Source organism: Caloenas nicobarica, chromosome 3 (assembly GCF_036013445.1).
Source record: "Caloenas nicobarica isolate bCalNic1 chromosome 3, bCalNic1.hap1, whole genome shotgun sequence".
NCBI classification, from domain to species: Eukaryota; Metazoa; Chordata; class Aves; order Columbiformes; family Columbidae; genus Caloenas; species Caloenas nicobarica.
This window is the reverse complement of record NC_088247.1, coordinates 62,131,054-62,272,953: the sequence shown is the minus strand read 5'-3', so window position 1 is coordinate 62,272,953 and position 141,900 is coordinate 62,131,054. Positions and strand designations below refer to the sequence as shown.

General features: G+C 39.8%; 3 protein-coding genes across 13 annotated transcripts; 1 reads left to right on the top strand and 2 right to left on the bottom strand.

Moving 5' to 3' along the window:
• Window positions 1–19,884: 19,884 nt before the first annotated feature.
• Window positions 19,885–24,098, bottom strand: ABRACL (ABRA C-terminal like). Its single transcript, XM_065632491.1, has 3 exons — window positions 24,000–24,098; window positions 21,567–21,633; window positions 19,885–20,437 (listed from the first exon to the last, which is right to left on the bottom strand). The coding sequence occupies exons 2-3, from the start codon at window positions 21,625–21,627 to the stop codon at window positions 20,253–20,255; spliced, it is 246 nt and encodes an 81-aa protein (XP_065488563.1). The 5' UTR covers window positions 21,628–21,633; window positions 24,000–24,098; the 3' UTR covers window positions 19,885–20,252.
• An 18,635-nt stretch (window positions 24,099–42,733) lies between these two features.
• On the top strand, window positions 42,734–116,425 carry REPS1 (RALBP1 associated Eps domain containing 1). 8 transcript variants are annotated; one of them, XM_065631997.1, is made up of 20 exons: window positions 42,734–43,099; window positions 60,578–60,701; window positions 65,543–65,739; window positions 74,930–75,083; window positions 81,792–81,856; window positions 82,419–82,581; window positions 82,880–82,943; window positions 83,798–83,952; window positions 89,215–89,354; window positions 96,532–96,612; window positions 99,598–99,685; window positions 100,513–100,614; window positions 103,274–103,346; window positions 108,726–108,844; window positions 109,583–109,647; window positions 110,778–110,963; window positions 112,419–112,514; window positions 113,125–113,273; window positions 113,896–114,001; window positions 115,061–116,425. In XM_065631997.1, exons 1-20 carry the CDS (start codon window positions 42,947–42,949, stop codon window positions 115,127–115,129), a joined length of 2,349 nt encoding a protein of 782 aa, XP_065488069.1. In that variant the 5' UTR covers window positions 42,734–42,946; the 3' UTR covers window positions 115,130–116,425. The 8 variants fall into 8 exon arrangements, with proteins under 8 accessions (XP_065488069.1, XP_065488068.1, XP_065488067.1 ...); XM_065631996.1 differs by having other exon boundaries at window positions 81,792–81,919; window positions 89,233–89,354; window positions 103,277–103,346; XM_065631995.1 differs by having other exon boundaries at window positions 81,792–81,919; window positions 89,233–89,354.
• Window positions 116,426–132,077: 15,652 nt separating this feature from the next.
• Window positions 132,078–139,794, bottom strand: CCDC28A (coiled-coil domain containing 28A). Of its 4 annotated transcripts, XR_010605982.1 has the most exons (7): window positions 139,716–139,784; window positions 138,673–138,867; window positions 135,598–135,761; window positions 134,486–134,640; window positions 134,127–134,286; window positions 133,804–133,826; window positions 132,722–132,785 (listed from the first exon to the last, which is right to left on the bottom strand). XR_010605982.1 is itself a non-coding variant. In XM_065632011.1 (6 exons), exons 2-6 carry the CDS (start codon window positions 138,828–138,830, stop codon window positions 132,731–132,733), a joined length of 555 nt encoding a protein of 184 aa, XP_065488083.1. In that variant the 5' UTR covers window positions 138,831–138,867; window positions 139,774–139,794; the 3' UTR covers window positions 132,078–132,730. The 4 variants fall into 4 exon arrangements, 3 of the variants coding, with proteins under 3 accessions (XP_065488083.1, XP_065488081.1, XP_065488082.1); XM_065632011.1 differs by lacking the exon at window positions 134,127–134,286 and having other exon boundaries at window positions 132,078–132,785; window positions 139,774–139,794; XM_065632009.1 differs by lacking the exon at window positions 134,127–134,286 and having other exon boundaries at window positions 132,078–132,785.
• Window positions 139,795–141,900: the final 2,106 nt, after the last annotated feature.

Genomic DNA, 141,900 nt, shown 5'->3' with positions numbered 1-141,900 from the left:
ATGAGAGGGAGGTTATGAATAATTTGGGGATCTTCCCTTCTGAAATATTTAATACAAATATCCTGTATTATAATCTTTCTATTTAGGTACTTTTATGGAAGTGTAGGGTTAAAAAGAAATAATTTTATTAGAACAGTGAAAACTCAAACTCAGACCTCTGCAGTTCTCCTGCACAACTTTAAAACATTTCATTCAAATCCAGTTTTAGGCTGATCAAATAGAACTACCCATAACCAAGAAATAAAAATAAAACATCCTTTGTGGGAGACAGAATAGAGTACTTTGACCAGTTTATTTTATAGCTAGCTATTACTGTCACCTCTCCAGAGGTGACCCAGCTACTTAAGATGACTAAAAACTCACCTCTAGGCTCCAGTTATCTTTCAAAAATAGCCTCTCAGAAGACAGATGAGTCCCATGTCCTCTCCATCTCTGGTCTCCATCTGTGGTTTTCCCTGGTGCTGCAATGGTGTCTCACCTCCTGTCCTCTGTTACTAAAGCCCTGAGCTTAGCTGTCGGGAACATCTGCTGCAGCTTCCCGATCCTCAATGGCTTTGGCTGAAACTCAGAAAGCGAGGGACGAAGTGGCTTTGGTTCTTCAGCCCACTCTCTCTAAGTAGTTTTGGTCCTACAAGTCACTTACGATTTTTCCTAAGTAATGTTATATGAATCCTTCCACTTTTTAAGGCAATAAAAGCTGGGTTTCCCAAAGCATCTTCCTCTGTCCTTAACGTGGAATAATGGCAAGCAGGCTGTTCTCGTCACAGTTGGTCAGCGAAGTTTGCAGGGGAAAGTGATTTAATCAGAAAAAGTGAGCTTCTCAGCTCAGAAATCATTTGTGGCAAGTGGCTGAATGCGGACTCTTGCAAAGCCCTGAGTATTTTTCAAGTCCTGGGAGCTTCAGTTCCAGAACAGTACCTCCAAAGTTTTGCAACTACTGAGGGAAAATTGGTGGCAGTTTTTACCTTCACTGCTGTTATTCAGAAGTAGGTAGGTGATGAAGTTAAAAGAAATTATAACCACTTCACATAGTTACTGCTGAGATGACAGGCAGTGCACAAATTTTCCAAGGGAATATCATGCTTCTGTGAAAAATACCTGTTTTGTGGGAAGTTGCAAAACACAAACCTATCCACAACTTGAAAATTTTTCCAGTTCTCCGTGAGTGTTTGCTGCAAAGAATTTGTTAGCATTTCTTCCAGGTGTTTCTTAACAAAAAAAAAAAGGAAACACAACATGTAATCTGTGAGCTGTTACTCATTCTTTGAATAATGGAGGCTATTTTTTGTGAAGGCCCCAAGTGACACACAGTCAAGTTTACTTGGCATCTGTAGGAAGGTGGTATAGCAGCAGTTGTTGAAGCAGAAAGGATGGAGAAGTCTTCATATCACTTTCGTGGTGTTTACCTTTGAAAAACTGGATTGAGTTTCCAAACATCCAATGGGGAAATGTTTGCTGTCCCTGGGATCTGTCTCCTGTGTTGAGCAAAGTAACAGGCAGGGGATTGGTCTCCTGCTGTCACTAACTATGTGTAAATGCCTGGGTTTGGGGATTTATAACGAGATCTCAGGAGACAGGTTCTGCTATTACTAATTGGTATTACTCATTTGAATGGGAAGATTGGTTTAGACATCTGTGGTGGGGAAACCACGAAGCACTGCAGAGCTGTACATGAAATTAAGGAAAGTGGTGTTGTGTGCGGTCCCTCGTGTTCAAGTGTGTTTTGAGTGCTAACGATCAAAGGTGAAGGCCCTGACTCCAGCAAAGCATGAACGTGATGTTCAGCTTGTGCTAAAACCTGTTCCTCCTTCCCCAGCCCTTATTCCCCAGCGCTGGGACCAGGGCAGCTGCAGCCGCAGCACCGGCGCACGGTTTCTCCAGCCCCCTGAGTACAGCCAGGCTTCCCTGTCCCTTCCCAGTCACAAGGTGAAGCCCTGCATGGTGCTAATGGTCAGTTATTCCATATTCCATGTCTGAAGACATCACTGGTGTTTGTAATAATTGCGTATGTCCTTGGCTGTAAGCGGCAGGGCACGCTGAGTTCAGCACTTGATGTTCTCTCACCGTCCTGGCTCTTACAAACAGATGGGCCTCGTGTACAAGTCATGTCTCAGTTGCATTTAGCTAACAAAAGCAACAATCAAAATCATCACTTCATCCACAAAGAATAATGAGGATTAGAGTCTCGTCCAGTGTGCCAGTAGGCTCATTTGCATTCCCTGATCTGGCTGTTCCTCGTTTTCCCATTCTACAAAAGGACCCCCCCAATGTCTTTCTGTCCCTAAAACAAGAGAGCTAAAAAGCTTTCTTTGACAGGGAGAGGGGAAGATCATGCTCATCACATCTCCTTTATACATAATCCTTACACATCGTACGCTTCTGCCACAATTATCATTTAATTTATGCCTCTCCAGAAGAATACAGCAGTCGTCTCTGTGGTCACCCTGTTTATCATCTCCGGCGGCGGGAGCCGGTCCCGGCCAGGTGCCGGGACAATGGCCGGCCCTCCAGTGCTGTGCACCAGCTGTTCCCCTCAGCATGCACCCAGGCTGGGTCCTGCTGATGACAACTCTGTTACAGCTGCTGCTGCTGTGAATTCGATTTGATTTTAAGAGCTAATTCAGACTGATCATTATGAGAATGTGCTTAAGTATAGCGAGGGGTAAGTATATTTTACAGAAAGGCATATTCCAGGCTTTAAATCTGTCATAGAGTAGCTTATAGGTCTGTGTGAGCTTCTGAGGCTTTTTTTCCCAGGCTCATGGGAGATGTGGACTGGTACAATTAGACAATGCCAGGTAGTGAATTGCTACCCTGCTACCAGCATCCACCTAGTTCTGCGTTCCAGCATATGGGTCAAATCATGACTTAAGCCACCAGCGACAGCAGGCACGAGTCTAGTGCCTGATAAAAAATGAGTGTATGCTGAAGAAGAGCCCACAGTAGATCTCAGCCCTACCAAGACCCTGGGGCCATCAGGGAGCTCATTTCTTTGGGTCTGCTTAGGACCACAGGAGGCGGTCTGCAGCAGCAGCTTAGAGTTCCCAGGACAACCCTGCCTCTGGGTTTTTGCTAAAGGGGAGGGGAGGGGGAGAGGGACAGGGTGCTGCTCTTCAGGAGTTCATGATGAATTGATGGCACAGGAAAGAAAGGAAAATTTGCATACTAAATGTCACAAGGCCTCTGAAGCCTGGATTGAGGATCCAGGTTCCAGTCATTTGCTTTCAGAAGCACGAACTCCATAGTTTCCCATTTAAAAAGTAAATAAGACTATCTAGGTTTTCAGGGAATTTTTGTTTCTAGTTTCAAGTTTTGCTGTTTTTAAAAATTGCTTTGAACGAGGTGTTTTGTAAAAAAGGAGGAGATATAATTTGCAGCTATATGAAAACAATGCAAAAACCCCCCCATAAATCAAACTCGGAAAATCTTTTCTTAACCTCAATGATGGCATTCACAGATCTCTTCCAAGTAAGTGTTTTAAAATTAATTTTTCAACTGATTGCTTTACTTTCAAACCTTTTTCAATAATACTAAGTGGAGACAAAACTGACCATCTTCTAGCTATAGCAGTTACATTTAACTTATATCAATGGAGATTTTCCTTCGCCTCTTTCTTCTCCGAGTTCAGTCTATTATATTATCAGTCACGATTCCCCATCGAAGAATGTACTTCTGTCTCTGAGATTTCTGCTTGCTTCCCTCCAGCTGAGAGAAGGAATTTGCTAGTACTTTGACCGACCTCTCTCTGCTTATCTAACTTGAGTTAGTAGACGCCAAAGGTAGCTTAGTTATTTCATATTTTTCCAGTTTTATCTCCTGTCATTCTTTGTGTAGACTCAGGTCTGCAGAATGGAACATTCTGTTCTTCTACAGGCCAACAAAACAAGAAAAATGGGATGCTGTAAATACAGTAACAAAACGCCTGAATAAATGAAACTGTAAGCTTTGAGAGAAGTCACTCAGAAATAACTTCAATTCCAATAGACCCTGGATTAGTGACTCAAAATCATGTACATAGCTAATTAAACCATCAGTTTATGCTGAGTTACAGAGAGATGGGGACTGCTGGCTATTTTTTGTGAATATTGACTTTCCTTCCAGGAGATCTGCCTTCTCCTCCCAACAATTCCACATAATTATGGTTTGATGTTGAGCAAATCATCCTTTCTGTTTAATTTAAAATCTCCCATTCATTAGAATAAGGACCATGATATGGCTGTCCTTCGTAAAGTGCCTTAAAATCCATGAATGAAATCAAGCCTTACACTGAAATATCAACAGCAGTACACATTTACAGAGCATATTCTAAGAGCCTCAGAAATCCTGAAATTATACAAAAGTATATACGTTAATTCAGGAGTGTTCTAGTTAGATAAAGCTATCCAAAAAGGCAGTATTCCCAGTTCATGGACAGTTAGCTTTTTTTTTTTTTCTTTTTCAGTTTCAGCCCAAATCATATCAAACTCAGAAATGATTAATATTTCCTGCAAATGGCAAGTTCCAAGGGAAAAAAAAAAAAAACCACCTCATCAGAAATACCAAGGAAGGATGGCTTCCAAAACAAACTACATTTCTGAGTGAACCCTACATTACAGACAATGGGTGCCTCGGGTGCGCAGGTAAGGAGGAAAAGAAAATTAGACTTGCAGGATGCCTGAAAAGACCCAGACACACCTTGTGTATTTAAATTACTGTTCCTCTTCTTTTTGTGTTTTAACCCTAGCACTCAGCCAAAATTCAAGGTTCTGTAGCTATTTTCTGTTAGGAAGAGAGGAGGGTGTCTTTCACACCGCTCCTCTTGTTTACAAATAGCGTACAAAATCTTGCTGCCTTGAACGGGGCAGAAACCAGCATGCTGGAGACAGCTTCTCAGAAGCGTTCGGCTCGGAGAGATCCCAGGAGGTTTTGCCAGCACCATCTTCCCCGTGCTTGTTCGTGCCATAACATTCGCTTGGCTTTACCTCCTCCCTCCCGGGTACACGGGTCCTCCCGGGCTGCTCGCGCAGCGGCACCGCGTCCAGGCAGCCAGGGTTGCACCTTGAGGTCCCTCCCCAAGCCCCTGCTGCTGGGCACAGTCTCAAATTAACAGAGTCCGCCTCAAGTAATGTCAGAGAAAAGTCAAAAAAAAGCTCTCAGGGCAATCTGAAAGCTCAAGAAGGAGAAGATAAGAGAACCCCCGATGTACTTTCTTCACCATAGAAAAAATACCATTAACGCGAGGGCATTTGTTACTCTGGGCCTGGCTGCTGCCTTGAACATCCGAGACTGGTGATTTTCGGGAGCAGACTCCATTAGGTAACAATTCAGTACACTTCTCCCACAATAAATAGTTGGGATGACGTGGGCAGGATGGGGATAGGTAAAGGTGATAAATAACTCAACACAAAGGCGGTACACAGATGTCAACAGCATCTCCGCTTGGCACAGCCATTACTGCCGGACTCAACCTCCTGTCGCAGGCTGAAAGGTCTCTCTTGATGCAAGAAGTAGAAGTCTTTTCTTCAACTCCCAAAGGAAATGTGGATTGTGCATCACAGACTGTCACACCAGGAAACGTGCATGAACTCAGTGTAAATGATAATGAAATTGTAATACGTAATTTCCAGCAGCAAAAAATCTGCTACCAGTCAGGAAGGTGTAACTAGAAAAAAAAATGAGAGATCTTTTTCATTATCTAATTTTCCTTGATTTCTTCAAGTGAGGTTGTGGGCTCTGGGGTAGATCATTAAGACTCCTTCCCTCTTTTCTGTACTATAGACCTTTGCACTACAGAAAAGAGAAGCTAGTGTCGGAACTTGTAGGCATGCCGTGAGCTCCAGCAATTCTAGCGATCCACAGAGAATTTATGGAGGATAGCCTCAGGCACATGATCAAAAGAGCAGAGAGAGTGAAGGTGATGTTCAGACTTTGGAAATACTGAGAATAGCTGAAGTGTCTTGGAAGAGCTGAGCTGGTTTGTGGCTGAGCACGAGTACTTCTGTCAGGTATTGAGTTTAGATTTAGATTGCAGTGTTGTTCACTACTTTGTTAAAAAAGTAAAATAGATTTAACATCCAGACTGGTAAATCCTTTGCAGTGAAACAGTGTCCTGGTTTTGTTAAAAACAAGTTTCTCTTTTAGTGAATTTTCCTGTCAGCTAAAGTCTCCTTAATAACTGCACTTTTCTGAAAACTAGATACATGTTTTGGTAGACATAGCAATGGAATGCAAGGTCATTGATAAGGATGGATGCACGTCCCGCGAGAGCAGTGAACTGAAACAGGTGACCAAAAACCCATTCACATGATACATCATATAAAAGTGGGGGATCACGAGGATCCCGTCCCTTTTTCCTTATGGCCGACATTGGGAGAGGACCTTGCGAGTTGTCCCTGCGAACTGAGGCCGAGTGACAGACTGAATCCAGTTCCGGTTGGCTGCAGAGTCCAGTCCAGGACTTCGGGTGCCGGCCCCACACCTGCCGGAGCAGCTGCCGGGACTTTCAAGATTGGTTTTGTATATTTTGTATTATTTTCTCTATTTTTATTAGTAGCATTAGTAAAACATTTTTAATTTTTTCCAACTCTCTTCTCTCTGTCCTTTTTTCCCTTTCGATCGCCTGTCCTTAGTGGGAAGAGGGGAGAGGGGGGGCTAAAGGGGAAAAGGGGGGGAGAGGGGGTTAATGATACATCTGCCACGGTTTATTGTCACCCTGCAATCAAACCTGGACAAACAGGAAAAAAAATGAAGTTACAGAATGAAGACCAGTTAATGGAGTGTACACATGAATGGCTTGTAGGGTTTTCTCATTAACTGCTGTGCTGATTTATATTGTTGTCATCAGAATCTTTTTGTATTATGTTTCATTATATTCAAAGAACATTGTTACAATTAGATTTAAATTTGTCTTCCTGGGGGGCACTGCCCTCACCGAAGGACAAGCGTGATACGGCTGGGCAACGTGTTGTGCAATTTGCCACCTCCAGCTGCCAGTTCATGTCCACTGGATCTTCACTGCCCTGCGCAGGGCCAGCCCACAAGCTGGGGAATGGTTAACAAGGTGATGTCAGAACACCCACATCTCCACTAAGCCCTCAGGTAAAAGGCAAACAACCACCTTTGTGTGGGACTGAGGAAGGGGAAACCCAGGCACCTCCCTCCCTGGTTCAGGAAGAGTTGGAAGCAGCTGGTTCTGCCGGGGTTTGTGCTCACGCCACCGACAGCAGCCCAAAGGCAGCCAGCCCGGGGCCATGTGTGCACGCATTGCAACTAATTGCACTCTGTACATCAGACTGCAAAAACAAAGACCAATTAATCACCTTGCACCTTGCCAAGTAAGTAAATACTTTCACCCTCACCTTGCACATAGGAAAAACGACTCATCAAGCTGTCGCAGAAAGAGCTGGGGCCAGTGCCAGGACTGGGAAAAAGGTATCCACACTCTCCGGTGTGCTAGCTGTCGTCCGGCTTCGCTCAGGCAACAAAGTGGATCTCCCGTGGAGTCAGACCTGACCCAGCTCCTCTGGACAGGGGGAGGCAGCAGCCAGCCTGTCCTGATGTCCCATGGACTGTCTGGGGCAGCCAGACCCCGCTCTTTGCCAGGAGTACGTTGTACTTCTTAACTTTTCGTTTCTCATAACTTGTTCTTTGTTGAGAGGAACTGGGGTCTCGAGGACCCCCATGTGGGAGTTCTAGAGGCTTCTGGTTGCTTCTATAGTAGCAAAATAAAAGGCACAAAAAATAACAGTGACAAGCTTTGAAAACCAGCTAATGTTCCATTTCCATTTAATTTTCAACTTTTCGTATGTGTGCAAACAAACACAGGTGCAGATTAAAAGCTTCTCGTTAAAAAATAAGTGCAGAGGCATCATGGTAGATGATTCACAGGTCCCATAGCTGACCATGCTTTTTCAAAGGCAGACCAATGCAAACTTCTTACTCCTGTTGTTATACCTCAGTTCATCCTATAGACTCACTGCTTGCAGGCCCATGAGACTGCCTGTCTTGCAATAAGTACATAAGTACTGTTCAGCTTGCAGGCCTTTCCTCTCACAATAGAACAAAGAAAGAAAATACAATAAATAAATAAATATTTTTTTAAAAAACAACATCAAACTTAGCAGAGAAAACAAGATGCTTGGCCAAAACTAATTCTCTGGGGGAGCTGACAGTTGATTTATCTTACTAACACATCAGTAATTCTCTGTGCTACAAAAGAACTATGTGGTTTGTCTTGTTTGCTCTCAGGGTTGGTGCTGAAATCCCCTAGCCATAGACTCTGGAATGGATCCTTTTATCAAAAAAAGCTTTGCTCTTTGCACCACAAGTATTGTATGCAGCTGATATTGCCCTTCCATTATACTCTTGAGTGAGAGTGACTCTAGTGATGTGGCAGCGATGTGCTGACAGCAAAATTTAGTCCCAGTTTGATGGGATAAGGCAAACACGCAGGTTTTTGGCACTTACATTCCGGAGAGCTCTGTGGCCACTACCAGCTCAGTGGCAAAACTTTGCTGATCCAAATTCAAGAGACTAGTCTCAAGGAGGACACTGAATTTAGATGCTAGGAGAAAAGGAAAGAAGGGTTCAGAGGCTGAAGTCACTGGCCCAGCAGCAGCAATTAGATCTCACTGTAGTTCTGAGGTTACATTTACCAGTGGGGACTCCAGCTGTATGGGGAAACAAAAGTGCAGTAGAGCAAAAGGATTATGAGGAAGAGACAAGGATTTGAACCTGGCTAAAGGAGTCCATCTCCAGACAGACCCAGCATGAGTGAACGTGGTGCTTATGTGCACAAGAGTAGAGGGGACAGATTTTGTGCTTGCAGCTGGTTAGGGAAGGCAATAAGCTCTGTCTTTTTCTATCTGGAAAGCAAAAGGACAGCCTGTTCTGCATTAAAAACCAAACCAAACCAAAACAAACCACAAACAAACAAACAAAAAAACAGGAGAAGTTCCACACTGGACTGTTCCTGCTCCACCTGTGCAAATATCTTGTATCCATTGGCAATAAATCCGGAAGGTCCATCTGCTTTCAACCAATACACCAACACCCACTGACCCAACCTCACCTGCTCTTACTCTCTGTCCCCTCATTTTACCAGATCATAGAAAGGGAGGAGGGAGAAATCCAGTGGTTTTGCTCTAATCCCTGAACACAGCTCTGGATCTCTTTTGTATGGTCTCAGAGCCACCCCCTTGTCTGTATAAAAAATACCCTCATGCTGAACAGGTGATTCTGTACAGCCCATGGAACTTGCTGAAGATAAGAGGCAGAGAGAATAATTTTACAGACTCTAATACATTTAGCCAAATGATAGAGCAAAAAGCTTGGGAAATACCTTTCACATTCAAATGTACAAAATAATATATCTTGTGGTTTGCATCAGCCTGGCTTTCTACATGCCTAGGATTTAAATCTGAGTCTTTGCCAAACAAAAGATGTTTTTAAGGGTGTTAATCACAAGGCCCTTTTTACAGTGTGCAAAGTGATTTGAAATCATCAGAGAGCATTAATACCTTGCGGGGAGAGTCCCAAATTAGAAGACTGCAGTTTGCAGCACTGTTAAGACACATAAATCACTTCAGCCAAAGTAGAATGTGATGATTTGAAACCATCGGGTTTGGAATTGGAAAAAAGACGTGATCTTGAAACATTCAAATCTCATTGAATATGCTGAGCCCAGTCCTACAGCTCTGATTGAGACATATTCAACAAACATCAAAGTACAAGCTGCAAGATCAAATACTTTCTGCTGGAAAATTTCCAGCATAACTCACCCTTTCTAGCTCTGTGTATATTTAGAAACACTGGGTCTAATTGTACAGCAGTTTGCACTTGGCATAATCACCTGCTGTTGTGCAAACTGAGCACAAACACCTTTTCTGATCTAGTAATAATTGTGCATCATTTTGTTGCCATTGTGAAGTACAAAGCCACAGTGAATGAATGCTTTGTTCTGCAAGGAGAAAGAAGTTGGAGAGACAATTTTCTTGCTTCCATTAGATTGCCAGGCTATCATGAGCAGAAAAAGATGGAGAGATGGACATCCATAAGATTGTGAAAGTTACACAAAATGGAAGTAGAAAAAGAATGGAAGTGCAGCAGCTTAATTCTGACAAGCAACATCAGCCAGAGAGAAGGAAAACATTGTAATTTTTACCATCTTGTCCTCTAGTCTTGCTCACAGGCAGTCTTGAGGACTGCAGGAAAAACACAGCTTGCACTCAGTTTACGTATTATTTGTGCTGGACCTGCTCTGTCTGAGACCTAGTACTGTGCTAATAGGAAATGTTAAGAAAGGAAGCTCTAAAAAGGATTTAGGAACAAACAGCTGTCAATTGGCAATGCTCAGTAAGATGTAATTAGTGACACTGGATCAGACAGGATGTGTCTAAACATTACACTTGCTTCTGAAAGCCATTGTGTATCCACAGAGAAAAGAAAAAAACACATTTCTAAGTTTACCCAATTTCTAAATATACCAAAATCATTCTTCTGAAGAGGAAGCTTCCCTGCCTGTTTCCATGGCTTAGTTCAGCACTAAAGATGACATGAGAGAGCAAACTGGACTTGTATGTGCAGGTTGTCAGGAGTTACACATTTAGCTTGATTAATATTTGATATTGCAAAAGATGTCTACCTCTTTTGTAGGAGCTCACTTGCTGCTTCTGCCTCATAGCAAGCCTTTGCAAGTCTGAAGGGGAGTAGTGACAAGGGCTCTGCCTGCTTTCCCTGGAGCTCCATTCAAGCTTGGACGAAAACCAGCATTTTTCAGGTTGCTGTTGTCCTTCTGCCATTTGCATTTGCGCCACCAAGATCCCGCCAAAATAACTGAGCATGAGCTTTTCCGAAGGGGAAGGATGGAGTGTGCTACCAGGATAAACTCATTCATGGATCCAGAGTGAGACCCTGCTTATCTGTCTTCCCCACAGAGGCCTTATATGTACAAATGCTCATCGATACAGAGATAATGCTTATCAATATGTATCTATGCTTGTACATACAGCACTTACATAATATGCTCTAAACTGAGGTTGAACACTCTAGAATTATAAATAACACGTTCCATGCAGCCTTAATTCAGTTCTTTGTGTATGTGCAATGAGAGATAACCTTTAATTAAATGCTTTTTTCTTCTTCTTTTTTTTTTCCACAGGGATCTTGTCATATGGTGAGAACAGCGATAAGAGAAAGAAGGAAGATTGGAAAGTAATGAGGCTCCTTGCTTCATTTGAAGTGAAAGAAATGAAACTTCTGCAAAGAGCAAAGGCAAGAGACTGCAGGAGAGAGCATCTCTTTTCGAATAAAGCAAGTGAATATTACAAAATAAAAGTCAGTCGTGTCCCTGCCAACTGCTACAGACTTACTCCGTGACTGTAACCACAGTTCCCTCAGTCTGCTTCACGGACAGTGAATCCACAGTTCAGACACGACAGTGCGGAAAAGGAGTGTGCAGGTCAGTGTAACCTGGGCTAAGATTAAGAGTGCCTGGCAGCTTTAAAAAAACAGAAAAGACCAAATCTTTGTAAGAATAGGAAGGCACAGAAACAGGACACAATACTCAGTAGGGTTAGGTACCTACTAATATCCTAACTCTATGTGATATGCTATAGTTCTTCTGTAATAGAAAATTTGCATTTAGAAAAATTCCCCTTGGGACAGTTTTTAAGCTCCACTCCAACATGTGAAACACCCAAGTTTTCAGAAACACCAGTTACTGTGCTTGAAAACAACAACAGAAAGTACTTCCCCAATTTTCCTTCCCATTACCAATGACACATTAAATGACTTTATTTCAGAGGACAGCCAAGGAGCAGCTTAGCAGCTTGTCAGAAGGAATAAACCGAAGATTTGAAAGCATCTGTGTTGTTATCCTGACCAGGAGACCGCTGTGTATCAAGGAGTTGGTCACCCACTCCGCAGCAAACTTGAGCAGTCCCAGGCCCGTCCCGTGCCACACGTGCAGCGTGGCCTCCAGCCTGCCACGTGCCCTGGGCCACGGGACAAACTCGGCCACCTCCTCGTAACAGCGGAGCCTGCGGGCAGCTCCCGCTTGGTACCAGCAAGTACGGCACCCACCTGCAAACATCCTTCAGGAACGGAGTTGTTACCGTGTAAGGAAATTATTGAATAACGTGAAGGACCAAAAAGGAGGAACCTCTCCTTGGAGGGATCTGCCACAGGAAAATCTATGGGGCTCGCCTGGTTCTGCGCAAACGTGAGGTGCCCAGAACCTGAGGGGACATAAGAACTTCTCACTACCTATGTTTCTCTCTTCATTCTATCTTATTAAAATGGCTGTCTTGTTAATCTATTTGTTGTTGGGTCTTTCTTACAGAGATCCAGAAAGAGCCTTGCACCATCCCTCTCTCTCCCTCTCCACTTCTCTCACCTGACCATCACCCCTGGTGCAAAGCAATGCCTCATATGAATTTTTTAAAAAACTTGTTGCTCTATTTGTGGGAAACAAACTCTGACCAAAAAAAAAAAAAAGAAAAGCTACTAAATAAGTTTAGATTATATTATCATTTGCACTATTGTATCAGTAAAGCAGATGTTCCAGTCAGGACCAGGTTAGTGGTACATAACATGCGTGGACAAAGGAGGCTTTCCACCAAAAAGCTCTGGTGCTACCTGGAAAGCTACAGGGATGGGCTCGATGATCAGCTGCCTTTACAAGAGCTTCTTCTAGGATTTGTGGGCTAAGAGGTCTCAAAAGGTTACTTTGTCTACCCATTATGCAAAGACTGAGACATTTTGCAATATAACAGGTAGGCATATGCTGCTTGGGCTTTAGGGGAGGGAGGAGAGCAAGGAGGCATGTAATTCTGTTTAATTTAAATGTTTACCCTAGAGATAAAAACTAAAAGAGAAAAACAGACTTGTAAAATGGACTGCTGTTGTTACAGAGACACAAACTCACACTTTACTTTCTCCAACAAGGGTAGAGATAGTCACCTTTCTGGATAGTCACCCAAAAAGCCACATCTCAGAGCAGTGGCAGGGGGAGGAGAGGCAGCATGCACACCCCTCCTGCTGCACACCCCTCCTGCTGCAGACCAGCGAGCGAGGAGGAGCTGGGTGGGTGTTGCCCAGGTGGGACATTTGCAAAAATAAAGGTCCTGTAAAATGCAGAAGCGTTCTTAGAAACTTGATGCAAAAAATGTATTTCTCTTGTGGCCTCACCTTAACCATAGAATATCCTCAGATTTTAGTTTTAATAAAAACCTTGCCCTTGTACTGTAGACAGTGGCTTGGAAATATGATCCATCCACAGAGAGAAGAAAGGGAGGAAAAGAAAAAGCACCTTGAACATTCTTTACTAAAGAACTTTCCAAAACCTCATCTTTACATCAACCTCTCAGTATTTTCGCAGCATGACTCATAAAATGTTGAGTGTGTGTGGGAGAGGCAGAGTGGGAGTGAAGGGATGGCACTGCCATTTTAAAAATGATTAAAAATAGATAAAGTGCCAACTGTCTGTACTTTACCCTCAAGACATCATTAACTGGCCAACTATAACTAATAATGCAAAGATGATTAGTTTTGTTTCTTACATTTAAAAGAGCAACACCTGCAGCTTGCAAGGTACAGCTCAAGTCAGGATTTTTCTAGACAGTTTCAGTGACGTTTCTTTTTTTGTTTAAAATGTAGATTATCAACATCGCAATTTAAAATATGTGCCTGCATGATCACTAGCAGTCTGGATTGAGATAAAACAAAAATTTGCAGTATCATTTACTTTGCAATGTTTATACCATCTACTTCCTCTTGCTTCTGCTGAAGAACATTGGTTTTGTTTTCCCTTCTGCAGAAGCCGAGGGCGTGTTTCAGCTCGAGCTGTCACCCACTGCCACATCCTGCCAGCGCTGGGGCTGCAGGCAGCGGAGGGGGAGGTCTGACTTGGAGCTCCAAATGCCAAGCCTGCTGTCTTTGGCTGTTTTGAAAATGTAAGGGAAGCATGTTGGGTACAGGCCTAAACTTTGTGATGACAGTAGGACTATGGTATTGCCACTTTTTTAACCCTTAGTTTTCTGGGCTGCATATTATTATAAGACGAGATGTGTTCAGTGACGCCAACAAAGCTGTCAGGACCCTTACTAGGGTGCACGTCTATGGATGGGGTCCCAAGCATGATTGGGAACTCCTCACTGTGCAAGGTATTTGAGAGGGAACCAAGCTAATGTGTGCTGCCAACTCATGAGTCCCTTCCAACTTGAGATATTCTATTATTCTATAAACTACCAACTGTGTTTATAGAGAAGAAAACAATTCTGAGAAGTCCCACTACAGCAGTTCCCCACTACTGGGCCAGCTGACTGGGCCTGCTTGAGTGTAATACAATACATGTGTAAGCACACGGGGTGTGCGTCGTTTTCTACAACACAAAGACACAGGTTAGGGAGTCCCACTCGGGGCTCTGAGCAAAACGTCCAACCTCAGCGTTGCCAACACAGAAGCACAGACTGACTTCCCAAGGAGCCCGAGGTGCAGTTTTTTACACGGTGATTTCACCTGCTGACGTTTCCCAGCGCACCACGTGCCACGCAGCAGGTCAGCACGCAGGGCCCAGCAGAGCGACCTGCACCCACCCACTGCAGATGCTGCCGTCCCCTTCCAGCCAGAACCATTCGCCAAGATAATGAAAGGTCTCTTAGTGCACTCCTAAGAAGAAAATTCCAGATGTTTCTTTACAGGGCTGAGGACTACTCAGTGTCCGTGCCTCCCAGCGCGGATCCTGGGGGAGTTCAGGCATGAGCGTGTGCTGATCTCCTGTAGACATCAGTCTGGGACAGGCACCTTGGTGTTCAGCATAGACAAGGTGGAAGCACCTCTGAGTATATGGTGGCTCGCATGATTTTAGGTCCCCAGCAAACTTTTCCAGTAAAATCTGAGATGCCTGTGGACTTGGAACTACGTGAGTACCTTGCAGATGTTATTAATCACATACTTAAACTTAGGTACTTGAAGGCCACCGAAGGTACCTATAATGCAATTATTTCCATCTTCAGACGTTGACTTCTGTGTCAACTGCTACATAGTGTTGAATTCCTGCTGAATGGTGGGGTCTTGAACTGCTGTTGCCTTTATGTCCTTTCCTTTTTCCCTAAGAAAATTGAAAGCAGATTTCCAAGAAAATCATACTGTGCTCCAAAATACAACTTTATAAAGGAAGCTTTTTAGAACATTAGCTGCAAAGACAGACAAAAGCCTCTGGATTAATAAAGACCTGGCAATAAAATGTCTTCTATCACGAAAGCCTTACAAAAGACCTAATTCTGCAAGATACTAACTTTCAGTTACTCTAATGGGATCTTCTGTGGCATTTAGCAGACTTAGCAAAGACCAGAAAATGCAGCTTACTGTATTCCCATTTAAACATAACTGTCATTTACTGAGTGTTTTCCCATTGGGAAAAAATAGTCAGGTTTTGAGTACATGTTGTACAAATAGGTATGCATAATATGCATATACAACTACATGGTATACACTATTGTCCTCTCAGAAGAACACCTTTAAGGATGGTGAGGTGGCCGTAGGACACTCAGTATCATTCAGTTTGCTGTGGTTGTGCAGGAATAAGCTCCAAAAAGGAGCAAGATCATGGACATAATGCTGCTATATTTATGAAAATGCTGTACTGGAAAATACCCAGGTCTGACTCTAAGCATCTCTCTGAAAGGAAGTTTGATCTGGATCTGGTCTGACAGGACTCTGGAGCATGTTTGTAGGTCACACTGCTCCCTCCCCAGGTACCAACCTGGAATTTAACCTCCCCAACTCACTCAGGTGCTCTGGCGGAGATAAACATAATTTGCGATGACATCTAGGCTACACCACAAGTTAATGCTTCTTCTGGTGCATTATTCAAAATACCTGCCAGGAGACTGGCTTCAGCTGCCTAAATATGTATCTACAGTGCATTTGTGGCTAAAGCTGTAGCAGAACTAAACTGAACTGCCACCCTCAGGAAAACTTTATTAGAACAATTTCACATTAAGCAGCTTATGTAACTAGTTCTTAAATACACTGGCTTCCTAGAAACACTGTGAAGCACTTATCCTTAACTGACTCATTCATTTGGTTTTTTAAAGGAGTACCTGGAAATATTGACCACACAGATTTCTTGAAATCATTGCACTGGAGCAACTCTTTGAACTGCTATTGATTTTCTTTGAGAATGCAATTTCAGATCAAAAATGCTGAAGATACCTTGCCTTGAAAATCAAATCTATAGGAGATCTAAGTTGGTGTGGGTGTTGGACCTCTGAGCAAAGGCAACATTAACAGTCTTGACTTGGATCCTGTCTGCATGTTTTGGAGAGCACTAAACAGCTCTTTTGTCCTTGCCTTTCTCTCTGGTACAAAATAAATACACAAAAGGGGACAGTTTGGGTCTTCATCATAAGCTTAATGCACAGTTTCCAAAGTAAAAACTGACTGGTATGTAGGGAAGCAGGAAAAAAAATCCAGAATATTTGGGCATATATCATCGTATTTTGGGTTGCAAAACAAAGTATGTCATACTGACTTTTGTCCTGACAGGTATTCAGGCTTAAATATGTGACTGGGTCACCACACTCATATTCTTCAACCCAGCCAGATCACCTCTTCCAAATAGCTGTCAGAACACAGAAACATATTTTTTCGTGTAGGGGTTCATTTTCTTTCAAACTGCTTTGTTCATATCTAGCTCTACCCTTTGTGGCTGACTTTGGAATGAATTGCTTTCTCATACATCAGAAAAAAAAAAATCCATTACAGAGCAAACATATTTGCTTGAGAAGGACATGAACAAGAACACGAATTTTACAAAATTATTGACATTTCCAGTTTCCAAAAGAAATGCATGTTGGGTGGGGTTTTTTTGCCTTTTTTTTTTTTAAGTCCTTGAAACTATGATCTCCATCATACAATTATCAGACCACAGAATTTCAGGCAATACCAAACATGAATTATGCTGCAGTAGACCAATCCTTTAGGACTGTTCTTTTATATCAGGTGGAGGTGACACAAAGGTGTCATTAATGGTTAGTGGTTTGATACGGAACCAAAAAGCCAGTCCTGTGGCATTCACTGGTCCATGCTGCACCATCTTAGCAAAGGCTTTGCAACTGTTTCAACATGCTTAATAGTCACTTTGTGCTCCTGGAGTAGAAGAGAATCTCAGCCTATTTCTGAAACACGCAACTATTTCTAAATAAAACTGCTAAGTATCAGTGGCAACATAACCAGTTTTCAGCATGTAAGAACTTCCTGCTCCTCTTACTCTTGTTCTTTCATTCAAGTGGGTTTTTTGTGACAAATAAACTAAATAAATATAACCAACTTCACACAGATATGAATGGCAAAAGTGACACTGCTGTCAGTGGGAGAAATCCCTTGAAGTGGAAAGAACACCTCCAGCAAAGCTTTGGAGGGGAGATGAGAAACAAGAAAAACACAACATGCATTTTCAAAATTCATTCCAACATGAGAGGCATGGAAAAGATAATATCACATGCATTTCAACTCTCCTTTTGCTCAAGTTCCCAGCAAAAACCTATGCTCACAAGGGAAATAGCTGTGAAGTTTAAGATGTTACCATCACTCACCAGAGGTTACACAAACCTGCACCTCAGCACCTCCACAGCTTAGTCAAAGCCACTTTGAAAAGCACATTTATCTCCAGTCACTGGATTTTGCATGGAAACAGCTGAGGTGAGGTGAGTGCCTACACTGCACTCTATTGGTTTCTCTAACAGTCCCCGCTGAAGACACACACTGGTAACATCTCACATTGTACCAGGTAGATTTGCCTGGAGCTCATCTAACCTCTCTTCAGGGTTCCACCAAGCTCGCAGATCTCATGTAGATGGAGACAGAATTAGCTACTCCTTCACTAATTTCCCAGCATTATCATAGGCAGGTAGCCACCCTACTCAACAACACTTTTATGCTGTTGTCAAAGATCTCTGTACCTTCCTACTTCCCAGTAGTCAGGAGAATGCCTTGCTATTTTGGAATCACCGGTGCTCCTGGCTGACCTACAAACTTCCTTCAGACCTATGGCTGGCAAGGTCACAAACCCATCACAGGGGCCTTCTGACTGTCCTACTGTTTTCAAAAATAGGTAATGCCTTCCCCATAGTTAGCTTTTCTATTATTGTGTCAAGTGCTCCAGGAACTCCATCTCATGTCCAGGTCATTTGCTGTGGTAATTATTTCCTTCACAGAGGTGTGGCCCCACACATGTGAAGCAATATTCGTGTTTGATTTTCTCTGAAAAACAATATTTAGAAACAAAGTAGCCAGTGCTTGGAAATAACCTGAAGAAGCCCACAATATTCTGGGACGAGCAGATACACTGAGGTCAAGCTCTTGAATATACAACCTTGTACACGTTTTTCCTCTTCTGGTCTCAGAAACAGAGTGAAAATGAATGTCAATTCTCCTGGGCACTACACAGTCACACTCTCCTCTGGTTGTTACAAATTTGTTTCAATGCCAAGTTTCTCTGTCTCTTACTACACGGCGTTCCCAGAAGCCCCGAATACATTCATTAGCACTGTTAAGAGGATAAATCCAAAATGAGAGGGACATAAAGGTCCCTTCATAGTCCCGTCTCAGCTCCAACCCAGCAACAAGCCTTAAATTTACTGGTACCTAAATTTTGAAGGTGGAGGCCCCTTCAGTGCTTTAAGAGCTGTTGTGAACACAGAGAACTATATCCTGGCTGGGGCAGGCTGTGCCCTCCCGTACCAACAGCGGCCTCTCAGACAATCACAAAGCGCCCGGTATCTGTCAGCATAGTCAGGCTGTCCTGTGAACCCAGAGGATGACTCAGGCTGTCAACAAAATAGAGGCAGAGGAAAAAACAGCTGTGGTTATCTGGTAACGCAGAGCTGTCTGGTCTCACCCCTAATGCAAAAGGTCTGGGTCTCAGTCCTCCTTCTTTCCACCTGTGGGGCACAGGCACTTGTCAGCTCTGGTCTGGAAGCAGAAGAGCTGCATCTGAGTGATGGGGCGCTGGAGCCAGTAAGCTGTGCTGAGCTCCTGCTCTGCTTCTTTAGTCCAGCTGGCTTGGACCCAGACAGCTCAAGTTTCTCTGCTTATCACTTCCCTGTTCTCCAGATCCCGGGCCAGCACGGGCAGAGGCAGCCTAGATCTGTTTGCACACAGGATTTAAGCTGTTTTCCTGTTGCACGAGGCAGAGCAAACAAAGATGAAAGGGGCAGCAGCTGGAATTACACAGCTTTGCAGAGATTCCATAACTATGCATGCATTTCCCATGTCTGGAAACAAGGAGACACTTCTCAAGCATTTGACTTGTAAAAGGCTGCAAAGTAAAAGGAAATTCACTCATCCTGCAGCTTTAGGAGCTGCAGCTGCAAAGCGGAAGCACAGAGCACTAAGCAGTTTGCTTACCCACTGCTGCTTTTCCGAAGTCACTCTTTTCTCCCTGCTGGAGGGAGCATTTTTACCTGCTAAGAACAATTAGTAGTAAGCTAGAAAACAACCAAGAGGGCTTTTTTTTTTCCTTCCCTCCCACTTTGTGCCTGGAGTGATTTAGAGAAAGTATGATTTCTGTGAGGAAAATAATCACAATCTGAAGCTGCTGTACCATCTTCTGGTTAAGACTGCATGAAAGCATTCAGGAAACTCCTCACCTACTTGCTTCGAAAGTCTAGAGGACAAAAGAATGAAAGCGTACTATGCTGCCAGAGATGAATGAGATACATCTATCATTTGTGGCTTTTTATGCACAATCTGGTCACTCCAAAGGACAGTCATTCTTCAATTGAATCATGCTGCAAAACTATTTCTATCTCACTGTCATGCTTTCTGTACAGTTACTTAACCATGCTCCTTACAGAAATTCAGTTTGCTTTCATTTCAGATTGCAAATAAGAATAGAAACAATAAGAACTGCATAAATTTAGGCATGTGTTTTAATTTTGTACTTTCATGGCACGTTTTGATTTGTAAACATGAAATTACCAGTCCCCTTCTTCATATGTTGAAAATAACCACCAGACATTTGAGAGCATTACCTGAGATTTAAAAAAATAAAAATAAAAAAGAGTGTGATCTGGCATCTTTTACCTTACATACAGTACCATTTTAGGAAGAATTACAAAAGGGAATGTTTTCCAAAATACGACAGTTTCCTTTTGACTATAAAGATATAGAAAATACATCAAAACACCTTAGAATGATCAGCCTTATTCAGAAGATGTTGCAAGTCACTGTCTCAAACAATTCTATTAATGCATAGCTGAAACGCTACATCAGTCCTGCAGTAGCGTGATATCAACATTGTCGTGAACACCTTGTAAAAGTAGCTCCCCCGGATAAGTGACAATCTTTCGTCGTTTTGCCGCCTTAAGAGTTCCTACAAGGGCTTCAAAGAGGTTGGCACACTTTTCATCAGCGAAGAGCACACCAAATTTCACGCTCACTTGTCCATCAGCATCTAAATCAAAGGTATAACATGAAAACACATGCAGATTTTATTTCAGAAGATTACTGGGGAAACAAAGTGGCAAACAGTCAGAACGTTAAAAGTAAACTCCACAGTGTTTCCCAATTTATCGGGGAACGTATTATGAATGCTGATGATAAACAGTAGGCAAAACTTCTGCCTGGTATGACTTCCCCTTTTTTCCAGATACTCATATCAAGGACCATATATCTGCCATGTCTATTTTTACTGATGACTTTCTGAAACCTATGTCCAGCACAGGCTACTGAACGTCTTCAAAGCATAAAGAATTGTTAGAATTTTTTTTACAAATTTTCACTTACTAATATTTATTAATATTTAAGGTTCACATTGAAAAAGGTGTAATGTGAATTCACTTCTTGCACAAAGGAAGAATTTTAAAATGTATGTTAAGGTTAGGTAGGTTATTCCTAAAAGGCAGATGCGGTCACACAAAATGCAAGATGTGTATATCCATTTATACTTTGAAAAACAAATGGAACTGAACAAAATTCATCAGAACTGAAATATATGAGCATGTAGCACATCCACAAATTGCATAAATATTTGTACAGAAAGATGAGTTTTAGCAATGAGAAACAACCTTCAGGGAACAGGTTACCTTCTAAGCAAGTTTAAGGAAGCTTTGGATAACACTTATAGCTCCTGGATTAGTTTTAGGCATACAGATCAGTTCCTTCCATGATGAACAGAACTGAAGTGTATGAACTCTGAAGATCCAAAGTTACCAAGGAAGGAGTGAAAGGAAAAGGCGCAACTTCCTTCTTTGATGGCTAAATTGGGTACCCTAAAGAAAAGGGTAACTTTGCAGTTAATTTTAGTGGGAGCAGCATTTCAGGCCTACACCCTCTGTGCTGCAGAGGCTTAAATGTTTAACTTCATAACAGAACCACTTTAAAGGATGGGACACAGGGAGTACTATACAGTCCAACATTAAGTATATATGCAAGTTTTCAGGTTATCTGAGCCAGCTTAATTAAATTTGCCAAGTTTACAGGTTGATATAACACGACATACATGTCATACAGGTGTAGTCATATACATACATGTACGTATAACATGACTACATCTGTAGGGTCAGAGATATTACAATACTTACTTTTGGTTCCCAACCGCCGAATCTCCTCAACTAAGAGGCTAATTTCATGTTCCACATTCATTGTGGTCTAAAAAGTAAAACAAATTTTGAAAAAGTTATTAGGAGACCTGTAAATCCCTTGCACCATCCTGTCCTGTTCTCAGTTCATCAGGAATGTCACAGCACTTTGTAAATCCCAGTTGCCTGGCGACGCATGGCTACATGATAATCTGAGATTTCAGTCCTGAAAGGATAGAGAGTCTTCACACCTCCACATTTGAGGGGAAGTGAAAATACAATCTCGGTACATTCTAAACACAAATATAGGGAGCTACTCTCAAAATATGAAAAATGTGGGATGGTTGCGGCGGGAGGTGTGTATGTTTTGTTTTAAAGAATGTGCTTAGACCTCTATGAATCAGAGCATCCTTGTAATGTCACAGGTCTTCAGGGGTTTTGCATCATTCTCTCAATGCCCTCAATAAAAAATAGAACATCTTCCTTTAAATTCCTCTCTGGGATATGGCATATGTGGTAGATTTGGGTTTTTTAAACCAGACCACAGCTTTCCACTTATCCTGGCAAGACACTGTGGACATCCAGCTGGTTACAGCAGGTCTATGCACATGGTTGTCTAAAAGGACAGCAGCTACCCCAAGCCTGCTACCGGGAGCAGAACTGAACCAGAGCCAAACTACACAAGCATCCCAAGAAGGTCAACATTTATTCCCATCATAGTGATGGGAATAATAATGCTACACTGGCCATATATCCTATGCTGTGAAACACAGCAATTTTCACCAGTGTGCACCAATGCCTTGCAACAGTTTAGCCATATGCAGCTTAGTAGATGCAATGCTACAGTCACACAAAATGCTATTTGGCCACAAAGCATCCATCCATCCATCCATAACTGCAGGCACCTGAAAGGTGTTTTGGGATCTATGCTCTGCAAAGTGTCATCCAACACAATAAAACCTTTAAATGTGAAACCCCTTAAGCAAAAACTGGCATCAGGGTAAGCATAAGAAACCGGGCCCCACAGACAAAGCAAAGTGTTGAATGCAGCTTCCATGTGCGCCAACAATGCAGCCTGGAACAAAAGCCATCGAGAGAGCTGCTGGAGCTCAGCACTGTCCCAACCAGGCTCAGTGAGCACTGAGTGGCTATTGTTCAAGAAACCAGGGTTTCTGCACAGATCTGGTAAGTTAGCAGAGTTAAAAACTTGACATCTGGATGCATGACTAACTCTTCCTAAGAGGGAAGCTTCCCCTCTTTTCCTTTTTTTTTGAGTTAAAATAGTAAGAGTGACACAGGTCCACCTCCTGAGCCCTCATGATTTATCCAGTCTGATTTTCAGATCCCAAATTCACTTGCAAAGATCTGTATTTTTAACATGCAATATTGAGCAAGCATCATATCAGCAGGGCTTTCAGGCAAAGGCCCATCCAAACCCCTGATGCATTCCTAATGCCGGGAAACAACAAACACTCAGGTGGACATTAGCAGACTGACCCCTAACACTGCAACAGGATGCGCTGCCTCGGTACCACTGCCTTAGATGAGTTCTACAAACTTTTACCTTTAGTTTAACTGAGCACTAGATGTATTGCTACAAGTCGTCGAAGAAAATATGACCCATCTACCAAAAAGCTTACGCCAGCATTATTAATTTGTCAAACTGCCAATTTTATTATTGGTCATTACAATGGGATAACTAGCTTCCCTTAAAAGATGTTCTTTTAACTTTACAAGTTTTTGTTTGTTTGCTTGTTCGTACTTTAACTCTTTAAATTTACATTAATTTAAAATTATTTTCCCCACACACACTTCCAATTTAAATACCAACACTTAGAATTTTAAAAAAATATATTCTACATTATTATGCAACACTTTTGAGACCAGAGAACCGCGGCTGTATAAGGAAGAAGGGATTGTAGGCATTTTAAGCACACTTAAATATTTACTTTATGTTGTCCTACACTCAACGCACCAACTATGAAAAGCGCACGCCAACTATTTAGTATTTCAGATGCGATTACATTGCCGGAAGCCAGCACGATTTTTCAGTACGTACTACGGAAGCTAAACTTCCCTTTATTGGCTGAAAATTCGCCTAACAGTTGTTTAGCGCAAACGCATCTTCCCAACCCACCGCACCGACCCTCCCCGCTGCGGACACCGCGGATACCTGAGAACACGGCTCCTCGGCGCGGTCCCTCTGCCTCCCGGCGGCAGCCCCGGCAGGAGCCCCCGCCTCCCCGGGCTCTGCCGCGGCACGGCCGGCCGGGGCTCCCACCGCCGCCCGCGCAGGGCGCGCCGGGAGCGGGTGCGAGGGGCACCGGCAGCCGCCGCCGCCCGGGCCGCACCTCTCTCTGCGGGAGCGGAGGGAAGGGCGCCCCCCCCCCGGCGCGGCACCCCCGGCCCGCTCCCGCTCCCCGCCCCGCCACTCACCCGCTGCTGCCGCCGCTCTCGCCGGGAGGTGCCGCCGCCGGCGGGAACCGCGTCAGGGAGCTCGGGGCCGGCGGGCAGGCGGCGGAAGGCGGGGGCAGGGCGAGGGGGCGGGCGGTGGTTACGCGGCCTCCGCCGGGCTCAGGCCGCCTCCGCCGGGCCCAGGCCGCCTCCCGGCGCAGGGCTGCCCGCCGCCCCGGTGCGGCGCCCTCGGCCGCGCTGGGAGGCTCTGCCCTCTCCCCGTGGCGTGCGAGGGCGGCCGGGCGGCAGCGTCCTGCGGGCAGCGCGCCCCTGGCGCCAGGCCCGGCCCTCCCTCGGGCCCTGGCAAGGCGTTCCCAGTGGAAGGACCGTGTCCTTCTCCCGCTGTGAGGACCTCGCTCTTTTCCGCACCAGCGACTCCCAGCTTCGTGCTATCTGCAGATTTCACCAGCACACCTCGTTCTTTTTGTGGCAAAGGCATTAGTGAGTTTGTTAGGTGAGGTGCCTTCCAAGGCTAGCCTTTCAGTAACTACTACTGTTCCAGGAGGGTTACTGTCAACACACTCTGCTCCTTCAGTCACTGTCTGGTACCATACCTGGCTCATACTCTCCATCTCCACTGGCTTCTGCAGGTGACACCATGCCACATTCTCATGCCCCACACATTCCATAGAATCATTTTGGTTGGAAAAGACCCTTAAGATCATCGAGTCCAACCACACCCTAACTCTAGCACTAAACCATGGCCCTAAGAACCTCATCTAAACACCTTTTAAACACCTCCAGGGATGGTGACTCCGCCACTTTGCTGGGCAGCCTGTTCCAATGCTTCACAAACCTTTCTGTGAATAATCCTTTTCCTAACGTCCAATCTAAACCTCTCCTGGTGCAACTTGAGGCCATTTCCTCTTGTCCTATCACTTGCTACTTGGGAGACCAACCCCCTCCATGCTACAACCTCCTTTCAGGTAGCTGTAGAGAGCAATAAGGTCTCTCCTCAGCTTCCTTTTCTCCAGGCTAAACAGCCCCAGTTCCCTCAGCTGCTCCTCATCAGACTGGTGCTCCAGACCCCTCACCAGCCTCATCACCCTCCTCTGCACTCTCTCTAGTACCTCAATGTCTTTCCTGTAGTGAGGGGCCCAAACCTGAACACAGTATTCGAGGTGTGGCCTCACCAGCGCTGAGTACAGGGGAATTTTTTCTTACAAAAGCGGTTCTCTTTCCAGAGAAAGAGAATGAGCCAGGTGAGCATCATTCACCACCAATAAAGTAATGTTGCAGTTTATCTAATTTTTCATTCAGTGCCATGTCCTTGTGCAGAGAATGCAATCTCGTTATTTCCATCTTGTATCTTGGTATTTGCTACTGCTCCTCCTGTCTTTCTTGCTTCCTCTTCATCTCACAGAAGTGTTTACATCTTCTCTCAAGGACACAGGCATTAAAACTGAAAGCTGCATTAGCTTCTACAAAGCAATGAGGCTGCCACCAACCCACTAGTCAGAGACAAGGCTCACACCAAACATCTCCAGAGAATTCTCACTTGCACAGCTCACGGCATTGCCGTTCCCAGCTGTCTCTCCCACCTCCTTATCAGGCATCACTGCCCATAGAGCAGAGTTGGTGCGAGAAGCTATTTCCAGCTCTTGCAATTCACATTTTCATGCATTAGCTTCCTCAGACTGTGAGCTGTGGCAGTTGGCTCTGGTTCCTTACCACTTTCTCCCATCCCTGGTGTAAGGACGAATAAATAGCTCATGGCACCTTAAACCATTTGAGCAAGCTCTGCTAGGGCTCGTCTGGCAGAACCTGCAGCTAGGTAATTGATTTGCACAGTGGAAATGATGCCAAGATCATCACATTTTATCACTCCAGGGATATAAAACTGGAGTCCAAGGTCTTTGCTTTTCTGAGGGATTTTTTTTATGTTGGTGTTTTTATTAAAGATTTATTAAAAGATCAATTTTTCCTTAGAATAATCACTATTTATCAGTAACAGAATCTTTAGTTAGTAAAAAAAAAAAATCCCATGCTGCTTTCTGCACAAGGAGCTATAGATCCAGCAGATGATAGCACATCAAAACATTTTCCTGAACAGATTAGCTGTATTTAACATCAGTAAGTGGTGCTCCTTTTAAAAAAACAAACCCTGATAATTAGGAAAACATTCTTAAGTCGATAATGAAATTAATGACATTTAAATCTTCTGAATTGAATCAAAAAACAGTGGGGAACTCTCAGAAAAATGTAATATCTGAAAAGTATTGATGCTCTGTGCATATGATGGCTTGTGTGCTTATATTAAGGCATACTGCTTTTCCTAAGATCTTTGTTTCGTTGGCTAACACAATGCTAAATACTACAATAAAAAGAATAGACTTTTAAGGAAAATCTGATATAAAGCTTTTAAAGAAGAATCTATTTATTATGTTAGCAAATATGGCAAATATTCCAGTTATTTAGCAGTATAGAATAAAAGTGCTTACCTTCTATTTTTGTTGTTAACAACATGCTTTCAGTTGTGTCATGCGCATACTCCGGATTTCTTAATCATCAGAACACCATTATATTTGAATAAATAATGTAGGCCCTTGCTTGGCATAATGTGATTGTTGTTATGGAAAATACATGTTTGATCAAGTAATAGTTTGGGACTTTTCAGACCAAATTTGTTATTATTATTACTATCATCATCATCATCATCATCATATCTATTTTAGAGATTATTTTAAGTCTGTTTTGAATCATAGCCCCTAATTTATAAGAAGGAAATCAACTATTTATCTGAGAAAGCTGAACAAAACCTGGTAATTCCTTATCTGTTTTCTTTTAACCTTTTTTTTGAGGAAGTGCATTTATTTTATTTTTCTAATCCTGTCTTTTGAAAAGAAAGCATTATGTAAAGTGTTAAGTATTGGTTCCCAAGAACACACTAGGAGATTATTGAAACATGATATGCTTTCATCACAATTTATTTTATCGTCCTTCCTTGTCATGTAATGTTAAAACAATTCTGGGTAAATAAGTAATCAAAACCATCAGTTACCATGACAATTAACAAAACAGTGATGCTGCCGAAGTATGAAAATGAGCTGGCCAGCACCAGGACCAAGTGACTGATTATATCCTTACAGGGGCAGCAGCAGAGAGCAGGAAATGTGAAAATTACAGAGATCATGATTTTCAGTTATTTTGCTTCCATAAATGATACTTAAAAAAAAAAAAAAAAAGTGCAAAATCGTCCTTTACAAGCTCACATGACAGACATGGAAATATTGTTCCTACCGATTTCATATCACTGGCTAAGGTCATCACTGGACTCATAATTCATTATGCATTTTACACACATTTACTAAGAGTGCTCCCCAAAAGTCATGAGAACCTGTTTTAAAACAGATTATTCTAATTTGACCTTCCTTGGCACCTCACTGTACTGTTACTGTCCCCCAGATGCACATTTTAACATGGAGGCAGCCAAACAGAGAAATTATGCAACACAAGATTTAAAAAAAAAAAAATAGCTTGAGAACACCTCAGTAAATTTACTGGATCTGATCAAACAATCAGTTTAACCCAACATTTTGCCTTCAGCAGTGACCAAGAGCAGGCATTTGGAAAACAGCATAATCAATAAAAACTATTGTTTGATCTCCTGGTTTCTCTCCTGGCTCCTAACACTTATTGGAGCAAGTAGTTATTCCATCTTGTCCTTTCTCCATCACATTCCTGCTTATAGGTCTCCCATCACTCATCTTATTTTCAAGCTGAAGAGCCCTAGCTTTATTTACTTTCATGTAAGATGAATGCCTTTCCATGTTGCTGATCCTTCTTGTTTCTTTATAGTTTTTCAAATAACTCCATGTTCTTTTCTGGAATAGAATTAGTAGAACTGTCAGCATTATTCAGCTTGTGGGTATAGCATATACAAAGACATAATGATATTTTCTGGTTTGTTCTTGCTCCTAATAATTCCCAGCATTTTACTTGTCTTTTTGAAAAGTGCTGAGCACTACCCACAGTGGTTTAAAAATCTATTTCCAAAGTGATAGTAATTAATAGTTCTGTTAGAGATAACTAAGATTACTTTCCCCCAAGTATATTACTTTGCCCTTTTCAGTACCATGGGCTGTTTTATGCTATGATTTCAAATAGGATCACACAAACTTTGTCACCTCTTTACCCATGTCACCAATGACAGCTTTGAACAACACAGGTCCAAGCAGAGATGGTACTAAGAGCACACTAGTAAACTTTCTCCCTCATGAAAGTCAACAATCAGCTCTACGTCTTTGTCTCCTCCTGTCTTCTTACCCCATGAGAAATTAGTTTTGTAAAAGTATTTCATGTTTACAGTAAACATGTTGTAAGCATATCTGTTGTAAGAGGTTTCTCCAAAGACAGCACAGGCTAAGCCTGAAAAATGTAGCAGAAAGTTACAAGGTCATTTGCTAGGTAATGACCATTTCACCTATTTTCCAGCATATATATTTCTGTTGAGATCCTCCCCAGCTACGAACCATTAGAACTGCCACCATGATTTGTAGATTTCACTGCTAGACTTCTTACTTAGTCCAGGTCTTACTTTGTTCTTTCAATGCACTTTTGTTTGACTTGCTGCTTGAGTAGAAACATGAGTTCCTGCCATCTGTGCCTGTGTCCCATCCCTTTAACACGAGCAACTTAGACCTGTGCAAAGTGCCAGAGATTCTCCTTACTGTCTCCAAAGCTGGAACAGAAACTACAGTGCTGTGCGTCAACCAGGACTGTGCGTATGTGTCTTGTCTTAGCCCAGTCCCATCACGTCTCTGTGCCGTTGACTTGCTGTGAGTCACTTCTCAACAAGGGTGTGGTGTATTCTGCAATCCACTGTAGGGTTATGACTCAACATGAAATTGTAAAGCCACTTCAGCCCAGGCCAAAACAGGTCTTTAAAATATGTCTTTGCATGATTTAAAGATCACAAGTGGTAGAAGATCCACTACATTCCTTATTCTTGTGGACTTGGTAACACCACAGAAAAGTAAGATATCTTTTTCTAGAACAAGACAGAGTCCTTGGCTGCAATGCAAAATTAAAAACCACAGCAAGTCAATGCTGTTATAGAAATCTGAAGGGAGTGAGCAATATTCAGAGAGTATGGTTGTTAGAGATAGTCAGAAGAACAACTATCTCGTTTGAGACAAGCCAATCAACAGCACTCTGTCTTCTTATGAACTCCATATCCAAAGCATGTTCATCATTCTTGGACCAATCATTAGTCTTACTTGGCTGCTCTGTCTTAAGTCAGCAGTTTTTTCAAGGGAGAAAATTATTTTATCAAAATGAAAAGCATAGTGATGGTCTGGAAAACTTTCCAAGAATTTTCCTGTAGAGCCATGTTTTAAAACATTAATTGTATGGGCTCTAAACTTTACTTTTCCTATAATGACCAAAAAAGCCCAAACCAAAACAGAACAACAAAAAAACCCATTCTCTTTTTTTCTCTTTCAGCAAATTGAAAAAGTAACCTAACAAAACATACACATTTCTTTTAATGTAAAAGTAAACATGATGGACCAGCCCCAGAACAAGAGAGACTACAAGTACAAGCACAGTGAATGCTGACAGTCTTGGCACTTGAATGAGCACTTTTGTTGAGGTAAATGGAGCAATTCACTTACTCTGTTACTCACCTGTGTCTGTCCAGGACAGGAAACTCGGTTCAGAAATGGCCTCAGGGCATCAGACCCTTCTTGTTATCTACTAGGTGCCTCAAACCATGGAATACTGCTTCTTCCTAAATTAAGCATGCAAATCTTTACTTACAGTTGAATAGAAAAGAGAAGGAGTACTTAAAATCTTGATGTAAATCACCAAAATGACTTGCTCTACCCCTAACTCAAGAGTAAACCTCTGTATGTAATGACAGAAAGATACAGGCTAAAAGACTGGGCCCATAACATTAGTTATACAGCACACACTGTAAAAAGAACTACGGGGTGACCCTAGAGAGTAGTTACTTGAAAATTGTAAGACAGAACTCAAAAAACCTCCCTAATACGCACAAAGTCAGAATTAGTAGGGGATGTATTTTGAGCTTGGGTGATGCTTTTTTACACAAGAGGATGTGAAGTAAAGAGGATGTGCAGTAATGTCTTCAGGTAGCAGAGTATCAAAAAGTGTTTGGAGACAGTTTACGAAAAGAAATATATATATAGCTGATTGTATTTAGTGTGTTATATAGTGTTCTTTGCTGTAACAGCTGAATATTTGAGAGAGAGGAACATGAAGACTAATTACTTTCTCAGATTCCTGGTATCAAAAAATCTCTTGTGGCAAGGAAACAGCAGTACATCTCCTGATCTCCAGACAGCATGGTAGCAGCTGAATCATCCAGTCCCTCTGTCCTCTTGTTTGGTATGCATCATGAAAAAAAAAAAATCATCTCCTCTTCTCCCTTTCCCTCTACAGATACATATACTGACATTTTGAGGGCTTTTTTGGAAAACCAACTGGCTTTGCATAAAGATGTCAAATAATGGTAGCAGAGATGACAGTTATATTAATATAGAATTACTATTCACATCCACATCAAATACAGCTCTAGGTGTAATATCTTTATCTATTAGTTTCATATAAATTTCCTTCCTAAAGCTCGGGCATTTATAATGACTCATAACAGAAGTACATCAAATCTTTTCCTGAAGGAAATCTTACTGAAATGGAACTGTGGACTGACATTTGTCAGAATGCATTTACTTAACATATGAAATCTTGTCATGGCAAAAGTCATTACATTTTTTTTTTTTTTAGTGAAATGTTAAGACCTCCTGCTGGCCATGCAACCATGGTTCACAGAAGCTTACAGTTGGCTAAAAAATATAAGAAAACTTTATCACTGGGTTAATGACAGTTAATAATAATTTAATGTAACAATCCTGTTTATAAGCATTTTTAGGGATAAACCTATAATTTTGCTAGCCTACATTCCAGGTTCTCAGCTCAAAAACAGTGCTTAAGATGCACATTGGATCATTTGAATCTGATAATTTTCACAATTACACTGAATTTATGCTGTATTTTGAAGTCAAATATAGGAGCACTCTATTAGTTCCTGCATATGAGGAAGTGTAATTTTCAGATCAAGTTTTTATATAAGCTACCTTTTAAGAATTCTTTTATGGTTTCAAGATGCAATGCTAGCTCTAAAATCCAAATGAGGTTCAAATTTGTAACTGATCAAATTTTATTAATTTCACTGGCACTGCAGCTACAAGTCTTTTGATCTTAAATCATTTGATTTCATGCTGTTTGAAACTGCAACACATAACAATGATCAGATTCTCAATGCAGCTTCCCACAGAGCACTGTTAATGGTCTCACCTAATGACCTAATAGCCTAGGAGGAATTTCTGTCATGATGTATAAGGTCAAACCGTATGCTGATTTCAAATAGTAGACAAATATCTACCAGAAAGGTACTATGAGAACATCAAATTAATTTATGCTTTCAAACACACCATATGGTTTGGTTACAAATGATGTGCCAGTTTTCTTCTTCATCTAACACCTAAGTTTTATAAGTCTTCATTCATTTTTCATCTACCAAATTAATTGTAATTTTGAATCCCAAACTTCTGGGATAAGTCTTACTCTTTTTTATTTTTCCTCAAGAAAATTTTGTCCAATCATCTCTGATGTGATGGAGAAGCTTAGATTTAAAAAACACAGTTAAGAAAATTAAGTACAACCATCTTCTTGTTTGGTTCATTGTTATCCTACATAATTGCCTTACAGGTATATAAAACTTGCTTCTCAAGGCATTGTGACATCATATTTTGAAGCAAATATTATTTGTTCTCTGTCACACAAATAGCAGAAATTAATCTCACTTTGCTTGTGTTTACCAAAGGAAGCACAAAAGCTGTCTTGCAGACAGACAAGTGTTTTCTTTGTGAACTGTTACAGAAACTTCCCAATGCAGTTCCTCTGAATCCAAGTCTTCCTTACATAAGTTTAGACCAGCTTCAACTTCCTTCCGCTATTAGGAACCAGCACATTAATCCATTTTAAAAAGTTCATTTCCGTTTTGAATTTAATGGAAACCTATACAATAATATTAGATGACATGAAAGTGTGCTTCTGGAGGTCTGCAAATTTGGCAGAAACAATGAGGGAGGTGGGGCTGATGATTCCACAATTTATATATGTATTTCTGCTCTAAAAACCATAAATAACTGTAATTACAGTGCTAACAGGAAAAAGAGATGGGAGGGGTAGCTTTATTTTTTCTTTAGACAATTAGTTGCATCATAGACTAAGCAAAGTAAGTCAGCATAGGAGAGGAATTTCCCAGCTCCATAAACAAGGTATGCATGTCCATCAGAGGGAAAAGTACATGTGGGCATAGCTACACAATGTGGGATAGAGTACAGAAGAAATACTACCTGTCTTCCTCAGGAGCACATTCAGGACAGGTGGGGTCTTAAAATGGAAATAAAAAACAGAATGGGGACTTAATCTCAGTTATTTCACAGAGCCATATAGCTGGAGCTGTAAAAAGACAGTTGACAGAAGTCCTCTGGGTGGAGGAAAACTGGAGAAACGGTCTCTAAAATGGAGGCAACTGATCATTAGGTCAACCAGTGGGTCAGTTCTGTCTAGTACTAGGGAGACATGCAAAGCCAAAGACTCCAGCCAGCCAACTTTTCCTCCTTCCTACTATTGAATTATTTCACTTGCCAGGGGAAGCAAAGGAGAAAAGAGATCTGATGGGAAAATGTAGTGAGAGGTGAGAGCCTAACCTCTTGTTTTTCCTTAAAAGAGTAGGTTGTGACCTTTCATGCTCTAATCCTTCAGAGGACCTCTCTTTACCTCAGCTGGCATTTTCTTCTGAAAGGTGCACTGCCTATGATGCACACTGTTTAAAATGACTGGTGTTGCACTAGGATGTACATCAGCCATGGAAAACTGTTTATTTGCAGGTGCTAGCAAAGTAGGATTGCTGTGAACTGTGTAGAGAGCAATTAACAACCTCCCTCAAAAGTCAGTGGGCATTTAAAAATCATTGGGTAAAGTATAGTGGCTAAGATTTTGAGTGGGAGTTAAAAGATCCCTAACTTTTGGTCGGGCTTTTAAATTGTATTACCTGTGCGTAAATCTTACCTTGGTATTCATCTCACCAGATTTTAGCTACCTGAAAGTAAGGTGTCTACTTTAAGTTAGTTACTTGACTAACTCTCTGCATGTATACATAGTTATGTCTCTATAGTAAAGAAGAGAGATAAAGACCTCACCTTCCAAAAAGCACCACTATAGGGAGAGCTTCAATAAGTAGGTCAGAGATGACAACTGACTTTTAGACAGCTAAAGACACATGGAACAAATAATAGTTCTTCAGTCACAGCTGTAGGCTAAGAGACATAGAAACTACAGTACCAAGGCTGTATTGTTGAACCCATTCTACCAATTAACCAAAAGTTCTCTAAGCAAACACACAAATTATCCGCAATACCAAATAGTCATCAATAAAGACTTGGTACGTCAGCTAATTGTTTACTACAGATCAGAATTTTTCCATCACAGAGGCAAACAGGCAATAGAAAGACTAGTATCTCACACCAGAAGAAACACAGTCATTTTTTCATTCACTTACTTTCTAAGGAATACACATCCTTCATTTCGTTACTGGGAAACAGAGTTCATATGTGTTCCCAAGCTAAAAACTGACTGTGCAGGCTATTTTTCTCACAGGTCAGATGTGAGGAAACAGAGCCATTTCACTTCCTTCAAATTCTCTATATAAAGAGAAAAGGAAAATGGGACCAGACCTATTGTTCTTACAGTTTCCTGCCTCCTTTTTCACTATGCCTCATTTGAAAAAGCAAGGGTCTGCCACTTTGAGTGCATCATCTCTATTTATTGTATTTGTATATCTAATAATACATAAATGGCTCTTGTAGTACACAGAAAATATCGAAAGAGCCTTTATTGATAAAAAGGTTGTACGTCAAAGGTAGCTGCTGCCTCTGTTTTTCTTTCATATAAAATATAGTAGCTCTTCATTCAAAGTGTTCTCTCTCTTCCAAGAGAATAAGATCAAACCATACAAATAAATAACCTGTCCACAAGACCTCAATAAACTATTTTTGGGTTTATTTTTTTCAGCTGTTTTTCCTACATCTTCGGTCCTTCAAATGGATGGAGTATGATGATCAAATACAAGCAAGAGAAAGGTTTGAGTTATGAAGTCCGTTTGACCTAGTCTTGGCTACCCTAGTCCCAGGCTTTTTGCCAGCGTCGCAACAATTCCCATTGGAATGAACTGGGAAGCGGTACAAGAAGTTTCTGCTGTCTTTCAGTGACAAACTGTAACTGGAGATCTGGGGAGGCAAGCATGAGCACAGTGTGTGCTCCCAGCAGGCCCTGCTTTGCTCTCTGGTGCTATTTCTCTCTGTACAAGACCCTCTCCAAAGGAATTGCAGGGATTGTGCCTGAGGCTTGTCCTCTCTCAGCCTCTCAGTCATTTGTAAGATGCCTATGAAAACAAACACTACGCAGACATCTCCCTAAGCTGGCCAAGAAGAAACCTACTGGTACATCTCTCTGGGTCAGGAGAGGAAGAAGGGGATGAGACAGCCTGCTACTTTCTAGCACCTGTTCGAGCTAGATCTGAGCTGTCACCTTAGCCAGGTAACAGCAGTGCTTGGACTCCAGCAAAGAATCAGCATTGCCTTTCATCACAACTGCTGTTTGATCTGTCTGCAGCTACAGAAGAGATACCCATTTGGGACACAGCCTTTCCATCAGAGCGGTGACTATATATTCTAATCCCTTCCCAATGAAATTATTTTCTCTATAAGAGAGCCACACTGCTCTTAGCCTGAAAGAAAAAGCACATGGGAAGAGCAATGATGCAAAGAGCTGCTTTTCTTCACCTTTTATTTCACCTTCCAGTAAAAGAGAGATACGTGCATCATGCAGTCGGAGTATTCTCTAAGCCTCTGTCACAGACACAAAATGGCAAAGGACTTTGGTGGGACGCACACAGAGGGGCACACACAAGTTAATGGTTACATGACAAAATGTGTGGATAGCAAAAGATGCAATTGCTTCTCTACACACATAAATTCATTCCATCCTGCCAGTTTCTGATACGCTCGTTTTATAATTAATTTAAAGAACTGTATGATCTGAACCTTTTTCTAGAAGGAACAGGGAGAAATAAAGTACTTGGCAATGATTCCACTTAAAGGCAGAAAGCTGTAGCACTGTGTAGGCTTAGCCCTAATTCTACCAAATATACCTCCTCTAAAATGACTGGAACAGAACATGATGTTTCAAAAATTAAGAAATGTAATTTCTTTAGAACATTTGACTGTGTGTTAATTAAGTATATTTCCACTCTGCTCAAATAAGAGGTTTAGTTCAAATAACATTTATTGATTTTACATTACAGGACCGTCATTAGCATTTGCTAACTGAGTCAAGTTTAGCAGGAAGTTATGATGGTAAGAGCTTTGCTTCAGGAATTATTTATATACTAACAGGAAAACTACATCTTTCTTCTCTGACACCTTGAGTCTCTTAATGCAAACAGAAGAAGTTCCAGTTCTGTGTATGTTGTATATGTCTTACTGTTGAACTCAGAAAAATGGGGTTTCTGTGAATAAGAATGGAAATGCCATGAGAATGCTGCTGTATTTCAAAACCAATTTCTGCTCCCAAGTACACTAATGTAAATGCAGAGTTGTACTCCTCAATGTGATGGAATTATTCTAGCTTCTACAACAACAGATGTAAGCTGAGGACATGGATGTGAGGTCCATGACTTCAAGGTAAGCGGGGGTTTGGCTACAGGGGTCAGGGCCAGCTGCAAGCCGGCTGCCGGAGGGGCAGCCACAGCCAGGGTCCACCTCACCCCATGGGAGCTGCCTTCAGCTGAAGCTCTGCCGTAGGGCCCAGCCAGAGCTGCAGCCCCACCGCACCGCAGCCCCGCCTGCCCCTGCCCATGGGCCGCTGGTCCAGACCTGCCAGCCCTGCCCTGTGCCCTTGCAGGGGGTGACGGGATGGGAGTTTAGTTGGCAAAGTGACATCATGCTCAGCTCTTGGCTTCCCTTGCTAACCTCTGATGATAAGTGTGGATAAAGAGATGTAATTGGAAATAGATCTTAAAAATAAGTCGAGATGTTTGGAAAAAAAAAAAAAGAAAAAGATAAGGCACAACAGGAAAAAATAACATAAAAATTAAAAGTGTGAAGAAATGAGAGTCTGTAAAACATAGTAAAGCAAGGCTATACATAGAGAGAGGCCTTTAATTATTAGACTCCTTATAGCCACCACTGATGGAGCGTACAGCGTTCTTAATATCCCTCCTATACCTGACTCAAACATCAGAGAAATGTCATTGTAACAGTGTTGTTTTTAACAAAAGCAGCAGATTTGAAAGCATGTTGGGGTGTTTTTGATGTAGAGGACTTCGAGAACAAGAAATAAACTAGATTATTGCTATCTTAAAGACACAGAGGGAGTTTTGCATTTTATTTATCTTCACATATCAAGAGCAACCTACATCACCATGGAGAAAAAGGAAGCAATTAAAACCCTTAGGAAACTGATCTTAACGAAAAACAGCTAAAAGAACAGGCTGAGTCAAATTCTGACCAAGAGCCAGAATTACCCCAGTGAAATAACAAACTGGAGAATCCGGAATAGACAAGGTGCCAAAACACAAGGAAAAGGTGAGTTGGAGTACAAATCACAAGACTGTCAATATTGTGGAGGATTGTATTGCTAATGTGAGGAAGAAATATGTAGAAATAAAGGTTAAAGGAGGAAATTAAAATCCTTGAGTAACTGATTATAACTTAAAACTGTTAAGGAAAAAAATAGTATGATGGAAACTAAAATCTAAGTGAAATGGAAAAGGAGATATATATCTATACACACAGATAAAAGCAGAGAATAGGAAAGGGAAGGAGGGGTGAGAATGTGTGTCATATGGGAAAGAGAGATGTGAAATCTTGCTTTCAGCACTTCTTCCCACATCATAACCAATTTCTGACAAATTCAGTAGTCTGCCAGAAATTTCCTGAAGTGGCCATTAACGACCCTCCCAGATGGAGATCATTATTCAATGGACTAATGATCCATGAGGAAGGGATAACATCCTCTTCCATCAGCAAGTTACAGTGCACTTCCACATTCAGGGAGCAAGAGGAAAGTGTAAGAAGCACAAGAACAATGAGAACTGCTCGAGAATCCAGGGAGATGGAAGCCAAGTAAATAAAGGTAGTGAAGGAGGTATAAAATTTTAGAGCTTCAAAACAAAGATATATATTGAGTGCCTACAAAGGTAACACAAATAACTAAGAAAAAGTAATTTGAATATAACCTTCTCATACTTCAAGGCAGTTGTTATCAATATATAAATAACTTTATAAAGAATAATACGTATGTTAGTGCCAAAAAGTACAAAGAAAAGTTAAACTATCTTACTCCTCCTCACTCCACAAAATTATAGAGAATATATTTATAAAGGAGGATGTAGACACTGTCATAAATAATCTGTAAATAAATACGGCAGCAAGACCAGATGGCTTTATAGTTAAATGCTGAAAAGCTCTAAAAGGAGTTTTAATTTCTATAAGAAGAGATTTATTTGATAGTACCATGCAAGCAGGAGACATCCTCTCCTTTTGGAAGAAACAAGGATAGTTTTAAAATCCAAAGAGAGGTGGGATTTGACCAGCTGCTCGGGATTTTGAGGTCCTGAGGTAAATATGAAAAGTCACTCTCCTTTCAGTTCATTCTATAAAGGAATTCCTCCCTGGAACCTACCAAACATGTACAGCTGTGCTGGGGTGAGGGTAGCTGTACCCCACCTTTTGAGATGCAGAGATGAAATCACATGTAGCAATCTGCCAAAATCATAAAGGATTAAAGGTTTCTCATTTCCAGTATCTTCTACTTCGATTTTTTTTTTTATCAAAGACGTTTTCCTTTAGAGGCTTTCATTTTACTGCTTACTCCTTTCAATCAATTGACGTATTTGGATGAAAGAGGAAAGGGGGCAATTTTAAAAATATGTGTGGCTTTTACAAGGACCATGATAGATATATACAAATTAAAAGCTTAAAGGAGACGGGGTAAAACTGAGCAGGCACAATGGTGAATGACATGGGGAAGGTATTATTAATTCTCCATTGAGGGAATTTACACAGAGAAATATTACTAAATACTCCACAGATAGCACATGTCTCCAGCCAGGATCCCATGCATATTTCCGTGGTGACACAACATGCCAGGGAGGCTGCTGCGAAAGAAGTTGTTATTTCTCCCTACGGGACGTGCCTGCACAGAGGTGCAGGAGGGACCAGAATGACCACATTGTGGTGAGTAACAACATCGCTTTAGATCCACTGTTTGCTTGCTGAACACTCCTTGCAAAGGCACTCTTCTTTTACAGAAGGAGAAAAAACGATACCTCCCTCGTTGTTACTGTCTGCTACGTGGCTCTGTGTGCAAAGGAGTTTTTCATCCACCATGGAAAATCTCATAGCCTTACATGTGGGATGACCTATTGATGGAGAAACAATCCCAGAGGGACTGGTAGAAAAGAGATTAGGTTCTTTGAAGCATGGATGCTGTTTCGTAGAAGGTAAAATCAGCAGCAGGTGAAACCTGGCCATATGACAAAACTGCAAGAATATAAACATCAAGGTTGGAAAGAGGTTGTAAACTGTAACACACAGAACATACATGTAAGTGTTAACACCATTCTCAAAATATTCTTCTGTCTGGGAATAAAGTACCTTACTGCCAAAGGTATCTTCTTTTTGGAAAAGATCAAGCAGTAACAATAAACCAGCTCTGAAGACTGAGACAGCAGGTTTTTTTAAACATCTCCCATTCATTTCTAGCCTTAATCTACTTGTCTTTCCACTAAAGAATCAGGATAGAACAAGTTCCCATAACTCCTGATGAGCTGCAAGCAAAGGAGTATATTGACAGGCATTGTAAAACCTGTTCCACAGCACTATGTATGCGGAAGAATTCAGAAAGGCAATGACAAATAACCCCGGGGCCATTTTTCTAAACTTGGGGAACCAAGTGCAAGACAGAAAGTGGACCCAAACACATACTTTATAAGGCTGAACATTATTTGAAGGTGTTTTAATAAATAAAAAATATTATCATATAACTTACTTTAACGCAAATAAGGTGGTACATGACACCCACTAACTATAATAAGAACTCAAAGATTCAGAGGCCCATCAAAAGCAGGTAGACCCTAGATATGGCACCCCCACAAGACTTGATGAAGACTAGACCCCGCATATCTGTATGAGTTATATTTATTTTTAGAAAGTAGTCTCAGCACATGTAACAACTAGTTTGAAGTTGTATGAAGTTCTGAAAGTATTCCTTTTCTAAAAAAAATAATGTTTTATTGATGGATAATTTGGCTATAGGAGTTGTTATGGGCAGCAAAATAACCTTGCACTTCCTTCCATCTGGGTCATTAGATTTGGCCTTCCTATGATGATGATAATTTTCTCTGACTTTGATCTCTTAAAGGGATGACTGCTTTGATATCAATATATGTCATCTAATAGCCGCTTCACAGAAAATAAAATACAGTAAAATTAGGCACCATGTGGAGAATGGCTTAACTCTTAGCTATTCAGAGCTGTGAATTCTAAGATGATACATTAAGAAAATAGATTAAAAGTTATGATACCTAAAAAGCCAAGAAAAGTTCCTCTTCTTGCTCTGTTTAAATCGTAATTCAAGGAAGTTAAATCAAGCTTTTCATGTACCAAAGGCCGAATCTGCTATATCGTAAACGTGTCACTAATGATACATTTTGGTGGGTATTTTGCCATAAACCTTATTCTTTGTATATCTACTATAAGCTCCGGGAAATGCTGCAGTACAGATCTTTCCAAACACGAAAACCTCCTAAAAAGAGAAATATGGTTTCATTGTTTGGGTCAGTTGCACTTAAAAGTGCAAATACACAGAAGTCAATATATTTTACAAACATGCAGGAATACTGTTTTTCTCAGTTCACCCTGTAGCAAACAGCATATTCTCCAGCCAAACAAAACAAATCCTCATAAAGAATCCACTGAAAAGATTTTTTTTTAATCTCAGTAGATGCTAAGTCTAGCTTGATGGGAGTAAGTACTGTTCTGAGCAGCAGATCTCTCCTCGTCCTGGAAGTTCGAAAGGGGCTGATGGGCAGGAAGGGAGACCCCACGGCCAAACACAGAAACTTTGTACTGAGTCTCTCTGGGGCAAAGGTGGTTTCCCCACATGTAGGTCTTGGGAATTAGAAATTTATCTGCTACATGTCATGCCATTCTTATTCTTTCTGTTCAGCCTTTTAACTAGCACAAAGCCAGAAGGTAAGTTTATGGTACAGGAGTTGGAAATGAGACTCAACAACCTATTTTCCAAAATAGCAACCTGAACAGCTTCAGAGCAGTGCTACACACAGTGAAAAGGCCGGCATATTCCCCCAAATCATTCAACTCTCCAGTAAGCACCGACATGATATTTTCACATGACACATCATGGTTTTAGTGAAATAAACAGCTATTAAACTTACTTCAGAATCGTTTGGCATCTGGACATGTGGGAATAGTCCACTCCAGAGAACCTCCTCCCTGTATTATTCTTTCTGTCTTGCACAAACTGTTGCAGCCAAGTGATCCCCATTAATGTCAAAACAGTGCTCTCACTGCAAAAATGCAAAGAATAAAATAGCAACTAAATTAAAGTAAGAGGTTCAGATCACTTTCAGACATAAAACTAAATTATCTTGACAACAAAAATATTTTGGGATCCTTACACTAAGTTATGAAGAACTTTATAGCTACAGATAGATACATACATTAATCTTTCCAACTCCAGTGCCTGAACTAGCATATAATCACTGAACGTGTAAGAAGCAAAGGCACTTGACCCCAATCATCTGCTAATAAGTGATTTTAAAACCTCTTCTACAAATAGCTCTGTATAATTAATAGAATTGCAGTATGCAATTTTGCTGTGGAGTAAAGGTTACATTAGTTTCACTTGCAGAGATACTGATGTGACAATAGCTCCAATTAAGAGACCTATGATGCTAAGTTGGCTTTATCTAGGTCTACAAAATCATAATAACTAGATACAATATATATAAAAGTTAATTATTTCTTCAATATAGCCTATTTTGAGGAATTTTAACTAACTGAGAAATGTGATCAATCTGTGTGATTTCATCATTAATATAATTTTGGGTGCAAAAGCTTGATAATGGTACATTTCTGGGAAGTTCCTTTTGTCTGTTATTTTAACTATAAGCTAACATATTAGTGGTTTTCAGGAACTTTAGTTAGCAGCAAAAGGATATACTATTTCAAATGGCAAGGAAGATGAATCTCTGCTTTAAGTCCAGAACATAACTATCTTAAGAGGCAAAAAGGATGAGGTGCTTAAGGGAAGTTGAGCAGTTGGCAACAGCAATCTGGAAAGAGAAAAACTGGAAGAGTTGTGAAGGAAGGTGAAGTGGGAAAAGGGAAGAAGGAAAAAATTAAAAATGAGAGGATTCCTCCGAGTATGAAGTACTGGGCTGCCACCTCAGCGGGACTTAAATCAGGTAGTAAAAAGGGTCTAGCAGGAGACCATGGCATTCTGTATAGGCCCTTTATTCCGTCAAGGATGTTAGACTCCCTCCAGAAGCCAAAGTAGCTTGGAGAGAACTAACTTTCTTAGTGTCCTGCAGCTCGAGCATAGATTGGTCCAGGGAAACACACAGTATCCAGGAAAACATATCCAAGAGTTGCAGAGCAAGAGCTCTGGCTGAATAAATAAGCAAGCTCTTGCCTTTTCTTTCTTGCAAGACTGATGTACTGTGTTACTATTCAGGTCACTTCTGTTTTTGCGTTGTGTTGTTGCTACGTAAGGTACGGACAGAGCGAAGACACAGCGCGCAGAGCAGGGCGGCCACTCACAGCAGGGCCCACGCAGCAGCACACGCAATGCTCCTCCAGTCACCAGGAGCACCCGTGCCGACGCCGAGAGCCCCGGGCAGGCAGGCTCAGCAGCCGCTCGGCGCCGCCTCAGCGCCGCCTCAGCGCCTCACGGGCCGGGCCGCCGCGCATCCCCGCGTCATCCTCTGAGGCGCTCCCCGGGGGCCTGTGCGGCGGGGGCTGCGCGCAGTCACGGCCAAGCCAGAGAGCGGGACACCAGCGGCGCTGTCTCAAGGAAAGCGCGGTTCCCCCGCGGGCAGCCGAGTGCCTGCGCACCGGCGCTGCAGGCCCGGCACCCCGCGGAGAGCTCAAGGAGCTCCTGAGGCGATAACGCAGCGCCTCGACCCGACCCAGGCTGCCTCCTCACACCGCCGCTCCCATAGGGGGCGCTGCCGCTCACGGCCGCACCGCACATCCGGGTTCCGGGAAAGGGGCGGTGCACCCGAGCCGCTATCACACCCCTTCCCTCGAGGGCGCCGTCGATGGCGTCGGCACCGTGACGCGAGGAGGGGGCGGGTCCGCAGGCGGCGGGGGACGCTGTTGGCCCTTTTCCCCGGTAACCCCGCCCCCCCTAGGCCTGGCGCTTCCGCCGCCGTTCGCGCGGAGGGGGCGGCTCCCCGCGGCGCTGGGCGCTCCTTCCCCCGCCTCCCTCTGCGGGGCGCGCGCTCGCCGCGCGGAGGGCGCAGGCGCGCAGGCAGGCGCGCAGGCGCGCCGCCGTGTGGGCGGGAAGGCGGGGCGGGTGGGCGGTTGGTGGGGGGAAGGTGTGAGCAGGCGCTCGTAGCCGCTCGCGCGCGGCGTCTCCGTCCCGCCGCCACCCCCGGGACGGGCCGCACCGCACCGGACCGGACCGGACCGGACCCGGCGGCGCGAGGCAGCCCCGCGCGCTCTCCGCCGCTCCCCCCGCCGGCCCGGCCGCCGCCGTTGGATGCGGGGCGGCGGCAGCAGCAGCAGCGCCGCGCGGAGCCGGGGCGTAAGATGGAGGGCCTGACGCTGAGCGAGGCGGAGCAGCGCTACTACTGCGACCTCTTCTCCTACTGCGACACCGAGAGCACCAAGAAGGTGGCGTCCAACGGGCGGGTCCTGGAGCTCTTCCGCGCCGCGCAGCTGCCCAACGACGTGGTCATGCAGGTAGCCGCTGCGGGCCCCCGGGGGGCGGCGGGCCCGGGCACCGCCCCGCCGTTAGTGCCCGCGGGGAGACAGCCGCGTCCCGTGCTGCCGCCCCTGCCCTCTGCCGCGCCCGGCTCGGCCCTCGCCCCCTTGCCCGCCCGGCAGCCCTGTGGCGGGGTCGTCCAGCCGGCGGTGGCGGGCCCGGGCGGGGAGGCCGGAGCGGGACCCGCCGGGAGGCTCGGGAGCTATTGTCCGAGCCAGCGCCGGCCACCTGAGCCTCGGCAAGCGGGGGAGGCTGAGCCTCTCCGGCGGGGGTGCAGCGGGGTGCTGCGCTGAGCATGCCTGTAGCAGGCCCCTGCGTGTGGACTTGTGGGGCCTCCGACTAGAAGACGAGGAAGGGGCTGTTGATAATGTCTGCTGGCGATGCCCAGCAACTGGTAAGAAAGTGTCTGGTTTGCTTCATGTCGGCAGAGGCCACCCAAAGGATGAGAATCCAAAGCGGTTTGGGGATGTGAGGGAGGTTGGTGATGAAGAGCAACACAGAAGGAGGTCTGGGTTTGTATTGTTGGATGCCACTGATGCCGATCCACTTCACTGAAGCCATGTAGTCCTTTCTGGACATCAGTTCCTGGCAGGTATTAACTTACCTGTCTGTAGTCATCAAAACATTTTTAACAATGAAAAATTCAGTATTAAGAATTATGTTGGACCTTACCTGCAGCATGTATGTGCACAGTTTTAGCACATACTTCCTTGTCTAGGCTACTTCTAAAAGGTGTAGCAATATTGCAGTGTTATGTACACAGAAAAGGGAAAGCCTGCTCTGATTAGTCTTGTGTAATTATTTGTGGAAAGTATTCCCCATGAACCATTCTTATGAACAGCTATTTGTAATAATTTGCTGCTTCTGCAGTTCTCTATCTCCTTGTTCAATGCTTTAAAGTTTATGTAGTGTTTTGAGCTGCTGTAGGTAAAACTAAAAAGCTGTGCTGCCTTTTGTGCAGTTTCATCCTCAGCCTAGTGAGATAAGCAGCCCTTTTAGCAAAGCATTGAAGTTACTGTAGCTGGAAATACAGTGTGCAAATTTCAGCATTCTGCAATTCAGTACCAGATTTCAGGAGAAATACTTATGCTTAACTAGGGTTGCTGTTGATATGTTTTGGCTTGTAAGAGCAACCTGGTTAGTTAAAATGAGTTTAAGATGCAAAAGAAGTGGAATAGAGCTGAATAAGAAACGCTTCTTACTGGTAAAACTAGTAATGTCATATTTGATGACTTGCGTGACTGGAGTTAATGGTAAGAGTTCGCATGCTCAGTAATACAAGCAAGATTTCTGAAGGGCCACCCACTGCTGCTTTTTGTGTGTGGCCAACTGATTTCAGAAAAATCATCCCGGGAAGGTCAATGTTTACATGTGTGCTGCATTTAAAAATCTATTTGCCATAAAACTTGTTTTGATCAAGTAGGCTAGTGCCAGAGATTTTGTTTTATGCAGGGATTTGGTGCAAGAACTTGGAAACACTTGGAAGTACTTGGAATTTTCAATACAAGTGGTCATAGATTATATCCCTGTCTGTTGCAGAGGAGGTCAGATATTTTCTTGCGAAGTAGATCGTATCTGAAGAAGAGAAGCTACTCAGGCATCATTCCATGGGTTCTAAATAAATTAACTCAAGAAGCAGACCTGGCTTATCACTGTAGTGATCTCAAGGAAAACCTTGTGCTTGAAACAGCAAACAAGATATTAGATTGCCTGAGGAATGGGACAGTAAATAGTACAAAGAAAGTAAAAATGTCCTTAGCAGTTTGACCCATTACATACCTTGTGCAATCCCTGTCTGTCACCTATGAAGCACCTTGTACTTGTGAAGGAGAGAATCTAACTGTCTTGTTATTTTATGTTCTTTTTGAAGTATGGCTGTACCTCAGGTTAACACAGGCAGGAATACGATGGATGGAGGTTCTTCCAAGGGAAATTGCATTTAATGTTTCAGAAACTGTGACTGTAACTAAAAGATCAAGATGATATAGCTTAAGAAATAAGGAAACCCTGTGAAGGAGAGGGAATTTTCTTTTGACCATGTGGTGCTGTGTTCTTCCCTGCTCATTTGAAGCACCTGGTGCTTGTGGGGAAAGGAATTTGATTTAGTTACTCCAATCTTATATAATCCTGGAATGCAAGTGTAGTGCTAATCACATGAATGCTAAGTACCTTCCTAGGTGTGCAAAACATAGTGCAAAATAACCACTCTTCAAACTCACGCGGACCAAGTAGTCCTGAGGAACTACCTCAGAGCTTTTCCTCTTCAGTAGTACAGGTCTGTAGATACCTTTGAATAATTCGGAATTGGTTATGTTGGAAATGAAAATGTGCAACAGTCGCATTTTCAGACCCATAAATTGTTTTACTTGCAAATCTATTGTTTAAAGGCTGGATATATATGCAACCTTTCCTGCAAAGAGTTGGGTTTATGTGACATACCTGTCTTGCAGCAGGGAAAGTTAATGCATGTGGCTAATTGTTCCTAATAATTGTCATTTCTGCCTCTAAAGGACACTGTCAGCTGCCTATTAAATCTGAATAAAAAAAGCAACAAAGCACTGGAAAAGAAAAGCTATATGTCCACTTACTACACATCTACAGAAGGACAGCCTTATTAGCAGAACAAGAATACCACACCAAAGGTGTTAGAACCCTGACGGCACTGTGAGAACACCAGCCTTTATTATCCCATATTTCTGCCTTTTTGTGCATATCCTTGAAATTCGTGTTAAGGTAGAAGATTTGCATAAAACAGTGAATAAAAGTATGTTGGCATAACAAGTCCAGCTACTTCACAACAGTTACATGAGTATTTTAATTTTTCTCAGGGTGTGGTTTCACATTGCAGCTGAACCAATCTAACAGCGAGTTGCCACTGCAGGAGGTGGTTCAGTCTTCCCCTTTCCCCCATCCATGTGCTCCTGCTGCTGCTTCTCCTTGCAAAGACACTAGTGCCTGCCTGATAGTGTTGTATGCTGACATTGGGGGCTATGCAGACAGAAAAATGACTTTTTTTGTTGTTGTTGATTTTAACTCTGTATCAGCTAACAGCGGGATTGAATGAATGTTGGTGCTGGCACAAGGAAGGAGATTGGAAAACCATTTGCTGATGGAGGGGAAGAGGAGAACTTTCCTCTTTCTAGAGCAATTGGGTATTTCAAGTGTGACCTAGCACTGGTTTCATGGTAACTTAAACCACTAGAAGCTGGAACTGCCTTAATGCTGATGCTGACATTCATTTGAACAGACACCGAGCTGGTTCAGGGAGCTTGTTCAGCCAAAAGTCGGGGCTTTTTGTCAAGTTATTTTTCACTTGACTCAGCTGCCTGAGCTCACAGCTTAGTCTCGTGTGCATCGGTGTTTGTATTATCAAGTAGTATGATACAACACAAATGATGCTGAGGAGCTGCCATCTACCATGTATATGTATTTCAGAAGTTTTGTATATTTATTTCAGAACTTTGATCAAGTTCTGGCCTGGTCCTGTAGACCAAATGTTGCCTGGGATTCATTAGGTGCACTCCTAGAGTGTATCTTCTAGGTTAGCTTCAGACAAAAGAAATCTAGTTGCCTGTTGTGGAATGGCTGCACAGTATGAACCGAGGCAATGAGGGTGATCAGAAACATCACAAGACAAGAAGCAAATCGGTTGTGTGTGTGATACTCATCTGAAATTAATGAGTCAAGGCATCTTGCTTTAAAGTGCAACATTACTATAAAACAACAAATATATGAGTATTTGCATGTACTTTCTCTAAAACGAATAAATTGTCATCTTCAGTGTTGGTGATGTCCAACAATGTTACATGTCTTCTAATTTAGTGTTAGAAAGTATTTGAAATGATGGATGCAATTATGCCCAGTTTCTTCAATTACAATATGCTTGTATTACCCCATTAAAAACCTAGCGTAAAGCCTATTTTTGTTATTGTTAGCCAACTTCAGGCTTGCTTGGTTTTTTTTCTCATTTCTAAGGAGTCTTTACAGACAGATTAGTTGTGATTGTTCTTGTGTTTTTGATGGAAAAAATACTGGCTCTGTTGTTTACATGAGCTCTCTGTCAGAGTTTGCTGCCTTTGCATCAAAAGTTGTAAGAAAGTGCATACCTATGATGCAGCTGCTTCATTGTGAAGTCCAGACTCTTATTGTAAAGCCTCATTAATCAGCTGCAATTTCTGTGGTGTGCAGAAAACAGCAAGGTGCAGGCATATGCTGTCTTCTCTTGTTCTTGGTGGGGTGATAGCTTTTGGCAGACCTAGGAAAAACATGGAACGGTAGTTTCACAGAACCACAGGATGGTTGGAGTTGAAAGGGCCCTCTGGAGGTCATCTACTCTAACCCACCTGCTCAAGCAGGTTCACCAGAGCAGATCGCACAGGAATGTGTCCAGGTGGGTTTTGAATGTCTCCAGAGAAGGAGACTCCACAACCTCTCTGGGCAGCCTGTTCCAGTGTTCTGTCACCCTCAAAGTAAAGAAGTTTTTCCTCATATGCAGGTGGAACCTCCTGTGTTTCAGTCTGTGCCTGTTGCCCCTCATCCTGTTGTTGGGCACCACTGAAAGGAGTCTGGTCCCATCCTCTTGACACCCACCCTTGAGATATTTATAAGCATTGATGAGATCCCCTCTCAGCCTTCTCTTCTCCAGGCTGAACAGACCCAGCTCTCTCAGTCTCTCCTCGTAAGAAAGGTGCTCTAGGCCCCTCATCATCTTCGTAGCCCACTGCTGGACTCCCTCTAGTAATTCCTTGTCATTCTTAAACTGGGGAGCCCAGCACTGGACACAGTACTCCAGCTGTGGCCTCACCCTCAGATGCCAGAGCTTGTACGTGGCATGTGATCAATTATAATTGGAATTATAAGACATAGGCAGAAAATGTCAAAGCAAAATTGCAGGTTCTTGATTTAAAATATTGGTATCTTTGTTGGAGAACAGATACAGAGAGAAAGGGATCTAAGAAAATAAAAATTTATTCACAGTGATTTTATTGTTGTAGTTAGTGTTTTGCTTTCCTTCACAAAAAACTACCTGTTTATCAAATCAGTGAAATTTACTAAATACCAACTGCAAATGGAAGCTGAGCCAGTGCATGCTTGGGATTATCTGTGTGGCGGAGTCGTGCAGAAGACTCAACCATGTTCTTATTAATTTGCTGAATTTATTATTAATATCTTTTCAGAACCGGTGGGGTAAGAAGTTAGAATTCCTCATACTCTGCAAATGTCATGCCTTCCTTTCAGTGTTTTGGATTTGGAATAAATTTAAAAATATATAACATCTTCAGATCTTTTTAAAAAAACGTAGGCTATGTAAAAAGCTTTCTTCTAACACTGACTTTTACCTAATTTGCAAACAAGCCCAAATTTTAAAAAGAAATCACTTAATTGAATCCAACCCATACATTTTAGGTTTATAGTTTTTGTTTTAAAGCTTTCAGCTTTTCTACTTGACATCTTAAAATAAAGCTAGTTTTGATATCTTCTAAGGCAATATCCATGCCACGTCATTATTAAGGCATTCTTTGAGTGTAGAAGTGTATAACTATGACATTTTTCTTATTCATTCTTAATATTTTGTTAGCCTGAGCACCATAAAAATAATGAGTCTGTAGCCTTTTAGGATTATAATTGTATGTAATTTATATATAACAATTATATAAAATATTTATATATTTAAGGGATGTTTGTACATACATTATGTATCTTAGTTCTTGTTTAGGAAATAAGACTTGTTAGAAATCTGTTGTAAATACAGACAGTGCCTGGATCCATAGTTAAGAATATCCAGTTTGTGAGTTATGTATTTTTTTCCCCCTCAATTGTTATTGTAGCAGAGTATTTTTCTTTCCTCTCAGCTGAGCAGTAGTTTAGTTCTGTTTCTCTGTAATGATGAGATATATAAGCAGTCTATTCTTTGTTAGTGCCAGAAGTGGCTCTTAGTCTGCTTTGTATCCTGTGAATTGTGCTTTGAGTTTTCTGCAGTATTCTGGTAAAAATGTTTACTATAATGATGTTACTTTCACAGAGACTACAATGGGCTGCAAATTGTTTTCTCTTTACAGTTAATTAGTTTGAGTAGTCTCATATCTCAGTAGTGGTTAGTCAGAGCATAATAATTGTGTTTGAAACCAAAGACAGGCAGTTAATGGCAAAACTTTGGGAGTGTAGCTTAGGTCTATTAGACTTATATTTGTTTTCCACTGATCTCTCAGTGTAATTGACTGACATTCATGCTGTATAGTCACTTAAACAGTAAATAATTCCTTCATCATTCTGTATGCCAGCACAGCGCTCAGCTGATTTCAAGTATTACAGCTCAGCTTTGTTTGAAAACAGTTTTTTTCTTTTAAAATGTGCTGTCAGTTGACAGCAGGGATGATTAATATCCATTCTGATATGACTGGATGGAATTCCAAAATTCTTCAGAAATATCATGGCCTTTGGCAAATGCAGCTTTCTTAGAATCAAGTCAGATGTACAAAATTATGTGTTGTAAACTTGATCTTTTTCCTGTAAATATGATTCTTTTGTATGAGAAGCTGTGAGCACTTCATCTGCTGTCTGTGAAAAATTGCAAACATTGTCCTCATCTTAGTCTAATCTTCGATAAATATTACTGCAGATGCTGTGAAATTATAAGACTTAACTGGTACTCTCTGTGACTTTTCAATTATATTTGCTAGCTTTCAAAATATTAGTCCTTACAGACAAGTTTCATACCTATTAGGTCATAAGAATTTGCTGTTTAGATAGGTCTTTTTTTATAGAATTTATAGACTTCAAATTGAAGTTCTGCTCTTTGCTTAAATGAGTTTGAAGTCAGAAGTGAGTGTGGGAGCAATATGTTGACTATCAGATTTTTTTCCACTGGAGTTCCAGTAATGATTAGCGTAAGAATGTATTTCCCACTTGTTATTTTTCCTTTACCATTTCTTTAGACCATAGGGATATTATTAAGTCAGTGGTGTCATTCTTTTGAAACTGAGTTGGCTGATCACGTTTGTCTTGATTATTTTTCCAACTGGGGTTGTCATCTAAAGAGTTAAATTATCCCCTGCACTTGTACAAAAAAGGCATTTATAACTTAGGCATGCTTGTCTGTGTATAGTGATATGTTAAAGGACTTGGAAAAGATGACAGTCTGACCTGAATTTCTGGAATGATTGACTTCTGACATCTAAAATGTTCCTGAAGTATGGTAACAGACCTAATTAGTAGACTCAGTTCCAAATATGTCTTTCAACTTTAGTCATCCCAGAAAAAGGTGACTGGGACTGAGCAAGAAGTCTGTTCTTACTACAGTTGTGTGTATGACTTATTTTTTTCTGAATTAAAATATCTTAACTCATTTAAGACCTAGTGTTAGCAGTTCTGTTCTGAGTCTCAGTGTAGCTCCATAAACATGCAGTTTTTAGAATTTTAACTGAGGTTTGTTTAAGCTTTTGATAGACGCATCATTAAGACTTGTAAAGGCCTTATTGAGCAAAGGAGAGCAGTGTAAAGTAACTAATTAACACTGGTCACATTGCTGAGAGGAAAACATTGAGATGGGAAAGCAGTGTAAAGTAATGGGCACAGTGGCTTCAGGTAGACGTCTATAGAAGTGCTCAGGAATAGCAAGACCAGATCTGAGCAGTCTTATTTGGCCAGGCCACAGCATGACCACTAATGCTGGGATCAGAGAATGCCTTAATCTTAATTTTACATTAGCAAAAAGCCAGAAGCTTGTCTTCATTCTTTGAGGCTTTTCTGTCTTACTTTTGTTCTGGTATATTGGTAAAAGGTGATACGAGGAGAAAATATTAAAATAAAAAAAGTAAGAAAATAATTGTTACCAAGGAATATCAATCACTTGAATGCTTCAATTATAAAGGAGGTCTGAAAGGTATCAAAATGTCTATATAAATGCTCCTCTTTTCAGCATTTAGCACTTAAGTAGAAGTTTTGCAGGAAGAATATTCAACTTAATGCTGCATGGCAGGAGCATCCACAATTAGAACATCCACGTGACTTCCCTTGCACTATTTATTATTGGAATAATATTTTGGAATCGTAAATAAATTATTGCTGTAAATATCTCTACCTGCTGAAGCTACATGCATTCTTGTTGCTTCTTATGGATGCTTTGGCTGCTACGATTTGTTCCAGATAATGCAATCACTTGAGTGTTATGGAATCATCCTGGAGTCTCAAATCGTCACAGACTGGCACAGGCATTGCACATTCTTGTTTCTCCGTCTCCTATTGCTTGAACTCTTCACAGCACCACCAGGAGAAAGGAGACACCCTTGTTGTGAGAGCAGTTCTTAGCAGCCTGATACGTGAACATATCTTTCCCTTCTAAGGAGGGTTTCTTTGGGTAAGTGAAAGAAGTTGGAATTGCAAGTAGTCTTGATGTGACATTCTGTTCAGTTGCATCGTTTCAACCTTTTCTGCTCCTATTAAATGCAAAGCACACTACTTTCTTTAGGCTGCAGCCTTAGGAGAAATTTAGAGTCAAATAAACAAACTATTGCTACCAGCCACATGTTCCTGTGTATATTGTAGCTGCTGAGGTGTTCCTTGGTTGTACAGTAGACAGATTCAGTTTCATGAAAGACCAGATAACTTAATGCAGCAACTTTCTACTGGCTTACCGAGTGGAGTAATTACACCATGTGCTTAGGAATGGGGAACTGTGCAGCTGAGAGCAAAGGAAGGAGGAGCTATTTAGGTTAAGCAGTAATGTAAAATTGCATAGGAAGAGGAGACAGGTGTGTGAAATATCTCCTTTTAAAAGAACCTCTCTTTATGCATCAAGAATTAAAAATGGTTCTTCTAGCTCCTCAGGCTGGTTTTTTTGTTGCTTCAGATTTTTTTTAATTTCCAGTTCTTCTTGCTTTATTACCATTACTGCTCCTAAGGTACCTTTCTCATGAGCACCTACTCTGCCAGAAGAGCAGCAGTAGAGAGAATCTTAATGCAAGCAAAGAGCAACTCTGCCTTGAGGTCTTCCAGCTGTGACTTTTTACTTGGGAGGACAGTAGTTGCCTTCTAAGTAAGTGTTCATCTGTCTGTCTGGATTTTCTTTTGTTGGGGCTATTGACCATGTCACAAAGGAATATGCTTATTTATTCTCTCCTCTTTTTGAGAGTATTTGGCAATAATTCGTTGATGATTTATAGTCAAGTAGGACAGGCTGTGGCTCTAGATCTTTGGAGAAATGGTCCCTCTAGAATCAGTATCTTGAACACTTTTGTATTAGGTTGTTGCAAAAGTAATTGCAGTTTTGGACTGTGAATTTTAAATCATTATAACTAGGCTCAAACACATCTTCATTACTCAAAATAGGAACCACGACAATCTGCACATTTTTGCCAATGAGAGATAAGTTTGTGTATTCCTGTAGTGTTAAAATCCCTGCTTTGGGATTCAACGAACTCTTGTAAAGCATTTTCTGCATCCTGCTGGTTGTGGAAGCATTTTCCCTGCAAAAAGTTGTCAAGATGCTTGAAGAAGTGGCAGTCGGTTGGTGAGAGGTCAGGTGAATTTGTCGGGTGAGGCAAAACTTCGTAGCCCAATTGGCTCACCTTTTGAAGTGTTGGTTGTGTGATGTGTGGTCAGGAATTGTTGTGGAGAAGACTTGGGCCCTTTCTGTTGATGGATGCCGGCTGCAGGTGTTGCAGGTTTTGGTGCATCTCATTGATTTGCTGAGCATCCTTCTCAGATGTCATGGTCTCACCGGGATTCAGAAAGCTGTAGTGGATCAGACTGGCAGCAGACCACCAAACGGTGACCATTACCTTTTTTGGTGCAAGTTTGGCTTTGGGAAGTGCTTTGGAGGTTCTTCTCAGTCCAATCACTGAGCTGGTCATCGCTGGTTATCATATAAAGTCAATTTTTCATCACAGTTCTTGTGTAGAATAAGAGATGGCGACACATCAAAAGAATTGTTTTGATTTTTTGGTCAGGTCATGACGCACCAACTTATCAAGCCTTTTCACCTTTCCAATTTGCTTCAAATGCCGAATGAGCATAGAATGGTCGACGTGGAGTTCTTTGGCAACTTCTCGTGTAGTTTTAAGAGGATCAGCTTTGATGTGAACTTTGGATGGGCGGCCACTACGCCCTTCATCTTCAAGGCTCTCATCTCCTTTGTAAAACTTCTGGAACCACCACTGCTCTGTATGTGCATTAGCAGTTCCTGGGCCAAATGCGTTGTCAATGTTGCAAGTTGTCTCTGCTGCTTTATGAACCATTGTGAATTTGAGTAAGAAAATCACTCAAACTTGCTTTTTGGCTAACATAATTTCCATAGTCTAAAATGCATATAAAATAACAAGTAAAAATTCAGTAGCAAAAAAACATAAAGTGAGAAAAGCACATTAAAATGATGTATAACGTAAACACATTTATTTAAGAATGTATTCCAATATCCAAGGGAAATTTCAACAATGCAAAAAACGCAATTACTTTTGCACCAACCTAATAGTTGCATATAGGGTGCATCTGCCTCTTCTTTATGGACTGATTGATTGATGGTAGTTACCATGTACTACCAAATCAAGAAGGAAACCACTGACATCTAGAGAGCTGTGGAGCTCTGGCAAAGAAGCTCTGCAGGTAAGATTTGTGTGTATGGCTTGTGACAGCTTTTGCAGGAACTGTTAGCAAGATGACAAACTTTGATTGCAAATGGAAAAATCAAAGCTACTGCGTTAGGAAGTGTCTTTGATAAGCAAGGCTAATCCACTGTGAGCATACGTGCTACCAGGAACAATACAAGATGCTGTAGACCACTTTTGGAGTGGGTTGAAGTTAGGAATCACCTAAAATATAACTGGTTCAACTACAGTAGGTAAAATCTCTGTGGCTTTGTGTGTGTGTGATGTACAACATATTCATTTGTTTAGATACGTATTTATTATGTGTATTTGTCATAAATCAGAATTTTAAATTTTTGGTGCGTTTCGTCTGCTGCTTTTCTATTAACAGAGTGAAAGTGTGACTTGAAGTCTACCAGTCCTTACTCAGGGAGTGGACACCCTTGTAAAACCAACCCCAAAGTAGAGGGGCAGACGCATTCCTCTGGGGCTTAAAATACTGGGTCTTTTTTTAACCAGCTAATTAACTTCTTTATTTCTGACATGATTTGCTCTGAAATTTCGTTTTATTGAAATGTATGTATGTTTGAACATGAAATGGCCTGTGGAATAGGAAAGTTTAGAACTAAGTATCTGTAGAGAATTGTCGGAGCTGGTAACTATTTTTCCTTCCTGTTGGTGTTTTAGCAGTCTGCTTCCACTGTGGATATGTGCAGTGTGAAGATCAAGGGTGGAGGAGAATTAGGAGAGGCTCAGACAGCAGGAGACTCTAAATAGTTCATTGCCAGAGAGCGCGTGTCACCTTGGAAGTCCTCCAATACTATTGGTGTCTATAAAGGCTTGTGTTCTGAAGCCAGGCTTGTGGCATTGACTGAGATCTACCTTCATGGAACAGTCAGTAAGACTTAAAAGGAAAACCTTACTGATTGTTATGCAACAAAGTACAACAATGTCCCAAGTATACCCTGTGCCTGGGAATTGTTGGTATCAAGTAATTAATTATACTTATGACTATGCTTCTTAAGTGCCTAGTAAGGTAGATGTATGAGAGGTAATATTATACTTGCTGTTCAGCATGAACATTGCCTGCTTCACACTTAATGAATTAAATATAGCAGTTCTTGATATCCTTCATAAGTGCATTCTGCAAATGATCTTCGGATAGGTTTGATACTGTTTAAATGTTTATCATATACTGCTAATAGTGGTGAAACATAGTATTCAGAGCAATACTTGAACTGTGTATTTTAGTGGCTTTAATTTTTGTCCTGTCTCCATTTTTTTTTTTTTTTTTTCTTGTGTGCCACCATGTGCTAAGGTTTGTGGAGCCTTGTGGAGAACTAGGTCAGAGACTTGACTTGATTAAAAATAACTCATCAAAAGAAGGATGTCAGTTTTCTATCTTGTTCCTGCTACAAAGTGCTGTCAACAACTGTTGCATCTGAGAGGCTACCTGTCAAGTGGGGTTTTTCTGAAGAAAAGTTAAAAATTCTTGATGAATAACTAAGCAGTATTGCTTTGTCCAGCTGATGATAGGTGAGAGACTGTAGTTAGAAAACTGTGTCAGGCTGTGGTCTGCAATTAGTGAGACAGATTGAGATGAAGCAAGTGACAGGAGTTGATGTATTGGACAGTGGGTTGCAGAATAACAAGATTAGAAGGTAACGAGTTGTGAGGAAAGGAATGTATCCAATTTAGAAAAAAAGTGCAAAGGAGGTTTTGATAGGTCTTTGGTATGTAGTGATGGTCAGAGGGGTTTTTTTCTGCTACAATAGCAACGATTAGGAAATATTTTTTCAACTTCCCTTATACATTCCCAGATTACATTACCCTGTAGAGGTATGGTTAGTTTTTGTTGTAGCTGAGGTGAGTGGGTTACATTACTTCAGAAGAGCATTTTTGTAAGATGGCATATTCTAGTATCCAATTTGAGCCTGTATTCCAATAAATGTTTTATTTGGAAAACATCCTGTCATATCTGTTTAAGTTTGCAAAGAGCTTTAGAATTCTCATCAATGAATTGTTGCATATGGGATACAGAAATAACATTGTTGACATGATAATGTTTTTCATTTTAAACTGTGAATCAAAGTCAATCTGTAATCATAGTTGCATTTTTATTAAATAACCGAAAACTCAATGCAGGTCGTTCTTTTTAATTTTTTAAGCTTTTTTAAAAATCCGAAGTAAACCATTAGCACTTTTTTTTTGTTAATGTATTGCTTGCTTTTCATTAAAAGGTTATTGTCGATATGCACAATAAAACTCAAAAATCACGTGCTAAATACTAAAGCACAAGTATATTCGTATGGTCTGGTTTAACTCAAATTTGTATCAGATATTGTAAATTTAAGGCGAAAACTTGGTTTTGCACTTCTGGTCATGGTTTACATGATATCGTTCCTGGCAATTTTTTCATTTAAACATTAAACTTTCTTACTGTAAGGGTGATCAAACACTGGAAGAGGTTGCTCAGAGAGGTTGTAGAGTCTTCATCCTTGGGTGCACTCAAAATCCAACTGGGCACAGTCCTAGCAACCTGCTGTAGCTGAGCCTGCTTCGAGCAGGGGGAATGGATCACCTCCAGAGGACCTTTCCAAGCTCAACTATTCTGTGATTCTACATAGGATTTCTTTGTGTTTATTAATGTTTTAAAAAGTCTTACACCAACAATATAAACATGAAAATTCCTGCCAAGTCACAGTAGGAGTACTAGAATACCTCAAATTAAGAATACATTAATAAAATGAGGGCCAAAATGTATGTTCTGAATCACAGTTCTTCTTTCTTTGTATCAGTATGGGATTTTTTTTTTTAAGTGGATAGACTTGTATTAATGTCCTAGTTCAGATGAGGTGATACGAAAGGTCCTCTTCTGAGTTTGTTCACTCACCCCTGCCTGTCAGCATACACAGTCCTTCAGCCTTCAAAAGCTGCCTTAAAGTCTTGCCTCTTACCACCCTCTGGTATGGAACACTAGGTACTTTGGTAACTCTCCAAGCAGATGAAATATTTTTATCTTTGCTAGGTAGGTGGCATGCATGTTGCTTCATTTACTGTTTTACCATTGAGGTCATCCCTGCTTAAATGCTGTTATACTTTTGCATTAATAATGTTTACAGATAATGGGTTTGATTTGCCTTGTAGAAGAACCTGAGGGCAGGGGGACTGGGATATTCTTGAAGACTGTCCCAGAGAGGTTTTCTGAGTTCAGCAAAGTGCATTTCACCTCATTTGACAGAGATATGATTTATTTCAACTCATCTGGAATTTTTAAAGGTTCTCAAGTCTTACTTTTTTTGGTTCATAAGCCTTTCCAAGTTCAAGGACCTCTCTGAAACCTGCAAGAGTTCTAGAAGGTGTTAGAAATGGTGCCCTTTGTCAACATATTGCTTCCCATGTATGTCTCATCTGTGCCAGCTCCTGATATTGTTGATGCTGCTGTTACTTCTTTGCAGTATGATGACTAAGCATGCAATTTCATCATTTGCAGCTACTGCACTGAGTTTTGTGGTGCTGTTTTGGTTGGGGGCGGGGGAGAGTTGTGGGTTTTTTTGTTTTGGGGTTTTCTTTTTTTGGTTTTGGAAGTTTTTTTGTATCAACAGCTTCCAGCAATTCTGGAGCTTCAGAGTTGTTGGCCTTAATCTGGTTAATTGCAGTAGTGTGACCTCAGGATCTTCATATCTAAGGAGATTAAAACAGTCATGGAGCATTTTGTGTTGAAGATGGCTCTGCGTTCATTGAAGAATTTAAGGAAATTCCTTATCCTCTCACTTCCTAAGAAGATGAAATCTCTAAACATAAATCTCAGAGAACCAATCCCTCGATTATTTTTGTAATTATTATTCTGCCCCCTTTGTCAATATAGCTTATTACCTGTTGAATGCGTAAATCGTCATTCAAGGAGATTATAGGTAGGCTGTTTTGAGTATGTTCAAGAATGCTGCCAGTCAGCAGAGCAATCTCCACTAAATGCTTGCATTTAATGATTTTACTCGACCTTCAGTCATATTTCTGATTGGGTTATGTTCTGTCTTTGAAATAAAGGACTCCTTTAACTATCTGTGGGTGGATTCAACAGCAACTTTTTCATCAGCATAAGGGCATTTCTTTTTTTTTTTTTATCCTTACTGTTTTCCTTTTCTTATATGTCTCGTGTATTTTCTACATTTATATCTATTCACTTTGAATCCGTACTTGTATTTACTTTCTAATACTTATCTGCCATGGTAGCTTAATTATTAATGCAGTTTTTAACGGAAAATTTTTTCAACCTGGCAGTACCGACTAGCTCCAAACCAGATAATTTCTAGTCCAGCACTGGCTTTGAAAATGCCCAAAGCCATTACTGCCTAATGGTTCCATAGGCTCCAAATGCCTGTGTCATTACTTCTCTAAGAAGCTTTTCCAGAGTCTGCTCAGTTACTCATCTGTCAGTGCTAGGCTACTGGATCCACAAGCTTTTTCTGTGTTGGGTGTAGTCAAGTACGTGGATGTTCATCAGTCTTCCAGAATACAGTGCTTTAAAAAAAGGAATTACTCTTGCTGTTGCCCTGGTTTGAATTGCTCGCTGTCTTTTGAATCTTCACTGCTTTGGTTCTGCTAGTTATTTAAATTTAGTGTAATTATTTTTGGCACTAGATTGGGTATAGGCAATTTGGTTTAGATGTTGAAGACTTGGAGTTTTTCTTGTTTGAATTTTCACCTGTCAATTTAGACTCATCTCTTTCCTTGTAGCACTTTCTGTAGTCCAACCAACTTATTGAAACTAATGTATTGTATTCAACTGTATTGAATTATTTTATCTTAGTTAGTGAACTTTAGAATGTGCCCTGACTTCTGTCCAGACATCATGCTGCAGGAATATTATAATTGGAAAATACAAATAACACAGGTGCTGTAGGACAATGTGAGAAGTGTAATGCAGACATAGCCAAGTGATTTAATGCAGCTAGCTTCTCTCTAGCAGGATTTGAGCTGCATCCACAGCCCTAGACCTGCTGATCCTCTTGGGACTTCTTTGGGACAAAGTGTTTTTCAACTTCCCACACCTGTGTGTGACAGATTTTAGAACAGCTTATTTTCAGGAGGTCCTAGGATCCTGGTGCCGCTTTTTGATAAGCAATATCTAGCTTAGTTGTAGGTAATAAGCCCATCTGTTTGCCTGATTGTATGGAGTTACCAAAGGCTGTTTCCAGTTTCAGCAGTGCTGAAGCATACAGACTAATTCCTTGTGGGTCAGGTGGTTCAGTTGCTGATATGTGAAAATGTAGTTGACTTTTGCAGTTGGAACGTGCCTGCAAGCGGGGCTCTTCCACCCTTCAGAACTGTGTTTGCTGAAAGCTGGGAAATCTTTTATGACAGCTTTCTCTAAACCCAGTTAACGGTCCATCCCAGTAAGGAAAATTAGCAAATGTGTCAGGAGACCAGGTTTGCCAAACAGGGACCTTATGGCTGAGCTGTGAGGAGAGAAATTGGCAGCCATGGATGTAGATGAGGCTGAGATTCTCAGTGCCTTCACTGCATTGATCTTCAAAGATAAGGTCTCATGGGCTTTTGTACCTGGACATGGGATTGAAGGAGGAGAGAAACTAGTAGTACTACAAGAAGATTGATGGATCTTTGGAGAAGTATCAAGTTCGTTCATGGGATTAGATGGGATGCTTCTGAGGGTGCTGAGAATGCTAGCTAATGTCATTGCAAGCCAGTTTTCTTATTGAATAGTTGTGGAGATCAGGGATGGGCCTCTGACTAGAGAAAAGACATATTGCAGCCATCTTCAGGAAGGGCGGGAAGGTTGATTTGGGGAACTGCAGGCTGGACAGCTGCAATTTGGTCTCTGAGAAATTGTGAAGCAAATCTGCTTGGAAGCCATTTCTAGGCATATGAAGGTGAAAACAGTAATTAGAATTAGAAGCATGGAATTACCAAGGGTACTTGTCAACCAGATTGTCTGCTGTGATGGGAAAGACTAGAACTGTGGTTGAGGAAAGAAAAGTAGTGATATAATCTACCTTGACTTCAATAAGGCTTTTACCATGGTGTCCAAGAGTATCCTTGTGTCTCATTTGGAATGTCACAGTCTGGATGAGACTGCTAGATACATGAAAAGACAATCTGGATCGCTGAACTTGGAGAGTCTGATTTGGGTTGTGTCATGCTTAGTATCTTACTAGTGAACTGGCACAAGCAGGAGTGCACCCTCAGCCAGTTTGCAGACCTTTGATGTGGAAGAGTGTACGGTCAGTATGTTTGAATACATGGCTGCTGTCTGGAGGGACCAGAATTTCTCAAAATTTATAACAAAGGGCAAAAACACCTTTCTGTTTTACAGAACACCAGAGGAAGAAAGGGAATAAGATAACATGACTTCTTTTTTGTAGTTCTTAAATTAAACAGCATCTGTGGTGTTGTTTGGAGAACCTAAAGTTCTGTATTCTTCAATGCTGAAATCCATGTGTGTGTAGATACTTCTTTGTGTTCTGAATGAATGCTTTATAGGATTGTTTTATAAGCTAAATGTTGAGCTATAGCAAGCCTGTATCAGAAAAGGCTGGAAGGTATAATTTGCAATTGTCTAGCTTTGTCACTTTTTATAAATTCTAACCTCTCATTGAAACTCTTCAGGGAGAGATTTGGGTTGGGTAACTGGGAAAAAGTTAAGTTTTAGACTTGGTGCTTTTGCTGACTGTGAGGAATCGCAAACTCTGACTCATTTCACGTAAAGACTGCATGTGAAGTTGTTACTGAAAGATTGTATAGAGGAAGATGTGAGCATTTAATGCAAGGCATGCTGCTCTTAAATGTATAAAATCACCTCTGTAGAGCAGTTCATGTTTTAAGTTTCTTTGTGTAAGTAACTGTATTCTGTTTCAGATTATGGAGCTCTGTGGTGCAACAAGACTTGGCTATTTTGGAAGAAGTCAATTTTACATTGCTTTGAAACTTGTCGCTGTGGCCCAATCTGGTCTCCCTCTAAGAGTGGAAAGCTTAAATACAGGTAAATCACAAGATCGGGGGGGGAATTTAGTTGCTAAGCAGAGTTACTATACTTGGCTCACAGGTTCTTGTAGAGTAACCTTGTAAATTAGTGTGATATGTCTTTTTATACATGCTGCTTACTTTAAAAAATAGTTGTTGAGAGACTATGAAGGAGGGTATTCCTACTATGTAATAAATGCAAGGTGAAACACCAATACCTATTGAATAAGTATTGTGTTCATCATGGGGTAAATGAACAATTACTGACTGTTGTGTAGGTACAAGTTCATTCTATAGATTACTGACATGAGAACTTGTGTGCCATATCCTCTGAATAAAGTACTAGTAGGACTAATGTGAATTGGAAGGAAAAGAATGCGTTTGCAGGCTTTTGTAGTTGCTGAGTTTGTGAAGCCTTGATTGCAACAGATGAAAGGTCATATTTTCTAAAGTCAAATTCCTTCACACTTGGCTTGACAATTTTCTCCCTTCTTAGTGCAAATATGAAGATTAGTGGTTTAAGATTTTTCTAGTGAAAAACTTGACCTATAAAAGATCTTTGAAGTCTTATCAGCCAAAACACCTGTTATCCTACTTTCAGAGGTCAGCTGTGGTATGGGTAGTGAAATAGGAAAAAGGCTTACTCTGGGAAGATAATTCGGAACAGCAGGAAGAGTTTTGATATGAGGCTCTGCTGTAGCTTTCTGAGTAACATAAGTGGCTCCATGTCAGTGTTGCTTTGTAAGATGAAAAGAGACTTGGGAAGGTGAAGTACTGAGTTTTTAGCCACTGCAGCCTTTTGTAGTGTAGTACACAACTCACAATTTAAAAATATCTTTGGAGCACAGCTTTGCATTAAGGTGACTTCCCTAGTAGATTTTATGTCAATAGAATACATTATGATAAAACTTGTATATACTAGTAGTTAAAAGAAAGCTTAGGAGTTTTTTGTGTCTAAAGGATATAGATTAAACAGAGTAATTAAGGAGACTATGTTAAAAACAATCTGATATGACTGAAGTATTTGACAAAGCTATAAAAAATAAAGGAATCATTGTGTATACTTTTACAGTTAAGTATTGTAGGCTCATACAGACTGTGTATACTGCTTTCATGGGGTTTTTTGTAGCTTTCTGGAAAAGTGCAGGTTTCAGTCAACATTTTGCTAGTATTCAAGTTTCTTTCTGCTCACAAGCCATCCTGTGTTTATAAACAGTTTCCCTAGTTTTCCTGATGAGTGTTCACAAATCTAGAGGTTCAGCAAGTTGTAGCAGAATGCTACAGAATGGGAAAGTTGGAAAAGGAACTTTCAACTCTTAACATCTGATAGAAACTGGAACTTGATATATTGTGGGATTTCTCATCAAATGCCTGTTGAAGGCGGCAAAGGTTAAAATCTGTGTATGTAGCTTTTTCCAGGGTTTTGTATGCTTGGTTTTATTTTAATGAAAAATACCTTAACTGGAAGGGACTTTACTATTAAAAAAGTGGGGGGGTGGGATTTGAAGGAAGGAGTGAAAATGAAGATACAGAATTAATTCCAAAATATAGAATATGTTGCTGTAAAAATAGCAGCTATTAGATCTTTTATAATGGAATACATTTTCTTGATGCATGACAGTACTAGAAATACTTGTAATGGTTTCTGTACTTCGAGGAATAATTTTCTGTAACTGGTTCCAAACGTACTAAATACAACAAGTACAATTGACAAAACATTTATTTTTACCCTAACTGTTTTTAGCTTTAGTTGTCTGTTGCCTTCGTTGCTGTGTTTCTAGTTCTGTCTATGAAGCCTCTGCTCCTAGAATGATTTAAGTGTTGTAGTAGCTACTAAACAGCTAAAATACAGCAGGCTGAAGACTCAAAATGATTCCAAGCTTGGTTACCCTCCTTTAAAAACCGGGGTTCAGCAGCCTGGCCAGCTGGGTTCTGCCCACAGTCCATCTCCAAGTGGTCTTCTAGAGGAACTGTTAGAACCATCCCGAACTAATCCACGTACTCTTTCTCTCTTCAAAGTAAAACATTGAAAATTAGTTAAAGCTTATATTTTAGGACATCTGCTTTTCAGCTCTGCATTCTCTGCATGTTTTATTCAATGACTGTCTTAATGCTTTTCATTCTTTTAACTTGGTATTTTCTCTCCACTGTTGTTGTTTCTTTTGCTCTTTGGTTCATTGTGTGTCTTCAGTAGATAGGAACCTTTCTTTATGTGAGTTGCCGAGTTGAGACTACAATAAAATTTTGAGTGCTGAGTCCATCCAACACAAGTGTCATCCAGTTGATTCTTAGTTAACTAAGCGCTTTTGTGATCACTGAGATTTGCAGTGTAGTAAAAATACTGGCTTTAGTTATTATACTACAAGCTTCTAAATCTGTTGTCCCTTTGCTGTCCCAGAAAATTTTCCTTCCAGGAAGCTAAATAGTCATAGAATGTCCTGAGCTGGAAGGGACCCATAAGGATCATTGAGTCCAACTCCTGTCCCTGCATGTGACAACCCCACAGTTCACACCATGTGTCTGAGGATGTTGTCCAGTCTCTTCCTGAACACTGTCAGGCTTGGGGCCGTGATACCTCCCTGGGGAGCCTGTTCCAGTGCTCCACCACCCTCTGGGTGAAGAACCTTTTCCTAAAGTCCAACCTAAATCTCCCCTGGCACATCTTCCTGGCATTCCCTCGGGTTCTGTCATTGGTCACTAAAGAGCAGAGTTCGGCACCTGTCCTTTCTCCTCCCCTTGTGAGGAAGCTGTAGACCATGATGAGGTCTCCCCTCAGTCTCCTCTTCTCCAGGCTGAACAAACCAAGTGACCTTAGCCGCTCCTCATACAGCTTCCCCTCCAAACCCTTCACCAACTTCGTAGCCCTCTTCTGGACACTCTCCAGTAGCTTTATATCCTTTTTATCCTGTGGTGCCCAGAACTGCACACAGTGCTCCAAGTGAGGCCACACCAGTGCAGAGCGATTTCATCTCATATTTTAATACAGTAGGTAGTACCACTGACTCTTTTTCAATATCGAAAATAATCAATGTAAGCCGTCAACAAGAGGAATTAAATTTGAGCCATGCTTCTGAATTTGCTTTGTGTTGGAAAAATAATTTCCAAGCAGGCTGTACAGCAAATTTGCAGTTTATTTGTATTCACAGTGGACCAGTAAAGAAGTTGTGGCTGGATTCAGAAAAATGATAGAAATCTTTCAGTGAAAAATTGAAGACTTATGCGGTCTCATTTTTCTATCAGACTATTCTGAACCATGGTATATAAAGCTGAGAACCTCCTAGCATTTTCTAGAAATTTTGCTTTATAAGTGTTTGTAACAAAGTGAAGAGATATTGGAATGCTCCCGGTTGTGTCCCAGTAAAACAGCTAATTTAGCTTCTGTTGTAGAAAGGTGTACACAGATGCGTTAAAGGAATAGTTGCAGTTTTTGCAGTAAGACTAGATCATGTTTATATTTACAAGAAATAATATAATCAGCTCACTAAAAGATGTTGAATATACTGCAGTATTTTAGCATTTCTGCTCATGAGCTATTCTGTGTGAAGACTCTTCTAGTTCTATATATGTGCTAGAAATGGTAGATAAATTTAGAAAATCACATTTAAATAATTAAGTGTTGGCAAAACTAAGAAAAAATGAGATAAATCCAGGTTATCTGGTTGCTACTGCATTTAGTGCAGAGTTATAGTGTAAAACTTACGGAGCTGTGTGAAGTCCTCTTTGTATACCAAAACTACAAGTTGGGTAGCAGATTCATGAAGTATAATTCCAAAAGGGCATTTGCTTTTTTCTAACTGGCAAGTTCTGTTTAATCTCTTTATCAATGATCTGGATGAGGGGATTGAGTGCACCCTTAGTAAGTTTGCAGATGACATCAATTTGCTGGGAGTGTTGGTCTGCTGGAGGATAGGAAAGCTGTACACAGGAATCTGGACCACCTGGATCATTGGGCTGAGGCCAATTGTATGAGGTTTAACAAGGCCAAGTGCCGGGTCCTGCATTTGGGTCACAACAACCCCAGGCAGCGCTACAGGCTCGGGGAAGAGTGGCTGGAAAGCTGCCTGGCAGAGAGGAATCTGGAGATGTTGATTGACAGCCAGCTGAACATGAGCCAGCAGTGTGCCCAGGTGGCCAAAAAGGCCAACAGCATCCTGGCTTGTATCAGGAATAGTGTGGCCAGGAGGACTAGAGAAGTGATTGTGCCACTGTATTTGGCACTGGTGAGGCCCCACCTTGAATCCTGTGTTCAGTTTTGGGTCCCTCATCATAAGAAGGACATTGAAGTACTAGAGAGAGTGCAGAGGAGAGTGACAAAGCTGGTGAGGGGCCTGGAACACAATTCTGATGAGGAGCAGTTGAGGGAACTGGGGCTGTTTATCCTGGAGAAAAGGAGGCTGAGGGGAGACCTTATCGCTCTCTACAGCTACCTGAAAGGAGGGTGTTGGTCTCTTCTCCCAAGTAGCAAGTGATAGGACAAGAGGAAATGGCCTCAAGTTGCGCAAGGGGAGGTTTAGATTGGATTTTAGGAGATAATTCTTCACGGAAAGGGTTGTCAGGCATTGGAACAGGCTGCTGAGGAAAATGGTGGAGTCACCATCCCTGGAGGTGTTTAAAAGGTGTTTAGACGAGGTTCTTAGGGTCATGGTTTAGTGCTAGAGTTGGTTAGGTTATGGTTGGACTTGATCCTGAGGGTCTCTTCCAACCAAAATGATTCTATGACTATAGCAGCAGTCTGTGTTTAAGTAATTAAGGCAAGTGTATAATTTTAACTGCAAAATAAAACTGCATTTTTATTTTCAAGCATCATACTTCTGTGTAGTAAATGACCTGCTCTTTTTTTTTTTTTTTAAAAAAAAACAGTAAAGGACCTTCCTCTTCCCAGATTTGTTATGTCAAAGAATGAACAAGAATCAAGACACACAGCCTTGTATTCTTCAGATGCTGATAACCCAGCTTCATATTCAGGTGTGATTCCTCCACCACCTGGCAGGATACAAGTCAAAAAAGGCTCTGTGAGCCATGATGCAGTTCAGCAACGTACATCAGCTGATCAACAGGTAAATTAACTTAGAAAATTAAATTAGCCTCTTAACCACTGCTTTGCTGCATAGGTGTCAATTTGATAGGGCCTCTAAGCTTTGTTGCTTTCAATATAGTTTCTTTAAAAAAAAAAAAATCGTACTGGTGTATATTATACATGAAGACCACATATTCTTCTGAAATACTTGCATGTAGGAGACATTTCTTTATGATGTCTTGTAATCTTGTGTTTAAAATATCAGTGGTAATAGGCAAATAATTGAGACAAAAGCAAATCAGTGTGTAAGGTATGATAGAAAATATCAAGTTGAATTCATTATGATGTTAATACCTCATTTATTAGATAGTTCACATTGAGCTCCTTGTCATTGGAACAGTGATAGTGAATGCTATGGAAGACTGAGTTTCTAGTCCTTCAGCATACTCCAATACCTTTAGATCTGAAATACTATATTTAGAATTTTTTTAAAATCTTGGTTATTTTCTCTGCCTTACAATTTTCCTTGCTCAGCTATGTAATTGTTAAGCAGAGACAATAAGAACCAGAAATAATAGATAGAAGTTTTCACATAGTTTTTTATTGTGCTATAATAATGAGGAGATTAATTTTCTTTTACTTGCTGGTTCTTTCATCTTCAGCTAAATAATATCTGAATAAATGAAAAATGTAAAGGCTTACAACTCTGTGCTTCCTTATAGTTCCTTGTTTTTCATAGTCCTTACACTCTTTCCATGGGGAAATATTTTCTGATTGTCTTTTCTACAAGCAAAAACAGAGTGCAAATATTAAATTTTGCTGCGTGAATATATGTCTGTGCATAACTGTTGAATGACCTGTTTTCTTCTCCATGGTATACTCTTCTCTGCGCTTGTTTTGTAAGGAATTGAGAAACTTGCAGATGTCCTTTAATCTTTCTGGGAATCAAGGAGTCACTAGTAAACATTTATTAATCTCTCTGGGAATAGCTCAGGCTGATCCAATATAAAGAGAAAGCAAATTAGCAGAGGCCATCCAAAATCAGTGTTTGGTTGCCACTTCCTGTCTCCGAAGCTGGGGATGGTGACTGTAATGAAAGGAGGGCTGGCAGCAGATCTGGAGATAGCTTATTGTTGTCTACTTTTTGAGATAGCTCTCAAGCGCTTCATGAAGAAATCACCAATTGCAGATCTTGATCTGACGATGGGGTTTTAGTTTGGTTGAAATAGTGTTTTGAGCACTTCCAACATGGTATCGAATGTATTTAGTGAACAGCTTTAATTCGATGTAGCAATCTGTACTAGTCTAACTTTAAAATAACAAAAAAAAAAAATCCAGTGTTTGGGATCTTCAAGTTCTGGATGAAGAAGCCATGTATTTACAAAGGTGTATAGGCATCCAGATTTCATTTCTCCATCGTGGCTGGTAGAAGCAACTTGGTATCTCTCACACAAGTCTGTATGGAATCATCAGAATAAAGAAACTTTGTATAAGTCCTTTGAGAGATCTGGCCCAGAAAACAGATTGGAGCAAATGGAACAGACAACACATCGAGTCGGGAAGTTTTAAGCTGCATTCTTGGTCTAGAACATCAGGGAAGTACTGTCTGATTTTTGCACCCTGTTGTAAAACTAGTTTTCTGTGGCTGGTTCTGCATGTACAATGAATCCATTTAAGCAGCCTTCTTGTCCCAGTCTAATATTTATCGATTCAGACGCCATGTTAAAAAAGCTGAGAATTTCAGTCCCCTTAGGCTAAGAACAGGCCTTGAGCCCAGGTTTTTCACTTAACCACATAAATATTCTAATTGAGTTATTTCCCAAAAGATAGATGCAACTTTAAGCTACGTTCATGTAGAAATTGCTGATCCAGTTGTCTTTACCTGGAGATACCACTCAGATTTATAAAATTGAGAAAGAGGTTCAGACTGTGAATCCTCATTATATGCCACCTCTTTCAGTGATGAGAAGAGCTGATGTCTGAGAAGTAGATGACAGCATGTCATTTTCCTAGGGATCACTGTTCTTTCTGGAGGAATTTGAGTGTCAAAGTTAAGCTTGCATATGTCACTGTTAGATATTGTCATGTAGCTGTTATATATTCCATTAGTGAGTTTGGGATTTTAAATTTTTTTTCTTAAACTGTTTACTGGCTTTGATAATATGTCTGGCACTTCAAAATACATTAAATTTATTTCATTAAATGCTCTGGCTGAGATCTTTATACAAAATCACAAGATATAGTAATCTTCCTCTTTAAAACCTTGGTTCATTCACGTGCAGCTTTCCATATTGGTGAGATTCGTCATGCATAGATTAATTATCAATGCATTATTTTGGCAGTTCCCCTTAATGAGTTTCAATCGGATGCAGGTTGTCAGGAAATGGCAATCAGGTTGCGTTTCCAAAGAGCAGTTATAAATGAGGTCATCTTTTAAAGTAAGCACGAGCTAAGTTCAGTAATATCCTTTTTCTATCTCCAGCCATTTCTGTGATGGCACTTTGAGTTTATAATGGCTAAGTATTATATAAATATAGCACTGGCCAGAAGTTTATATATTTTTACTACTGTTAGTGTTAATAGAAGATGACTGAAGTCACAGCCAGCTGTCATGGAGGCTGCAGAACTGATTCTTGGAGCCAAGCCAAATAATGAGAGATGCCTTTACTCACTAGATGGCATGTTGACTGCACATGCTGGTGGAGATAAAACATTGGGGGAAAATATTTTTTTCTGTTCATCTTCCTAGAAAATAGAGGCTAAGTAGGTTTGAAAACTTCTGTCGACAATGCGCCATCTGCATGAGCATTTGCGTTGACATAATGTGTGTTAACCACAGTGCGTATACGTATCTCTGTGCCTTAGTAGCAGCAGCTATGCTATTGAAAGTATCAATTTAGGCTAATCTTGAGAAGCTAGATTCTGTTGAGTTCTTGTGCTTTTTAAAAATAAATCTTCCTAGAAGAATTAGGATCTGTCATTGCAGATGGAAACTTTTTTTATTTCATAAAGGAATTAAGACAAAGGTACTAAAAACAGTTTCATAGAAGAAGCAGTCATGTTGAGATTATGAGGTATTTTCTGTCTTCTGAAGGTAGTTTTCAAGTGACTAAATGTTCTCAGTATCAGTCTGTTAGATACTACCTTTGAATGTTTTTCGTTTTGTTGTTAAAGCTAAAAAGCAAATATTTCTCCAGTATCTTTAAGTGTGATCCAGGTGTTGATCTGGTACTGCTTTTGGATAATTTCAGCTGGTTTACCACCTTTTCTGGGAAAGAGGAGTAGCTTGTTACAATAGTTCTTCAGGCTCTAACAGTTGAAAAACATGTTCGTTGCAAATGCTTATAAGCTGAACCTTGTTATATCCAGGTGAATATAAAAAGTATTAATCTACTTATGTGTACATCAAGCATAATACTGGCACTCTAGATTATATTGATTAATTGCTGTATCAGTGCAGCTTCAGGAGGGAAAACTCAAATTTGGCACCTGTAGCAGTCAATCTGATCATTTCAGCTTTTAACAATATGAGAATTTATGTGACTTTCTTTTAAGGTTTTGCCAGTAGTCCATTTCTGTTTGCTTCTGTTTTGTAGATTGAAGAGGTAATTCCAAGTAAAATATGTATGGTATTAAGTAAATTGTTTAGGAGCACAGAGCTGGAAAAGACCTCATGTTATTCAGTCTAACTCTCTATTATCTTGATTATTTTTTTAAACTCATTAGCTAATAAAATTTAAGTTTCTCTCTTGAAATTGCAACCTTTTGTCCACAATGGCCACATTGGGGAAAACTATTCCAGAGCCTTTGTAGGAATATAGTGAGATACTTGTGGGAATTTCCACTTCACTTAGATCAGGCAATACCTGTTGTTTTAACAGCTTTGTTCTTAGTATTTGCTGCAGAACACCATCAGTATTTTCTAGAAAACCATTGTGTTCCCCCCTTAGCTTTGTTTTGCTTGACAAAAGAATCCATACTCTCAGTTTTGTCTCATAAAGTAGTTACCAGTAATCCTCACAATCCTTCTCTGCCTTTGATTCAATTTGAATTTGTTCTTATTGAAAACATTTACTAGATCTGTATTCCTTGTTCCAAATGAAATCTCATCAGGATCAATACTATTTTGTAGGGTACTTCCCTACTTCTGCTTGATATATTGCATGATATCGTAATGGTCTGATAGTTGACCTGTGCATCCAGTCTTCCATTTTCAGCTGATTGATTCTCATTATGCACTTTGGTATTAATTTCCATTATGCAAGAATCTATACTTTGTATTTTAAAACTTGATAGTTTACTGTTACCTATGTCCTGAAAGGAATCCACCTGTCTGATGCCTCCTTATATTTGTTATCAGAATTCATCAGCATGCTATTTAGTGTGCATAAACAGTAACCTAAAGTATCAAATTAGGTCATTCCCCAAGTCAGTCCTTCAGGAGCATTATTAGAAACTTCCTTTCAACCCCATAGTTCCCATTCTAATACAATCCCCCTTTGCTCCTTTGGTAGCCAGTTCTTTTGCACCTATGATTCTTGTATTGATCTCCACATTGGAGTTATCTTGTGTGGTACCCCACTCAAGTATGCTGAGGTTCAGGTGAAATGTAGCACAGTTCTTTTGTCTAGAAAATCACAAAAGTAATATCAGCCAACTTAAGTAAAATTTCCCATGCTGTGATTGATCCCTTTTCCATTTGTGTCTGTGTTTTTAATTATTTTTTTCTTCACAACCTAGTCTAAAACTTTTCAAACTGTTGAGATCAGACTAACAAGTTTGTAATTGGGGGAACCACCCCTCCACCCCCATCCTCTAAATATGTGTAGTGCTGCATGTGGAGAAGTTCACATAGAACCTTGGACTGTTTTGTTCTTCAGTATGAATGCTATTTGGTTACAAAAACATGGGTTCTGCGATGCAATTACCATCTCTAGCATAATCTTTCTTCATGATGGATCTGTTCCCTGACTCTTATGCAGGCTATGTGGTATCAGGACCTGGATCACAACACCCTTAGAGCTACCCTTCGGATACCATGTCTGGCTTCATTGTCTCTGGAATTCTCCTTAGGAGGCTTTCTTCTGGCCTGAAGTGTGAGATCCAGGAAAAGGTGTATCATCTCATTTGACTCATGTATGCTTGCAATGCTCTTTTGAGGTTGAGCTCCCTCCAGAGTTGCTTTAGCACAGTATTGTGTTGCCTTACGCCAGTTTGTTTGACTTATCCTCACTGAGGTTCTTCTTTAAGAGCCATAGATTGTATCATCTTTTTAACATGCCATTTCTAGTAACTGTTTGTCAGTCCAAAAAAGTCCAAGTTCTGAGTCCTTCATAGCGTCTTGGTTTTGTAATTCCAGTTTGACAAAAGTCATTCTTTTTTACAACTTTTTTAATGTTGGTTTGGTTTTTTTTTCAAATTAAGATGGATTACTTAATTTTTGCCTTTTAGGTATAACCTTATATTTTTTTATTAGTGATTGAGAAGAATGTTCTCAGCAGTTAGATTTAATATGAAAATGTTAAACAGTTATTAACTACTTATGTCAACATGCTTTTATTTATATAACTTTTCTGGAATAATGTAAAGAGGAAAAATAAATGTCTTCAGATAGTGAAAACCAGAACATCATAATTGCTGTGATTTTTATTGAGGTTTGTTTGGAGATAAATTAAAAGGTAGTGTGTTAAATGTTTAAATATATTTGAATTAAAAGTGCTGAAACAGTTTATCAAGATAAGATTTTAGTAGTAGCTGATCTCATAAATGATACATGAACTACAATATGCAGATGGTGAGTAAAATTGTCGAAGTTCCTGAAGAGATTAGGTGGGCAACTTCTGTTAAAATTGGTGAAATTCAAAATATCTGAGTTATCGGTAACCCAAACTAGGCAAATTCTTGTAGTTGTTCCATGTTAGGATTTTGAAGAGCAATTAAGTTAGGTTCTGTACCCTGATACTGTCATAAAAATCTGATCCTGGATATTTCAGACTTTCAAAATGAGTTTATTTTATTCATAGATAGAACAGATGAACAGCCATGCTTAATCAGCTGCAACATACACTCAAACTCTTAAAACACTCTCAGTTTTTGAGACTGTATGTTGCAGTTGAGGAACAGAGGTGGTTCTAATGAACATACAGCCTCTGTTTACTAAAATCTGAAGCTCAATGCAAAATTGAAGTGGAAACTTTGTACAACAAACCATGTTTTCTAGGCATGAGCATATGAAAATGACAATTTCTTACCCACTGTAAAGGCAGATTACATAGTTGATGTTAACCTATATATAAGGGATGAATGAACCTGCATGTAATTACAGTTTCAATAAATTCCTACTCATTGTGTTTTCCCATGACTGCTTTTGAATTTGAGTGAATGTTTCTACAGTTCTGCCTCCTCCCCAGTCTTTTCTGGCTTGCATCTTCCTTCTTTATGCTTGCATTGAGCCATCAGTATTTTGGCTAAGCCATTTTATATATATACATACACAGAGACACACATATTTGTGCGTGTGTATATAAAAATATATATATACATATACATATCTTTTTAAAAATAATAGAGTTTAGCTCTCCCAAGCTTCTAGTAAGTTAGATCAATGGATGCCATGAGTCATGTATGAGAGTTACTGGGATTGTACAGGAGAAAGATAGTGCCACAGTAATGCTATCTCAATCTGGTTTAAACTGTTCCGGGAATGTGTGTACTGTAATGACAGTAAAGCTGAAGATGTGGCTTGTCACTCTTCTGGAAGCTTTTAAACTTCAGAGTTGATGACACTTCCGCTGTTTAACAGCACACTTTTGCTGTAAACTGAAGCTTCAAATCAACTGTGAGAAATCTGTAAGTGTTCAGAATACTGATACAACATTGATTGGAACATTGAGAACCGAATTAATTATTTATTATGCTTGTACTTCTGATTATCTGATTACCGTTATTACATGCTTGACAGAATCACATGAACAACATCTAAAGTAAACATTTAGAATTGAAGTTGAGGAGCAAATTTACAGTTTGCTCCTGTGTCTTTAGTATTGAGGCCAGATGTTAGACGGAGGCTCACTGAATAGTGACAGTTGTCAGCTTCGGTAGGGCAAGTTTGCTTCTTGAGGACTATGTATCAAGAGTTTTAATGTTCACGTGCAGTTACTAGAAATAGTGAGTGGTTTCCTTTAGGTAGGCAATCATATGTTTGTCTGCCTCAGGTTTTCTTCTGTATCTTTCTGGACCATCTGACTTGTCAAGAGTAGGAGTACTGGAGTAAATGAATAGTGTCTGTAACCAAGCATAGCTTTCCCTACATCTATTCATGGTATTTCGTCTAAAAATTCAAACATCCTGCAAATCTTTTTTGGTAAAAGATGGCTTGTATACAAGGCAGCGGAAGAGGAAGTTTTTCAATTTATTTCAGTGATGTGTCATCGTGGTTCTAGAACCTGTTGCACTACGTATGCTAAGTGGGCACTAACCATTCAACCTCAGTTCTAGCTTCCAGCCTGCAAGTGGCACTCTGGATACCCTTGCTCCTTCCCCTCTTGCCCCCATGTACCTGTAAGGGTAAGAATGTACTGTCATCTAAAATAAATTTCTTGTCAAGTAAGATGCTAAGAGGAGAAATCTTCAGGCAAATTTCAGAAAAGCGTGTAACTGCCACAAAAAAATCTCAAACTGGTGGGAAGTACTGTGGAAAAACAGTGACTTTGACTGTGCAATCAGCTGGTCCTGGAATTGAAGTGAATTAATGCTACTCTCAGCCACTTTGTAGTACTTTTTGCCAATACCTGTGGGCATCACTTAAATGTTCTGAATGGAAAGTTCAAAATATTGTGGCCTAGGAACTGAAATCTGACTCAATAGTCAGAACTTTCAGAAAATACTTCAGTTTCAGAATCAACCAGGCTGGCCCTGTACTCTATCAGATATGAAAAAACTGCCTGGGGGGGGGAGGGAAGCAAAAGGTTACATCAATGCATTAGAAAGTAACCAGTCATCATGGCCCTAAAACTATTGTTAGTATGCATATAGTTTTAGTATGTACCTTGCTTGGAGAAAAGCCTGTTTATGGCCCTTTTTCATTGAGTTTTAGACTTTTGCAGATGTAATATTGATTAAAAGGCAAAATGACCTTTGAATATTTGGCAAAGTAAACCAGTTCACTTTTGGGAATTGTGGAAGCGTACAGTCAGTCTTGCTGTTGGTACTTGATACTATGTTAACAGTTGTTAACATTGAGTACCAAACTTTTTTTTTTTTTTAAATCTACTGCTGAAAGAAATTTTGAGCCTTTTAGCTTTGTTTTTACTTTTCAGGAAACTTGGAGTTCAAGCTTTGCTTTCTTGTTTTACTTGTTTTCAGTACTACAGTTTAGTTTGAATTGGGAGATCAGGCAAACAGGAACTTCAAAAGATGTAGGTATAGGAAGGAAATTATTTTCTACTGTATAACTACTTCACTTTGTACAATGTAAATTTTTTTTCCTTTGTATTTTATTTGAAGCGGAATAATCTGGTAATCTGAATGTCTCATGAGACAGGTAGAAATTGTACATGTAATTGTCTGTTTTCCTACCTGTTCAGGGAGGATAATGTTTTACAACATAGAATTGAAGGGAAGCTTGAGCCTTAAAATCAGGGAAAAACTACTTTGTAATTTGTACAGCAGAAAAGTATATACTAGATGGCATCATTTTTTGAAAAAAATTACATCTATGTTTTTGCATTTAAAAAAAAATGTGGCCTGTCTAGTGTGTGGTTTTTTGTTTTTTTTTTTTTTTTCCTCCAATGTTTAATTCTGGTTTGTTTTTCAAATGAAAGTAACTGATTGTGAATCACTTGATGTAAATTAGGTATAATAATAAGTTGTACAGTAAGTAATCTTTCATTTTGAGACCTGGGTTCAAATGTAACTTCTATCACAAGTGAAAGTGAGTCTTATAATCTAATTTCCTTTGAAGCCAAGTCATTTAACTTGGCATTGCTGCTGTCTTAAGAACGCCAAGTTAAAAATATTAGATTACATTGTTTGAAGTGAATGTGTCTAGTGCCAGTCATAATATACCTGACTTTTCCTATTCCGTCATTTTAATAAGTACTAAAATTTTCAATCTCTAAAATGAGACTTTACCTGCAGTGATGGTTGTTCCTAGAAATAATGGTTTTAGATAGGCTTTTGTGTGTTTAGTCATTTAGTAAAAAACTTAAAAGGTTCCTTTGTTTTATTAGGAGTCCACATCTCCAGTTGTTTCACCACAGCAATCCCCACCAACCTCTCCACATACATGGAGGAAGCACAACCGCCATCCCAGCGGAGGGAATAATGAACGACCTCTTGCTGGACCTGGGCCTTTTTGGGCTCCATTTAGTGAAGCACAACCAGGTATAAATGTCTTCTGTTATGCTTCAGCTGTAACCCAAAGTTGTGGAATTCTTAAATATATTGAGTTAGTTTAGGGCAGTTTATCTTTGTATTTTCCAATCCTGGAAACTGTCTTGCAGATTCAAATGTTTGTGTTGATGGCAACGCTGTGGAATCTGTGATCTTGCACGTGGCAGATCCATTTCTTACTGTGGTATGGGAAATGCTTAGAGTTTGGAGGGAGGGAGAGTTTGAAAGTTTCCCAGTGGAAAATTTTCTAATACAAAACTGTCATCCTATTGAAATTGTGCAGGAACTGTCAGTATACCCAAAAACGTGGGAAGCTCAAGGGAAAGCAGCAGATAATGCATTGTTTGTTTGAATTATGTTTCTGGTAGATTAGATGAATTGTGAGAACAACTAATTCTCTTAACATTTTTTGTTTTCTTTAAAGTTTATGTAAACATAACTGAAGCTAGTGTATCTCCAATCTGTCACGGTAGAGCCACTTGTTTCAGTACAGCTTTTCATTCTTTATTGTTCTTCATTTAACGTGAAGACTGTCCCTGTTGTTGGATCACCGTGTTCAGATTTAAAAAGCTTTCCACCTTAATATGTCATATTTCCTAGAGTTCTGTTTTCTTTTCTGCTATCTGATAGACTTAATAAATTTGGGAACGCTGGAACAATTCTGATTCAGGTTCTGTTTTTCATGATAATGCTAAATAATATGTTGTATTTTGCAAGCTGTAGTTTCAGATTGAACTGTGGTTGATTGCTTTATTTCAGTTGTGATGTTCCAAAATGGATGTTACCTTTCAATCTGTCGTCATTCTGAGCACCAGGGATACTGTTGTTAGAATTGGTTGAATAAGGAAACAAAACATATTTTAGAAGTTAAATGAGTTTTATGCAGATGTTTATGCAAGTGTCCTGAATATTGTTTGCTAGTAAGTGCCAGTCAATTTAGAACAAAAAAATACATACTATTGGTCTGCTCATTACATATATAATAATTTCTGTGGGTTTAGTCAGGGATAGTGTTTTTTCAGCAGTTTCTTGACTGTTTTCTTGTGTAGTACAGCTGATTGGCTTTTCTTGCAAGCTGAAATACAAGTTTGGTAGCTGGTTTCTAACTTGTGAAGTTTTTCTAACTTACAAAGTCAAGGACTCCAGGAAAGTGTGTAAACTATTCCTACTGTTGAAGAGTTCAGTATTGTCCTCTTAAAAATAAAGTTGTAATCCCATGTTAATATTTCAGTTTGGCAGTGCTTACCCTGTGATGGCTAATGGATAAATTTTTCAGTAGTTGTCTGAAAACATTCCTGAACTAGCTCAATCTTCATCAATTTTGTATTCCATACTGAAACATATTCTTAGTGTGTTTAAAGTAATTTGGAGATACTGTTACAGAAGGATTGTCTGTTCTGCCAATGCTAAGGATAGAGTGGATTTTCATATATTAGTGTAACAAAAAATTGTCGTCTTTATTCACTGTGGGTGATTCTTTTGCACTGCAGATGATTTATTCCTCTGAATTTCAGCTGTTGTAGACATTAGTCATTCTTTTTCCCCTCTCTTGAGCCTACTTTTTAACTACAGTATTTTGTATAACAGAAAAAGGATGTTCTGCTGACATCTAGGTAGAACCAGATAGGCTGTTGTTTACTTTTCTTAAAATCAATGTCGCAAGCTCATCTTGATTCCAATACAAGGTATTCTTGAAAAATTGGGTAATTTGCAAGTACATTATATTTTTTTAGTAGGACTTATGGCAGGACTATGCCATTTCACTTGTGATCCAAGAAAAATAAGAACCCAGGTCTCTGCTTGTATTTCACATTATGTGAAACATTGTTTGAGGGTAATGGGGTTGTCAAGTGAAAGCATGGAACCTCAACTGTGAAAATGTTTCTGATGGATCTAATAATAAATAGCATGTTGTCTTAAACCACAAGGACAAAAATCAAAACTTTTTGTTGTTGTTTGGAGAAAGATGTGTGTAAACAGATTCTGAGTTATGCATAGTAAAGACACTCCATTGCATCATCATATTTCCACTGTGAACGAACTAAATAGTGATTTCTGTATCAGATTCAGCTGTATAATAATTATTAGATAATGACACTTTTTTTTCCCCTAAATCTTGCACTTTGTCTTGCATCAGAAGGTTTAAGCATAGCTTGTAGCTGTAGTTTTTAATTTCTTGAGGAAGAAAACCTGTTCTCATCTCAACAGAGCAAAATAATTCAGATTTTACAAATTTTTTTGCCACTGTATTGTCCAGTAATTCAGTTAGGATAGTGTTAGTGATGCTTATATGTAGTTGGACTCTGAGGCACTGTTACGATTAGGTCAATGTGCTTATACATATGAGGTCTGAAGCCAAGGCTTGTTACCATCTTTCTTCCAGCCTTTTTGTAAAGAGAGCCCTAAAGGGCACATGTATTTTATGTTAATATTAGGAATTTAAAGTTCAGTGACAGATGTTGATCACCAGTGTAGAATGAAGTTTATAGTCAGTTCAGGTGTCATCCTTAAATGTCAGAGTCAATTCTGTTAAAACCTGAGTCTCAAGTCTTCTAGATGCCTTTGATTTAAGATAAAGCTATTCAAAAATAATGTTGTTGTATCTCAGTTCTGGATTGCATCTCTGATCTGGATCAGTTCCTATAGTTACAAGAGAAAAAAATACTTCATGCTCTTACCTTTACCTTTTCCACTCATTTTGCACTACAGCTTCAGTTGCCAGAAGGATGCTGACTGACAAGCTTGGTAGAAAAACCCCTTCCGCACTTCAAATGGTAGTTGAGTGGCATGTCAGCATACAGGCTAGAAATTTTTATTTTATTACCTTGTAGTCTGTTTGGACTGGAAGCAAAGCACAGCATTTATGTTGGTAGTATCCAAATAGTGATTTCAAACTGGTAAAAAAAATCTGAAGTTTTCTGTTCAGTCATAGGATACCTGTTAGCTTTTTTTGGCATTGCATCCAAGTTCTATTTTGATGTCTGCATATACATGAGAACTTGCAGCCCTAAGCCACACTTCTTTCTTTATCTCCTGGGGAGACATTTTGCTGCAGTTCATGAAATAAAGAACCGGAAACTTCATGGACAGAAGTGGAATGTGTTTACTGTACTAACAGTTCACTTGCATCTTTAGAGTCCTGAGATATTTACTGTGCTTGCAGAGGACCGAATAGTCCTTTGGTAACTCTTGATAATTGGCCTTGTTACAAGTTAATGATTATTCTTATCTGGACATGATTATTAAGGAAGGGAAGAGCTCTACAGCATTTTATCTTGTTGTCAAAATTGTACTCACCTTCTGGTTTTGCTTCATCACAAATAGGTGATAAGGTGAGCTCTTGCTAGTTTACAAAGTTAGTTGAAAATTTAGTTCTCTGTAAGTAAACCCACAAGTATGAACTACTCAGATGTTATCTAGATAGACGATTTCTTACATTTTTAGCTTAAAGTGAGGGGTTAACTTTTCTTCCCTGGGAAACATGACCATTTTCCACAACTTATCAATGTGTTGGTAAGACATTCAAGCTAGAGTAGAAGGATATAGAGCAGCCACAGGAATTCAAGTTAAGTCTTCATACTAAACATAGTGCATTAGACTTCACCAGCAAGTTCAAGTATGATAACTGGTCTTAGGCTTATTCTTTGTTCAAAGCCCTGTTATAATGGTGTTCTCACTCATGGGTTACAAATTGTAAAATAAAAATACAATGACTGTCTGAGTCTTCTGTGTGACCCAGTTTTCTTCCACCTTCCCTTCTACTTCAGCGTTCAGTCTGGTTTTGTACTTTGAGAAGAAATTGAGGGGTAACTGTCCCTAATTCAAATGTCAGATGTAGTTTTAATGATTGAGAATTGAGTTAGTGGCTGGTGGCAGTTACTATGAAAGTAATCTTTCTCCAGTGTTCTCCAGCTTTCCCATCCTGTTTCCTAAAACGTTGCATCGCAGAGTAAATAACAGGAACAGAAAGGCAAGACTATTCCTGTTGGGATTGTTTGAACAAGGGAGAAAGGAAATGGTTCTTGTAATACTTGTAAAGTACTGGGAAGGTATGACAATTTGGGGCTACTGGCATCTCCATCACTGTCAAAGCACTGCTTTGGAACAGGTGCTGTGCTAAGTAGGGGGGTACAGATTGAACTGTAGTAAGACAAGTTGTTGGGAGAAGTAAAGGCAGAGTAATCATGTGTAAGGTTAGTGGCAATAATGTCAGTGTCTGAGGGGCAGAGGGGAGAGAGCCGTGGTGTCAAAAGAAAATTTGAATGTGGCTTATCCACAGGAGAGCTGGGAAGGACTTGTCTAACAGACTTACAGTCTGTTAGCCCTGTGCTGAGAGAGACCAGGTGGAGAAAGGCTGAGCTTTTCTACACATTTCTTTTGAGTGTTTTAGAGTTAGGTCAGCTATTGAAGAATAACCCTAAGGCAAAAAGCATTGTCAAACTCATTGCTGTTATTCTCGGCAATTTTGGATAAAGTTGCTAGAAACTCCAGACCCCTCCAGGAGCTTCCAGAAGTGGAGAACAAATTTGGGAACAAAAGGAGTAGTTATTAGTGGGTTTTAATACTAGTAAAACGAACTTACAAAATTGAGAAGTTACTTTTTTTTTAATATATATTTGACTTATTTGCTCTTTCAAAAGATCTTTCTCCTCATAGAAATCTCCATTTTTATTCTATGTAGTGCAAGATTAAATGTGGTGTGCACAATTACGGCTATTGTATGTAGCAGAAAAGCAATGATAAAGCAGTTCTAAGCATTTCTCTCATTACTTTCTCCTAGGAAAAAGTAATTTATGGAATGAAAGAGTAATTGCATACTGGCAGGTATCAAATAGCAATTTTGTATACTAACAATGTTTCTGTCACTTTACATGTTAGTCTCAGTGTGCCTCACAGCTTCTCAAGATTTCCTTCACTCTGTAGTGTCATCAGTCTCCAAGAACCTGAAACTGTTGATATTTTTCAGCTTCAAAAATAGATTACTCATCTAGAAATGGACTACTTATAGCAATACTTTTTAGTCAGCATCTAGACTGTAAATTCTTGGGTTTTATTGTTTCATTTTAGTGGCAGGATTAAAATTATGACATTAGTGTTCTATTTCTTGTTTGTGGGTTGTGTGGAGGGCTTACAGAAAGTCACAAGAAGTTGACCTGACATTTAAGAGGAAATGTAGTTCTACATATGAGGCAAAAATTCCTATCTAAGTATGATTTTATTTAATGTATTTCAAGAGAAAAGCATTTAGTTGTGCAAAAAGAGTAGATTGAAGTAATCAGTTTCACAACCGCTGTTTGGATTTAAGGAGTTCCACATTTCTTTTAGGAGTCAAGGAGTAGAACGGAATCTGGGATTCTTCTAGACTTGCTCTAGGTGGCTTGTTTTCCCTCTGATTTGAGTTCCTTAAATTTTTAATTCGCAACTGCAATTTAGGAGAATTTTGAGGGTTTTGCACATAGAGCAGTGGGTGACCAAATCTTATTATAGTTGCTTCATTTTTATTTGAATATTAAGACATTGAACATCGGCAGTGCTTCAGAAGTAGATTATAACAAGGCACTGGGTGAATCGCAATTAGTGTGTTCCAGATAGTTAATACGTAGCAGATGTCAGCGCTCTGTATGGATGTCTTTCATTATTCTTGGTCTGTTTTTAAGCAACTGAGTCTAGAAATAATTTAGAAAAAAAAAAAAATTTGTGTCAAAAAGCCTGATTCTTAAGAGGAATTTTCAAGGCTTTGTTCTTTGAATGCAAACTAAAACCTGAAAAAGAAAAAAGTTTAACAATAACGATAATAAAGTTGCATCTGTTGGTGAGTCTAGGGGAGGACCACAAAGATGATCAGAGGGCTGGAGCACCTCTCCTATGAGGACAGGCTGAGAGAATTGGGCTTGTTCAGTGTGGAGAAGAGAAGGCTCCAGGGGAGACCTTATAGCAGCCTTCCAGGACCTAACAGGGGCTACAAGAAAGCTGGAGATGGACTTCTTACAAGGGCCTGTTGTGATAGGACAAGGGGTGATGGCTTTAAACTGAGAGTAGATTTACATTAGATAAAAGGAAGAAATTCTTCACCATGCAGGTGATGAGGCACAGGAACAGGCTGCCCAGAGAAACTGTGGATGCCCCATCCCTGGCAGTGTTCAAGGCCAGGTTGGACAGGGCTTTGAGCAACCTGCTCTAGTGGAAGGTGTCCCTGCCCATGGCAGGGGATGGAACTAGATGACCTCTGAGGTCCCTTTCAACTCAAACCGTTCTGTGATTCTATGCTGATACCATATGCCACTTTTAAATAGCTGTTTGTCCAAAGAAGTGTTTCTCATTTCAATTAGCTTAAAATGTGGAGTATTAATTAACTCATTCAAAACTCATTAAATGTATAAAACCCAATTCAAATTTTATACATATTGCAATAAGCTTGTTCCTCAACTCTGTCTGCTTCATACAGATCTAAACTGACCTAATGTAAAAATCTACAGGAGTGAGTTGTCAAAAGGTAAACTTTGTCACTTTGGTGCAATTTGGCATTTTCTTCACCATTCTACAACTGTATCTCTCTGCCAGGAGCAAGGAGCATGTGTTTCAGGATTTTTTTTTTTTTTTTTTTTTTTTTTTTTTTTTTTTTACTGCTTTCCATATCCATAGTTCTTACTCAGTTTTCAAGGCTGTCTTTTAAAAAGGAAATGTTTCTTCTACTTTCAGGCTCATCTACTTCTAGCGATCCCATATGGTCTGGCCATTCACCACCACCCCATCAAGAAAATTGGGTCAGTTTTGCAGATACTCCACCAACCAGTGCTCTTTTAGCCATGCATCCTGCTTCTGTCCAGGTGTGACACTTTATTGGTATTTGATTTGCTTCATTCAAATTGATGTTGCAGTCCCATTTTCTTTTATTTCTCTTCTTTCTTTCTTTTTTTTTATAATTTTCATTACAGATGTTTACTGTGTATCTGTCCTGTAGTCTGTTCAGTGCTATTTATCCAACAGATACTTGTTTAATTGAGCTTACTTCATTTGGAATGACTAACTGAAAGCTACTAATTTAAAAAATGTCAACAATTATGATTTTAAAACATTTGTGTCTAGCTTTTTTGCATATGTGCCATACATTTTTTTTTCTGCTTACATGCCTGCAGTCATTCCTATCCATATGTATCTGTGCCAAAACACCCTGTCATTATCTTGTTAATGCAATCTACTGATAGTTTCCTGCAGTTTTTAAACTACTGCATGATTTAACTATGCTTTATTTTTTGAAGGCAAGAAGTTGAGAATTCGTAGAAGCATTTCAGGTAGATAATACTGAGGAAAAATATTTCATTTCAGGACCAGACAACAGTACGAACTGTAGCATCAGCTGCAACAACAAATGAAATTCGTAGGCAATCAAGTAGTTATGATGACCCCTGGAAAATAACTGATGAACAAAGGCAATATTATGTTAATCAGTTTAAAACCATTCAGCCTGATCTAAATGGATTTATACCAGGTAAGTTACCCTTTAAAAATAGAGTTGTGGGCACAGCAGTTCTGTTACAAAGGCTTTGTTGTGTACTTAGGTTTGCATATCATTTGGAAGAAAGTTCTGCATTTTACTCAATGTTCTGGTAAATGCTAATGTAATTCAAGAAAGAGCTTGAAACTCATTTGCTGTTTTCCTTCATTTAATCCTAATAATTAGTACCATTTTTCCCAAAACTTTTGATAAGTAGCTTTTCTCCTTTACCATAAGTCTAAGCCTTCTAATGATTTAACTTGTATTAAAAATTGTTGTTGTAATTTTTCAGGATCTGCAGCTAAAGAGTTTTTCACTAAGTCAAAACTCCCTATTCTTGAGCTTTCTCATATTTGGTAAGTGTTTCGGGATAATTATTTAGAAAGATGACAGCTATCTGACAGTGATAATCTACTGACTAGAATGTATTACTAAGTAAAATTTCAGTAGTACTCTACTATGTTCAGTTCTATTCACATTTATGCCAATATTACCTTAGTGGGCTTTAATGGATTTAGGCTAGCGCTACTTACAAGGCATTTTGAGCTTTTGAAGAAATTCCAAACACTTCAGAATAAGAAGTAATTTATTTGAGGTTTTTATTCTTAAAGATGCATTTCTATTTAATTCATTCCTTATCTATACTTATTTAAGTCTAAGTAAGTTTAAATGAGATGTACAGATGCAAGTGTTTTTAAATACACTTAGTGGGACTTGATGACAAATTTAGCTTTGACTTGGTGCAAAGCTTGTATTTCACTGTGTTCTGGAATTTGTACTGCATTCTTTCATGCTATCATTAAATGGCTTACCTTGGCTTATTTGGTATTTCTTTCAGTGTAATGATTTCTAGTTCAGGTATTTTCCCATTTATAATAAATCACGGTGTCTCAGCGCTATTTTTTTTTAGTATACTTTGGCAAAACTCTGAGGCCAATAATATTACGTAATACTGTATTAAATGAGTTAAAAAACAGGAGAGATAAAAGTAGGTTTAAGTGATCGTTAAGTTCTAAGAAATGTTATTAGTGAAGGCTCATCTTCTTTGAAGAGTAAACACGTAATGCTAATATGAAGTGTTTAGTAGGGTAAAATGAACTATAAACTGCATTCTTTCATCTTGTAAGTAGCACAAGAGAAGCATTTTAAAAGTCTTTTAGAAGTAAAATAACCTTAAGAAATTCTATTTATACTAAGTTTTCCTTTTTAGGGAACTGTCAGATTTTGATAAAGACGGTGCACTGACGTTGGACGAGTTCTGTGCTGCATTTCATCTGGTGGTTGCTAGGAAGAATGGGTATGATTTGCCAGAAAAGTTACCTGAAAGTTTAATGCCCAAACTGATTGATTTGGAAGACTCGACAGGTAAGATATGCTTCAACACAGATTTCACAATTTTAAAATTATGATATAGTTGTTCCACTATATCAGCAGATATTTATAGGTTTCTATAGGCATAATGCATTAGTTAGTAGGAAGTAAAGCAATGTGCAATTTTTAGAAATTTTTTTATCAGTGTTCAGAGCTAATCTGAGCACATGTGTTTCTGTACAGGGAGGTGTTATTTAGGAACAGTAGACATATTGACTATTACATTTGGAAATAATACCTGTGTGCTTTAAACGTTAAGGAAAACAAAACTGTCACAGTATGAATTTTATTAATGATCAGCTATTGTATTCCATATTCCCACTCCAGCTATACTTCAGACTTGATTTCAAATGAGTATGCTTTCTGTTCAGCCTCGTTTCTGAAAATACAGCTTGGGTTTTGAAGTTTTGAAGGTACTTAGAAAATATTCCCAGATTCAATGCTGTAAGTAGGACTGTGCAGTTTAAAAGTACAAGATCAGTGGCACAGATTGTTTTTTCTTAATTATACTCCTGACTTGACATCAGGGTTTATCCTCCATTGCTTTGTCACCTTGTCTTTCTGTGCACAGTTCTTTACCTTTGGGTGCTCCTAGATAAACCATTGAATGTATAAGTTCTGCTTTTTAATATGTGCCAAAAACCCAGTCCCATAACTGAAAAGCAAACTAGTGTAAAAGTGATGTTTAAAAACAGGATGTTTGCAGCCATCTTCTTTTTTATTTTAAAACAGGTGAAGGAAACCAATATTTTAAAACTGCTTTAGGTTACTTTTCAGCAAGTGGTCTTTGCTTGGAAAGTCAGGTTATACTGTGAGTGCATACGTAACTATGATTTCCTAGAATTTTATTTCTTTTTACTAAATACTTCAAAGGGGATCTCTTCATAATGTGTTTGTAGGATGTCAAAGACTTTCGTCTGACAATTATTGACGAGTTCTTAAACTAAATACTGTGGCTCTTACTACCTCTTCTTTAACAATTAAACCATTTTTTGTGGGAGTAGCTTGACTCCTCAGAGAAGCTTTCCAACAGCAATCTGTTGCAACTGAAGTGTTTTCAGGATGAGTAGGCATTTTGCTATGACAAAGACATTCATAAGAAATATCTACAATCAATTAGGTGCATACCTAGCAAGTGTCTAAAACCAACCCATTCTGTCTATGTTTGTGTTAAGGTAATGGCCAAGCAAAAATCTTGATAGGAAATGGAGAAACATTTATTTGTATAAACCGTTTTTATTTAAAATAAATGCCAACAACTATATGTGCACCTGATCTTCTACTGCCTTTATTGGTAGTAGATTTCAAGGTTTTACGCTTAACTGAAGTTGTCTGGAAACTTTATATATTGGACATGAAACCGAAAAGTGTTATGTGTATGTTCATTGTTCTTATTTTACAGACAACTCTGTTTAATATAAAACTTTTATTTATTTTCAAGAGGTACAAAGTGGTCCTTAAATCTGAGGGAAAACTACTTTTTAAAATAGTAAGAAAAAAAAGTGTTTTCTCTGGTATTAAAGGGAAGTTACCCTGTTTTAGTGAATGCTAAGGGATTACAGTGCTGTATAAGCACTGTATAAGTATTATAAGTTCTGATGATAACTTGATTCTGCTTTTATTAATCACTACAATGAAAAGTGACAGTTCTTGCAAACTTGTTGAGTTTTATCCAATTGACTAGATTTTTTTTTTTTTTTTAAATTAGGGCCACCTGTGTTGGAAATAGCTAACCTTTTCTAATACCTGACATGATTTATCACCAGAACTTGTATGTTGAACAAAAGACCTTCAGAGAGGTTATTCATGTGGCGATAGTTCTACTTGTAGCTAAAACAGTCCAAATCTCTCATATATATTTACTATTTTAATCTAAATTAAAAGTTACTCATAGGTCTATGTGCAGACTAATATGCATGTTGAATTTACATGGGTTCAACTAAAGGACTGTAAACCAGCCTGGAAAGATCAGCCAGTTAGATTTCTGTGATAATGTTTTATTTTTAGTTCCTATAAAAGCTGTATTTCAATAAAGCTTGCTTCCAACAGCTTTCTCAGAAATAGAAACTGTAAAATATGGCACCAGAGTGTCTTTTTGAGTGCACTTTTGCATGAGATACAACTTTCTCAAAGAAACTGTTAGTGATCTTCTGCTGACTGAAGCCTTGGTGTGAATAACACACTTTCAAACTGTTCAAGGTAGTGAATTACTTGAATGTCTTTTTAAACCAATGTGCAAGATGGTAAACTTTATTTCAGAAATGTTAACAGTACCCTTATTAATTCTGTCCTTTTGTTAGAAATTTTCCCCTTGATCTTCCATGCTTCTGCTTTGTGCCTGAAACTTGTCGTTTCTTTCCACTTTGACTTTTGAACTAGCAGCCAGCAGAAAGCAAAGTAATAGTGCTCCATGCACCTCCGTCCCTGTTTGGAGGGGAGAACTCCTGTGGTCTGATCTGGTGTCCCAAATCCCTTCACATACTGGTCTTGTCTTTTTATATGGTTTCATGACCAGGGATATGTATTTCTCTCATGTGATATATAATAAAGCATGTATATAGTTGGTAAATTTTGTGGTATAGCACTGTGTCTCTACAGAATCTTAACAGAAAAAAAAGTTAGATGAGGTGCTAATATCTTTCTGCTGACTAGTGAGAGAAATGAGGCATTTTAAATTCTTAGAATAATGTGGTAATTCTACAATACTTTTGAATGGGTTTAGTTTTTTGAATTGGATCGTATACTTCAAATAATTAATTAAATTGCAGCAGCTCCACATAAGATTTAACTGTGTTGCAGTATTTGTAGATAGATGTCAGCTCTTCAGAATGAGCAAAATCTGTCTGTGGAAGAACACCCTATAGAAGAAAACTGTGGTGAATGAAAATGGGAGCATGAAGTCAAGCAGTTTTGTGCAAACACTTCTCTAAACACTTACACATTTATTTTATTAGTTGAATACTCTTGACAGTGTCTGCATCTGTCTTGGCAGAATTTATGATTTTCAGGTGTAAAGAGTGCTAGTTTCGCTTCCTGTTTTGTAAATAAATGTGGATATTTTCCTTTAAACCGAGTTTTATCTCAGTTAGTAAAAATCACCAACCTTTTACAAAACTCAAAGTGAGTTTTGCTTTTCTGTGAATTTGGTTTTTGTTTGGGCTGCTGCAGCAATACCATGTCTTTGTAAGAAAAAGAAACTGCCATGCATTGCAGCTTCCACAAGTTAATTATTTTAACCCCTGAAGTATTCCATACAACTCTTATGCATGTTTTGTGTAGATATTTGCAAAATTGCTTCACTTACGGCTAGCTATGTAGTCTATCCACAGCAACACAGCAATTTTCAGCCTTATCTTTTGAACCTTGTGTATAACACCAGTAGTTAGTTTGTCTAGTGTACCACCATTGAAGCAAGAATTTTGAGTGGTTTTTTACCTCATTAGAAAATTTTTATTCATATTACATTTCAGAGCAATTGATATGCATTCCTAAAACGTTACCACTGGCGTATTTTGAACTTGGTATATTATTCTGTGTGCAATGACCACAGCATGTCATCTTGACTACTTGGTGACATCATCATGCCTGTAAATATCAGATTGATGTAACCTATTTTTTGTTGCCAGATGCTTCTTGCTTGAAGCAGGTATTAGATACAATTTCCATCTGGAATAACTTGTAAAGCCATTTTCCCTAAAGGACGGGAGTTCAAGATGATAGGTGCTGGGCACAACTTTGGGAGCACTGAGTCTCCACCTGATGTCTTGTTATTTAACAGGAAGTTTATAAGACCTTGGAAATTTTGGTGAGTTACTGGTTTTATGTGTGGCTTTTTTCATATCAGTAGCCACCTCAGTTGCCCCTGGCCTTAAGATGGGACAGCAAATTTGTTTCTGCACTTTGGTGTTTTGGCCATTCTTTTTTTAGGCTGTGCCTCTCGCTATCCCCAGCAGCGCTTTGGAGACAGTAACGGGTAGTTGTTGTTTTTCAAAGGTACAGTTGGTCACCATAGTCTATTCAGGTGTTTCCCATTCAATTTGACACGGGGTTTGTTATGAGTTTCTTCAGAATGGAAGACAGTAGACAGAATATTGAGCCGTTGTAGCACAAGAGAAGGTTGCAGAGTTCAGCTCCTCAGGAGCCTGAAACCAGTCCTTTTAATACATTTTAATCAGGTTTCGTTACAGTGTATCACACATTCTTGTGGCAGTCATCTTCCATCCCCTATCTATCCAGCAGTCCGTTTAAATGGTGATTTAGTTAAGCTATCTTCCCTCTTGTGCAGTATTTTGTCTTGTTCAGAATTTTTATTCTTTGCACTACAGACATCTTGTTAATATATCTAGCTACTTATCAGTCACTCTTTCAACTGTTCCTGTTACTTATATCATACAGTTGTAATCTGCATTTTGGTTTTTTTGAGGCTTTCAATGCATTGCTTTAGTTTGTATTGTGGTATCTAGCAAAACAGAAGACACTGTAAGCAGGATTTTACTGTGTTATGCAGAATGCTTAATCTGTTGATCACATTTACTTTACCTAGTTTTCTTATAGTCTGAACAGAACAAAAATAGGTGTGCTGCATCATGAGAATTTGTACAACTCTGAATAAGGAGTGTTTCTGCAAGGGACTGTACTTGCTGAAAGCTCAGAGAAAACTGAAATAGTGGTAACAATGTATGGTAGCAATGTGACAGCTGCTGGACTTGTTAAATTTGTAAAATGTAGTGGATGGAAACACCATTGTTTTAGTAAGAAGGCTTAACACTTAAAATATTCTTTGGGGAATAATCGAAGGGAATGTTTTTTCTCATCTCTGTTTTCATTTTTTTGGTTTGTATTTGCACCGATATACTGGGTTTGCTTTAACCTTTCATATAAGGAAGTGTTTTATTCTGCAAGATAAACTTCTCAGTGCTGTGTTTGATGTTATAAACATTAGTGTGAATTTGTTATCTCTAAGAAATAATTCTATTTATTTCTGCATGTAATCAAAACCTAAAAATGCCTTTTAAAAGCCAGCAAACGGGTAGATAGTGTGGTACAGAGTAATCTTTAAAGTCCAATTTTCAGAAAGATCCTCAAAATAAGGGTAGCACCTGATAAATATTTTATTTGACTTGAATAAATGCTTTTTGTCTGCTGCTAAGTATTTACTTGGAAAATATGAAAACAAAGGGTACTCTGCACTTTCCATGAGATGTGAGCAGCTCTTCTGAGAATAAACTGAATGCCATTCATGATTTTGGTTTATAGTGATTCCTGTCATTTCAGAAGTTGGGGAACAGACTGGTGAGGTAGGTTACTCCAGCTCTCCAGCAGAAGCACCTCCAAGCAAGTCTCCATCAATGCCATCCCTAAACCAGACCTGGCCAGAATTGAATCAGAGCAGTGAGGTTAGCACTTTTATTTAAGAGTTATTTCATTGCCAGTTGATAACTAAATTGTGTATGGATCCATAATTCATCATAAGTGGATTGTTGACCACAAATCGTGAAAAAGTTAGCAGGACAATAGACATAGGAAGGTTCTACATGTGGAATTGTAAAAAAAGGTAATGTCTTCCTTCCGATTTTTCTCTCTCATTGTAAGATGAGCTAATATATAAAATCTCATTAATGGTTATTAAGCTTGATATTTATCACAAAATTCCCTCGTAGCGTTTATTGAAAAAGTTGAATTCATTCCTGATTTTTTTTTTTTCCATTTAGGGCGGGTTTTTAGTTGGAGTTTTCTGTTACCTCTGAAGGACTAGTATAGGCAGTATTTTTGCAAAACTTCAAAATAAATTTTTGATGGATCTGGACATTGAGACTTCTTTCTGGAGGTGATTTTACCCTGAAATATAAAATACCTCACCGGTAGTGTAGAGAAGTCATAGCTCTGGGCTTGTTTCAGAAGCAAAGAGTTGAAGTTGAATCTAAAGTCAACCATTAGCTAAATGTATTTAAATTTTACATTTTTGCTGTTATGTACTGCTGTGATATCATCCTTTACCATGCATGTTTGCTATATAAGCAGTCTTATATAGTAAAGCTATATTTTGTCAGAATTTGAAACTGAAGTTACCAAACAAGTTTTGTTTTTTGTTTTTTTCCTTACAAATGTCCATTGTTTAAAAAGCCTGTAAGGGATTGATTCCTGGAGTTTTTCTTATTGCTCTGTTTTAACATTTTTTACTGAAAATAAACCAGTGTTTTATTCTAATGGCTACTTCAGAGACTCAAATGAGTTCCTGACTGCAACCATACTACAAAGATAATGTAGGCTTATTTTTCATTATAAGGGGAAAAAAGGGAAAAGTGTTGAAACTATTTTTGGAGAAGTCTTTTCATGTAATAATCTGAGACTTTCAAGAAGAATCTAAAACTTGGTTTGAATATCTAAGATAGTTCTGACACTAGTTGAGTATTGTATTACCTGTTCTTATTGAAAGAGCTTTTTGCGGCTTCTTTCTTCATTAGACTTCAAATGAATAAGAAAATTGGTAGTAAAATATTTAGACAAGACAAAGGAGAGTTAGTATGAAAGAGCAAATAAGCAAGTTTTTAGGATTAAAGTTAGGAGTAAACTCCCTCTCTCAGTAGGAAGGACTTTATAAAGTCTGCTGATCCTCTTAAGTGACAGTGGTGTCCTTAACAAATAAAAATGTAGGGAATGATTTAATGATTATTAGTTGTTCTATCTGATGGAGTGGTTCTTAGACTGCTGATAGGAAGCTATGAGGGAGGTGAGCAGATATTCAGTTATTGTTAAAAAGCTGTAAATGTTTGCAACTGCATTAAAATGTACATTCATACATTCCCTTATACTTGCAATAAAGATTTAATTAAGCTAATAATTTGGTAAGCTGCATTGTAACTGAACAGATTACTTCAGTGTCCAGTGCAGCTCAAACCCATTTGACAGGGTAGTTACACTAGTGGAACAAAGTTAATGACAATTCTCTCGCAGCCAAAAATCTTGTCTTACAAAATTGACTTTGTCCATTCAGATAATGTGTGTGGGTTTTTCTGAAAATCTGCTAAAACTTTAAGAGGTTTGGAGAAGTTTTCACACTAAATATACTACCAGTTACTAACGATACTAAAATAAGAGTTGAACATCTATTAAATGTTAAGAATTCGTTATTCTAACACAAAGGAGTTTCTGGGGTTTTTTTCAGCTATGTTGCTATGCATGCTTCTTGCTCCTGAGCATTTTCTTTTCAGCATGAGTCAAGTCAAAGTCCTCAAAGTTTTAATGCCATGAAAAAATTTCTGGTATTACTGCAGGCACTGGTCAAATTGTTTCCTCTTTGAACCTCTTATAACTGTCATCATCAAATGAATTGCTTGAAAAATCTGTGCATATTTGGATCATCTGCCTTTCCAGGCAGTTTCATTCCCGTTTAGTATCAAAACTGTTGGTTACTCTATTCTTTCTAGCTCATAGTTGACTTTTAGACTCCAGTTGCCAGGCTCAGGCACAAATATGGACCAAGGCATCAATCTCAAACTTCAGAATAAAGAGCATGATGACAATCCACCTAACTCTGGATATTACATGCTTCACGTTCTCATCACTTCACTTGTCCCTTCTTTCTCACTTCAGACATCTTTTCCATCCAGTCTCAAGGCTGAACACTAAGTTCTGAGAGCTTAAAAAAATAGAAATCTTACTAAATTTTTATTGAAAACAGTCTAGTGTCATGGTCATATTAGCTTTGACACAAATACGGAGATTCGCTTTTGAGGTCACAACTGTTACACCTAGTGTCAAGCTCTCTTAGTAATGGTTGATGTGAGTTTTAGTTTTTAGTAGTTAACCTTCTGAAGGTATTTTTGGAACATTTTTGCAAGTCTAAAGCATTTTAGTTTCAGCTAGTAGGAGTTCTATCCTAGCAAATCAGTTGTTTCATCCATACTCTTAAAACTTGCACAGATTTTAAAAAGCACTCCATTAGAGCCTTATGTTTATATTAGCTTTCTATTAACCAGGGAATTAGCAATAACTATTTTCAGGTAGTAGGTCAGGATGCAGCACAAACAGCATATTCCCCAGAGCAGTCAGGAGGAGTTGGTGTTCATTTGACTGCCCAGCTAGGAAGCTTGAGGACAAGTAATAAATGTTCTGTAGTTTGGCTTCAGAGGAGTAGAATATGAGGTAAATTCAGCATCCATCTCTAAAATAATATTTAGCATTGATCGTAACTATAACATCAATGCTGTATGCCTTTCTGGAAGTTTTGAAAAATTAAAAAACAGTGTTTCTGTAATCAAATTTGCCAGTCTCAGTGGTAACTTTGAAGCCACTGGCCAAATCAAATTTAAAACAGTAGTGGCAGTCCTAAAATAAATATTAATGCATGTTTCATGAAAATGAGCAGCTGTGTAAATGCAAATTAGGGGAAAGGCTGGCAGAACTTGGCCATATCACAGAGACATGGTGGGACAGCTCACATGACTGGAATGTGGTCATGGATGGCTATGTCCTTTTCAGGAAAGACAGGCCGGCCAGGCGTGGTGGTGGAGTTGCTCTTTACGTGAGAGAGAAACTACAATGTACTGCGTACTGTCCAGGCACGGGTGAGGAGCGAGTTGAGAGTCTATGGGTGAGAATTAAGGGGCAGGCTGGCAGGGATGATGCTGTTGTGAGTGTCTATTACAGGCCACCAGGTCAGAGTGAGGATGTTGATGAGGCCTTCTGCAGGCAGCTGAGCGTGGCCTCACAGTCACAGGCCTTGGTTGTCGTGGGGGATTTTAACTACCCTGATGTTTGCTGGAAGGACTACTCAGCCAGCCAGCCACAGTCCAGGAGGTTCCTCCAGTGCATTGACGATAACTTTCTGATGCAAATGGTGGAGGAGCCGACTAGGAGAGGTGTGCTGCTGGATCTCATCCTCATTAACAAGGAGGGTCTGGTTGAAGCAGTAAAGGCGGAGGGCTGCCTTGGTTGTAGTGACCATGAGATGGTGGAGTTCAGGATCTCGTGTGGCAGGAACAGAATACCAAGCAGAATTGCAACTCTGGACTTCAGTAGGGCCAACTTTGGCCTTTTCAAACAATTGCTAGGGGAAATCCCGTGGGCAAGGCTTCTTGAAGGTAAAGGGGCCCAAGATACTTGGTTAGCATTCAGTGACTGCTTCTGCCAAGCTCAAGATCAGAGCATCCCGACACGTAGGAAGTCAAGGAAGGGAGCCAGGAGACCTGCGTGGTTAAACAGGGAACTGCTGGGTAAGCTCAAGTGGAAGAGGAGAGTTTACAGATCATGGAAGGAGGGGCTGGCCACTTGGGAAGAACATAAGGCTGTTGTCAGAGGATGTAGGGAGGCAACTAGGAAAGCTAAGGCCTCCTTAGAATTAAACCTTGGGAGAGGGGTCAAGGACAACAGAAAGAGCTTTTTTAAATACATGGCAGATAAAACTAACACCAGAGGCAATGTAGGCCCACTGATGGATGAGGTGGGTGCCCTGGTGACAGAGGATACAGAGCAGGCAGAGTTACTGAATGCTGCCTTTGTCTCTGTCTATTCTGCCGGAGGCTGTCCTGAGGAGCCCCGTACTCCTGAGGCCCCAGAGGAAGGCAGGACAATGGAGGAGTTTGCCTTGGTTGATGAGGAATGGGTTAGGGAGCATTTAAGCAATCTGGACATCCATAAATCCATGGGTCCAAATGGGATGCACCTGCGGGTGCTGAGGGAGCTGGCTGAAGTCATTACTGGACCACTCTCCATCATCTTTGCTAAGTCATAGGAAATGGGAGAGGTGCCTGAGGACTAGGAAGAAAGCAAATGTCACTCCAGTCTTCAAAAAATGCAAGAAGGAGGACCTGGGTAACTATAGACCAGCCAGTCTTACCTCCATCCCTGGAAAGGTGATGGAACATCTTATCCTTGGTGCCATCTATCTCAAGGCATATCAAGGATAAGAGGGTCATTAGGGGCAGTCAACATGGCTTCACCAAGGGGAAGTCATGCTTGGCCAACCTCATAGCCTTTTATGAGGACATAACCAGGTGGATAGGCGATGGCAAAGCAGTGGATGTGGTCTACCTTGACTTCAGTAAAGCATTTGACACAGTCTCCCACAGCATCCTTGCTGCTAAACTGAGGAAGTGTGGTCTGGATGATCAGGTAGTGAGGTGGACTGTGAACTGGCTGAACGAAAGAAGCCAGAGAGTTGTGGTCAATGGGGCAGAGTCTAGTTGGAGGCCTGTATCTAGTGGAGTCCCTCAAGGGTCAGTACTGGGACCAGTACTATTCAATATATTCATCAATGACTTGGATGAGGGAATTGAGTGCACTGTCAGCAAGTTTACTGATGACACCAAACTGGGAGGAGTAGCTGACACACCAGAAGGCTGTGCTGCCATCCAGCGAGACCTGGACAGGCTGGAGAGTTGCGCGGGGAAAAATTTAATGAAATATAACAAGGGCAAGTGTAGAGTCTTGTATCTGGGCCAGAACAACCCCAAATACCAGTATAAGTTGGGGAAGGACCTGTTGGAGAGCAGTGTAGGTGAAAGAGACCTGGGGGTCCTGGTGGACAGCAGGATGACCATGAGCCAGCACTGTGCACTTGTGGCCAAGAAGGCCAATGGCATCCTGGGGTGTATTAGAAGGGGGGTGGTTAGTAGGTCGAGAGAGGTTCTCCTTCCCCTCTACTCTGCCCTGGTGAGACCTCATCTGGAATATTGTGCCCAGTTCTGGGCCCCTCAGTTCAAGAAGGACAGGGAACTGCTGGAGAGAGTCCAGCGCAGGGCCACGAAGGTGGTGAAGGGAGTGGAGCATCTCCCTTATGAGGAAAGGCTGTAGCTTGGAGAAGAGGAGACTGAGGGGTGACCTCATCAATGTTTATAAATATATAAGGGGTGGGTGTCACGAGGATGGAGCCAGGCTCTTCTCGGTGACAACCAATGGTAAGACAAGGGGTAATGGGTTCAAGCTGGAACACAAGAGGTTCCACTTAAATTTGAGAAGAAACTTCTTCACAGTGAGGGTGACAGAACACTGGAACAGGCTGCCCAGGGAGGTTGTGGAGTCTCCTTCTCTGGGGACATTCAAAACCCACCTGGACGCCTTCCTGTGTAACTTCATCTAGGTGTTCCTGCTCTGGCAGGGGGATTGGACTAGATGGTCTTTTGAGGTCCCTTCCAGTCCCTAACATTCTGTGATTAAGTTTCTGACTTACTAAAAAGAGGCTCACTCAACAGGTTTGTATAGCTCCGAAGTGCTCACAATGCTGCTGCTTCATGAAGGGCTGGAGTGACACAGAGAGAAACTGTTTAATACAAGGAGTGGGACAGAGGGAAACCTCACATCCTTACTAAAAAGGATTCATTAGATTCTGTCCGTCAAGGGGGTAGTTCTATGTATTAAAAAAAAAAAAAAAATCACCAACAACAAAACAACCAGAACTGTCCCCCATCTGCCCCGTGGCCGCCCCGGCCCCCACCCCCCAAAAAAAAACCCCCTTTGCCTGAATTTGAAGTTTGCAATGAGGAGAGAAGATTTCTGAAATAACTGGCTTAGACTAGGTTAACATATAGGCCATTCACTAGACATAGCTCAGTGTAGAGGAGCACATGAGTTTAAGTTGACTAACACCATGTAATTTGTCCTGTATTCTCTGGAATAACTTACATTTATTTGCCTGTGGATATGGGACAAGAATATTGATTTGTTTTCACAACTATACTAACATCATTTTTGTCAAATTTTCTGAGCACTAAAAATTTTGTATTTGTACCTTTTGTTGTAGTGTGTGAAACATGGTTAATATTTGTGTTATTTTACCAAAATACAACAAGTTTAGCATTCCTGTTGTGATTTGTAGTCTCGTTTCTGAATCACAGACTAATTTTATGTACTTTGGTACTTTCTTGATCCAGTTGTGGCTGTAGTTTGACTTACTAAACATGAGGACTCTTGACATGTCTATTGATACAGCATGCCTATATCTTGTAAAATTGTTTAGAAATTGACTTATTTGCTTTTAGCAATCAACAGTATGTTTGAATTTAATTCTTTGCCTTGTCAGTGATTTAGACTTGTAAAAATACTCTTTTACAGCATAGAATCACTTCTCAGGGGTTGCACTGCAAGCTGAACTGGTGTAATTGGAGTACTCAGTGTTCATTTGTCTGGGATTTTGTAAGAAAATCAGCATTTCTGAAATACGTTTGAAACTCGGCAGCTACAAAGCTGAGGAACCTTTCTATGGATTTTATAGTTACAAATGCACACAACATGCGGCACTGATTTTTATCTTTACAGTATTTGAATGGTTTAACCATTTTTTTACTTGTGATTTTAATTGGCAAACATGAACTTCTATGTTGACTGTGCACCTGTATCTTCATTATGAAATGTGTATGTAAAGATTGATAGCAAGGAATAACAAACTTGGTTGCACAACAGTCTCAGACTGAAATAGAAATACTTAACGTGTATCAGTGTGCTTCAAGTCAAGTACTGTCCAGTGCAAATATAGTACTTTCCAGTGCAACCTCTGAACTACTGTGCTAAATCTCCTCAGTGATCTTTTACTCCCATCTTTCTCATCATGCTGACTTCTCTCCTCTGTCTGTTCAGCAGTGGGAGACATTTAGCGAACGCTCCTCAAGCTCACAAACTCTGACCCAATTTGATTCTAACATTGCACCAGCTGATCCTGTAAGTCAATCACTTAGCTTGCTTGTTTGAAATTAATTTTATTAACACTGAATTTCCATTCATTGTATTTAGCTGTTATGCATGATTCCATGGACTGCTTTTGGGGGAATGGTGGCAGGCTTCTTAATTTTTTTTCCTTATTTTCGGAATATAAATTTCCTAGTACGGCTCATATTTAATATCTGAGTGCAAACAATGCTTTTTTCCCCTTGATTTTGATGTAATACAGCACTGCTGTCAAAACCTGTGTTACACAAAGTATCTAAATGTTTGGAGTATTTTTTTAATATAACTCAACACAAGGGCTGCTCCTGGTGATAAACCAGTCCCATTTTAGATTTTGTCTTCAGTGTTATTTTTTTTCAAGTTGCAGAGCTTGATTTGCACAAACTCTTAGGAGTTGACAATGCCAACTTCAGTAAAAAAACTACTGGGCCTTAGCGGGTATGGTATTTCATACTCCTAATGTTTTCATCAAGTTACTTGATTAATAAGGCTTTTAGTATTTCTCCAGCTAAACCTGTGCTGTTCTAATGCTTTACTCAGTGAGGAGTGCTCTGAAGGATTATGTAATCAAATATTTTGCCAGGTTTGGGAGCCAGAAATTCACTACAGTGTTTCAAGTTCTACTGGTTTTAAACTTCACAGCATGTGACATTGAAGCAGTCCTGAAATGCATTAAGATTGATTCAGTATTTAGCTGCTGCTTTCATCCTGTTTGTCTTAGGTATTTAATTACCACTGTCAGTGTCCATTTTAATTCAATTAATTACAGCGTTGGTGTCCATTTGATTACATAACAAAATGTATTAGGTGTATGTAATTCACATTTACCCGCTTTTTCAGATCACTTCTGAAAAAATAATACATAAATATACATGTATTTTAAATACATCAGTACTCCGCTTTCAGAGTTAACACTGCTGTTTATGTAGAAATAGCATTTCAAGGTGCTGGAAGGTGGAACTCAAACTGCACTGTTCCCTGTGCTTAGAATTGCCCTTAGTAAACATTCAAACCAAATGAAAATGTCATACCTCAAGTGAAAACCAGCCCTTTTTCATCTGAGAGACACTTTTTTGGTTTAAATGAACCGTATTTTTATATTTTAATGAAGTAAATGTGATGAAAATCAGTTTAGAGTTCTTTCTTACTGTGTATCATTGCTTGACAGTGAAGAGCTATCATTGTCTTCTTTCCACAATAAGATAGTAATTTATTTGACAGAAATTTGGGTTGAAATTTTTTCCTGTATGTTGATAACCTAAATAGTAGGATAGTGATGATATGTGGAAAACTGCTATATAGCCATATATATGTTTGTGTGTGCATGTGTGTATAGGCATGTATGTATAAACAGAAATTCAGTAGAAATACAAAAATATACTGAGATCACATTCTTGAGTCATTTTCTTAGTCTTAATTTTCATAGAAAATAAAAACAAATTACAGCAGTTTTTCAGTAGCGGTGTGCAGACTTCTTATTTTAGCACCAACAGTGATGCATAGGGCTGAGGTGCTGAACAACTCCTGCTTTCCCAAAGGACAGAATCAGCTTTCTCAAGCAGTTGCTAATAACTAACTATAGACTAAACTCATAGACCAGTTCTTTTGTCTTTTTATTGGAAAAGCAGCTGCTTTGGGAGTACAAGATAAGTGGAAAGAATAAAAACAGTACATTCCTCCCCTGGTATGGGAACAATATTTGCCTATTTCAAGTGAAAGTTGGTAATGTGTTAAGTTGTTTTGTGTAAAATTGGATTCATGATCTGAATTAATATGTTATATAAAAATCAATTAAACTATTTGAGAGACTTTTTTTGTAGTAGCTGCACATTTGATTACAGTAGAGGACTGAAGTAGCTACAGCAAGAGTGACCTTTGCATGATAATCCCTTACGGGATAGAAGCGTGGGGGCAATATATTTTAAAGTTATAAGTATTCTTAAAATCCCAGTACGACAAGAGTGTTTGGGCTGTGCCTAGGAAGTGGTTTTAAAAGTTTATATTTGCAACAAGAGTAGTACAAGTCAGTTTAAACAGTTTTAGAAAATATTAATGAAAATGTACTATGCTTGGTGAAATTGATCTACTTGAGTGGTCAGAACAGATTAAATTTCTGATACAAGGGTAGTTTTGAAACCTCTTGTTGTTTCTAGGGACAGAATATAATCTGGGATTTTTTTTGTGCTGAATACAGATGACAGTAAAAGAATATCGGACAGCTGTGTCCATCTTTTTAGGTTACTTGTGAACAAAGTTTTGAGATGTTTTTTTTTTAAGCTGTCTACACAAAGTCTCCAAACCAGGTGGAAAGGGCTGTCTATAAAGTACACTAAAATGGTGTCTCTTGTCTGAACTACAGGGAAAATGCCGAAGTGTAAGTTCAACGCCTGTCTAGAGAGATATTCCATAGGGTTTGTTATCTTAAAGTTTAGAAGATGTTACTGTTTTAAAGACTCCTGAAACTATTTCTCTTAAACTACTACAGAGTACTTATTTTATACAGAATTATTCATACTATTTAAAGAGGTCATAACTTTCTGAGGCATCATAAGTAAAGCCAGTGAGTCGGGTTTTGAAAGTGTAGCTGTTTGGTTTTTGGGTTTCTTCTGTTTGTGTCGGTTTATTTGGGATTGGTTTGTTTTTCATAAGATGCACTCCAAGTAGCAGATATCTAGTAGGCCAAAAATGGTGGAAAGCTGGTAAAATTCAGGTCCTATTTACAACGCAGTTATCTGTAGAAACATTTCTAGTGCCCTTTTTAAAGTAGTATGGTAGATTATACCTTATAAACTGTAGAGAAACTTCATCTTATAGAGCTTTGGGTTTATGGGTTTATTCAGTTCCCTGGAACTGTCTAAAAAAATAAATTGATGAAATTATGCTTAGAAATTACAATTTGCATGGTGTCAGAGACTCTTAATAGAATAAATTAAAACCAGATTAACATCACTTACTACTTAACTCTGATCTCCTCCACAGGACACTGCAATTGTGCACCCGGTTCCCATAAGAATGACTCCAAGCAAAATTCACATGCAGGAAATGGAGCTTAAAAGAACTGGAAGTGGTAGGATATTTTCATTTGCTAATGAGGAAGGTTTTGTACAATTATAGCTGGCTTTGCTTCCTTAAACATGCTGATTTTTTTCTTCTGCTTAACTGAATGTATCTGGAGTTGTAACCAGCACAATTAATGAGTTAAAAATTAGAGTACTGTTCAGATAGCTGGGGAGTTTGAATTGACCATTTGCTACAGTGAGCATCTGTAGGAGATCATTGGGTGGAGTTGTTCAGGAACATCACGATATAGATTCGATTTGAGCCTCCAGGAGAATGTCCAGATTTCCTTGTTAAATACTGAAGGAGACTGTGAAGATGGAGAATATAGCCTGCATTGATAAAGCTGTTCTACTGTGGTCAGAAATACTGAGTTTATTATTTTGAAATGTGACAGCATTTGGGAGTATTGACAGGCTTTTTTTTTTTTAATATGCCAGTCAATAATAAGCAAGGTGGTTTGATAATTTTCCTTGAGGAACAGTGGAGTCTCAATTCATAGATGTGTCCCAACATACTAGTATTTCCTGAAATCATGTAACTCATACACAGTCTTTAGCATATGAGAATAAACAAGTATCCACAACACATTTCTTTTAAAATTTCCTTAGAAATAAATAGGTAAAGATTCCCAACTCGTAATACTGAGAAACAGAAATAACACTTTTACAATGTAAAACTTTGAAGTTAAAACAATTCATACACCACAAGTGTTAAAATACAACAATTGTAGTTGAGTGCAGCATTTCAGATAAGGGCAGAAAACTAATGTAAAGCTTGGGCATCAGAAGTAAAGACTAGTTTGAGTACATTTATTTACACTTGTTTTCCGTCTAGATCATGCTAACCCTACTAGCCCACTACTTGTGAAACCACCTGATCTCCCAGAAGAAAATAAAATGAGTTCATCTGTAAAATTTACATCTGGAAATACAGTTAGTAAGTATCAAAGTACTTTCTGATCTCATTTTTTACATTACACAAACTGTAGATCTGATATATTCTTTAGTGAATGAAAACTTGCTAGATAGGATATGTTTAACTCAAAGCATCTGCTAAGAATAGAGATATTTCTGATATTTATATCTTAGAAGTAGTAATTAGGAAAGTGCTACTGATGCTTTCATGCCATATGTTCAAAAAAGTTCATTTCTCTCAGCTTGTTTCCATCATCTGTTTTCTCTTTTAATCTTAGGATGAGAAATCAAAATATCTGGGAAGTGGAATTGACTAAGTAGCATTTGATTCTGCTTCCTCAAAACTGTGTAACAAAATGTTTTCTGAAGAGTGAAAACCTGTTGACCACAATTTTCAGGCAGTTCTCATCTAGTTTAGCTACTAAGAAAATGCAATAGACGTCTAGATTTCTATTTTAGGTACAGCTTTTCAACTGTTTATTTGGTTCTTAATAGCCTTTTTGATTTTCAGTATCTCCTGTGTCCAAAATATCTTGTATTATTTTGATTTGATTAGTCTACTTCTCTAATATTGAGAGAGGTCCTGGATTATACATAGCCTGGATGAATCTGTGGAGTCTGTTTCTGAGATTCTTTTATTGTTTTCTTTAAGATGGGATCTTTTCTTCAGTAAAACTAAGGCTTGAAGAAGAACTCATTAGCTTGAGTCCTTTGCATTATTAAGATGGAAGTATTTTGGTTAGTTTGCAATCCAGGAGTAATTTAGAAAGTGCCTGTTTGCAATGTGTTTTGCTTTCCTCATGAACTGTTTCAGTGCCACTCTTCATGCTGAGCAATGTCTTGAGCCTGTCTTTTTCTTTTCAAGCAGAGTTCTCTTTTTACTAGGTAGTCTTCTGATGCAAAAGGAAGAATGAGCAAACATGGTCTTTTGGTGGGGAGACTACTACTATATGTAGGATCTAAGTTCTGAGAGCCCTTCTGTACTCCTTTTTCCTTATCTGAGTATAGCTTAACCTTTGATAAAGGGCCTGTAACTGTTAATTATAAGAAGTATTCTTCCTTCAGAGGAAGAATGTAGTAAAATAGAAAAAACCTCATTGCAGTGTAACAAAGCCACCCCGTAGTATCTCAAACTGTGGTTATCATGGGATGCCCATCCTTTTTCTGAAGAAATGGCTCTTGTCAATAACTGTAACAATTTGGATGGTTAACACCTTTCAGGTGGATCCTGAAGAAATCATTTAATACAAGCTAACTCTAGAAAATAAACTTCTGATGCTTAAAAAAACACTGTAAATCTAACAGGATTTTTTTTGTACAGACTTACTGTCTTGGTAATTGCATTTCTTAACATTCTTTAGTGTCTTCAGTAGTGTATCTCAGCACCTTCTTTGCTAAATCAGTGACAATGTCTGTAGCACACTTCCTTGAGCTGTTGGGCTGGACTTATTTTTCAGTATTTGCTTTAGTTGATTGTTTTTGTTTAGCTGTGCCAGAATTAATTTGAAAATAGGAAGTCTTCATCTTAATTTAAGCAATTATTTTTCTAAGTGGGTTTGTTTGTTGGTTTGGTTTTTTTGATGTATCACTGTTTTGTAAGTGTTGTTTCATAAATGGATATCCTTAAGAACATTTTTTCAATAATATTTTGTTCGTAGGTTCATATGCTTTTTTTCTGCTTATGAAATAACAGGGAAAGGTGTTTCTTGCTGAACAGGAAAATCGTCTCTGGGTCCCAGTTGATGTGTCTTAGCACTTTCAAAAACTTTAGTGTCCTAGGAGGTTAAGGTAGTCCTTTGAGACTGGCTAATTCAGAAGAAAATTGATGTTCTTGAGTAGACTTTTCCTCTTTACTGATAAGCAGTCAGGTGAGTCTCATTGCTCCAGTGACTTTCCGCCTTGAATTGTGCTTTAGCAGATGCTCTAGAATCATCTCTTGTGATAAATTATTCTGAGCGCCTTACTTCTGTCTGCCTTCATTCCAGACAAATCTTGCGATTTTGGTGAGATGGGTAAGGGTGTCCTTAAGCAAACTATATGTGATGCTGTAACAGCATCTTTCATTTTTGTAGGTTGCCTTAACCAAAAGCTAAAAGCTTTTAAAAAGATTTAGTCCAAACCAGAGCTGACTACCAGCCTTGAAGGTACAGAAATTACAGTAGTAGCAAAGCTGCTGAGTTTATCTGTGTACTATACATGTCTTTTCCTTTTTCTGATTTCTAAGGCTGGTGACAATCCTTCAGCACTTCCAATATCAAGCACGTCCTACTCCTTGCATTTTTTCTTCTTTTTAGATGTCCCTTACTCTTGTTGGCTGGATTGAAGTGATAGAATGTCAAGTGTTTAAAAATTATTGCTTATGAAAAATTTTGTAGCTTAAGTGCAGCATTATTGTCATTGTTTATTCTTCAGTACATCCCAGTATTAACAAACAACTTACAGTATTGAGTGAGGGGAATTGGTTTGTATTGGATCCTTCAGTTATTCAAACTCAAGGATTTTGATTCCTGCCCATATAATGCCGTACAAGGAAGCAATAGAAAGACATAAGCCTTTTTAAAAATAAAAATTTGATATTTGACATTATATATTACCTATATCTGTTAGGGTGTGTAATGATGGTAGTGATGAAAAAAATACTAAAAGTTTCAAATATGAAACTTTGTACTTTCTTTTATCAGCAGATGGTTACAGCAGTTCGGACTCCTATGCTTCGGATCCAGAGCAAATTGGAAGCACTGTAACACGGCAACGGTCAGTAGAGCAGCAACTGAAACAAATAAATAAAAGATGTTTAAAGAAGCCTGTTCTGAGCTTCTGGTTGTTTGACAAGTAGCTTGTAAAATGGTGCCTAAATAGATTTTTAACACTCAGGAATCTGGAGGCAGTCTGTTTTCTAATGCATTAACAACGTATGCTGTTCCTGTTAACGTGTGAAGTGAAAATTAAAAAAATAACATGGTCTAAATTTAGGATTTGGCCAATCAAATGAAACTCCACAATGTCAGAAATCTTGATAAAGACTTTATCCTTAAACACAGGGAATGTAAGCACCAAGAGATCATGATGTTACTTGAAACTAATTTTCTGTATTTTTAAAAATATCCCTTAGGCATTAATGGAGAAGGACCTCGTGACTTTGTAGCATAAAAGAAAAATAAAATATAGATTAGAAATATCACAGCAATAATACAATCCTTTTAATAATGGGCTTTTATAAAATGAAGGGCAGTCATCTGCCCAACATAAATTTAGGGATTGGAAGAAGCTATACAAGCACATAACCAACAACTGAATCGTTTGACATAAGAGAATGTGCTGTACCTAGCTGGTGCTAATTGTTCCCATTAAATCTGCCTGAATAGGATTAAAAACCAGCTACGCCATTAACCATCTTACAATCAGTTTCAGAGGTAAGTTTCAAAATAAAAATAATTAGGATGATTTCACTAGCAAAGAAAGATTAGCAATTCCCTCTCAGTACAGCAGCTTGAAAACTTCTTTCTTCCATTGTTACTTAATGGCAATTTGATTCTGTCCTGCTTCTGTGTATGTTTTTGCATTATCAGTGTGGTGGTTTCAGCTTGTTCTTTTCATGTCTGATTTTGGGTTGGATTCTCTTGCTGAACTTGTGTAGACGAGTAAAGCTTTCTGATGAGTTGCCGCTTTATGGCACAGGCAGCTTCTGTCCAGTTCTGGCAGTGCCAACCCGGGAATTTTTTTCTCCCACTTCCTCTTTTACTTCCTTCCACTGATATCCTATAATATCAATTGCAACTTTATCTGTAGAGATGACATTATCCTTAGCCCTACCATTAGTCCAGAGTACTTTTTGTATTTTCAGAAAGCAAAAGCTGACAAGGCTACATGAGATAATGATGCTGCAAGAGTGTCCTTAAACCACTTTCTCCCCTTTTTAATCCTACTTGTGCCTTTTATACAGGATTAACTAGAGGGATGGCTGTAGGAGTCAGTGTAATTAAATTTGTATTATGTCAGCTAGAGGGTTATGTAGTGTTACAGAAGTATTGTCCTGGAGAGTATATTAAGAAAGCAAATATCTCCATTGCAATAACTTAATTTGCTATCTGGACTTACCCATTCAGGAATTCCAGGTTTTGTCTGAAACTTAGACATATTTTGCCTTTCCTGGCTTTCTATCTTAAGATATAGAAGAATGTTACAGCAGACAGTCATAGAAAATATTTTATCACATTTATTAGTCAAATAAAAGAGTAGCTGTATTCATGTCAGCGATTCAGTATATCCGTCTTGCTCAAATTGGACTAGTTAGGAATCACAGAATCACAGAATCACAGAATGTTAGGGATTGGAAGGGACCTCGAAAGATCATCTAGTCCAATCCCCCTGCCAGAGCAGGAACCCCTAGGTGAGGTTACACAGGAAGGCGTCCAGGCGGGTTTTGAATGTCTCCAGAGAAGGAGAATCCACAACCCCCCTGGGCAGCCTGTTCCAGTGTTCTGTCACCCTCACTGAGAAGAAGTTTCTTCTCACATTTAAGTGGAACCTCTTGTGTTCCAGCTTGAACCCATTACCCCTTGTCTTACTGTTGGTTGTCACCGAGAAGAGCCTGGCTCCATCCTCGTGACACCCACCCTTTATATATTTATAAACATTAATGAGGTCACCCCTCAGTCTCCTCTTCTCCAAGCTAAAGAGACCCAGCTCCCTCAGCCTTTCCTCATAAGGGAGATGCTCCACTCCCTTCATCATCTTTGTGGCCCTGCGCTGGACTCTCTCCAGCAGTTCCCTGTCCTTCTTGAACTGAGGGGCCCAGAACTGGACACAATATTCCAGATGCCGTCTCACCAGGGCAGAGTAGAGGGGAAGGAGAACCTCTCTGGACCTACTAACCACCCCCCTTCTAATCCACCCCAGGTACCATTGGCCTTCTTGGCCACAAGGGCACAGTGCTGGCTCATGGTCATCCTGCTGTCCACCAGGACCCCCAGGTCCCTTTCCCCTACCCTGCTCTCTAATAGGTCATTCCCCAACCTGTACTGGAACCTGGGGTTGTTCCTGCCCAGATGCAAGACTCTACATTTCCCCTTGTTATATTTCATTAAATTTTTCCCCGCCCAAATCTCTAGCCTGTCCAGATCTCGCTGGATGGCAGCACAGCCTTCTGGCGTGTCAGCCACTCCTCCCAGCTTGGTGTCATCAGCAAACTTACTGATAGTACACTCAATTCCCTCATCCAAGTCATTGATGAATATATTGAACAGTATTGGTCCCAGAACTGACCCTTGAGGCACTCCACTAGATACAGGCCTCCAACCAGACTCCGCCCCATTGATCACAACTCTCTGGCTTCTCTCCTTCAGCCAGTTTGCAGTCCACCTCACTACCCGATCATCCAGTCCACACTTCCTCAGTTTTGCCGTGAGGATGCTGTGGGAGACGGTGTCAAATGCTTTGCTGAAGTCAAGGTAGACCACATCCACTGCTCTGCCATCGTCAATCCACCTTGTTACGTCTTCATAAAAGGCTATGAGGTTGGTCAAACACGACTTCCCCTTGGTGAAGCCATGTTGACTGTCCCTGATGACCCTCTTATCCTTGATATGTCTTAAGATGGCACCAAGGATAAGGTGTTCCATCACTTTCCCAGGGATGGAGGTGAGGCTGACCGGTCTATAGTTGCCCGGGTCCTCCTTCTTGCCCTTTTTGAAGACCGGAGTGACATTTGCTTTCCTCCAGTCCTCAGGCACCTCTCCTGTTTCCCAAGACTTGGCAAAGATGATGGAGAGTGGTCCAGCAATGACTTCAGCCAGCTCCCTCAGCACCCGCGGGTGCATCCCATCTGGACCCATGGATTTATGGATGTCCAGGTTGCTTAATTGCTCCCTAACCCAGTCCTCATCAACTGAGGCAAACTCCTCCATTGCCCTGCCTTCCTCTGGGGCCTCAGGGGTACGGGGCTCCTCAGGACAGCCTCCGGCAGAGTAGACAGAGACAAAGAAGGCATTCAGTAATTCTGCCTTCTCTGTATCTTCTGTCACCAGGGCACCCACCCCGTTCATCAGTGGGCCTACATTGCCTCTGGTGTTAGTTTTATCTGCCATGTATTTGAAGAACCTCTTCCTGTTGTCCTTGACCCCTCTCGCCAGGTTTAACTCTAAGGAGGCCTTAGCTTTCCTAGTTGCCTCCCTACATCCTCTGACAACAGCCTTATATTCTTCCCAAGTGGCCAGCCCCTCCTTCCATGATTTGTAAACCCTCCTCTTCCACTTGAGTTTGCCCAGCAGTTCCCTGTTTAACCACGCAGGTCTCCTGGCTCCCTTCCTTGACTTCCTGCGCGTCGGGATGCACTGATCTTGAGCTTGGTAGAAGCAGTCCCTGAAAGTTAACCAACTATCTTGGGCGCCTTTACCTTCAAGCAGCCTTGCCCACGGGATTTCCTCCAGCAACTGTTTGAAAAGGCCAAAGTCGGCCCTGCTGAAGTCCAGGGTTGCAATTCTGCTCGGTATTCTGCTCCCACCACAGGAGATTCTGAACTCCACCATCTCATGGTCACTGCAACCAAGGCAGCCCCCCACCTTTACTGCTTCGACCAGACCCTCCTTGTTAGCGAGGACGAGATCCAGCAGCGCACCTCTCCTAGTCGGCTCCTCCACCATTTGCATGAGAAAGTTATCGTCAATGCACTGGAGGAACCTCCTAGACTGAGGCTGGCTGGCTGAGTAGTCCTTCCAGCAAACATCAGGGTAGTTAAAATCCCCCATAACAACCAGAGCCTGTGACTGTGAGGCCACGCTCAGCTGCCCGTAGAAGGCCTCATCAACTTCCTCACTCTGATCTGGTGGCCTGTAATAGACTCCCACAACAGTGTCACCCCTGCCAGCCTGCCCCTTAATTCTCACCCACAGACTCTCAACTCGCTCCTCAACCGCACCTGGACAGTACTCTATACATTGTAGTTGCTCTCTCACGTAAAGAGCAACTCCACCACCACACTTGGCCGGCCTGTCTTTCCTGAAAAGGGCATAGCCATCCATGACCACATTCCAGTCATGTGAGCTGTCCCACCATGTCTCTGTGATCGCCACCAGATCATAATCTCCTGACTGAACGCAGGTTTCTAACTCCTCCTGCTTATTCCCCATGCTGCGCGCATTGGTGTACAGGCACTTCAGGGAGCGAGCCGAGTACACCGATTTCACCCTAGGGGCCTGGGGGGCCTCCCGGTCTTTATGTATTCCAGTGTGCTGCCCCACTGATGCAAGCCCAGCTACAACCCCATCCCCCTTCAAATCTAGTTTAAAGCCCTGCAAATGAGCCCTGCTAATTCCTGTCCCAGCATCTTTTTACCCCTGTGGGATAAACCTTTCCCACATATCACTGACCGGACTGGTGTCTTATAAAACCAGCCATTATCAAAAGTTAGGAAGTTTCTGCAAGCTGTTTTTAAATGGAAGCTGTACAAAATTTCACTATACAATAAATCCCACTTAAATGGCACTTAGTGCAGTACTTTGTCCTTCTATCCTCTCTGAATGTGTGCTTGATGAACCTACAACAGGTATCCATTAGATGGTGATCCTACCTAAGAACAAGTTAAAATTTCTGAAGATGCCACCAAGGACATAGATTTGAAAAATTTCAGGCAGAGAATTAAATAGCTGTCTTGTACACTGGGATACTCCTTAATCTCAGTTTACATGGGAGGCAGGTCCAACAGAAACTTCTTCAGTGACATTGAACTTAACCCATTTAAAGCCTAATCAGGATGTTGACTACATCTGACATAGTTTGCAAATTGTAATGACTGCTATCTAGATGGAATTACTGTATTTAGGATTCTCTGTTCCTGAACTATCATTAATGAGTTTGGGATGTGTGTCAAACTATTGGTTTCTCAAAGATAAATTACTTGTGGTAATATAAGAATAATTTGGATAATGGAGATTTAAGTAAATAGAAATATAAAACCAATTGTGAAATCAAAGAATACCAGAAGTCTAAAACTGATTTTTTCAATCTTCAAAATCAATGGCAATCAGGCTCTTTTCCATCTGTCAAACTTTTTGATTGCATACTTTTGAAGAACTTTTGAATTTTATTTCTGTTGTAGCTGCCTAAAGTCACTACAGAAGCTTGTATGTTTTGCAGATCACATTCAGGAACATCTCCAGATAACACTGCACCGCCGCCACCCCCTCCGAGGCCTCATCCTTCTCATTCTCGATCATCATCTTTAGATATGAATAGATCCTTTTCAGTTACCCCAGGTAGATATACTGTGTTCCTAGTGTGTGTTATTTTTTAGCACTTATATTCCTGAAGCAGACTTTTTTTCCTCTGAAGAAAGATTTAGCGTGGTTTCAAAACATTTTTTCCTGAGTAAAAAAGCTGAAAATTTTCTAGTTCTTCCTGTTTGTATTAAAATTTGTACTCTGCTTTGCTTAAACAGATAATTTCAAAATAAACTCTGAATGCTGGCATTGTAGTCCTTTGGGGAAGCAAAGTCAGGAAGTAACATTTTGGTAGTGCACCCACATGCAATGAATTGCACCTGCCAGTAAATTTTGAAGAGCAGTTCTTTTGGTATCACATGTATTAGAGACGGGTGTTAAGTGTTTCGCTTCAGAGGAAGTGACTAAAGGTGATGCTATGTGTAAGGGTTTTCATGGTACTTCTGACTTTTCAGTACTTTTGAATTCAGGATCACAAAGTACAGAAAATGTTAAGAGTGTATAATCAGAGTAGAAGGAAAAAAAGAGCTAAGATCAGAAAAGTATGACCGTGTCTGTACTTTGAGCTGGAAAAAAGTACAAGATCCATGTTCTCATTCCTTGTTTTGTCTGTTTGCGAATTTGAAAGGAGATGACATTAGTTATGGTCCTCAATATGACAGGTTAATATGTAGGCGAAATGCAAGATTTCTTCGTGTTGAGAAGTCGAAAAATGAGACAGCACTGTAATGTAAAGAGTAACAGTCTTGGCCAAACACGATGCCTCTTTTACAGGACAGCAACAGGCTGGAGTTGTTGCCTGTCCCCCTGCAGTGCCTCCAAGACCACAGCCTTCACAGGTGATGTTGTCACTTTTGAAAAAATCATACTCTTAACTTGGTGCATCGCTTTAATCTAACTCTGAATTTAACTTATCTCTAAAATGAGTAGTATTGCTTGGTAGTTTTTGAAACTGCCAGGATGTTAATGATGGCAAAACCTAGACTACAGCCAAATGTTAGCCTTTCCTGAATAAAGGATTGTTTCTGGTGGAACCATGGGAAGGGATTACAGTAGAGACTGAGTGGGAATGAGAGACTCTGGAGCTCCGAGTTGTAGGAAAGAGAGGAAAGTTACACTTCAACATTTCTTTACCTGTCCGTATATAACTAATAGGCCATAACACAGACTGAGAGCAATCTTCTGAAGTTTTGCAAAATAAGTGTTTGTCTTCCATTCGTGTCTAGCACAGGGCATATTTTTACATAACATGGCTGCTCCCAAAAGGAGTCATCCCATTTCTTCCTTTGACATAGACTTGGTGATCTTTGCAATCCTGATCTGAGTCAGTTCAGTCAGCTGATTTGGTACAAAACAGGTCCTGTAAATGTTGTTTTTCTTTGTCTCAACCAGCTGAATCCTCCAACTGACGTGCAGATCTCACATGGGGCAGATAAAGTTGCTTTTCAATTGTTTTTCAGCCACAGCTACTTGTTAGAATCTGAGTTACCAGCAACTGAAGTCAGTCAGTGGATCTAGAAATAGTCTGCAGGGAAAGAGGGTACAATGACAGATGTATTCCATGCAGTGTGGTCACATAAGCATGTTTCCCTATGAAACTAGACTAAAAATCTGTAGTGAGCATGACAGAGCCAAGCTGGACTGTATTGCAGCAGAAACAACTCCTGTTCAATGAGTCTTGATAGTCCTGTGGTGCATACGTCTTTGACCTCATTCTCTGGATAATAGCACATCTGATTGGACTTTCTTTTCTCTTGAATATTTCTCTATTTTTATAAACAGAGTGAGTGGTCTGTCTGTGTCTTGGATGAGATGCACTTTGTCCTACTGACAGAACATAAATAGTTGTCTGCTAAAAAGGCTAATAATCTTTAACATTCTGTCACAAACTGTTGTTTGGCAAGATTCTTTGCATCAGATAACTATGTTAAGAACAATATCACTAAATGTTTTTGTTCTTTTATTGCAGGGTGCAGGTCCTCATGTGCATCGCCCAGTAGATGCAGAAGGCCTAATAGCTCATACCAGTACCTCACCTCAACAAATACCAGAACAGCCAAATTTTGCAGACTTCAGCCAGTTTGAGGCATTTGCTGTTTCAGGTGTAAACAAAGAGGAAGAAGATGAAATTGAAACACACTCAGAAGTCTTGCAGGTGAGCAGAAGTGAAGATCTCGTCAATTGCTTAATAATACCAACAGTTATGAGACTGTTAAAAACCTATCTCTGCTGTTTGAACTCAGTGGGGTTTTTTTATGGTGTCCCAATCCATTGCTAGAAAGCAATTACAATATACACTGCTATGCTTGTTTAATAACTGCCAGACGCCTAGGCAGAAGAAATTCTTTTATTCACTGTTCTTGACTGTAATTCAAAAGATTTTGTCTTTATTAGCATATGTGTGCACATACATAATTGTGTTTGTGCATTTAAGACTTGGCATAGGCAAAACTTTCCTTCTGCTCACTCTTGCTAGCCTTCCAAATGACTTACTGGTAAGTTTTAAAGTAGTCTGTCTTAGTAAATTAAATGACTGTCAAGCATCATAAACATCTGCTAAAACTCCCTTAATTTGGTTTTGTTCAAAGCCATCGGACAAACGGCTGGAGTAAATAGAGCTCTGGGATCCTTCTGTAATAGATCATTAGTTGTTTATGAAACCTTGTTTCCTACTACAGACACAGGACTGGAAGTTTGGAAGCCTTAGGGTTTATTCCTATTAGTGTCATAACATCTTACTGCTATTACATGAATTATTTCATGTTTTCTTTTCCTAATTTGTAGACTTCATCCAGATTGTAAGTTCTCTGGAGCACTTCTGCATCCTCAGTTGCAAAAGTACCTGTGGTGCTTTAAAGTTCTCCCCACTATCAGCGACATGGTCTTGTTTCCCTTAATCAGGAAGGTCAATGCTGTAGAACCATTTGAGCACTCTCTGTACCTCATTACAAAAACAGCTGTGTTAGCTTAAGCTGCTGCTGAAAACTGCTTAAGTTAAGCTTGCTGATTGTTGTGCATTGAGGTGGATGGGGAACAGTCGCATTGTGTTCCATTGAAGAGATTAACCTTTGGCAGTAACAAATAGAAAGTGGTGGTAATGTAACAGCAGAAACAGTTGTAGCAGTTTTATCATCAGGCTGCAGCCTTTTTTGTACTATACTGTGCCTCATAACGTTGGGGATTTGACTTTATTCAGAGGTCTTCTAACATCCAGAGTACAATGCTTGAGAGCAGAGGACTTTCAAGTAACTATTTCATCTTCTTTTCATACTGATTTTAGATGCCGTATCAAATCTTCATTTCTGTATCAAAAGACAGGTCTAACTACTGATTCTAGAAGTACAGTTTTTTTTACTTATGTGCCTCTTCTGTAAGCTGTTCCCCGGCCAAAACAGTGTTAGTGACCAAGATAGTTCTAGATGGTTTTGCCCCAAAGCAGGTTTCGTTGTTGTATTCCTGCTTATGCTTCTGAAGAAGACTTGAACTGGAACTTTAGGTGTTAACTGCATTCATGTATCAGGAACACAGCATACTTGTATTTATTCCAGATGTTGCCAAATGAAATATTTGTTAGGAAGTAGTTTTCTAAATATAGTTTATATCCCTGTAGGTTGAAAAGCCCTCTGATTCTGCAAGTTCTCTTAGAGTTGCCAAAGCAGATGGAAGAGTTGAAGACAAAGCACCTGCTAATGTCCCCACTAGTGCGGTATGCAAAGTAGACTTGGAAAGCGCATTTGTCTTGATGTATATGAAATTATATGTCTGATTTGCAACAGCAACTTTATATGCTTCCACTTGAAACCTAGTTTTCTTAAGTCCAGTATGTGCTTGAAATAGGCGCATGTATGGTGAATTCTTGCATCAGAAGATGTTCATGATTAGTTTTATTCCCAAGATAGCAGAAAATTAAGATACTTGTAAGTGTTCAAATTTTTGAAACAGAGCAAAACTTTTAGTGCAGAACTTGGTTAACCGTAGCTGCTTTTTTTCGTTACACATAATCCCTGGGGGGAAGTGTGCTCTGAGATGTTGTGCATTTGCAATTGTTAGTTGTACCATGATGTTTCTGCTTGCACAGTTCTTCGTCAGCATGTAGCAATTTACTGCCGTTTCACCAGGGGTAGGATTTAGTACTTAAAGGGTTTTTTTCCCAGATTATATCAGAATGCAGCTAGATGTCCATCAAAAAATATTTGATGGGTTGTAATTTCAGTTAGCTCATAACTGATTTTAAGAATATGTCACACAAACAAGTTACCAGGTTATAATCCAAGTAAAATGTAGTTTGTGAGAATAGGTTGTGTTTTCCTCTTCAGGGTAAAGGCACTACCCCACTTGCTCCGCCACCAAAGCCTATTCGCAGAAGATTAAAATCAGAAGATGAGCTGAGACCCGAAGCTGAGGAACATACACAGAAAACAGGTGTCATAGCTGCTGTTCTTGCTTCACAGCCATCTATTCCTAGGTAACCCAAGAAGTGTATAAATACATCTGTTACTGGGAAGTTTACATTTAAACAGCTTACACACTTTCTGTTCCGGGAGTTGCAAACAATTTCAGTGTGTTTGAATTAGATTAATTTAACAGTTTAAATGTTTTTGTTTTGTAAACAAGATCATCCTGAAGCCTCTACTATTGGGAGACCTTTTAGAGATCTTGAATTTGTAGTGTGAACTCTTGAACTTCAGCAAGTATGTGGGAAATAAATGGTGGAAGTATTAAGAAGTAGTGTTTAAATTTAAATAATGGTTGCTGTGAACAGTCCAAAATGTGCAGTTTTTGTGTCCTAGCCTGACAGTAGACTATTACATTAGTCACTCTGGGGCAAATGAATGTGGTACAGTGTGTTGGGACTTCAGAAAATTGATTATGACAAGTTTTAAAAATTTGCTGTTTCATTAAAACCAAGTATGTGTGGCTTCTATGCAAACAGGGTTAATCATGCTGGACATAAGAGGGAAAATTAACAGTGTAACAAGTAAAAAAATTGAAGATAGGTTTCTACTCATTTTAAAAAGAGGGACTATAAATGAGATATTCACTTAAGCTACTAAATTACTTATTGCAATGATTCAATATATTCTCAGATCAGTGGGGAAAGACAAGAAGGCAATTCAGGCATCAATCAGACGTAACAAGGAAACCAATACTGTTTTGGCCAGATTGAATAGTGAACTACAGCAGCAACTAAAGGTAATTCCATAATCCCTGTTTATTTAAGAGAAGTGCCTGAGAGGGCAAGATGTTAGTGATGCACCGTAATGGGCATCTCTGCAAATCAAAGATATACATATTAGAGGATATGATATAAAATATTTAGTTGTTTTTGCAGATCATACAATATACCTAATTGTGACAAACCTTGTGAAATTATAAAGTACACTTTTAACACTACAAAATGCATTTTTCAATGTATTGATTTGTTTCCAGCTACACTAAAAATAAAAACCAGAAATCTTAACATCATATTAATAATTTGAGGTAGCTGTTGTGGTCATCAGGTACTTTAAGAGCAGCTGATGTGGCTTGCTTTCTTCTGAAGGAAAAAGCAAACCTTAAAGTCATGATAAAATTATAAATATTTTTAAACAAATATAATCTGGAATACAAAACTTGCAGCTGAATAAGAACAACAATAGTCCTCTGTTTATTTAGGTCAGCTATTATTGGTTTGGATTTATCTGTAGGCACCATCTTAACATCTTTCTCTTGCCATCTTTCTTACCTTAAGATATCTGATTTCAATTATCAAGTTAATTGAAAAAATCTTGAATGTAAACATTAATGTGATACTGTCTACACTGGAAGATGGGTCATTTTCAAAACTATCAAGCCTGTATTTCACTTGTTACTGTGTATGAGAGTCAAGGTGCATAAAATTCACATAAGAGGAAAAACTGAGGGGAAAAAAATGTGAGGTTCCGATCCTTTAACCAAGATGAGTGCTCACCTCCTTACCACTATATACTTCAATTGGAAAATATTATAGTTGGGTTTGCAGCTGGTTACAACTTTGTGGGTTTGGATGATTTGAAAGAAATGATGAAATATTAAATGGCTTTGCCTTTGAGCAAAGTATTGATTTTCATTCATGAGTAATTACTAGCTAGCCTATCTTGTATTGAGATTATGGGAAGAGTTCTCCAGATTCTAGAAAAGAACTGAAGCTGACATTTACCGGTTTTGATTGCATGAATAAATTTTTAATATTCATTCTCTGTGGACAGTCAATAGAAAATCTTTCTTTTGTAGGATGTTCTCGAAGAGAGAATCTCCCTGGAAGTCCAACTGGAACAACTTCGACCCTTCTCTCACCTCTAAGCCTACTGCCGTTAACTGTGAATTTACTAATTTTGAAAGGGGTATTGGTTTCAAAGCCTATTTAAAGATCCATGCATCTAGCTCAGTGCACTCTATTCTACATTAAATGTTGTGGTTCTGTTTTGTCAGTTTGTCCACTTTTGTATTTAAGTATTTTAATTTCAGTACAGAGGGAAAAAAAAAAAATTTTCCTCAAATGTGACACTGCCTCTCACATCGTTTTCTGTGGGCATCCGTGATCTTTGTTGGACTTGAGTTTGCAGAGTTTGTCGCCAAAATTTCCAACTGGAATTTTTTAGTGGTTTCTTTTTTCCCATTGAAACATCTTTGCAGAAGAGTATTGCTAATCAGTTGACTTTAAGCACATAAACTCTTCTTTCACTATGGCATTTATTTTATTGTCACAGAAAAGAGAAAAACTAGTAATCTGTCATCAGCCACTGTTACTTCCCAAGCTGCCTTTCCCAATTGGAGCGTTGTTCACAATTCTAGAAAGTCTGCCTCTTTGCAATAAATCAACTTTTTTGGGTTGACAAAGATCTTGCAGACTGTTTGCCATATCAACTGGATCTGATTTTTGTTGTTGTTGTTGTTTTGTTGCATACATTATAGAGTATGTAACCACAGATTGCCAGGTGTTCACGTTTTATCCATTCATTATCCTGATTCAGCCACATGCATATAAAGATTTATGGTACAACTGGTAGTCTGTCAAACAGACCTCTTTCTCTTTCAGTCCTCCCTTTTGTGAAGTGTTGGGTGTAAATCCCCAACGTATTAATTACACGTTACCTAAGCACCACCTGTAATTGCATGTTTCACACGTTACCTTTTAATAACAGATCACTTCCACCAGTCTTCACTATAACACACTGTATTGTCAAGTAATGTGTCAATATCTCTATGAACTTCTAATTCCCAGCAAAAAAAAGGAAAAAAATAAAGTCAAAAAACAAACAGTTTGCTTCTTAGGATTTCTGGGGTACCTTCTGTCATCTTGTTTCCAGGCCTTATTTCTCTGGCATATAGACAGGCTTCACTATTAACAGAGTTCCCTGAGTGTATCCTGCTATACAGGTTGATGTACTGTATTAGGATTTGTTGTATATTGTATGATACACACCTTTTGATCTCATATGTAAATTTGCATTAATTGCTGACTAACAGCGGATATTCTATTTAATGGCTTCTTCTGGCTGTGGGGTCATAGATGTTTAACTGCATGGATGTATCTCTGCAGAATCAGAACTAGCAGTTGTGTGATTTTTACACCAATAAAACAGCACAATATTTTGATTTTGTTGATTCATCTTTACCTGGGAATTGAAACTAATTCAAATAGGGGGAGGGTTTTATTACAGGTCTGCAGGGAATTTTTTGGGATTTTGTGGCATGTACGAGAAACAGTTGATCATAATCCCTTGACCATTTTTTTTCCTCTCATTTTTTAGCTGTTTGTCAGAAGTGATCAAATTCTCTTGGTAATCTGTGGCTATACTCCTTTTGTATCCTCCTATAAGCAAATCTAATATACTCTAACTTCTAAAAAGTAAATGCTAGTACTGACTTGGTTCAAAGTAATGTGTAGTTCTTCAGTCTTCATTTCTGGTTTGATTTTCTTGAGTACCTTTTCAAATTGAAACTAAATGGATTGTCTGTTAGCAGTCCTTATCCTCACTGTCTCACTTAAATGAAACTCTCTTAACATCTATTTCCCTTACAAAATGGTAGCTCACGTCAGATTCTTTTGCTGGATATGTTGTTTGTTACAGTGAAAAAGACGTATTTATCTTTTTGGTTAATATATACAGACTGGATAATCATGGTTAATTCTTACTACTGTAACTATGCCAACATTTTTTCACATCATGGAAGTGTTGCACATAGTTTATATATATATAATCCAAAGCAAGATTCACTGGTATGAAAGACATGAATGTCGTAATTGCATGAAAGACGGTACTTTCTATTTGCATGTAAAGGGATTAAGACATGATAGCTAAATGGGCACAAAGGTTACACATATATTATATTTCAACTATGTCTTGCCAATTAGTAGATGAAGTGCAAGACTGTTACTTCAAAAAAAAAAATACAACTAGAGAAATGCATAAAAAAAAGGCAAAGCAAAATGAAAATGGAAAAAAAAAAAACTTTAAAGTTGATGGACTAATCACTTCAATTATAACTGCCAAGTAGCGAGAACAGTGTTTAAAAAAACTGGGAAAAGTGGGTCCCTTACTGTAGTCAAAGATTGTTGATTTTGAACCAACTGTATCTTGTCCATAGTTTATTTTAAAGTTAAAAATACATTTTTAAAATAGAACTATTTTCATATTAATATTTAAGTATTAAGCTTATGTTTATAGCAGCAAGATTCTTAAATCAGAATTTAACATTTTAAGCTTAAATGTAAAAAGCCTTTTACATTCAAATGTGACATGTACATATGAATTTCTGTAACATCCATATCTTTCTAGTAGAATGAGAAGTTAGTGTCTCAAGTGAAGAACTTAGGCAATGTAAACGTTTTTGTGTCTTGCCAACAAGCCTATTTCTAAGAATTTGTGGATCGCTTTTAATGTGTCATTCAGTACATTTAAACCGTTTTTTCATGGTCAGAAGAGCTTCTAACTGAAAAATCAGTTGTCTTAAGAACATCACTGCCAGTGATGTTCAGAAGTTACCTCACTTAACGTAACCCAACTTTAATCCCTTATAAAATTATTTCCCCATCTTCTCCATTTGTTTGATCTTGGTCTGACCACTGGCATTCTTTTTTATGAACTCAGATTGTGAGCTCTTTGGGGCAAGGGATTATGTACTGTACAAGAGTTGTGCTCTCTATATTGCAAGTATAAATGTAGACTACTAAATAGTGTGGAATGTGATTCCTGTACCCGGCTGGGTTGGATGGACAGCAGCAGGCATTTCTGAAACACCTGCAAAATGTGTTTCTTTGGACTTTGTGGCTGGAGAACTGTCTCTTATCTCATTTGATTTGCCTTTCCGTTGTTTCTTCTAATGTCCCTCTCTCTTCATTCCACCTGCTTTGGAGTTGCTTTTTTTTCTCCGTTTCCTGTCTTTGGACTGCAGAGATGATTTTCAAAATGCAAAGGTAAAAAGCTGAAAATCCTCTTTTTTTTGAGCAGTGTTTTAAGTCTACCAAATGTAAGCTAATATTTTCAATTTATTTTGTATTTCGCATACCCCTCATTTTACTTGCAATTGTATGGTACATGAACTAGAGGATCTCTTATTACTGAAAATGTCTTATGTGGGATAAACGAAGTTGAGGTTATAAAAAACTTAAAACTAAAGAAAATAAATTTGCAGCATTGTTTCTTGTGTGAGATGTCTCTGTCCCTTATGGATGGGCTGTGCCGCTCTACAGTTAGGGCAAAGATGAGTTACTCTCCTGGGTGCCGCTATGCACGGGGTTTGTCTCTAAATGCAACTTTACGGATGACCTAGTCTGAATCACTTTTTCCGAAAAGAAAAACAAAAACTGTTTCTTGACTCATGCTAGTCTTAGTTTCTAGTAGAATGTAGTTTCATGAAATGGCAATATGTTACAAAAATATGTTACTCCCAAGGGAGTCATAACAATGCAGTTCTTACTTTGTGTGGAAGAGGAAAAACTTGTGTATTTTAAACATATTTGCATGCTTAAGTTGCTTAAATATTTTACAAAGGAATCAATGTGCAGTTGAGCATTCAGCTGTACTCCCCAAAGTTCTGGGTTTTGAGTCATACAATGTCATTTCATAAGCAGAACACCAGTATGTTTTGCCATACATAGTGATGTACTAATAATTTATAATACAGCTCTAGAAGAAAACACATGAAAACCAAGGACTTTATTCTCTAATTGGAAAAATTATGTTCTCTTAATGATACAGCTTAATGATACATAGGTATTCAGTGTCTTGCATTTGCCTTATTGTTGGAAATAGCCCTTGTTTCATTATAACACTCACAAATTCAGAATTGTAACTCTATGAAATACTAAGTTTGTGATCTCACAGGTTATATACAGAGTTTTGACTGTTACTGCTACTTATCACACTTTGACAGCATGCTGTAGCACAAAAAGTTACGTGAATTCTCTTCCATCTCTGGTAAAATATGTTCTTGATACTACATTTGTACAGGTATTAAGAATGCATCCAGTCTGGAAGCCGTTGAACTTATTGTCTTTTTGACTGGTCTTGATTGTGAGTGACCTGGGAAATGAACAAAACGTCATAAATAGTGAAAGCAATTTAAACTGACATTCAGTAGTATATTGATGAAAAAACAAGTTCTAGCAGTACTGCTCTTGAACCTTACATGATGGAAGTACTTGCCTCCCAGTCCACTGAGGAGCTCACAGAGATGGAGATACATCCTACTCTACAATGTGTGTAAACTCTTTGATATATCCCCTGTAGCAGCAAGGGCGGCTTTTGCGCTCTGTCATCTAACCGCAGAGCTCTGACTATTTCTTTCTCTGGCTCAAATAAGACTGCAGCTAACCTGACAGAAGAGGGCATGGTCCACGGCGTGGACCAAGTTACATGTAAGAAACAGCACTTTGAATCGGGAATGTCTTCCACAAGGAGGCTGTTGTCTTTGGTGTCCGTTCAGAAGGCAAATAAGACAGACTAGCACTTGAAAGAACAGTTGCATATTGAGAAAAGAGGCACCAAAATTCATGACTTGCCCTGAGGTGCAGTTGGAGGAGTGGGGAGTGGAGTCAGCATGACAGCAGTTGTTGTAAACACTTGTGTATATGAACAACTGTTGGGGCATTCTGAAAGTTCAGCACACATGATTGGCTGTGTTAGACTCAGCAAAAAGGTATGTATGGAAGGCAGTGGCAGCAATACATGATTTCTCAGCAGAAGTCGAAGGAAGTATTTCGGGAACCCCTGTGGTATCTTAGGAGTGTGTTCCATTAAACTGCTGTGGAATCCAGCACTCTGTACTAGGTGCTCTTGTGCCTTATTTTGCAGATCTTCTTGAACTGGTACAAAGCTTGAGTTCTGTCTAAGTATGAAAATGCAGTATGTATTTCAATAAAAAGATTATTAAAGGAATTTATAGGAAGCTGTAATTCAATGTATTTTACCAGAAAATGCAGAAGTGACGTGCCTCCAACTTTAGCTTGGTTTTTGTGTTATGAATCCCTGCCTTTGAAGAAGAGTGTGATTTACAACAAACCCTTCTCCTAGAGCTTCAATCCTGTTGTTTTTCACTGCCCTCATAAAGGAACTTAGTCACCTGCTTTCTGATCAGAAGGAACCAAGAGGTTGTAGAAGAATCAAGAGGTCCTTTTGCTGTAGAAGGGTACTTAAAAGGGATATGTTCCTTGGTTTGCTCTGCACTTTGTCTATGGGGATGAAGTAGTCTTGAAGCAAGAAAATTACTGTGGAAAAGCAGTATTACTTCACATCATTTTATCAAAATTAAGAGGCTGATAATTTTGATGGTTTACATGGTTTCCACCAAGTTGCTTCCATAGGTGGACTCACTAAGAAACACACTAAAGTTGATAATCTCTTAGAACGTCTCATACCAAAAGTATCACGTGTTATGTTGGGAATGGTTTCTTATGCTTTTATTCTGTGGCCTTTTCAAACAACGGAATCCTTTCGAGTTTTCTGGGGAAAAAAAATTTATCTATTGATTTTAAGTAGAGTTGGATTTGAACTGTAGCAACTCAAGACTGTCCTGACCTGAATTAATACAGAGTACAGCCAAATAATGAACTGAGATACAATGTTGATTCCAAGCTAGCATTTTGGGTTTAAATTTTGATAGAGGGCATTATGATATATTATTTTATATTCGTGTTTTCACACTTTAAAACCAACACTAAGGGTAAAGGAAAAAAATCCAGTTTGAATGCTTGATCCGGAGGAAGCTTGCAACTGTGTGTATTGGTATCTATAGATGTAGTGCTGTGGTCCAGCTCTGGTACTCGATACTATGTGCTTAATTATGTCTGAATATGTATTTACCTAATCTGCTTTAATTAGGTAGGAAGGGGGTTGAGATTTGTGATAATAGGCTCTTGCATAATAGCATATGATTTTATGCTGCATCCACATGTTTGGATGATCAAGCTGGTAATTTCAAAATGAACTTATTGAGTGAGCCTTTTGGTGAATTTCTGTGTACTCCTCACTTGGGCACACAAATTTACCAATAGTCGTGTGAAGTCATGCATGCGTGCAGCTTGCTTTCTGAGCAAGTCTGCTTTTTAAGTGCATTCCTGAAACTCTGAGGTGAAAGTACAGCCTGATGCAAACTTGTCTAGTTGCTGTGAAGTTGCATAAAGTTAATAGTCTCAATACAGAATTCATTCTCTCTTTACAGTCTGCTTGTAGTTGTCTTTCAGTCCTGACATGGGATCCTGTGGAATCAAACCTTCGTTCAAATTAACTCTATTACCAAACAAGCTGTGAGAAGTTCCTTTTCCTTTCCGGTGTGGTAAATGTGGGATTCCGTTGTCAATCTCGACTTTACCCTGCAAACTACTGACTCTGCAGGATACAGAGGGTTGCTGAGGAAGTTTGTACATGTTTGAAGGGGTAGGCTGAACTTAATAATTTGCTTGAGGTCTGGGCTGACTTCACTCTGGAAATGTTGATGTGAGAACATCTAAGGTCTGCCTAAGTTTCAAATGAGAACGGAAGAGGGTGTTACCCTGTAAAATATCAGTGAGTTCTTTGGGCTTTTTGGAACTAAATTTATTAATCTAAAAATATTTCCAGCCTACTTTGTCTTTCTAGACTGGTGTTTAACATATGTTTGTAGTATTAAGACTAGTTACTCTTTTTCATTCTTCAGTTAGGAGCTAACGCAGTGAGAGGTTTCTGGTTTTATTGTTAAGATATTCAGGATTTCTATGAATTCAAGATACTTTATAAGTGCAGAGCTTTGATATCAGACCTTGTTTGATTTTGTAGCCTGTTCAGTCCCTTCCTACTTCTCTGAAAGTATTAAGATGCTTAAAACTTTTAGCCAGTACAAAGTAAGAAAAAGCCTTTTCTGAACTAGGTTGCATGTTCTGTCTTGTAAAACCAGTAAAAGTTAAAGTAGATCTGCCATGGTTACATTTTGAACCAGCTGAACTGACAATTTGTAGAACTAAAATAAGAAACGCATAGTTATTTTTTCATGTAGTTTCTGTGAGGTTTTTTAATTTTACATTAAATTAGATTAAAAATCCTGACACAGAAATTGAAACCATTTTTCTTTGTCGCAATGGTAGTCTGCATGATTTTAACCTGGAATGCTGATTTTTTGTTTTCTTCTAACATACCCCTCTTTTCTTTTCACAGGTGCGTTGCAATTTTAGGAGTTCCATATAAATGTTTCTTGTATTGCCACATGCTTAACTGTTAGACTGTATTTGTTCTCGTATTTTGAAATTTTCAGTCTTTTCAGTATTTTGGCCTGTGGCTTAGTGCTGCAATATTGCATTGATCAGGGTGGTCAGGTTATTTGCAAACTACTCTCTTTCTTTCATTTGCTCTGGTCCCAGGCTTCCAGTTTGTGGGAAAACTTAGTTTGTTCTTGGTTGGTTTATGTTCTGGTTTTTACTGTTTTGATGCTATTAAAGACCTATAAGTTTGAGATCTCATACTAATCTTGGTATTTCCAAACAGGAGGGGGAAAAATTGTGATCTGTTGCAGTGATTAACTTTTTAAGATTCAAAATTTAGGTCTAACATTAGAAATGTCACATGGAGGATTTTTTTTTTTTTTTTACTTTGAAGAGAGAGATTTACAGCTCTCACAGACGTGTGGCACAAGTCTCTGTGCAAAGCCTTATTTCAGCCGAGTTATGTGCTAATATGCACATCTGCCACGTCGGGTCACAGCGCAGAATCAGTCTCACAGTCATTTCTGAAATATCAGAGCTCTTGACTAGTGTTATCTTCTGCTGCTACGGATTGTCATTAAAGAAAAACAAGCACCTTCCAGGGACAGGGCTGTGAAAAGCCAGCAGTATGAGCAACATTGGGGTTACGGCTCCCAGCTCAGTGCAGTGCCCCAGGCAGTATTACAGCTGCCAGTCGCGCCACAGGATGGACAGAGAGTATCTGAGCAGATTCTTGTTTGCCTTAGTTGCGAGGGCACACGTAGTCCTTTGTGAGATCTCAATATTGGAGAAGATTGCTTGAACGTTAATGTGACTTGGGATGCTGCTTTCCATGGAATAAAATAAGCCTTCTTCTCAATTTCTAGTGTTTGCACATAGCTCTTCTCATGTGCAAACAGCTCCCTGGCAGGCTTGGGTCATGTCTGCTGTGTCTTCACCTTAAAAATCCAAGGTGGTTGTTTCAGACAGAAACTTCAAAATAGGTCTGTGACTGGTGGAGGTTTAGAACAATGCACTTAAGGGAATAAAATAGAGAATTGTTTTACACAACTTGAGAAGAAAAATATTTAATTTTTTTAACGCTTGCATAACTGTGTAACAGAAGGGTGATGGCCTCATAACTGAAAAGTTGTCCTGCAGTTATTCAGATTTCATGCTGAGATCCTGAAAAAAGCTTATGTCCTTTATTAAGTAAATACAGGGCAACCTGTCAGATCAGCAGCCTGAACTCGAGTTTAAAACTGCACAGCAGCCCTGGCCACCAGTGAAGTATCTTTATTAAAACATTTTAAATTTTATTCTGGGATAGATCAGAAGTTGTACTGAAAATATAGTGTTAATGGTGTATGAAGGAACATGTATTTTCTGTATTCCTGCATGGAGCAGAACTTTTCACTCTGAGGCTGGATAAAATTTTGGTACTGTTAACTCAGTAGTGTTAAAGTTCTGTTCTGTTAGGGACTAACAGCTGAAATGCAGCACCACCTCAAGTGTCACTTTGTTCTGATGATGGTTTAAACAACGAAATGATTTTTAAAACATCTTTTTGTGCTCTATAATATCTATAGGTTTGGGGTTGTTTTCTCTTTTGATCAGAGGGCAAGAACAACAGAGAATTGAATTCAAGGCAAGGATTATTTGTTGTTAAAAGTACACGAATCAAAATTATGTATTCATTGGGGCATTCAGCTCTGAATTCTGCTTGCGAATTCCAAAATAAAAATGGTCTCTAAGCACCTGCTTAGTAAAAATGAGCACTTGCTACAGAAATAGTGGTATGTGCATTTCTTTGTCTATTTTCCTGTTCGTTTTCATCTTCTAGCATTGCTATAGTCAGCTACAGCTTTAAAATATGGAGAAAACAACGTGAAATAATTTTACTATCTACAGACCATATCTGGGGTTTTACACATTGTTCTTATTCGTCCTGCAGTTACTCCTGTGATTCAGACATATGTTATTTTCTGTGATATGTTTGAGAATTAAATAGAAACCTTTTTGCCTTTGAGTAAGAAATACATTGTTTATTAAAGTATTTACTCGCATTAAGCTTTTAAAATTATTCATTGGTTTAGCTACTATAGTTTCTGTCAACCTTTTTGAGTGGCAGAAGCCTTAAATATGTGTTACAATGATGATGATTATAAAGATTCTAGTAAAAGCTTTTAAAGTACATACTAGCAATGCGGTTGAACTTGCTGTAGTAACAAACTCCAGAGAAAATGCGCTCAAAGACTGCGCATCCCCAGCCGTAGGTGTCCGAATTCATCCTGAGTGACAGATTCTAGTTCCAGGCAGCAGACTTGGCTCGCAGATCTTCACGCCGCATACAGCACGGCATTGAAAACCCGCCCGGACACACTCCTGTGCAATCTGCTCTAGGTCAACCTGCTTTAGCAGGTGGGTTGGACCAGATGGTCTCCAGAGGGCCCTTCCAACCCCAGCTGTTCTGTGATTTAACCTGAAACAGACACTGAAGCAAAACCCCAGGACCTGCCAGGCAGGTGGATGGACTGACGGGGCAGCCCCTGGGTACACATTACGCTGAAGAGAGAGCAGCACACCAGAAGGCATGGGCCAGGTCATGCTCCGTGCGGGGATAACTTCTGAGCAACCTGTATGTCGTCATTGTGTAGCAGGGGGGAAAAGCAACTACTAATTGGTTTTCTTGATTAGGCACAATAAGGTAACTGCTTTCTTTAGCCACGAACAAGTTGACTTGATACTTAATAACACTCAACACTGTTCTTTAAAAAAAAAAAAGTTCCAAATTTTTGTAATAGGCACTTATTTGGAGACTTTGAAAACGAAAGCATTTAAAGCAATTGTTTGGCTACTCAAAAACAGACAATGCAAGAACTGTTGTATAAACCTCGTTTTGGGTCAAAATTAAAAATCGAGCTAAAAATTATAATATCAAAACTGAACTGATCCTTTAGGGAACGAAGTAGCATTATAAGGATCTGCAGCTATTCCAGAATCTGAGACCTGCTTAAACAAATATTAAAGTACACTGTTATTACAGGAGATTAATATTTATTGTATTAAATATGGTTGTCCTTAGTTCCTTAGTAAATGTTACAGAAAATGTGTTACTTTTTCAAAACCTATCTGAGAAGGATCATTAGGAAAAGTATTAAATTACAACTGATTTTCTTGGCTGTAGGCCATGAACTGCAGCTTTCATTTTTATTGTTCTTCAGGATCCAAACATGATGCACTTAAAGAACAAAACCCTCAATGAAGGGGTATGTATGCCTGGAGTGTGCCATTCACTGGGGAGCAGACGGATGCCTTTTGGAATGTTTAATTATGTTGTTAGTTTTAAAAAGAAAAATCTGAGTTTGTTTGCACAGGAATTCAGGCTCAGTTTTATTTAAGGCCCAGTTTTATTTAAGGCCTTTTTTACAGAAAAATGGTGAGAATTGCCTGTTGAGAATCCCTTTTTCTCCTCTTGTCTTGCAGCTTGGCAATATAAGCTCCAATGCTACTCTGGCTAGAGTGTTATCTTTGTACTTGGTCAGTCTTTTACAGACCGATCTTGCTGACAAGAAGAAAAATCTTTGTAAGCAATAGCAGGCAGTTTCTGCAAATCGTTTCTCTGTTCAGCAGCTACTCATCACAAGACACTGGTAATAAGGATTCCAGTATGGGCTCTGCAAGGGACTCTAGTGACGGTGGTGTTGGGTTCCCTCCTGCCAGCATATTCATGCTGGTTTTTCAGAGTTACTACTGAAGTGAGCTGGAGATAAGAGACAAAAAATAATTTCCCTGATACTGTCATGCTAGAGAGGGAGCTGTTTTAAAGTTTGTATCTTTTTAATATTTTTCAGATTTTGTATAGAGACAGCGCTTACCACTCTAAACATACATCCATGCAAAACTGGTGTGATGATCATGTTGAAGTGTTGGATAGTAACAAGGAACAACTTACTTCCATTCCTTACTCTATTTGAGGGTGTCTCATTTTTACACACCTTTCAAAAAACCATGGTATAATACATTCCTAATTTAGTAGCGAAGCTTGAAAAATGAAACTCGAAGATTTTGAAAGTATGTGCTGTGGCATTGCTTTCCAAGCAAACACGCAATAGAGTCAGTGCTTTAAAAATCTACCGCTGTTACACTCTGCTGCTATTTGTTAGACTTTTTCATTAGGGAAAGTCAGTAAGAGTTGGTAGCGTCCTAATGTGCAAGATCAGAGCCCTGCCAGGCTGGTTTTATTCCCAGCACACATTATTTTTGGAGGCTTGAGAATGTTTCTGAAACCCTACCCAAACAGAGACTTTGGGGTGGTTCTTCTACTCCCAATTGAGCTCACCAGCAGTTCTTTGGCTAAATATATTTACAGAAGTAATAGTGTGTTCTATTGTAACATGTCTTTCATTTGCTATTGGACACTTGACTTCTCTGGCAGAAAACCCAACTCCATTACCTAATAATGTGGGATTGCAGATTTATAAACTTAGGCAGTTCAGCCACTCTGTTCATTTTTATACTGTGTCTTCGTGGATTTGACAGCAGAGAAAGCCTTGTCCAGTGCTCTTGTCACATGGGGAGCAGGGAGTTTAAACGCATGCTTTTGATGTTTGTAAAGTACAAATTACTGGTAATCATTTTCCTTGTAAATCCACACTTGACACACTTTTCCTAAGGTAAATTTAGCCCAAGGGGCTACAACTTTCAAATGTGTGTGATAAAAATTAAGATATGGCTATCAAGTTTTCCATTTCAGACTAGCAACCTCTTGAATGCCAGGCTATTTTGAGGGGACTACTGTTGTTTGCCTTTCTGAATGCATGGCTGTAGGTTTAAATTACATCCGCTAAGGTAGTTTCATGAGCTGCTGAGAACAGTTGTTCCAGACCAATCTGGAACTTCAAGTCTGGTACTTCCAGACATCACTGTGCCTTCACAGAATCATAGAATCATTTCAGTTGGAAAAGACCCTCAGGATCATCAAGTCCAACCATAACCTAACCTAACTCTAGCACTAAACCATGTCCCTAAGAACCTCGTCTAAATGCCTCCAGGGATGGTGACTCCACCATTTCCCTGGGCAGCCTGTTCCAATGCCTGACAACCCTTTCCGTGAAGAATTTTCAAAACCAAGTCTTCTGCCAACTTTGAATTTCAGTCACATTCTTAGGATAAAACCCTCATGGTTTCCATTAAATTAAAAACGTTGCATTTTACAGTGCATCTGCTGCAAGTACTTCTGGCACAGAAGACAACAGTCACTGCTGCGTACGAAGGCAAAGATATCTTAGCCAGCTACTTAGGATGGAGAGAGAGGGTGAGCTCTTCCATTGAGGTGTTTGTGCACCAAAAGCCAAATCGTGTGAGCACAGATATTTGCATTTTTGATGCTGTTTCTGGTGTGCAGTGTACTCTCTTGCCATTATCAATCATTGTATTCTGAGAGTCGCTTTATATTTTGTGCTGAAATTATCTCCAGTAGTTTGAACATCTAGAGCATTGGTTTTTAAAGAGAGTGATACAATCGCTTTCTCTGGTGCCAGATTGAAAAATACATATCCTTTGTTTCTTAAAAGCAAAGCTGAAAGGGTGTGATTTGGAGCAGTATTGCTTTTTTCCTGCAAGCTTTTAACTATTTTAAAGAAATTATAAAGTATGGTCTACCAATAGTAGCACATTCTCAAGAGCAAAGCAGCAAATATACAACTAGCATGAAGTCTTTCTAGGTTGGCACCTACAAATTCAAACATGCCAGCTGATCTGCAGCTCATTTGCACTGAGTGTAACACTTGGTAGCCTGTCTCAACACCTCCCTATGAGCCAGCTGAAGCCCAGAACTGTGTTTAGATTGTTCTGCTTTATCGATGCAAGTCTAATAAAAAATACCTCCTCTCTATTTACAGTGCAGAGTTTACACGGGGCCTGCTCTGGTGTCTGCTTCCTGCTATCGCGTGTTTATGCTGCACCTGGTTGGTACTTCTGGGCAGTCAATCAAGGATTTGGTATGTATTCATTCATATTAAATATCCTATTTTTTATAGCGAGTGGACAGGGCTGTGATAAAGCCCACGTTTTCATAGAATCATAGAACAGTTTGGGTTGGAAGGGACCTTCAAAGGTCATCTAGTCCACCCCCCTGCAATGAGCAGGGACATCTCCAACTAGATCAGGTTGCTCAGAGCCCTGTCCAGCCTGGCCTGGAATGTCTCCAGGGATGGGGCATCTACCACCTCTCTGGGCAACCTGTGCTACTGTGTCACCACCTTCATTGTAAAAAATGTCTTCCTCAGGTCTAGCCTGAATTTTGTGATGACAATAATGAGACGTACAGGGCATGGATCACTGACAGTGAATGTGTTCGTAATTAAAAAGGAATGAATTTCCAGTATTGGCTAAAACGTGGTGTGTGTTAGCAACCCTGAATGGTCTCAGAGCTCAGTGTTTGTGTATGGCCAGAACTGATTCGTGCGTGTGACATTTGACATGAAGTACCAGATTTGATCGCCTGACGAGCCATGAAATGTGGGTGAATTTAGAAGAAATGGCTCTAACACACAGCAAGCCCACTTGTGCCCTTGGGTGTTTAGGGACAGTCTATACCAAATTTTGCTGCCATTTCTAAGAAGTGAGTTCTGTGCACAGCTTCCCTGTGGTAGATAAGCTCTTTTCTAGAAAATTGTACCCTCAAAACACCTGTTGGTATTTACAGAAGGGAAGAGTTATGGAAATTATCCACATAAGAGTAGGAATTTTGATTTCTCAAAAGGAGCTTGGGATTTTATGTGGACAAAGCATTCCCACATCTGCTCCTGTCCTAGGGCAAGAGTTGGGGTTTATTGCCTTTTATAGGAAATGTATAATTTCCTTCATGTTTTATGTGAAAGATTAGAGCATAAGTCATGTAAAAAAATCATGAACCTGTTTGAAAAAACACAAAAAATAGACATGCTCAGTTCTCTGTCTGCTTTGAGAAAGTGAGGAAACGAGAATGATGTAGCATTTTTAAATTTCTGTAATGACTAGAACTAAAAGTAAAAATATATAATGTTTCAAGAGTTGAAGCATATGAAAAATGCTAAGCATCATACACTGATGCCTCAGAATTGCTGAATACACTGTGTTAAAAGTGAAATACTTTGAATTCCAACATAACCATGATGAATTTGGATCAGTGGGGATACTGAGTAGGCATTAACAATCAATATCCGATATAAAACACAAAGAATGTGACATAGTTGTGAAGACTCAATATGTTGTATGCAGTTTATAAGGCTCTAATGTGCCATTGAACTCCATAGTAAACACTCCGAATTTCTTACTGATCGAACTAAACTTAGAGGTCATCATCCAAATTTAACCAGGCTGGTTTTGTTTTGTTTTTAACTTTGTTCTTCTGCCTTTGCTCTTTGTATCCTTATGTTACTATAGTTGTAAAACACAACCCACAGAATACCAACAGCATCAGGTCAGTAGGCCTTGATAAATTTATGTTTCTGTTCCTTTACACAAATGAGAAATTCAAGACAACTCAGCATGGATATGTTAGCATTTGTACACATCTGTCACTTTAATAAACTTACTGGAAAACAAACAAACAAAAACACTCCTTACCTATTTATGCTGAAAGTTATTTTCAGAGTTCAGTATATTTTCTAAAGAAATATCTGCCTTACTAATTTGTCTTGCTGTTTTCAAAGAAAGAGGCAGTTAATTTAATACCACTCACTCTCATATCTTCTAAATCCTCTTTTCTTAGATACCTTCCTTTCCTATTAGCTTTTCTTCCTAATCTTTATTTTCTTTTTTAGTTCATTGGGGTTCCACAGATGTCTCTTGAAGTGAGGTAATCTAGATCTGTGACACAGGAAAGAGCATCTTCTTTCAAACTCTCTTCATCAGTGTGAGTTTAGACCAAGAAACACTCAATGTTAATACACTTTCATCTCCATAAACAACTCTTCAGGAAACAACAGAAAAGGAACTCATTTTTGGTAGCCAATTCTGTACTTTTATAATTAAAAAAGACTGTCCACAAATATGTTACAGTAGCTTTTTCTTTTCCTGTGAGAGCCTAGAAATGCAATTAGTTTATTACCACATAGAGAAGCTCAGTCTCTCAGAGATCTTGCTACAAACATTTCTTGTATGAATCCAAAAGATAATGGGGATATGCCATTAAAGGCTTTTGTAAAAGACACAAATTTGTATCCAGGACAAGATAAGAGAATTTTAACTTCTTAATTACTTGAAATTAATGCATTGTGAGTTGTGATTGCCTGTGGGCTTAAGGTAGTTGAAGAAAAGATGCTAATTCTTGTATAATTCTGAGCAGCTCCTTGAGAAAGGTATCTATGTCCATATCTCAAATTATACCTATGCATTGTGTACTTGCATAAATTGCTGCAGCCATTTAGAGATCAAGACATGCAACAGACCACACATTTGTAACTTACTTGAAATGTGTTTGAAGTCATAAGGCTAGGCAGTTAGATGGCAGAGCCCTGAAAGAATTATCAGTGTTGTAGAATAGCTCAAACTATGAAAACTCCTGCTTAAAAGTGGGTTTTGGGGACAGTACGCATTACAACACTGCAATGTACTGCACTGGCAGTAAGTTGCTAGTGAGGGCACAGGTCTCCTTCTGAATAAAGAATATCATTTTGCTGGTAGAAACGCAGCTCTGCTGCTGACTTTTGCCACAATAATTGGCCTCACACCTTTATACACCTTGAGGCACGAGGCTAAAACATGCTGCTTTTTTGCCTGATGTTCAGAAATGAGGCCATAGTACTGACAGTGAGAAGTTACTGTGCAGAAAAGGGTAACTGCCCCATTATTGGTTAAAGAATGAAGGGGGGGGTGGAAAAACAAACCAAACACATCAACAACCTTGGCTTTGTGTGGAACATGTTGTATTCTAGTTCTCCTAAACTGTCTTTGGATCTCACAACATCACAGGTATGTACCCAGCAGCAGGCTGGGACTTGGAGGTACTTCTACCAGCATGCAAAACTCCTGGAGAATCTCAACAACAAAGGAGATAAATCATGTAAAGAAGAAGAACATCCTAAAGGAAAAGCCCAACTGGGGTCCCTGCTGATTGATTAATCATTAAAATTTGCCTAACAGGCGAGGCAGAGAATAACGGTGTTTGAGGCTGAATTTGTAGCCAGAGCGCACTGTGGTGTTTACATGATCTTTCTGGCCCCAGCTGCACAGCAGACTTGGTGCTACCTGCGATTCCAAAAGGAGCTGGAGCTGATGGAATCCACAACTACATCTCGCAGCTGAAGAAGCATATTCTCCAAAGCTGCCACTTTTGTTCCCTGGCCACATGCCCACTTTAAGCAGGTGAAAGGTTCGCTCTCAAGTGGAAGGGTAAGTGTTTCGGTCCTTGTGCAGTAAGTATACACAATACAGAATTTGAATGTATTAAATAAATCTAGAGCCAAAGGCAGAGTTTCATGTACCAGGATAGAAGTCTTGGATCTAAAACCAGCCTTATTTTACACTAATACAGAAGTTCTTCTCTGACCGTGAACACAAAGATGATACCAATTAATACCAGACTATAACATAGGAATGACTACAAAATTTCACATACTGGATTTATTGAACAATAACTTCACTCAATTTTGGAATTTCACAATACTTGATCAAATTATGTGGACTGCTAGCATGCATGCTAGTTCTAAATTAGTGACAATTTATAAGTAGCCATGATAATGAAAAAAGTAAACTCTGCAAACATTCAGACCATACAAGAACTCATATCTTCTTAACACAGCTGAACAGGTAGCAGCTTCGCTAAATACAATGTCATATTTAAAATGTTTTACTTTATTAACAATAAATTAATCTGTGGCGTCACTGATCAACAAAACACTAAAGACATAGTGTGAAGATTATCTACATACTGATCAGAAAGGCAACATCATCACTACCTTCAGAAAAACTGGAGAATGGCTAATGAACTTATATACATATATCATCTCCAACCATATAAACAACACTGAGCAGAAGAAATGTACTTGCACATTTCCCCAATTTTTCTATTAAATAAGGCAATAATAAAAAGCACGGCATCACAACAACCTACTTAAAACTCCAGATACTGAATTTCCACTCTGATTCTTCATTTTGTAAAACTAGAAAACAAAACAAACCCCACAACTGTTCCAGATTCCGCTGTCAGAAAAAACAAAAGAAAGGCTTCTGGGAGAGTCCAAATTGACCAAGCTGTTCTTTCAGCCTGTGGCACTATTTGGAATATCTTGAGCATCTGCTAAATGTAGTTTTTGGCTGATGTAAACTATTAAGGAAAAACATTTGCACATATAGATAAGTACAAACAAGATAGTGTTACATAAAACTAAGCTTAGTTCTGTGATTGGTATGCACCAGTCCAGATTAATTCAGTTCTATTAAGTCCTGTGCTAGTTCTCAACCAGTAGATTAATCTTCCTCAATGAGACTTAAGCATTACATATCTCCAGAATTAGCTGGTGGATTAAGGGGGATAGCAGATTATTTTTATTACTATTATATGATATTATTACCACATTCCATTTGTGTTGGTTATGAGACCAAGCCTTAAACAGCTTTCCACAGACACAGAGCATGTATATACCAGTACAGTATTTTAAGTCCCAAACCAGAGTCTCACCTTCCTCAATGCGTACAACATGTGTAACATGAGAAATAACTAGACTGTAGTTTAAACGGAATGCAACACCCCTCAACTGTATCCTTAGCTTATCAAAAGTGTGATGCAAAAGACAAGCTGAGTCATTGAGCTTTATTTTCTTCTGGGTGGGCTAAGAGCACCCCTTTGTTACAAAGTATTTGACTCAACCATAGTCTGACCCTAGAAATACAAAATTAGGTCAGTCCACTATTCACAGTGATAAACAGCTGCATATATTTCTAGAGAAAACAAAAAAGGTAATAGGATTCATTTATCAAAGTGACAGAACGGTTCTCAATACTATACAAGGAATATTATTCTGTACGTTTGTTCCAGAATGTCTCGGCAAGACACATGTAGAAAGACTTTGCCATTGACTGCCAACACATTGTCTGAAGTGGTACATGCCAACTAAAAAGTCATCATACAAAAAAACAACCTGTAATTAAACACGTTAAGATCCAGCCATTTATGTATTGGAAGCACCTAAAATCCAGCACGAATTTAAAAGAAAGGATGTCATTGAAGCGATTTGACTCCGGTAAAGACACCAGTTACTGGGGAAATATACTGTAATTTGATGACAGTTAACAATAATTATAAAGCAAAATAGACATTTAAGGAAAAGGATACATAGATGAATTCAGTTCTTCTAGCTGCAATATAAATGTAGAAAGTATGAGAAATGGCATTTCAGTTAGTCAAATGCAACAATTGTGCTGACAGGATGAAATAAGTAGATTAAAACAATAAAGCAAATCACTAATACTTTGGGCTGAAATGTATGATTTTGTTAGAGAAAGCAAAGCAAACCTGCACTGGATTATACACCAAGAGAGCCAAGTCCCAAATTAAATTTAAATCTGCCTGTGTCAGGAAATGTAAAGAAATTTTAGCACTTTTGGGTTTTATGGAAGTATACTAAAGAAAGGAGAAACCGAAAGCATAGAACATACACTTCTAAATTCCTTGTTATGTGTGGTCTTCCCCAGATACTGAAAGATGAGCCACAGGGGAAATGGTCGTGGTTCCCTGGTACACTGGCTGTCTCTAAGCAGGCTTGCAGCCTCACACAGTTTATAGCCAGACTGTTCCACTCACCAAACAAGCAGCAGACTATAAAAAAAAATAATAAAAAAAAAAAAATCAAGGTACTGTGTTTTCTCAAAACCAAGATGAGGGCAAAGCTTATGTCTTGGTTCATTCCAGAACTATGTTCTCCTCAACTGTAAAGCACTGCCCACCAAGTAGTGGTGTTTTCCTGAGCCAAGTGCTGTGGGTAAACTTCCATCTGTTCTGCCTTCCCAGTACTTACATCTGACAGCAGCCTATCCAGGTTGGAGTCACTGGCTGGTTTTCTTTTATCTTCAGGAAGTTCTTCCAGCTCCCCATAGAGCTCCAAATTGAGGCGAGCAAGTTTCTCCTGCATACTCCGCACATGTTCCATCTGCTCTATGGAGCATTCATTTCCTAAGAGAATGAGCAACAGCTTTAGATAAAGAAACCTGAGAGAGCAGATGAAGGTGTGAAGACACAGCATTTTACATCAGGGAAGATGAATTCAAACATCAAATTTACAAATCAGTTTGCTTTCTCAATCATTTGTCCCTGTTTCACTACTGAAATTTGTCATCCTGTCTGGTATTATGTTGCGCTGAACTTAAAATAACTATTGAATGCACTAAACTTGTTTTTAGAACATGTGTGTTTTTTCCTTGCTCTGAATTTCTCTCAGATTTAGGAAGGCCCTGTATTTTTAACTTTAAATATTATCACAATAAAACTTTCATATTTTGATAAATATTGGGGGCTTCTTTCTTGTAACTGATGCTTCATATAATACACTTCTCAGTTTCTCTTGTAAGATCAGTGTGGAATTAACGTGACACACTGATCTAACACTAAGCTTGCAAAAGCGTGTATGCATCTTTCTACACAGTACAAGCAAAAAATGGATGAAGAGTGTCATGGGGTTTTTTGAAACTCCCATCAAACTGTGAAGTAGTAAGAATAATAAGATGCTAAGACAGAAGATCAGTAAAATGCAACTTGCATTTACGGAAAAGTTTTTACCAACAGTTTAAAGTGTTAATATGCTGCAAAATCAGGTGCTAAATACAGTTACTTCTTATTGTTCTTATACTATCATAAAGTAAGTGACTTTAAACTTGGTATCTTAAATCCATAAGCCAAGGTGCTGCCTTTGGTTTGCCATGCTGGAAGAAAAAATGAAATGGTATTTGAATCATCTCCCACCAAAGGCAACCATACAATAGGACTATTATTTAAAAATGCAGTAAGATCTGTTATGTTAAACCTAATTTCATGTAGCAGAGATGAATACGACAAACTGGCAGTCTGTTTGCAAATGTTACCATGGTATACCTACAAAAACAATTATTGTATAGAAACAATTCATACACTTACCAAATGCTTGAAGTTTGCCAGAATGGAAGTCATTCAGGAGACTCAGAAGTCCCCTTTCCATTTCCTGGACATCTGATACATCCGTGAGAAAAGAATGTTGGATTGGTGCTGCCTGTGCCCCTTTTGCTTCACCTCCTGGAGGTCTGGCTTTCTCTTTTATTACACTAAAAAACAAACAAACAAAAAAACCCACGAAACAAAAATATTACTCCCTGCTTTTACTCTGAGCATCTGAAATGTAAGGCAAGTGCACATGTGGGCTTTGCAAATGAAGTGAAAAATATATAATACATATTTCCATCACTGCTTTTAAGTTGAAAAATGGATCACCAGTTTGCCTTAAGAATAAACAACAACATCACTACCTTGACAGTTTGATACTGCAAAATGAAAGATTCCAACAATCTGCTTTCCTGTTAATAGTGGGAAACAAAGGAGCACCTGTATGCAATGGTTATCATAATAAGCTGAAGAGGCTCATTCCCTAACAGTTGCGCATGGGTGTTAGCTACATAAAATCACCCAAACTCCCCTTAAGCCAGAGAGGGAAAACCCTCAACGATCATATGCTTCTCTTGTCACAAGCACCTATAGACTGCAACCAGTGTGGAAAACAACTTGTTATAACCTTTATAGGAAGGTGACCTTGCCTCCAGATAAATTTTCCTCGAGCTCCTTCCCATCTTCAGAGAACATCCCAATTTTGTAAAACTCACCATCAAAAGCAATCTTCCAGTCCTCTAACACATACTAAATGGAATATGGAACTATTCCATGCCTGAACAAATGTTACACATCCTAAAAAAAAAAATCTCTACAGCCCCCTCTGCAATAAAACCATCAAAATTCCTGGATTACATTTTTCTCTAGATGTAAAATTTATTCAGAACATAGAAATACACGAATGAAAATGAATAACCGTTATAAATCCAAATGAACATGTAATTAATATGGAAGCTAAACACTCAGTTTCCAGTAAGAAGTAGCATATTCCATCTCTGACCCAGAGACAGACAGACTGCATCCTAACCTACTACAATTCAGCGAAGAGGCTGTTTTCATCCCAGATTTGCCCATCCACATATGCAGGCAGCCTTCTTCTCACATTGGCATGGCTGCTTCTGCAGCCTCATGGTGAGCCCATTCAGAATCCAATTCAGTGAAAAATTTTGAGCCTAAAAGTTAAAATTTGGAATACTATGGGATATTTTTAAAAAATAATAATAATAATCACAGCTTCCGTAAAGAGTATTTAATTAGCGAAGATAATATGTTTTACAGCATAGTAAGCTCCACTCTTCCCTGAAATACTCCCATGCTCTGCAAGACATAAATTCTCTCTTTCCTATGGGAAATAATCATCTTTTTCTAGCCTAACAGCTTCTGTAGTCTCTAAACATCATATAGACTATATAGTTCATAGTCTGTATCCTAGAATGACTAATGGTCCAACAATTATCATATCTGGTTCAGCTCAGAGCAACACATCTCAATTCAGGTTTAACTTTGGCTATTTCTGCTTCAATTTCAGACTTAAAGAAAGGTTTGTTTGCCAGAAAGGTCATAGATTTTTTCTACCTGTATGTGAAGTTTAATACCATATATTACATATACTTTTCTACAATGAGGGTGGTAAAACACTGGCACAGGTTGCCCAGAGAAGTGGTAGATGCCCCGTTCCTGGAGACATTCAAGGCTAGGCTGGATGGGGCTCTGAGCAACCTGATCTAGTTGAAGATGTCCCTGCTTATTGCAGGGGGGTAGACGAGATGACATCTGAAGGTCCCTTCCAACCCAAACTACTCTATGATTCTATGATTACTGCTCCTGGAAAACTTATTTCATTAGATTCTTGTAGACGAAATAAAAATGAATTAAATACTCCTACTGCGCTATCGTAACCGCAGTTCATCCTCGCGTTGTTACATCAATTACCTCTCCTGCTTGGAGAGTTCAAGAAATAGTTTGTATTATCATTGCTTGGTAAGCCTCACTTAACAATTGAGCAAGAATGTCCTTTTCCAAAACTCACAAAAAAAAAAAAAAAAAAAAAAGGAAATTTTCTTCTCTAAACAATGTTGTGAGCTACAAGAAATTAATTTCTAGTACATTCCAGAATAGTGTTGAGTCTTAATAAACTATACAGTCAGCTGCAGGCACCACCAATTTATAGCACATTAGTATTTATTATTATTTCCCTCAAAATATTAACACGTTTTCCCTGAAATGCATTATGTTTCCATGAGGCCAATACTGGCTCATTCAAACAGACTATCTGTGCCAAAGAGGACAGTTCATTTATTTAATCTTCAGCCAATACTTACAAATCAATAAACTCAGCTGCCTCTCTCTAGCTAACATTTCACTTTAAAATCCCTGTTCACTCATTTATCTATTGTATCTGCCACAGCCAAGAAATATATTTTCTAACATGCAGGAAAATTAACATTCTCAAGCTGAAATAGATGCACCATCAATAACACACAAACTATTCCAAAACGATGCTTTCTGAAGAGCTGAATACTTCCCTCTGCACATGAGTACGGCCTGGGAGCTACTGCTGTCCCCATTGTTAAGTTCCTAAACAAAAGCATGGGGAAATTCCAGTTCTAGCTCATCCTGTTCAATTTACATCCTTTATTTCCTGCCCTACTTCATCAGTTCCAACCTTGCAGTCATGTGATATTTTATTTGTTCCTCACAGCTGTACAACTGGGGCTATGCTGTCTCCCATACAATACCTATATTTGATCACCCAGCTTTTTTCATTCACCAGTCACATCAGGCTATCATCTCTTCAGCTAAATTGGTATCAGTATGAGTCTACACCATTGTGTAATGTTTTATAAAGCTAACAAGAAAAGCATTGAGCACTTTCCTTTTCTGTAAAATAACCATTATATTGCATTAAACACAAATCACTTTGCTAAATAAAGACATGTCATCAAGAACCGTCATGAGTCTGAAGCTTGCTCTTTTCATTCTCTCCCAGATGAACACCTTTTAGACTGTCTGAGCATTGGTGGGTTTCTGGCTCTTACTTCCACTGAGCTTGCAAGATGCTCCCAAGCTTACCGTTTTAACTTTGGTTTTTGTACCGCAGGCTGTGGTGCAGGATTTGAAAAGGCTGTACTTTTACTGGCTGGCACTGAGCTTTTCTTGGAGTTAGCAACCTGAGCAGGGTGACTGGTAGATGATTTGGGGCTCCTCCTCTTGATTTTCCTTTCTTCCATTTCTTCCCCTTTACTGCATCTAGACTAATTTCTTGTCCTCCAAAGAGAAGAAAAAAACAGTAAGAAACAACAGTTAAAAGAAGCATTTACAATAAAAGCAAGGGAAAAAAACAGGTCACGGTGCATGGAAATAAAGCTTCATAGTTCCTTCAAAGATGAGCAGTCACTCATTTTTTCAAACTAGAGAATCCAGTTTTCATGAGAAGCTGCCCAGGCCTGCCTGATCAGCCAAACAGGCAAGAATTAGAATCTTCTGCATCAGCCTCAGCCAACAGGCACCTCAAAATGATCTCAAGCTTTGTGTCCCATGGATTATTGCTAGAAAACACCAGGACTACCCAAGTCCACACCAATCAAAATACTGAGAAACGACGGTGGCATGAGGATGCTGTGGTTCATCCTTGCCAAATAACCCCCTCTGAAGGGAGAGGCAACGGCCTTGTCAGAACTCAGTTGATGCCGAGTCTTTATTGCTATTATATGTGCTATTATTGGGTGCTACCTAATCATCTTCTCGCCCGCGGAAACGCCTCTTCCGAAAGGTCCCCGCGGGGGCGGCAGAGGGTACAGTGGGCACGGCTACGTAGGCTCCAGGGCGGCGCCTCTGGGACCCACTGAGGGGCCACTGCCCGCCCCGGGACCCACCGCCACCACCTCCCGGAGCGACGACCCCTGCCCTCAGGCGCTGACAGCTCCTGCTGGGTGTCGCCATGTCATTAGCACGGACACTTGTCACGCCTCCTTCCGGCTCCCTCCGCGGGGGGCGCAGCCGCCCGCCCCGACCCCTCGCCGACCGCCGCCCCTCGCCCCCCGCTGCCCGTTAAACGGCCGCCGAAGCGCAGGCCCCGCCCCCTCCCCGGCCCCGCCCCCCCGGCCGCGCGCTACCTGGGGGAGGCCCCGCCCCCGGAGCGGCGCGCGGACCCCCGGCCCCGCCGGCTCTCACCCCTCCCCCCGGGCACGGGCAGGTTCCGCCCCGCGCGCAGGTCACGCGAGGTGCATTGTGGGAGCCACACCCCCTGCCGGCGGCGGCGCTCCCGTGGCGGGCAGGGCGACTACCATTCCCAGAGCCCTCCGCGGCAAACGGCCACCGCCCTGGGCGCGCGCAGGGCACGTAAGCCCGTGCTGGGAGGGGCCGAGCGTTTCTCTGCGCATGCGTAAGGGCCGGGGCCGCGCTGGGGCGGGTTGCGGGGTGGAGCCGGCGCAGCCGTTAACGGCTGAAGGGCCGGGGTGGCCAGCCGCTTCTGGCAGCGCTCCGAGGGGCAGCGGGGCTCTGTTGGCACAGCTGCTCCTGGGAGGGACAGCTGTCGCTGGCGCTTCTGCCTCCGCTGGCGGCACGGCGGGTGGCTGCACGCTGCACCGCCGCCCTGGAGCCCTCCCGTTAGCCGCTTGCACGTGTGTCAGGCGCGTCACCGGGGCGTCGCTGGCTGTGCTAGAAATGCCGGTAAAACAACCAATTCCATAGCTCTAATATGTGAAAAACTGAGAGCAGAACAGTTCGAAAAGGGGTTGTCGCCGCGTCGGCAGTAGTGCGCTTCATGCCCCGTGCACTTTTTGGACTTTGAGAGCTCTGTCTTTGTCACCTGCGGAGATACAGCAGCTCGAACACGGATGGGTTTTGTAGTTGGAAGCTCTAGTTTGGTGATAGGCCGGTTCTCGTCAGTGCTGGGCGCTGTACTGCAGAGGGCAGCGTCACTTCGCGCTCGGGAGCTCTTCAAGCCTCGGCTGGTCGGTACCTTTCCCATCGCGGCTGTTGAGCGCTCTGTTCAGACGCGACAGAGGGAAATAATAGGTCTGGTAAACAGGGAACACCCCTTCTTCTGTCATGCAGCTTCATCCCCTTGACAGATGTACCCGGGGGGTTATTGACCCGAGTTAAGTGAGGAGGACCGTGCTGCCACGTTTAAATTTGGTGCAGCTCTCTGTCTTCTCTGTCCTTGATTCCGCTCTTGAGTAGCTGCCTTGCAGAGACGTTCAATGCAGGCAGCATTAACAGGACGTGCCTACCTAGCCTTAGTAATTAGTAAGTTCACACACACTCCCTCCAAAGTCCATTTCCTGGTGCTGCCTCTGTTGTAGAGGAACTTAATTGTATTTCTGGTCATCACTTGTCTCTTCAGTGCTCCCTGCCGTTGATGGCTTTGTGGACTTGAATGCTTGGCAAGTCTTTCCCATCTATGGCTGGTAGCTTGAGGTGTTTTATCTGCATTTGACAGTAGTTTATTGCCTAAAGAGATGAGCTTATCAACTATCTCTACAATTTGTCTGTTAATTTGAATTTCTTAGTTCTCAGATCTTAGTTTTTACCTGAGTAATATGTTGTTTGTAACTGTATGTTTTCTGGTGAAAGCTCTCAGGCGTTTACACACCAGCTGTGAAAGGTGGTATAATCTGCATCACCTACGGTGAAAACATTGGCCAAAAGATTTACTGATGTCTGCAAGGATATGTCTCACTGTAAAGCTATTGTGTGGCTTAACAGGTGTGCAGCTAGGGTACCTCTCTACCTTCTGTCTAGACCTTTTATGATACAAAAACCCCAATTCTCCAATTGTATCCTAATCCTGAGCCTTATTGAATTAAACTCAAGGGGCTATAAGATATAACAGGGCCTCAGCAAGACTTCTGTTGGACATGGCAGCTCCAAGACTCAATGGCCACTTTGAGTCCAAAAAGGGATGCTGTCAAAGAGAGATTGCATTTGCAGTGACTCTTGGGTGAATGACAGGGACCAAATGTCCACTGAAGGTCATTCTGCAGTGAAAGTAATTCCTGGTAGTAGAACACAGCTTGGGTCTGAGGAGCTGGATCAGTTCTGATACCTTATGAACAGTTTTGTTGCAAGAGATCTGCACCAGAGACTATCACTGATACGCTGACAGTTCGCTCATGGGAATAACAATCCAGGGGTGTTTACATGTAAACTGCAAGGAAAAAAGGCACAAGTGAGAATAAAGAAAACTGTAAGATTGGAGACACGTTAAACAAAAGGTGGTGGTACAAGACTTAAGGGAAAGTTAGAGAAGCAGAAACAGTTGTTTACTGTCTTTTTTATTCCTTAGTACAAAAGGCT

What these genes read in the sequence shown, in the direction of transcription:
- REPS1 (XM_065631993.1), top strand. Translation starts at nt 42,947, where the DNA reads ATGGAGGGCCTGACGCTGAGCGAGGCGGAGCAGCGCTACTACTGCGAC. An exon ending in AATTGAATCAGAGCAGTGAG is followed by an intron (nt 89,355 to 96,531) that starts GTTAGCACTTTT and finishes CTGTCTGTTCAG; the next exon opens with CAGTGGGAGACATTTAGCGA. An exon ending in AACTACAGCAGCAACTAAAG is followed by an intron (nt 114,002 to 115,060) that starts GTAATTCCATAA and finishes TTTCTTTTGTAG; the next exon opens with GATGTTCTCGAAGAGAGAAT.
- CCDC28A (XM_065632011.1), bottom strand. Translation starts at nt 138,830, where the DNA reads ATGGAAGAAAGGAAAATCAAGAGGAGGAGCCCCAAATCATCTACCAGT. An exon ending in CAAAAACCAAAGTTAAAACG is followed by an intron (nt 135,762 to 138,672) that starts GTAAGCTTGGGA and finishes TTTGTTTTTTAG; the next exon opens with TGTAATAAAAGAGAAAGCCA. An exon ending in TGGATAGGCTGCTGTCAGAT is followed by an intron (nt 133,827 to 134,485) that starts GTAAGTACTGGG and finishes TTTATATTGCAG; the next exon opens with CTAGAAGAACTGAATTCATC.
- ABRACL (XM_065632491.1), bottom strand. Translation starts at nt 21,627, where the DNA reads ATGAATGTGGAACATGAAATTAGCCTCTTAGTTGAGGAGATTCGGCGG. An exon ending in TCGGCGGTTGGGAACCAAAA is followed by an intron (nt 20,438 to 21,566) that starts GTAAGTATTGTA and finishes CCTTTGATTTAG; the next exon opens with ATGCTGATGGACAAGTGAGC.